Source organism: Chlamydotis macqueenii, chromosome 2, assembly GCF_036417535.1.
Source record: "Chlamydotis macqueenii isolate bChlMac1 chromosome 2, bChlMac1.mat, whole genome shotgun sequence".
Taxonomy (NCBI): Eukaryota; Metazoa; Chordata; class Aves; order Otidiformes; family Otididae; genus Chlamydotis; species Chlamydotis macqueenii.
In genome coordinates this window covers 121,292,073-121,436,251 of record NC_141557.1, presented here as the reverse complement: position 1 = coordinate 121,436,251, position 144,179 = coordinate 121,292,073, and the positions used below count along the sequence as shown (strand labels likewise).

The 144,179-nt window shown below is 38.3% G+C and overlaps 1 protein-coding gene across 5 annotated transcripts; it reads left to right on the top strand.

Moving 5' to 3' along the window:
• Positions 1 to 42,721: 42,721 nt before the first annotated feature.
• Positions 42,722 to 118,831, top strand: RB1CC1 (RB1 inducible coiled-coil 1). Of its 5 annotated transcripts, XM_086740806.1 has the most exons (26): positions 42,722 to 42,964; positions 56,881 to 56,997; positions 58,945 to 59,072; positions 60,116 to 60,316; positions 61,499 to 61,625; positions 61,913 to 62,083; positions 69,441 to 69,643; positions 70,702 to 71,137; positions 75,191 to 75,361; positions 80,202 to 80,386; positions 81,644 to 81,830; positions 81,912 to 81,993; positions 86,273 to 86,334; positions 87,377 to 87,480; positions 87,943 to 88,062; positions 89,720 to 89,846; positions 96,637 to 98,552; positions 101,892 to 102,051; positions 103,908 to 104,016; positions 104,137 to 104,377; positions 108,215 to 108,266; positions 110,394 to 110,441; positions 113,045 to 113,103; positions 114,870 to 115,006; positions 117,427 to 117,497; positions 117,856 to 118,831. In XM_086740806.1, exons 5-26 carry the CDS (start codon positions 61,584 to 61,586, stop codon positions 117,931 to 117,933), a joined length of 4,761 nt encoding a protein of 1,586 aa, XP_086596932.1. In that variant the 5' UTR covers positions 42,722 to 42,964; positions 56,881 to 56,997; positions 58,945 to 59,072; positions 60,116 to 60,316; positions 61,499 to 61,583; the 3' UTR covers positions 117,934 to 118,831. The 5 variants fall into 5 exon arrangements, with proteins under 5 accessions (XP_086596932.1, XP_086596929.1, XP_086596928.1 ...); XM_086740803.1 differs by lacking the exon at positions 60,116 to 60,316 and having other exon boundaries at positions 114,870 to 114,997; XM_086740802.1 differs by lacking the exon at positions 60,116 to 60,316.
• Positions 118,832 to 144,179: the final 25,348 nt, after the last annotated feature.

The following is a 144,179-nucleotide window of genomic DNA, read 5'->3' as shown; positions in this document are numbered from 1 at the left end:
CTATTCCCATGCAATCTGCAGTGGGAGAGCTGCAATAATCCGCCTGTCTCTTAGGGCATGCTGACCTGGGCATGGAATGGGGAGACTAGGAACAGGCTCTGAAACAACTGTAATTAACATTATACAGTAATTAGCAAGTAACTTTATTTGAGCTGGCTGCAATATTTTGGAAAACTCTGTGTCCAATCTGTACTTCACATGGTCATAAAAATCCTTTGGCACTCAGGGCACCAGGCTCACTTTCACTACTTAGAGAAAAAAAAAATAAATTGGGATCACTGGAAGTCTGGAAACTGGAATATTTTCACTACTTTTTAGTGAAAAATTATATATCTGTGTGTCAGGCAGCCAGTCAAATCAGTATTACTGTTTCCCTTCACTGGAGAGAATCTAAAACGCATTGAAAAACTTTAGTGTAAGTATCTTGTTGCCACATGAGTTTTTGGCTTTTGGATGCTGTTTAATGAAATGGCCAAAGCCAGCACAGATTTTTTTCCTTTTCTACTTATTTAATCCCAACTTCAGTTGTCAGGAGATAATTCCTTGGGAAGAAGAAGATAACTTAGCAGCTGTGTTTTCAAACTCCAATTTGTTTTTTGGGATTAGAAAATCTAGGTGGCACACATTCATATCTCATCTCTGAGATGATGGAGTGAAACTTGAGAAGGATGACTGAAAAAGCTGAACTTGTAGGTCTGAAGTCCGAGTCATTCAGTCATGTGTAACTCAGTTTCTTAAGAAGTTGCAAAAAAAATTGCAAATTATCCCACCTTAAAAACCATATTGATAATACCTGTCCTTTCTGCTTTCATAACTGCTTAAATTGAGAGCATTCTTCTTACCACTCAGAAAGGAAAAAAACAAGGGGTTGGGCTAAAGAATTTGCTACTTGGGATGCACGCTAAAGTGTTTTTACTAAGTTGCTTGAAAAAGCAATAGGATCCTAGAACAAACTTTCACATGACACTATTATTACTGTAGACCTGACAACAATTTTCCTTGGCTTATGAGTACTTTTGCAGAAAATTCAGAAGTACCAGTTCAGCCCAGTGTCTACATAGATATGTTTGTGTTCATGTGGTGGGAGAGGCCTTATATACATGATTTGTCTTTACCATAATTATCAACAGAAAAACTAAGCACCAGAGCAATATACTGAGGAATTCAGTAAGCAATAATTTCATAGTAAGTTTTATTTTTAGTGCATATTTATTCACAAATAAATAAATAAATATGCATAAACAGTTCCACATAAAAGCTCTGATTCAGAATTCATAACAAATAACTTGACAATAAGTCAAATACAGAATAATACAGAATATTTTGTTTCAATATCAGTGACATGATTTTTAGCTTATAATGATATAAAATATTGAAAAACAACTTTTGTCTTGTACGTAACATACAGCTGCAAAGATTTAATGTTGCTGAGCAGCTTTGCTTGGATGCTTTTCCAGTGATTTGCAAAGCCCTAAGGATTTCACAGTGGTTAACTCTACCATATGCTTTTTTGAAAGGCCAGTTTTGCCATGCCATCAGTTTATATGCAGATTAAACTGGCAAGTGTGAGCAAACTTTCAGACTCAGGTAAAGTAAATGTCAATTACTTGTTACTACTTTTGGTTATCTTGTAATAGGAAAGTTACAAAATAAGGAGGATAGATGGATAATAAATGAAATTCCCATTTGGAATGGCAGCTGAAGTAGCAGAAAATTCTCCTGTTGTCATGGGTGGTTGCTACTGGTTATTTTACATACAAATTGTTTCACTCATCTCTGGTTGGCAAGTTTTCTTGGCACAGCCAATATTTACAGTGGCTAATTCTCTTCAGCAAATGCTGAGAAGTATTTTCCTCTCTAACTGCTTATGAATGACTTGCGTCTGGCACCAGAAAAAAGGCAGATTTCTAAACACAAATCAGAGATTTTAGGCCCTGGAAATGGACAGAAACAGGCAGGAATGAATAAATACACCAACATTTAGCTGTGAGGAAGATGGTTAGAGAAACTCTTCTGCAGCAGCTGAATATCCAACACGACAATAACAAGTTTTGCTGCTCTGACCATAGACAACGGAGTGAAGCAGAATAGATACTGGTTTGTAGGAAAATGTGAGGTCTGTCATAGTAAACTTCAAACCAGGGTCAAGAAATCATGAGTCCACGTATATGCTTTATTACAATTGCGCTTAGGTCAATTAAAAACAGCACACATAATCTCACATATATATTTGTATGTCGTACAGATTTACAATATAATCTCTTGTCTGCCCTGAGATCTCAATCTCTCTGCCAGGAGGAAAAGAACACTTTCTTCTCAGAAGGCCGATGAACTGCTTATATCTGGTTATAGATGGCTTCACTTAGCCAATAATGTAGCCAATAATGTTTGCTAAATTTATGGGTATGTGAGGAAGTTTCCCTCAGGAAAAAGCTAAGTTCAAAGTCCTGACTGATTTCTGTTCTCCGAAGTCTTGAAGTAAAATCTTGAAGTACATGCTGGGAAAAGGGACAAATCTGAAAAAAAGCCCAGGGAAAGATTTAGACTTGGAATCATTTTTGTTTATCAGACACAAAGGTAAGAGCAGACACGCAGCTGAACCTGTGGTTAGATGACAAGAAAGGAGAGATCTTTCTTACACTGTGGAAACACTGATGAAAGCTTGCAGCTTTTTTATTTCTGTGAACCTATTCATAAAACCTTTCTAACTCTATTGTCTACTTCTGAACTGTGAAGATGAATTATTAACATTTACTTTATCCTGAGTTCTTCGCAAATGCTAAAGCATGTTGAAAACTACTCAATACAACTTCTAAGGTACTTATGGGGAAAAGGGAAGATACCCTTGCCTAGAGAAGCTGAAACAGATCTTGTATTTGTAAAACACTTTCTCTGTGGTGGGAATATCTTCATGTGATGAGACTCAATAGTGACTCCCTGATGATGGGAGAAGCTGCCTGAAATTCAAGTGTTTACAGAAAGTTTGTAGTAGGCTTGCTGCACTTTAAGAACTGGAGAGATCTAGGAGAGCTACTGAAATCTAAAATCAGTTCTGGCTTACATTAGTTGATCCTGGCATTAATTGTTATGTTTCAGGAAAAAATTTACATGCTGAATAGGAAATGCGTGCTCAGAAATCAGGAGAATAAGAATTTTAGTCCCCTTCCGTGAAGTTTGCTTGACCATTTCAGTAGTCACCATGGTGAAAAGTTAGCAGGATCCTAAAAAAGCACAACAGGTATTCAGTAGGATGAAGTTTTGTCTGGAGGGGAGAGGTGGGAAGTTTGAAGAATAAAATAGATATCATAGCTTAGAGGCTGTCAAAATTTAAATTAAGGGAGAAAAATAACACAGAATAAGAAAGAAGAAAACAATAAAATAGATAGCAAGGAAATTGAAAGGTTAGCCATAATTAAACACTTTACTGGGGAGAAACAAGAAAATTAAGGAAGGCTGAAGTGAGGAAATAGGTGATTTGTTAATATTAATCGAAGCAGTCAAGGGAAATCAATATATCCACTAGGGTGAGACATCCTAGAAAGAAGAAACTGCACCACCATGAATATAAATGATTCAATAAGGAAGAAGACAGTGAAGAAATACTGATAGTCTGAATAAGCAGGCGGTGAGCTATATCTCACTAAAAAGCAGCTGTAAGAGTACTTAGAAACACCATGAACAACATGCTCGTATTGACCATCTGAGGCAACATACACTTCCCATGATACTGGTAAACAAAATTCATTAGCAGACTGCCCAGGACTATGTTCAGCTGAGTTTTGAATATCTCAAAGAATGGGCAACCTTTTTCAGTGTTTGAACATCCTTATAGTAAAAAAAAGGGTGTGTTTTCCTGATGTTTAAGCAAAATTTCTTGTGTTTCAGCTTGTGCCTATTTTCTCTTGTCCTTTCACTGGATGCCACTGAGAAGAGGTTGGGTCTGTCTTCTTCAGTCTCTCCCATTAGGTATTTATATGCAAAGTTAAGGTTGGCCTGAGCCTTCATTTCCTGCAGCTAAAAAGCCCAAGCTCTCTCAGCTTTGTATGACACTATGTGCTGAAAGGACATGTTCCTGGCTTGTGTTCCACCTGGTGTCCACCTTTCAGAGCCTGTTGGCTCCCAGCCTGTGCTGGTGTCTGGTGTTATTCCTACCCAGAGACAGGACTTTGTACTTCTCTTTGTTGAACTTAAGGCTCTTGTCAGCACATTTCTCCAGCTTGTTGAGGTCCCTCTGAAAGGCAGCACAACCCTCTGGTTCATCAACCACTCTTTCAAGTTTTATATCATCAGCAAACTCACTGAGGGTGCACTCTGTTCCACCACCTAGACCATTAATGAAGACACTGAACAGTATTGGACCCAGTATTGACCCTTGAAGGCACTGTAAATGTGCAGTAGGCATTGTATATGTGTGGTATCTTGAGTTCACTTGCCTTCATGAATTAGCAACTCTAAAAGCTACTGCTTTTCTTGTACTTTTTGTTGTGTTCAAGAAGTAAGACAGAAATACAAACACTTTGCTTTGTCTTAGTGTATTATATGACAGGAGACTGGGACTATGGGAATAGTAGTGCTCAGCAGAACTACCAAGAATATTGGAGAAGAAATGGGATTTTTTTTTTAATCTTTTCCCTTGTAAGGGATCTAAAGTATCCTTTCCCCTCCTAGGCACTATTCACAATACACACAATACAGCACAATGTCCACAATACACACAATACTATATAAGTACTGTCAGAACTGAATCTTAAACATAAAATCGTAGAATTGTTTAGGTTGGAAAAGACCTTTAAGATCATTGAGTCCAACTGTTAACGTCACACTGCCAAGCCCACCACTAAACCATGTCCCTAAGCACCACATCTACACATCTTTACCTCCAGGGATGGAGACTCAACCACTTCTTGGACAGCCTATTCCAATGCTTGATAAATGTTTCAGTGAAGAAATTTTTCCCAGTATCCAAACTAAACCACACGTGGTACAACTTGAGGTCATTTCCTCTTGTTATTTGGAAGAAGAGACCAACACCCATTTTGCTACAACTGCCTTTCAGGTAGTTGTAGAAAGTGATAAGTTCTCCCCTCAGCCTCCTTTTCTCCAGACCAAACAACCCTAGTTCCCTCAGTTGCTCCTCATAAAACTTGTGCTCTAGACCCTTCACTGGCTTAATTGCCCTTCTCTGGACATGCTCCAGCTGAATACAGTATTTGAGGTGTGGCCTTACTAGTGCCAAGCCCAAGGGGACAATCACTTCCCTAGTCCTGCTGGCTACACTATTTCTGATACAAGCTAGGATGCTATTGGCCTTCTTAGCCACCTGGGCACACTACTGATAGTGATAGTCCAGCTAGGCAGGAAACTTCCCTTGGCAAACTTTCCAGAATTTCTAAAATTCCTTCCAATGATTTGTGCATCAGGATACAAAAGAAAAATTTCAGATCTCCTTTTTCAGTCGGGAGATGTCTTAACCATGGCACATGATGAATCAGTTATACTTACGCTCCTTATACAATGCTACCTATCTGGCAGATCAGGAAGATGAGATCAACCATGAATATCACCATTTGGTGAAGCTAAGTGAAGTATAGTATAATTAATGTTGAACTCCCCTTATCTGAGCATTTTGAGGTGAACAAATGGTAAATTTGGTATATTTAATGCTCAGTTCTTGTTTGGTTATTTTAAAATGTTCGTTACATTCAGTAGTGAAGTGGTTTAATGAATGCATGTGTTCCTGCCTAATGCAGAGCCATTCTTAATCTAGGTTAAAAAAAATGTACTTCGGCCTAAATATTTAAAATTGTTCTTAAATAGGGGGTTAGAGAATGTAATGATATATGCATCTGTAAAATACCAGAAGCTGTTTTGAATGGTTCATCCTAACAGTTGATAAAAGGGGGATGATTTTTCTCTTAAAAAGGGATGACTTTGTCCTCTCTGCCCTATCTTTTTACTTTTCTTTGATTAAACCTTTGCAAGTCATATAATTAAAAACGTATGAAATATTTACAAAAATAATGTATCAAACTTCTAAATCAGGCAGATGGTTCTCCAGCAAGAAGCCTATATGTTTGACATCCGTAACGGAGCCTGTGCATGACACAAAATATTTTGCTGCTTCACCTTAATTCTTCACTATTTTCTCTCTTACACTAGACATTTTTCCTATAACCAGTTGACTGAAGAATGTCCAGCTCACCATTAGCCTTGTCTGAAGCAACTGTTGCTTTGATTTGAGGGAAAGTTGGGCAAAAGGACCAACATCCAGGTTTATATCAGCTAGTCACAAGTTCATTACATATATAAATCCCTAAAAGACAATCAGACCGCATTAATTCAGAATAAATTTTTCACTGGTTTTAATCCCATCCTCCATTTTTTACCTTCACTAACTACGAGTTTTTTAAATTTTGCCTGCAGTACTAATTGAATTTGATTCTCCTGTAGAGCTGGGTTTTTTTTAAAGATTGGTATTATCTCTGAGTTTCTTTCATTGCAATGCAAACTGTCTTCTCTGTTTAACTACTCCTGTTTTTCAATGTGGATTTTTTTTTTCAGTTTTTGAGCCCTTAAAATATCACCAATAAAGGTGTGGACCTTCTGTAGTGAACTGAAGGTTATTAGCAGCAGGCTAGATATTTATAACAGTTATAGCAGAGGGTCTTTGGAGGTGGTGTATGGAGTTGGTTGCCATCACTCGAAATCATGAGATCTGACCAATTGTCCAGCCTAGAGTCGACCAATGGAGTATGTTGAGCAAATGTGTATTTTGCTTACTCTCATTAATTAGCAAGCTGTACTTTGACATGCTCATCTGATATTTAAAGGGTATACAAACAGAATAACAGCCACAGGGTGTAGTTTTAATGTAATTTGTTGGTTAGACACATCCTCTTCTGAGGATGGAGATAATCCCCTCCAGTGTTGTTGCCTCCTTTTCTGAAGATGGTGATCACCTCCTTCAGCCTCACTCCCCCTCACAAGGGTTTCTGCACCAAGGCAATTTGTTCTGCAAGCTTCCCAATTGCATTCTGTCAAAACAACCTGGGTCTCCTGGCCAGGAGAGAAGACTTCTGTGATCAGTCCAGGAACTAGTACTGGAAAGAAAATGATGGCACACAGCTGGGGCAATAACCTCCAAGAGAACACAGCAGAAGCATTGCTGAACCTGGACAGAACCATATTAGCTAAGGGGGTAGAAGACCTTAATCTAATTAACACATTTCTGTCATTATTTTAGGGGTATTGCACACAATGACAAATCTAGAATAAGTTTTCTTCTATCAGAATATCTCTGGGAAATGGTTAATACATTTTTGTACCTGTGCTGGTTGAGCTGATGTAGCTGATATAGCTCCCTGATGCAGCAGTAATAGAAGCTATTTAATAGTTTTCAACCATTGCTTTCATACAGCCTTTCTCAGTTCAGGTTGCTTGTTTAGCATCTTATCCATTTCATTAGGCCTTCATTATGAAGCTATGCATTTAGAGGTAACTGGGAAGTTGGGATTTGATACTTCTCTTCTGTTTATGGTAGAAAGATTATGCATAGCCACTTAAGTTGATTTTTTAAAAATCTTAACAATTGCAATATATTAATTTCCTCCCCAACAGGAGCAAGTGACTCTTGATGAAGAAGCTAAAAATCTGTATTTCTGTTGTAAAAATACAGATAGTCTTTAAACCAGAGGTCTAAATTTAGGTCTCCTCCATATTTAGGATCACAGAACAGCTGAGGTTAGAAGGTACCCCTGGAGACTGCCGAGTCCAGTTCCCAGCTCAAAGCTGGGTCAGCCAGAGCAGGATGCTCAGTACTATCAGCAGGTGCCTACACAGATAGGTTACAATGAATTTTGAATTTCTTTCTCCAAAGTTCCACGCCTGAAGAAAGAGTAGAGGAGCCTTATGCTTTTTTTTTCTAACACCACCTCATATAACCATAGTGTTTAGGTATGTTCTGGGAATCTGGGAGCTGTAACAATAAATCAGTTAGAGGAGGTAAAAATACATATTCTGGATGAGTGCTCCAACAAATATGCTATAGCTTGAAGCAGACTTTCTCCTGCTGTATTTTATAAGCAAGCAGCTGCTATAAATGCTTTCTGTTTAAACTGTCAGGATCAGACTCCAATTCAGGCACTGTGTTCACACACAGTCTGAGTGAGCCTACCAGACTGATCCCTTCTGGAAGAGAAAAGCTCACTCTGTGGCTCTTTAACTTGCTTAAATATGCTAATTACTTGTTCAGCAATGTTAAAGCCGGGTAATTCTGCACACATGCCAGAGAGGTATCTGGTGAACTCTAGAATCAGAAAACCCTCACCTTCCCAGCTTATTCCTGAATCAGATCTTCAGGGTGAGATAGCAGCTGGATGCAAGTTTCAGAGATTATTGTGGATGTAGGGAGAAAGCCAAGTCACTCTCACTTTAAGTACATTTTTTAAATTTGAGCTGGATGCTGGAATGAAGTTAAGTAGATGGCAACATAGTCAGCTGTAAAGTTGATCTTTTCTGCCCTTTAAATAGCAAATGAATTGAAAATAGCAAATCAATTTAGTTTATAAGTAATTAGAATTACTTCTTAATTGCCTCAGTGCAGGCTGCCACTCCAGCTGATGTGCTGATGGGGTATTCAGAGATAATCTTATGTTTCTGAAGGGCCCTGAGAGGTGTCTGACATAACCAGTGCCAGCAGTTGAGCATTCAGCTGTCCTCCCTGCTGCACTGTGTAAACTACAGGTTGTCCCAGTGGCTTGTGAACCCACATCTCACCACACCATTTAACTGCCTGCTCAAGTAGATTAGCTGCTGCTGAAGGTGAGCAAAATGAAGCTGCTGAACCCTCAAGTAGGGAAGCAAAGTAGAAGCACATGTTCTCTTTTATTGTCTTACTACAAAGATGGTCTGTTAGTGATGGGACAGAGGAAAGAACCATCATTTGTACATGAGTTCCTGATGGGTGTCTTAAATCACAGGTATTTGTACAGAATAAGAACCAGAATCAACTGGTGCACAATACAGAAAAGACAGCAGAAATTTTACCTGTCTCCCTTATAGGTAAAGGGATATCAGTGTGTCGTAGTTCAGCCCCGATCGGGACCAGACTACGCAGTCTCTCTCTCACTCCCCCCACCCTCAAAGAGAACAGGGAGAGAAAATATAAGGAAAAACGGCTCGAGGTTTGAGATAAGGACAGGGAGAAATCCTTAAAGTTACCATCACGGGCAAAACAGACTCGACTTGGGGAAAACTATTCATTTATTACTACAGACAACAGGATAATGAGGCAGAGAACAAGATAACCTCCCTCCACCCCTCCCTCTTCCCAAGCTTAACATTATCTCTACCACCTTCCCTCCTCAAGCGGCACAGGGGGGAAGAGGGAATGGGGGTTGCAGTCAGTTCATCATACGTTGTTTCACGCTGCTGCTTCATGGTCGGGGGAAGAACTCCTCACATTCCTCCCCTGCTCCGTTGTGGGGTCCCACGCATACGCAGTCCTTCATGAAACTGCTCCGGCGTGGGTCATCTCTTCCACGGAGTTCAGTCCCTCCAGAATGGCTGCCCCAGTGGGCCCTCTACAGGCCACAGCCTCCTTCAAGCATCCACCTCCCCCGGTGTGGGGTCCTTCATGGGCTCCAAGTGGATCTCTGCTCCTCCGTGGACCTCCATGGGCTGCAGGGGGACAACCTGCTCCACCATGGTTGTCACCACAGGCTGCAGGGGAATCTTGGCCAGGAGCCGCATTACTCCTCCCCCTCCTTCTGAACTGACCTTGGCGTCTGCAGCTATTCCTCACAACAGGCTGGCAGATGCCAGAGAGGTATCTGGTGAACTCTAGAATCAGAAAACCCTCACCTTCCCAGCTCAGGATCTTTTTACATCTTATTCACTTCTCTTCTCCTCTCCACTTCTTGCAGCCGGGCCGGACCAAGTTGGGCCCAGTCAGCCGCCTGGCGAGAGGCCAGAGGGTGAGGCCTGCAAGGCCCATGAGGCCTGCGCCTCCCCCACTGTGCCTCTGCCCCCACTCAGCTTCTTCACATCTTCTCTTCTATCTTTTTTTTTTGTTTTCCCATTCTTAAATACGTTATCGCAGAGGCGTTATCATGGGACATTCTGCTACCAATCGGCTTGGCCTTGGCCAGCAGCAGGTCCGCCCTAGGCCCGGCCGAATCCACTGAACAAAGGGGAGCAACTTCTAGCAGTTTCCTACAGAAGCTACCACCTTAGGCCCCCCCCTCACTAAACAAAACCACGACACTGTGCTGAAGACAAATTGACATGAAGGAATGGAGGCTTTCCATTAGTGTATTGGATCTGAAATATTACAGGAAAAGCTGCTTTTTTCCAGCTTCTCCTGTTGGCTGTCAGAAAAGAGACCCAGGGAAGAGGATTTGATGACCTGCAGACCTGTGGACAAACAGTGAAAGGTGACAGTTACACTGAGACGGAAGGAACTGAAGGGTCAGGGTGAGATTTGGTCAAAGATGTGTTTCAAATGTTTTCCCTTCCTCTGTCACCTCAGGGGGAAAGCATATTTATTTTGTCTGTTCTTTGTGACCTTCACATTTGTCTTCTCCACACCAGGAACTTCTAAACTCCCTGTAACTGTTTTCGGACCAAGTGCTTCACAATGCTGGGTTCTCCCATTTCACGTTTCCTTATTAGAAGTTGTCTAGGTTTGTCTCTTAACAGCTCCCTCAGATCCTCCACCTGGAAGACAGACCAGTTTTGTTTTTGTTTTTTTTTTTTCAGAGGTCTATGGAACAAAATGACAGTGGTGAAGGATGACTCCTGCTGAAAGAGAGGTAGATGGGTGAAACCTGAGCCTTTTTACAAATTGTATATCCACTTTGTTGTCTCACCACCTCAGAAACTGGGAAAGCAGGATTTTTCTCATTTGGACTAGCAGTTTACTTCATTCAAGTTAAGTACCTTCTTCTTTGCCTGAAGAATAAAGATATCTAAGTTAATTTTTAACATTGCAAATGGACTCTAAGGGCAAATCCTGCCTTGCTGAAACCAAGTGGTAAAACTTCAGCATCAGAAAAGTTAGGATGTTGCCAACTCTTAGATATCTGTGTATTTCAGATGCAACAGGAAACATTTGTTTTTTAACTTCAGGGTTAACTTTTGATGTTATCAATGCCATACTAGTGGGGCTTGTGTGACATATGGAAGCAAAAGATGAGACTTAACGCAAATGAGGTATTCTCTTTCTCTTTTTTTCTTGGAATAGTCTGCATGATGTGATGTTTTCCTGTATTTGTAAGGCCCGTGCTTTTGGAAATCCAGTTTGTATGCTTTAGAAGTTCTTAAGTCATTTAGATTTAAAGATAATTTCCAGTTTTCATTGAACTGCATACATGTAATATTTATTAGTGAGAACTAAGAGTATGTTTCCACGTGAATGGGGAATGTGGTGCGCACACAGTGAGGATTGTTTCTAGGACCTTCCTTTTCCAAAGTTAAAATCATGGCATTACTAATGGAGTCAGATCTTTCTATTTCCCACAGCTCAGACCTTCGACCAAATTGTCAGGTGTTTTTGTTTGGTTTTCTTCTTTTTTTGGTTGGTTTTAAGTCTATTGGAGCAAGATGCAGTATTTTAGGATGTTTTTCAGCCTTCTTGAGTCTTCAAAGATCTCAGTGGCTGTGTTTAAGATCTGTAGTTGGAAATTCCCATTGAAAACCTGCAAGTCTCAGAATATTTTGTCTAATATACCAGATGCCATTCCTCTGTCTGAAGTAGCATACCTTCAATTTCTCAGCAAGCAGAAGGAGCGAATGTTCTTTCCTGATAATGTGTCCTTTCTCTTCCTGTTCCCTGAAAATTCTCATTAGCTAGCCAAAGATTAGGGGTAACTTGTTCTCTTTAGGACAACCACATTGTTATATCTACTTAAATATTCTCTGGCCTTAACTAGGCCTAGTTTGCTTTTTATGTCAATTTTTTTCTCCTAACAAAGCATTGCATCTCAGAAAATTTTGATTAAACTGTAAAACACCTCGGTGCAGACTGCGATAGCTCAGTAGGAATGAGTGGTGCCGTGTGTCCTCTGTTATTCAGTTAGACAATGGACTGGTAGTGAGGCAAGATAAAAAGCTGACTGATGTGATTGTCCTGAAACTGTCCTGTTCCAACTCTTGGTTTCCTTTCACAGTTGAATTAAAATGAAAATGCATTTTCAAAATGAGGAAAAAATAAAAGCAAGAAAAAAAATTAAAAGCAAGAATAAATATTATTCAAAAATAGCCAAAAGCCTGTTTTTTAGACAGAGGTTCAAATCCCAAGCCTTTCTTGCTCTCAATTACTTTTATGCTGAACCTGAGAAAAATCTGCTTTTGCTACTGTTATTTTAATGATAGATTTCCACAATAAGTCTTTTTATAAATTTAAGGTTTATTAAGTCTTCTATATCCATTTGTGAAAGAAGCAGCACTATAATATAGCATGTGCTTTATCTGAAATCCTAATTATGCCAGACATTTATGAAAATTCCATTCTCTGTTTTATTGGGCTTTTCCTTCCACATGTACATACCATACAGCAAAGCACAGCAGGACTGCATACAATAAAAGGGCTGGGTACTGGTTAATATTGAAGGCTATCATTATTGAAAATGAAATTAATTGGATTATGCATTATGTGCTGTTGGTTCTTATGGAAATACCAGAATAAAACAGAAGGCTTTCTTGAGAAGGGAAAAATCATGTAAACAAAGCATCAAAAACCTCACCAGGAAGCATTAAACTTCTGAAAACTAAAAAGAAATTAACCATAATTGCTAGCTTACTGGGGGAGATTACAACCACAGCCTCTTAACCATTGTCTGCAGTTTCACAAGAAAACACATTCTTCCCTATAAAAGTGAGATCCACTGATGTGGCTGCCAATGCCCATCTATTGGCAGAGAATTCCTGTAGCCAGGTGTTACACAGAGGGAGAATTTACGGTACTTTTTACCTCAGTGTAAAACAGCTGTGTGTCCCTGTATAAGGCTGCTAGCCCTTGCTGAGAGTTGTGAGGCAAGTGGCAAGCTGCATTCCTGTGGCTGGTGGCACCACTGCAGCCACAAATGCTCCACTGTCCTGCTGAAAGCTAACTAGCATTTAATTCCCTAAGCCTGCTGGGATGAGGCTCTTTTTTCTACTTAAAGACTTGCACGCAAAGATGAAAGCTGATTAGTGGGGATCTTTCACTCTCCACCCCTCTCCCACCATGCACATCCAGTCCCACATCTGTGCCTGGCAAGATCATGGAGCAGATTCTCCTGGAAACCATGCTAAGGCACATGGAGAGCAAGGAGGTGGTTGGTGACAGCCAACATGGCTTCACCAAGGGCAGATCGTGCTTGACCAATTTGGTGGCCTTCTATGACGGGGTGACGGCATTGATGGACAAGGGACGAGCAACGGATATCATCTACCTGGACTTGTGCAAAGCTTTTGACACTGTCCCGCACAACATCCTTCTTTCTAAACTAGAGAGACGTGGCTTTGATGGACGGCCCACTCGGTGGATAAGGAGTTGGCTGGATGGCCGCACTCAGAGAGTTGTGATCAATGGCTCGATGTCCAAGTGGAGACCAGTCACGAGTGGCGTCCCTCAGGGGTCCGTGTTGGGCCTGGCCCTGTTCAACATTTTTGTTGGCGACATGGACAGTGGGATAGAGTGCACCCTCAGCAAGTTCACTGATGAAACCAAGCTGTGCAGTGCCGTTGACATGCTGGAAGGGAGGGATGCCATTCAGAGGGACCTTGACAGGCTGGAGAGGTGGGCCTGTGCCAACCTCATGAAGTTCAACCAGGCCAAGTCCAATGTCCTGCACCTGGGTCATGGCCATCCCAGGCACAAATACAGGCTGGGTGGAGAATGGATTGAGAGCAGCCCTGAGGAGAAGGACTTGGGAGTGCTGGTGTTTGAGAAACTCAACATGAGCCGACAATGTGCATGTGCAGCCTAGAAAGCCACCCGTACCGTGGGCTACATCAAAAGAAGTGTGGCCAGCAGGTTGAGGGAAGTGATTCTGCCCCTCTACTCTGCCCTGGTGAGACCCCACCTGCAGTACTGCGTCCAACTCTGGAGCCCCCAGCATAAGAAGGACATGGACCAGTTGGAGAGGGTCCAGAGGAGGGCCATGAAGATGATCAGAGGGCTGGAGCACCTTCCCTATGAGGACAGGCTGAGAGAGTTGGGGCTGTTCAGCCTGGAGAAGAGGAGGCTCCCAGGAGACCTGATAGCGGTCTTCCAGTACCTAAAGGGGACCTACAAGAAAGATGGGGAGAGGCTGTTCAGTAGGACCTGTTGTGATAGGATGAGTGGTAATGGTTTTAAAACAGAGGGAAGTAGATTTAGATTAGATATTAGGAAAAAAATTTTTACAATGAGGGTTGCAGAACACTGGAACAGGTTGCCCAGAGAGGTGGTGGAAGCCCCATCCCTCGAAACGTTCAAGGCCAGGCTGAATGAGGCTCTGAGCAACCTGATCTAGTCAGGGATGTCTGTGCTCCTTGCAGGGGAGTTGGACTAGATGACCTTTGAAGGTCCCTTCCAACCCAAACCATTCTATGATTCTGTCATCTCCACCCTTCTCAGCTGTGAATTTTGAGCTTTCCTGCTCCAAGACCTCCCATCCCAGCAGAGATGCTGCCTGATTTGCAAGTTGATCTCAGCAGCAGCTTTTGGCACAAGGAGTGTGCGACAGGGATGTGGTGTTGTATTAAGCCAGGGGCTCACTACATTGTGGGACCCCGTGTGTGTGTGTGCCTGCTGTTTGATACAAGTGTGCTTTAGTTGTGGTTTAGGGACTCCTGCCCCTTCTCAGTTACTCGATCAGCCTGTCGCTTGTTACATGGCCCTATCAGCCCTTGAGAACAAAGACGACAGGAAGGCTTTGGGATTGTTATTAATGTTAACTATAGGGTTTTGTAAAATTTGCTACCCCCCAGGACTTCTAAAATTTCTGAAGTTAAAAGACTTCAAATGTATTTTCTTTAAATATTTGGTTACTGGAAGTTTTCTTGTTGTTTTATCTACCTCCATTAGACATTTCATAGAATCATAGAATGGTTAGAGTTGGAAGGGACCTTCAAAGGTCATCTAGTCCAACCCCCCTGCAAGGAGCACGGACATCCCTGACTAGATCAGGTTGCTCAGAGCCTCATCCAGCCTGGCCTTGAAAGGTGCTTCCACAGTGAGCACAGAACTGGCGTGGATGCTTGGCCTCCTGTTACTGGGCATCTGAGAGCTGGCTCCACTGAACCTGCGATATTCTTTTTGGTGATTGTGTCTTTTCCACAGTTAAATCTTCACACCTTTTACTGTGTGGAGTATAACCCACTCTTTAGTTCTCATCTTGGATTGGGTCGGGGCAATCCCAAGCACATATACAGGCTGGGTGGAGAATGGATTGAGAGCAGCACTGAAGAGAAGGACTTGGGAGTGCTGGTGAATGAGAAACTCAACATGAGCCGACAATGTGCGCTTGCAGCCTAGAAAGCCACCCGTACCGTGGGCTACATCAAAAGAAGTGTGGCCAGCAGGTTGAGGGAAGTGATTCTGCCCCTCTACTCTGCCCTGGTGAGACCCCACCTGCAGTACTGCGTCCAACTCTGGAGCCCCCAGCATAAGAAGGACATGGACCAGTTGGAGAGGGTCCAGAGGAGGGCCATGAAGATGATCAGAGGACTGGAGCACCTCTCCTATGAGGACAGGCTGAGTATTTAGCATTAGATATGCTAAAGTAATTAACATTGCGGTCTTAAACCCATTGGTTAAATCTGTGTCATTATCTACAGGAGGTCTCGATGGTCTAATTGATCTTCAAAAAGCAGTCTCCTGAAATGTAGATTTCTGCTTATAGCTCACTTGAAGATACAAATGAGAAAATTAAGACAGCACAAAAATTTATAAAAGTGAGGATGTATGTGGTGGAAACTGAGCTATTAAGTGAAGTCAGAAGGGAGGTTTAGCACAGTGAAGTACAATAAGATAACTGGGAGATGAGGGTAAAATTTGAATGACCTTGAAGTGGCCATTTGGATCAGCTTGGGAAGCAAGGACTTTGCAGAGACATTTAAAAGGAAGCAAAATTACACATTTTAATAGATTGTGAAGGTGACTGAGAGGTGGTGAAATGAAACAACAGGAGATGAGGTAGAGCAGAAAAAGACAAGGACTCTAAAAAGTGTCAGATGCAGATGGAAAATAGGAATCTGTAAAACAAACCCCTTGACTTGCAGCTATGGAGTGAGCTTGGAGTAAGAGGTGCTACCCAGGATGTCCTGCATAACCTGCTGAAAGGTAGGACAGATATATCTGGGACATAGGTTTGGTCTTCATGCAGGGACTATATTTCAAAGAAAGCCCAAAAGAAGGAGCCTTTTATAGAAGCAGCCAAATCACTGACAAAATGTTGTTAGGAAGCTTTAAATCCCAGCTGGTTCAACTGCATTGCTTGATTTATCTTTTCCCAAGTGACTAAGCTGGCAGGAGCAAAACAAAACTTCCAGAAGCAAAGTGAAAAATATTTATTTTCTAGAATTAATTATCCCTAGAAGAAGTGTTACATAAGATACTTTTAAAAGTTTTTAAAGATAATTAGGTCTCTGGTGTTTGTTTGTAAGAGTGCTTTGCGCATTCAACTGTTTTGGGGCTGATCTATCAGTGACTAAGAAAATTGGAGGTGGGACGCTGTGCCACGTGGTTTTCAGTGACACCACAGCTAACACAGGGGGAACAAAAAAAATATTTTTTCAAACTAAGCAATGTGATTTCTGTAATATTTTTTTACCTCTTTTCCTTAGATTGAATTCCTTAGGGTCAAGGGATCTTTTTTTGCTTTTGGGTCACATTAATAGCAACTTAAGAGATGATTTGAGATATGCAGGTTTACATCAGGCTTAAAAAGGTGCATATATGCATTTACTATTATTTCCAATACTGTACATCATAAGGTAATAAACCTTTAAAGATGCGTTAGGCAGTGCTATGCACAGCTTAACAGGATTGGTTTAAATAACCATTCAAAACATCAGACTTACCTGAAGATAAGTCAGAACTTCTGACTTTTCAGCTTTAGTAGATGCTAAAGAACAATTATTTAAGAGACATTTAATGCATCCTTCTATAATGACTCTTATTTTTAAATTAAAAGGAATGCTGTAATGTCCCAAGTCTATAAATATGTATTTAAGTGGTGGCATTGACTTTCTTATTGGCGGGGAACACACACAGTGTTGTGCTGGAACGCTTTCTGTAAATGACCAGCCATCTTGCCTAAAGTTGGTGCCTGAGTGAAGCAGATGAGTAATAAATATCCCTTGTAAGCTTTGTAAGGTTTAGAATTAAAGCTGTGGTCTGAGTTAAGGGGACTGTTGGAGCGTTTTCAACATTTTCATAGAACAGCAGGATATTGTAACACTAGTTCAGTAATATCCATTCAGACCCAGTGAGGCCATTCTTTGTGGCAGACAGTAAGACGCTGACTATTGTGCAAAGAAGCATGTACTCCTCAGGCATCTTTGGTATCTTTCTCTGCGGTCCCACCTATCATAACTCTGATATTTTTTCAGCATCTCCTATCCTATTTTGAATTTTAAGCTTTCTGCTTCACTGCTGCTTGTTACAGTGAAGTCCAGCATGCAGGACATTCGCTTACTCTGTGAGAGTTACTATTTCTGCTGTGAAATGTAAATGGGCTGCTTTCAGCTTCATGCACTGGCTAGTGACTCTCACCTTGGCTTTTCAGGCTCATCTAGCTTTCCTTGGGTGTGTTCAAAAACTGTATATGGTGCTATACCCCAAATACAGACTAAGATGTCATTGTTTCAGTTCTGTATCTATACTGCCTTTCACAAATAACTTGATGCACATCCTTAATGTGTTTCTTCTAGAGCAGTTTAGTTTACATAGTCTTTGCAAGAAAGGGGCAAGATTCAGTCCTGAAGCACTGCATGTGCCTAAATGCATTGGATCTATGCCTAAATCAAATAATGAACCTGCATAAAAGGCTTGGGTGTTGGCTTGGCAAATGCTAATGGCCAAGGATCATTAAACAAGGCAATAGGCACACAAAGCTAATTGTCACAATACTTTTCTGTTGCATTTCCATGGCTACAGAAAGGTAATTCTATAACAATTTCAATTACACTGAAGCGTAATTTCATTTTGAAATTACATTTTCATTTCATCTCAGTTCATGAAAATTCAAATTCAGTTCCATTCAGTTTCCTTTTTTCTCTTGTGTAGATCTGAAAAGCTGACTCACCATTCCCCATTTCTTGATGTTAACTCTCTCCTCATGCTCACAATACTATCACTACACTTGTTCACAGATTTAATAGTACTTCACCAGATGGATTAAAGCAGATGGGTGAGCTTAATCTTTCTTCCCCTCTTAGTCTCTAAAGAAGGGTAAATTTCTTGCACCTATTTAATTGCCCATACTTTTATATGGGGAAAAATAAAAATCTTTAATAAAGTAATTCTTTAGCTATAATTAGTAACTTGTGCCTGAAAATTTATGAACATTCAAATAATGTTCTTAGAAATGAAATTGCAAAATCCATAATTCAATACAAGATGGATTTTTCTCCACTGAACTGTACAAAACAATTCAAATGCAAAGCCATAGTTTTTTTTCAGAAACCCTTTATTTAAACTTCTATCTTACAGTATTGCCAACACATTTCAGAAATTCAAATGAATTCTTTCTCTTTATTGCTGTTAACGATACTACTAAAAAGGCTGGTTGTAAAAAGCTGTGTGAAACCTAACAATTTTGTTGCCAGTAAATTCAAGTTTGTGATTATGAAAAACTTCCTAGGTACTCATTCTACTCTGTAGAGAGAGAGAAACAAATAAAAGCAATAACTTCTCTGTCAAAGGCATTTCATGCACAGTGAAAAGCTAACCACGCAGGTACAGTTTCAGCTACCTCAGCAGACTGTCTCATGGGAAGCACTGTCTTCTAAACAGATGTGACTGATCATTGTCTCCAGCCAACTCGGCCAGGGTTGTGTTTTGTACAGGGAGGATGTGGGGAGAGCTGTGGGGAGGCCAATCATTGACACAAGCTGCCTCTTCCACCGGCTCTGTGTGAAAATACAGTTCAGCTTCTTGTGGAGTAAGGTAGCTGAGCCTGGAACAGCAACTACCTCAGGTAAGGTCTGCTGAAGAAAAGAACTATAGTAGCAAAAAAAAAGATTTTAGTAAAGAGGCTGAATAAAAATGCAAATTGGTTTTTTTGTTGTTGTTTGTTTGTGGTTTTTTTTTAGCAGCATGTTTGCAACAAGCAGCAAAGTATTGCAAAAGAAAAAGTAGAAAGGATTTGCAGCCAGAGAAACATTCCCTCTCACCCCATAAAAGGTGATAAAAGACAAAGCCTTTTGGGAAGAGTCCTGGCTAGAAAGGCTTGAAATGAAACAGAACCTCCTCAGTCCTTGCTGTATTTAGGGAAACAAGGTGTTTACTTTTTAATAATTAAAAAAAACAACAAAACCAACAACAAAACCCCCCCAAAAAAACCCAAACAAACAAACAAACAAAAAAAACCCAACAACAACAAAAAAACTACCCAACCAAACCAGGAACTTCATTAATCTTGTGTTCTTTTTCCTTTTGGAGAAACTCACAAGACCTCAAATCTGTCTTAATAATGGGATTTGGCAAGATAATGCTATGAATGAGACTCAGTTATAAATGAACACTTTATGAAATGTGTTACCTACCCATCAAAAATGGAATAATGACTTTTGTTCATCCTTCCAGTTGCCAATCGTGTATTTAAAGTCCATTTTAAAAGTGTGGAGTTTTTTGGCACAGGCAACGGGCACAGTCTGCTACTGTTCTTTAAGCTTTCCAAGTGTGGGATGGGGTGTTGAACGATGCATCAACACTATCATGAATTCAGCTTTCACTGAGCCTTGTAAATCATGCCCATGTAAAATTTCCCTAAAGGTCATGGCAGATCTCTTAAAAAGACCTGGTACCATCAACATGTGTAGTAATAAGATTTTATAAGTGATAGTAATTAGGAGAGCAAAAATGTTATGTTTTTCCAATTTTAGGTGGAAAGCAGCATGAACTGTAGGGAAGATTCTCTCATAAAAGCACATGCTATGACCTAAAATTGTGCATAAGCATAAGGAAAGAGGGAGAGGCAGTAAATACAGGAATTTCATTTTAAGGCGAAAAAGAAATTGAAACCTCAGAGCAGTTTCAGTCTTTAACAAGAACCTGAACAGAACAGCACCAAGCTAAGCTGCAGAAGATGAAGAGCCTGCTTTACAAATGAATGGCATGATAGAGTTGCTATACAAAATCCAGTTAAGAATTCCAGTTAAGTAGAATTTTATCATAGAATCTTTAAGGTTGGAAAAGACCTCTAAGGTCATCAAGTCCAACCATCAACCTAACACCACCATGGCCACTAAGCCCTGCAGTGCCAGGTATACACATTTTTTTAACACCTCCAGGGATGAGGTAATAGCATTGGGAATATTTTTACAATTTTATTGCACTATTGCAAGCATGTATGTTCAAAAATACTCACTTTTGTCTTTCAAATAGATGTCTAGGGATAAAATTTATCCCAGTTTCTCTAACATATCAAGCTTTGCTATTCCTACCAATATTAAAATCCCTAAAACCATGCTATGGGGAAAGCTCTTGCCATCAGGGGCATTACAGGAGAAGTTCTCAAGGGTGCCCAAACATACAGTTGTGCCTTCAACTATTTTCTTAAGTACATTTAAGAGCTACTAACAACCCTGTGTAAAGCTCCTGCTTGAAATGTAGTTGTGATGCTGGCAACTGTATTGAACCTGTGCTACACTTGAACTGTAGTGCTTCAGATATATTAAAAAATGCCTTAACCTTCCTGGGCATAATTTTCATGTATTCCTCTTTGTAACTGCCAACTTTATTTGCATTTCGTTGCTGTCAACTTGAATTTCTTGCTTATATTTCCCATGTGCTATGTATTGAAGGGATGGTGAGTTTTGTTTTCTCTGTTTTAACTTCAGCTCAACAAGTACAGAGTTTGAGTTTTTTTCTCTTGCACATGTTAAAATATTTTAAAATAGTTCTCCTTTATCATTTACATTTATCTATTTGTATTTTCCTGCTCTTCAGTCTTGTGTATGTATCTTTCCATGGTAAAGCCTTTTTTCCTTTTTTTTTTTATTTTATTCACCTCGAATTGTCTCCTCTTTCTAAATTTAAATTTAACCATCTTCTTTACATTTTGCTGACCATATTAGAAGCCAGCTTTCAGCCTCCAGATCCAGCAGCAATATGTCAACATTTGGGCAGTGCAGTAATTATTTAACAACAAGTGGTTATTAATTTTGTCATGAACATATGCAGGAAAATGCACTATAAATAAATGGTAAAAATGCAAAATATATTTAAAGAGGGAGAACTAAAGGGTCAACTCACTGCTCTACAAATGTTAGCAAAATTTCTACTATGTTGCTTGCTCAGAAAACAAAAATCAGAGCTGATTGCAGTCATTTTCATATCCACAAAAAAAAAAAATACAGGGAAGCAAAGCCTACAACAATCCAAATGTGGTTTAGTACATATAATTTATTTCTCCACCCACACTCAGTTAAACAGCATAGTGTGAGGCTCGTCTAATTTCTTTGTTCCAACACATGTACACCCACCATTGAAGTTAACGGTTTTTATTTCATTTTACACAGCTATTTTGGCCAAGCTAAATTAGCAGAAACATTTTAATCAAAGCTTGCAGTTGGATAGTCCCTTGCCAGTTTCAGGGGGATTATAGCTTGGTGCGCACAGAGTGCGTTTGGTTAAACATAACTATACGTTGATATATGGTCAACTCATCCCATGAACAGACTAGCTAAACTGTATTATTTGATCACAGCTCTAACAAGCTTAAATTAATGTCAACGCTACCTTTTTTACTTTTGTGCAGTTTGCAGAATGAAATTACATCGTTTGGAAAACGATGCAGATTATTGACCTTTGAATAAATATGGAGTGAGCATAAGTAAAAAAAAGCTTGAAATCATGGCAGCTTCTTGCCTTGCTGTAGTTCCTCCAATGGAGGAGCATGGTCTACTTCTCAATGAATTGGACAATTTATATATTAAGAAACATTTGACATTTACTTTATGGTAATGCTTAGGGATCAATTACCTTAATAAAACGCCTCGTTTTAATGTTTGCTTGTTCAGTAGGAGTGTTCCTGTGAGATCTGTTGTATTTGCCAGTATCACTTCTCATTGAAGATGAAGTAGAAAAGATACAACAGCATTCCTTACTGAAAATAAGTAACTTAAGTGAGCTTAGGTTGAAATTCTAAGTCATTAACCAAATAGCACTATATATCTAGTAGTATGTGAGTCTGTTTTGGTCCTCTGGAAATGTTAGAATTACCATTTGCTATGTAATCCTAGTCTTCTTCAAAAATACCACAGTAAATTGGAAATGTGATCACATTAACCATATTAAACAGGTTAACAATAGGGTTTTTTTACTTTCATGCATAATACCTAAGATATTACATCAAGAAGACAGAACTGAGCTCTTCATAGTGGAGCAGTGGGAGTATGAAAGACCATGGGCACAACTTGAAACAAGAGAGGTGCTGACTGGATACAGGGAAATCTTTTTCCTCCATCATGACATTGTCAGTCACTTATGTGGTTCTGGTAATGTGTGTCCTGTTCAGCTCCACTGTGTCGAGTAAGAACCCATGCTCTTGGCCTTGCATATGTTTATAGACATAAAATCAGGAGAGATAAAAACTTTGGCAGTTCTTTGGAGGGTCTCAGATCTTCCTTAAGAACTCTTTGAGAATGTTTCCTATCACACCTCTTTTCTAATAAAGAGCTAGATTTTCTTTATCTTGAAGAGTATTTAAATTATTAGTCCTTAAAAACTTTTTTTCCCATAAATATTATTTTTTCCTGTGTTTTAAAAGAATTCTAACAATGGAGATTTTCAGTATTTAGAACATGTTAATTTCTTAAAGTAAAATTAAATCTTGTATGCTGTACTGCACACCTACATTAAAATCAATTGTGTTACAGTTGAAAAATAGTTCTTCAGATGAAAACAAACCACTAACATAAAAATGCCTTTATTTTGAACTGTTGTCTGAAAAAAAATAGTTCATACAATTGATCACATTTCGTATTCACTGCTGTCTTTGTTTACTGTAAAGAGGATTGCTTGGTGTATTTTCAGTAACACCATCTTTGTAAGAAAGCATTTCTGTTGGGCGAGATTAGGAACTCTGAGCAAATAGGCAGCAAAATGTATTCTGCCAAGGGATTATGAATAGTGTCTTGCTCTTCCCTTCACCTGTCTCTTGATTTTTGCATAAACTGAAGGCATGGAGGGCCAGAAGCCACCTATTTGCTCCTTGTGTGGATCTGGGTGCTCAGCCCAGACTTGATCCATTATAGAGACTACTTGTTGCTACAGGCAGCAAATAATCCTTAAAAAGAAGTAAGAGATCCTTTAGCAGATGGATCTGATGCCATACGAGCAGAAGTCTTTCCTGAACTTGCAGCGGACCTGTATGCTGCAGAGCTAATGACAGCAAATTTCGCTGTGTAGGTGGAGTGGAATAGGGTGCACAGTTTTTAGGCTCAAAAGCATAGGGCTCTTCAGTGTGAGGCCCTATGATTCTTCATCATCATTGTTTTCTTCTCTTCATCAACACTGTCAAAGAGGAGTTGTCAAAGCCAGTTATCATTACACATACACTGAAAAGTACCCATACTGGGTCTGGCTGGGATGAAGTTAACTTCCTTCATAGCAGCCCGTATGGTACTGTTGTGGATTTCTGGCTAGAACAGTGTTGAAAACACACAAATATTTCAGCTTTTACTGTGCAGTACTTGCACAGCATCAAGATGTTCCCTTTTTCCCACACTGCTCCCCCAAGTGAGCAGGCTGGAGGTGAGCAAAAAGCTGAGGTGGGGCATAGCCAGGACAGCTGACCACAACTGGCCAAGGGGATAGTCCAGACTATAGGTCATGGTGCTCAGCAATAGAAACTGGAGTAGAGGAACAGTGCAGTGGGGATCTGGGGCCATTATTCAGATACTAGCTGGGCCTTCCACTGCTTGAGGGGGTGACTACCTTCCTGTAACTTGTTTTTTTTGTTCTTTCTTCCCTTACTAAGCTGTCTTTATCTCAGTCCAGGAGTTTTCTCGCTTTTTCTCTTCCTATTCTCTCCCTTGTCTTGCTAGGGGAAAGGGGGAGTGAACAAGCAGCTGTGTGGGTGCTTAGCTGCTGGCTGGGGTCAACCCATGACAATGTCTTTTTACATATTTCTTTAATACTGTCAGGAGACTTTGCCAGACTCCAGAACAGATATCTTTAGCAGAATTTTAAATAAAAAAGGGGTGAGTATTAAAATGTTGAAGAAAATTGCTGAGACAAATTAAGGAAGTTAGAATGCATGACTTCTGACTTCTCATTAACTAATCAGATAAGAAAGCAACAATTACTAACCACAGCAGAGTTGGGATATAATTGGATTAATTTTTAAGAAACAGATTCCAAAAGAAGGTTACATGGAGCTAGTTACCATCACAGATCTAACTGGTCACTTTTCAATGACAAGATGGGTTTCTTTGACTTTGCCTTCTCTAATATAGTATCACAGAAGTTTTCTTTCTTTCTATAATGCAAAGGAAAACAAAATATTTTGTCCTACAAAATGAAACATACTTCACACTTGATAGCCATGTTGCCTGAGGATAGAATGAGGCAATAATCAATAAATTATACGTTAGCCACAGTGTGATTTTGAGGCAGCTACCTTAAGTATTGCAAGGTGTTCCCTGTGAGATACACACTTTTCTCTCCCTTTGGTCTTTGATACTGTTTAGGACCTGCAGTGAGGTCCACAGTGCAAAAGGAATACAGAAAATTGGATATTCTATGGGCTAAAGCATGGGAAAAAAAGTGTGAATAGTGCCTTTAGCCCTTGCCTTTACTACTGTATTCTTCTGTAAGAGGAACTGAGCCTTAACTTCATGCTTACCAGAAATGTAAGAGAACTTATGCAAAACAAAATATTGAGTGTGGGTGTCTGCCCTATGATATCACACAGCTTCTACTAACATAGATAGCTACGAAGAAAACTAATGTATGCTGATTAATTTTTCATTTTCTAACATTGTACTCCACACACCAGTTTTGGCACCTCAAGCAAGTAATAACAGCCGTTAGCCTGTCTGGGAGCACATTTGGCTTTGATAGGTCTGTTGCATGCCAAAACAGAATATGTTTTGTCCCCAGTGATATCTGGGTCTTTGCTTTGCTCTTTGCCAGATGCTAAAAGGGAAAATGCTTAAAATGTTGAATGATTTTTGGATTGAATGCAACAAGATATTTCTTTCTTCTAGACTTTATAAGCAAAGTAGTTTAAAAACAAAAACACCTTAGCGATGCTTTAGATAACTAAAGCAGATGGAAGAGACTATGTGTGAACATTTTGTTTATACATTTTGAAAGGCATTTAAAAAACCCTAATGTATTGCCCTATACTGATCTTCTAACAAGAAGAGACAGAATTTAACTTCTCTACTGGAAGATCTCTGCTAATTTATTCTCTTAATAGTGTCTAATCTTCCTTCCTTAATGATAGGAATGAAGTTTCATTTTAAAAAATTTTATGTGAAAAGTATTTCAATGGAATTTCTCCAAAGCAGTAACATGAATGTTGCATTGTATTGACTCAAAATGTGTTTTGAATTATAGACTTTATCAATATTAATCAATATGTCCAGGTCAACTGCTGTTGTATTTAATGAAAATTGTTGTTCACTCACACTTTTAGTCTCCCCAGAGGTCAACTTGTCTCAGCTTGGCAAGAACCTAACACAGTTCCTCAGCATACCATGGCCTTTCCCTCTGGTTGAGCTAGGGGAGGATTTGATGTGGAAAGAAAGTAAAGGTAATTGTCTGTGGAATGGGTTTTCCTTTTTTCAGTCGCCTACAAATCCAGTCACTGTCTCCTCTGCATTTCTCCCTGGTCACATTCTGAGAAGATAAATAATTTGATCAAGTTACATAGCTGCATCTCAAGTGGTGAAAAACACCAGTAGAGAAAATTAACAGATTGAATATGCTGTAACTAGATTTTCAAGTGAAAACATTGAAGCTGTGTTTGAATCCAGGAATTCCCATGCCTTGCACATTCCAGATGTCAAATTGTGCTTTAGCCTCCAAGCACAGTTATCAGCACGTTTCTTTCAATGAAAGGGTAAGCTGCTTCCAGCCCTGATCCTTGCTCCTGTCCTACCCTCTTATAATATATTGTGATCAACCGGAAGGGGAAATTCATGGCTGAAGATTAAACCAGGCTATTTGTAACTTGTCCTTGTTTGTTGTCTGTCACACAACTCCACAAACAATTGTAGTTGTGCAACTAAAGCAATGACACTGGTGCAGTAGCTGACACGGCTGTTCAAAGAAATGTAAGTATAAACTCATGATTTTCCTTTGTGATGATGAGCTGGGTACAAGTGCTTGTGAGTCGGCTTTCCCTTTCTGAAATAATCCTTATGAGAGCTGTGAACTGTCAATTAATTTTAATGAAACACCAACTCTGAAATCTAAAGATATTAAAGCTCATACTGCACACTGCTTCATCACTTATCATCCTGGCAGAATCAGCCAGCTAACAGGATTCACTCACGATCCTTGACTTCCATTTCAAGTATTTGGAAACCAAATGCACATAAAACGTGCAAAAAAATTACCAAAATTTCTCAGGTCCCTGTTCCCTCACTCTGTAGTTCAACTGACTTCCTGCTGTAAACTTTAAATTTAGGTAAATGGTCAATTTTATAACTGTTAAATCAAATGTATACAGGAGTAGGACTAGAGATCTTTAATTGGTTTTGATTGAGCAATTAGTTTTGAGGGAGAGAGGTCTGATTTGCTTACACAAAATGGATGGAACTATAAATCTGTATTCAGTGATGATTTGCAAAAGTACTACGTATTGGGTTTACGGTCCAGCCATAGATGTACAGAGCACCTCTCCTCTGCTTCTTCTGTATTTGTTTCTCTTTCTGTCTGTGCCCCTTTCTGCAAACTCTAAGGTACTACAGTGTATTCCCCTTGTTTCTTAAAAATTCTCTCCCATTTGAAGTGATTCTTTAAAAAAGAACAGGTTTAAAATTCTTTCTCCAAGCATTTCTTTAATGCTGGAATTTGAAGGAGTATAATTACAGTTTTCAGTTTTGTTTAGTAAATCTTTATCTTTAAATAAATTAATCTTTAAATAAATTAAATTAGGAAGTTGGAATAAGAACCTATCAAAATTATTTTAACTATCAATTAAAAACAACAGAGAGATTTTTGTAAAAAAAAAATTTCCCCTTTTAATTATTTTTCTTTGTCTGTATCCAATCTATTTTCCAAAACTATATACATGGGGGAAAAAAAAAATTAGACAACTATTTCTCAGCTGTTCCCTATTTTGACATCTCTAAACCAATTTGAGCGTGACTTTCAACACTAAGAAGTGACTTCCCACTGAGCTGAGTTTCATTCACCTTTACTAGTGGCAGAGTGAGTATCTGGAGGGGAGGAAAAACATGCTTCCAAATGGATTTTGTACTCGGGGATGAAAAATGAAGTTACAGTTCAACTTTTCGATTTCTCATGATGCAGCTGCTTTTGAACTTGCAGGCTAGCTTTAGGTGCTTCCACGCAGCCAGAAATTTGGGAAGAGTTAGCTATGGGCTTTAGTGGCTCTATTTGCCTGGTAGGACTTTCACAGGAGGAATTTCATGGGCTAGTTGCTCTAGCACCAAAAATAATGCTGTTCCTTCCCCATAATTTTATGTGTTTCAGTAACTCAAGCAATTTTTTTTCAACTTTTACTGTTTTTTCCTCATAGCTTGCCAAGTCAAGACTTTGGATCTAATCAGTGAATGTGCCTTTTCTTCATACATGCACATTACGTTTTTTTGTTTTTTCATTACCATGGTCTCATCTCCTGCAGGAAAGCAGCTTTTTCTTGCCCACACGGTTCTGAGGTGCTGCTGTTTGAATGGAAGGTTATCCAGGTTAACAACCACTTGTTGTTGCTATGATGGCATGGTCTCATTGCTGAGCAGCTGGCTTTGTTCAAATAGAGGTTTTACAAGACAATCCACAGCTCCTGAAGTTTGCATTAACACACTTGCTGAACTATGAAGCAAGAGGTTATAAATATGTTCAGCTGTAGCTCTAAAACTTAATAGCGCAATTTCTGTCCTCATGAAAAATAAGCTGTATTTATGAAATCTAGCTATCAAAATGCAACTGTTCTATAACCAAACTCCCTGCTTTAATTGATTTTCATGACCTGTCAAGACACTGAGATTAAAATTAGAGTATTTTTATATATAATTTGGAGAAAAGTCTGATTTACTCTTCAAAAATTCTCTGCTCTTACATCACCCAGAAAATTATTTTACAAACTGTCAGTACAAGGAGGAGATAGTATTTCTGAATCTCAATTAGACCTGGTTTACTTAAACAAATGCAATATTTTTATTATTGAATCTCAGCCAGGAGCAGCATTACTCCTCCCCCTCCTTCTTCACTGACCTTGGTGTCTGCAGCCATTCCTCTCACAAAAAAAAAACCTATTCACAATTGGCTGAGGCAGACGCCTCTCGGGTTCTCATCACATCTCACCTCCTCTCCACTTCTTGCAGCCGGGCTGGGCCGAGTCGGACCCAGCCGGCCGCCCAGTGGGAGGCGGAGGGTGAGGCCTGCAAGGCCCACAAGGCTCATGCCTCTCCCTCTCCGCCTCCTGCTTCAGCTTCTTCAGATCTTCTCTTCCTTCTCTTTTTTGCTTTCTTAAATACGTTATCGCAGAGGCGTTATCACAGAACATTCTGCCACCAATTGGCTTGGCCTTGGCCAGCAGTGGGTCTTCCCTAGGCCCGGCCAAGTCCACCGGACAAAGGGGAAACTTCTAGCAGAAGTAGAAGTTGTAATCTAAGGTCATTCTGCTGTTTGTCATTGGCTCTAGACCATGTTTCATAAAAATCTCTGTATTATTGGAATGTATCTTGGGTCTAAATCTATCCTTTTTTAATTAAATAAGGAAACAGTATTTCTAGTTTCCCCTTTACAGGCTAAATCCATCATCTGCCCATCAAAGAATGTGTTCTGATATGGGATCTGGAAAAGCCTTTGTGATCAAATCTCTAGAGTAGGTTCTCTTTTTTAGTGTCAACTGTATATTTCTAACAAAGATTGTTAACTAAGACTGTGCTTTCCAAAACAGTCACCAGAAGGCATAATGATTTTTAAATTAAATTAAATCATCAATCTAAAACACAGTGTCCTGGGACCCTTTCCTATAGATTTATATAACTTTTCAATTTTTATTGTGAACAGCATATTTCTTTATATCTCCCTGTTACTCTCTTTGTTTTCCTTTGAAACACAAACATGTTGCCAGTTTGTTGGCTCTGCCATATTTTTAACTACTGACCGACTTTATTTTGCTCCTTCCAGAGATGCTCACAAAAAGTGTATTTCTACTCATCTATTATTACTCTGGATTTATTGTTGATAGCAGGAATAGCAATGGCTTAAGGCAAGAAAAATTCAGATTAATGCTTTTTCAGACTTCAGAGCTTTGCTCCATATGAATTCATAAAGTACCTGCTTTAATCTAGTTTTCAAAGTCCATAATGATGAGCCTGTCAGTGATGTGAAATTGTGTTTTCTTTCCTTACAGACACAATGGAACATTTTTTAAAGACCTGAATATCTACAGATAAAGAATTCAAAAGCAGATCTTTTGCCAGAGTATACTTTACATTTATCCGACTCTGTTAATTCTGGCTGTGAGCTGGATGCAGGAAAAGAGAAATTTGAAATGACTGGATAGTCCCTTACCAAGAACTAACGTAGACCTTCAACATTTGAGATTCCAGAGACTGGACCATTCACAGAGATGGACATCTAGTTTTAAAATAACCATGAGCCACAGCACGGCCTCCCTTTACTCAGAAGCTGTGATTTTCAGAAATACCCATAAGCAAAAATCTATGGCCTTATCAAGACATGGTAATGAGGAATAAAAATTATATTTCTTTAATATCCATATAGATACTCTTTTCTGTTATCAACCTCTTCTCTCAAGTCTAATATGAAATGAAAGTGGAGTATGGGTCCTGCTCATCTAGTGCAGTGATCCCATTATCATTCTGTTGTGCAAGTTTGGCTTTTAGCTGTGTCAGAAAACCAGAAATCCCATCAATCCTTGAACTAAACACCACATAACTTTCTGAGAAAAAGAAAGAAAATTGAGGCAGTAACATTCTAAATACTAAAATTAGAACAAAAAAAAAAAATCCAAACTGACAAGATCAATAATACTCCCTTGTACAAACAACAATATCTAATTCCATAAATAGCATTCTTGGTGTATCAATGATCACAACATGTAACCTTAACTGAACCTGTGTTTCCAATTATGTTCTAATTCAAAATGCTGTCTGCAATTACTATCTTCCACTGTCATCTAGTGTCCAAAAAACGTTCTCCAAGTGCCTGGTGAATACACAGAAGAATGAAATACTGGTTTTTTTTTTTTCTAACTTCATTTAAAAAAATTTACTCAGAAAGTAATTGCTAAAATTTGTATATTCAAGGTTTTCTTCTGTCTATACAGTTACTCAGGCTTAAAAAAGTCCATGCAGCTGAATATGCATGCCCAGCAAGGAAATATGAAATTGGAGAGGAAATAAAGAGTTCTAAAAAACAATACTATTACAGAAGATGGTGGAAGGAAGAGGGACTGCAGGTCCCAGTTGTGTAACAGCTTTAAGGGGATTGTGGGATAGCAGAAAGCACAGTCAAAATATCTCAGTATAATTGAACAGAAGAAATAAGTAAATGTATCGAGTGAAGGAAAATGTTAGGACATATTGCTAAAAAAACTTCCTAAGTAAACAAACCCAACTAAAACTCTAAATTGCCAAAACAAGAACATGGATTAAACATATTTCATACTTCCCCATGAATTGTCCCTCTTTCCTACACAAAGTAATGAGAAAGCAAACATGACAGGTTCTAGTCATGCTCTCTAGGGCACTTGTAATATATTTCAGTGAGCACATTGTTTCATCCTGCATAGTGAAGAATAGACCCATATTCATAGCTATTATGTTTAAGCTTTCCTCTTTATAAACAATTAAGTTTATAATTTTGATTAGCAATATGGCACTGAGAATATTTCACCACCTTTTCAAGAAAATACGTGTTAGATTTCAAAGTGAAAGATTGTATGAAACTATTGTTTCTACTCACATGTCCTTGCTGCTGCCACATGATCAAATTCAGTTTTCATTTCACAACTTTCAAATACTGCACAAGATGTTGTTAATGTATTTAGCCCTGATGAAATTAGCCTCAAGCAACCATGGCACCAGACTCTTAAAATGACAAACTTAACACAGGGCATTAATATCTCTTATTGAATGTAAGGTTGCTGCCAAGTGTACATTACCTGTTTACTTTGTAAATGTTATTCCAAGGATAAAAGGCAGTATAGAGAAGCTAAATAACTCAAAGTGACATAAGGGCAATTTATTAACATAAAACATTAATAAAAGGGTAATTTAAAAAAAAATACATAAAAGGTTGCCTTTGGAAAAAAAAAAAACAAACAACAAAATCCCGTACTGTTTATGTACTTGAATAAGTAAATTTCTACTTGCTCTTACAGCAAGAGCTTTAGAAATATTCAAGGATATGCCTTTTTGCATATAGTAAAAGACTTTCAGACAACTTTGCAATCATTGGACGGTAAAAGAACAAAGATAAACTTTCTTTCTAAAAACCCTCCTAAACTGAACAAGGATTCTACATACTACATTATGCATCAGAAGTCACTAGAAATTCCTAATACTGGCCTTTAATGAAAAATATCAAAAGGCATATTAATCATTGCTAAACATGAGATTGGGAAAATAATTAAGAATCAATTAGAGAGCAAGAAATAAATTGCATAAGACTGACATGCAGGTTGCTAGACCATTGTGTTGTTTTTAATGTATATATTCTTTTGTGTGTTCTGGGACTGCTGTCCTAGTCCTAAAAAAATTCCTAAAAATATATCTCCCCCCGCTATGTCTTAAAAAAAAAAAATTCTTAAAAAAAAAAAATCCAAAATGATGTGTGAAAACTTATAAACTTATGAAACCATAGATCAAGAGGGATTTGGATCCCAGATGTACTTCACACACTGTATGATTAAAGAAGAAAACACGTAATTCCTACCATTAAACTCTGAGAGCACTCTGAGAGCACTGTGCTTTCAGACAGTTTAAAGATATAAAGACTAGCAATGTCCTCTAGCGTTGCATTTTAAGTACTGCAATATAGTGTTGCCAATAAACTACAGCATCCGTGAAACAGCCAGGTAATTCTAGATTGTATTATTCAACCATGTGGTGTAACACAGAAGAAGCTATTTTAGAGAAGAAAAAAAAATGCTTTGTCTATTAACTAAAGCTAACAACAGCAGATTAAATCCCAACAAGAAGAGCAAGTGAGAGGCGATTGTATTTCATACTACTGCTAGATATGCATGCTTTGGACCATTTGTGAAGAAAGGTCAGAGCAGTGTTGCTTTCTAAGCCAACCGTCACGCAAGGACAAGGCTATCACTGCCCCCTACACAAGCAAATATCCTTGTTGCATACTGGCTTTGTCAGTCATAAGTGTGAACAGAACAAGCCTAGATACACAGATGTCATTTGAAAGAGACAATTCTAGCACCTAAATAATTTGTCCATTTAGGCTTGAGGGGAAACCAATACTTCTCTTTGGTAACACCACAGACATGCCAAGATTCCTTGGCCTAACTCTTACAGCTCAGACCTTGCTTTTAGATTTCCCATGAAACTATTGGAGGAGTGGGATAAATTTATTTCTACTAAACATTTTTTTAAAAAAAGTCTACAGCTTCAGTAAAATACGAAAAATGGTCTTTAGGGACAAATCACACCAGCAGGATGTGTAAAAAGATCACACTAAATCTGCTGTGAAACCATACCACAGCTTACTTGAGGATTCAGAAGTATTTCAAAAACACAGTTGAACTGAAATCACAAAATAACCTTACTCAGTTTTTCCAGGGCTTGCTCTGATCACCAAACATCACAGACTGTAACGTTTCTCTGCCTACTGCCATTTTTGGATCTGGCTTGCTCTCCCTTGCTCCTCACCTTTTTTTTCCATAATGTTTCTTCCTTTTTTTTTCTTTCTAACAACAATGTTAAGCATATCGCTGAGCTATTCCTTACATCTGTAAGAGTTTTCATGTGCAATTTAGCTCTTTGATGTTCTCCAATTGCCTCCCATTTTATTTCTACTTGCAGTATAAATGTGGATTTTTTTTTCAGAGTACACCTGTGCAATACTCTAGCCAATCTTTATCTGCAATTTGAGATTACTTTTATCATAGATTTTCAGAAATGTAATCCTGTAATTAGCGAGAAAGTCACCATAAAACCTCTCATCCAAGGTTTGACTCCGCTAGCCCTAAATTGGTTGCAGCACTGCAGCAACACAGAGCTCAGGCTGGGCTACCCAGTTGTGAATTTCCCCTTCCCTGGTTTTGCAGCCTTGGCTGACCCATATGACGTTTCAGCTGTGCTGTCACCGATAAAAGAGAAAGTTGTGTAAAGCAAGTTTCACTCCACTTGTACAATCTGAAATCCCATATAGAGTGTTAGCACTGTGTGTCAATTCGAAGATCAGCCGTCTGCAGTAAAATCACAAACCACCTTGATTCACACCAGAATGTACCTCACAAAAGACTAAGCGGCACAATGATCTTAGGGGCATGTGGTCAACAAAGATTTTCTGAGATGGCAGTCTGGAGTATTTCTGAATTGAAGATAATTGCAGGAAATGTTTGAATTTCTATGTCTCTGGAGAGCATAATACAAAAGTAAGCTTAAGCAGGCTCAGATTTTAAGAAGCTTTTGAGAGAGACATGGAGTTTCTCTTCTTCTGCATCCTAAGCAAACTCCAAAGTTGAGTTAGTGCTTAGAGGAATATAAAACCCAAATTTTTCAAAGACAGTTTCTCCAGCTGTCTTTCAAAAATAACCTCTTATAACTAAGCTGAAAAAAACCCCCAATTTCTCCTGCAGAAAAATCTAGATTAACTAATTTTTCAGCTGGGATTTGTGACTATTTAATGACCGTCAATACTTTTTGTCTCACATTCAGAACAAGTATATTTTGTTCAGATTAGAGGACATATGTACACTCAGCAATTCCTTTTGCCTAATTTTCCAGAGGTAAAGGTAATGAGCAAAATTAATCTGAAAAGACACATACAAAGAAAAATGTGGATGAAAATTGAGTATTCTTTCAAAGGATTTAATAAACAGACAAAACGCCCTAACTCTGCAATCTAGAGAGAGCTACTGCTAAGAGCCTATCTGGATTCACCAGTTCCATAAAAGACAGTTCAAAATTAAACAGCAGCAACAACAGAACTAACCAGTGTTACATAACACACTAGAGGAAAAGAGAAATAGACAGGAGCAATGTGAACTGCAGGCTATGAAACACGAAACACTGACAAGCTGAAGTCCATAGGCAGTCAAGGCAGGGGTCAGTTACTCTTTTGTTGCCAAGGTCCTAGAACTAACATTGACCCTATAACAAGCCTATAACAAGGCACCTGTAACAAGGTGCTGAAAATGTTGATTACATGAAAACTGTCTACTGCTAACTGAGAAAGTTACCAGACACTCACATAATTTAAGTGAGTAAGTCCAGGTAACTTGGGGTCGTACACTGCGGTCCACTAAAGTTAATATTAACAAAAATGCGAATATCAGGGAAACTTCAGAAGACTGAAAGAGTACTAATATTAGGGCAACGTTAAAAAAGGGTAAATAGGTAAAACTGCTTAATCTATAGTTTGATGTGATGCCTATATAATACTTTCTCTTTACAATGCCAACAGTTCAATTCTGTTAATACAGCTAAAAGGATTAAGAACATAGTTAATGTTGCTCAGAAAGGTTCTGTGAAAATGGATCCAAACCAGTAAATTTTAATTGACTGAGATTACTTATTTGAGGAAACAACATACATACTGCTTACTGAAGTTAATTCCTTCACTGTTAAATCGGGAACAATGAAAAACCTTATGCATAAAGTCTGATTTTGTACATACAGTGTAAAAAAACAAAGAAAAGCAAAACCCCAAACCAGCCTTTAAGAAAATAATGTTCTTCCCAATGGTGGGTGGGGGGGTAGGCATTACAGTTTTGACATATTTTTCTTTCTTTCCTGTGCCCAAATAATTATGCAGGTACTGATCTCTATTATCTCTAACTTGCTAATTTCAGTCAAAGAGAGCAATTTGTAATTAGTAGAGTTTCTTATGTGTTAGTTTCTGTTTTGATGTCCTGCATACAATGGAGCATAAATATGTGTTTTAGAAAGACATTCACTTAAGAGATTTGGATATTCTTAACTTCAAAATAGACTACCACAGTCTCCGTCTCTTTAAACAATTCCCTGTCTACACTTATTTGAACAATCTATATATGCTTTTAAGATGCACAAGGAACATAAATGATGCAATCAAACCAGCAGTCATCTGAGTTGCTGCATTGGAAAGCTCAAGTGCAGAGCAAATTCCAAAGCTGCAAAGCCCTGACAGAGGATTCTACCAGCACCCACGCCTGATCTCACCAATGACTATAAAAAAAACCTCCTAAGAGTAAGTAATGAATGCAAGTGCACTCAGAATAGTCAGATTTCCTTTTCTTTTCTTTTTGTTTTGAAAATTATTTAAAACCTAGTTTAAATTAGTGTGCTCCTACAGTATCTTTTAAAATAATGTAAGTAGGTACTTAGAAATGTTTGATAGGTGTAGTCTCTTCTGCAGATGCAAAGAATAATCATGTCAGTTTACTTGGTTCATCATTTCAGTTTATTCCATTATTTGAGGTCAATGACTAATTCTCTGAATTGAGACTCTGGGAGCTGGAAAAAAAAAAAGATGATTGTTTCTATTCCATTCAGCAATGAAAATGAAACAAAAATGGATGAATGCTGGAAGTTACTAGAACAAAGGAGAAAAAGTTAATTCAGTAAATTAACAGATGATATTTTAATTTAACAATACATCTAAAAGTAGGTTTTATATATTTGATTTAAGGCTCTCAGTAGTTTATTTAAATATAACTAATAAAATATATTAAATGAAGACTTTCTGCATCTTGAATTTCCAGTTTGTGTTGACAGAAAGCTTGGGGAGGAGAGGGAAATTTATATGCTTATTTAAAAAGGCAGTTAGTCCTTATTAACAAAATGTAAAAACCCACAAATGTCTAAATTAGTGACTTAGATCACATATAATCATACTTTTCTAGCCTTTAAAAAATAGACTGCACATTAAAATCTAAATATAGAAGGACTGGACATAGTCTAGAAGCATCTGAGCCTGTGTCACTGAGTGCCTGACAAGGTACATTTCCAGACCAGCTGCTGTGATGTTGGCTGACTGGTAGCCTGGGGTTTCAGCTGGAGACACCCAAAATCCCTGTTCCCGGAAAAATACTGCCATTTGCATCTGGCTTCCTGCACTATTCCAGGGGTTACAGTGAGAGGCAAAGCTCACTGCCGAGGCTGGAGCCTCACAGGTATGCCTGCACTTCTTGGTTTATAAATTCTGTCTTTATGGTTATCGAACCAGGAGAGTGACTGATGCAAATCATGAAAGGAACAGAGTATGTGACCTGTGAACAGAAAGACTATTAGATATGTTATTAGGTATGTTACTTTGCAAATTAAGGCAGTATATCCTGTGCCGTAACTGTAAAAAAAAAAAAAAAAAATCAGGTTTCTAGCAATGCAGGCCAAATTAATTCCTGGTATAACTTCTTCAACTGAAATATCTGCTTATGTAATTAATTTTATTGTTAGTAGGAATTAGACTTAACATTTAAAACAATGAATGTATTTGTGAACATGACTTAAGAGCTTGAATATAAAAATCAAAGCTCCTAACACAGTAAAAATTGGGAACTCTATTCTCAGTAACATTAAATATTCAGTAATGCTAATGCAGTAATACCTTTCTACTAATGTAATATTACTGTTGCGCCTTGTATTCTTCAGCGTATTACTTGTTTGGCCTTGTAGCGTTCAGTATCGTCTGTGTGTTGTGGAGAGGCGGTGGTGTGGGAAGGTCCAGTTGCTACCTTACACAAGTGGGGTCTCTTAAATCAAAATGTGTTATGGGGGATTTTTATATGATTACTCAGGCTGCCTGTTTTCTCTTGAAAGCTTGTCTCCTTAGCCGCTTCTGAGAGTACGTCCACTCTGACTATTTTATCTGAAGTTTAAATGTCTTTTGCATATTTCTGCCCGGGACCAAGAACTGATCTCATGACCTAGATGTTAAATTGAAGCTAACTATCCCCTTCCTGCAAGGAGCTTGGGCAATAAACAAGAAAAATCACTTACGAATTCAAAACCTGCATAGTCAGAATTACTGAAACATATTGGGAAGCCACACGATGTTACAATCACTGGTCAGGAATGATCCATAAAGGGGTCAGAGGGAGTGGTGTGCTTTCAAAAGTGGCATCAGCTGCTCCTGAGTCACTGACCATTCAAAAACAAATTACGGAGAGCTTATGGACCAGTCAGTGCTCTGGCAAAGAAGCAAGAGATGAGACAGTACTTGGTGTTTGCTATGGACTGCCAGGCTACATTAAAGGATAATCAGAGTTCTTGAGCTATCTCTCCCTAACATGCAGGAGATCTTGTGTTGTTGGAGACTGGTGTTTATTTTGTATATTCCAGTTCAGAAGAGTAATATATACTTTGTGTTTTAAAAAATTACTATTTTTAAAAGTGATTAAATTGTTTAGTTGTAGGAGAACTTAAATTGAAAAGGAATACTTGTTCAAGATTACAAGATGCCACAAAGCCTCAATGGAGAAAGAAGGAACTTGGGTTTAAAACATCAGCCTGGCTTAGCAGGGAAGTGAACACAGCTGTTTCCAGTATTAAAAAAAAAAAAAAAAAAGACAAGACAAAAATGAAGGGAAGATGATGAGGACAGCAACTGTAAAGGAAGCAGAAGTACATAAGGAGAATTTACGGCAAGTAGAGCTAAAGAAAATAGGAAGATGTGGTTTTTCAAGTACATTTGGCACTAAATAGATACCAGTATTGGTCAGTACTGGCACGGCAGATTACAAGCACACAGGATGACTGATATACTACTTCTCTGTTTGGTATCAAAATAATTTTTCTGACCTGGTGTTATCAGTTTAAGAAGGGTCCTTGATGGAGAAATATTAGAGATGAACTATGGGAATAAACTCCTAAGAGCAGAACTCAAAAGACTTAGTTTATTTGGTGCCATGGAGAAAACTAAGAGGGGTTAAGGAGCCACATATGAACAGACATCCCCAGAGAGAAGTACATAACAAATTAAATGACTGACAGTGAAACTGCCCGGTTGAGATAATAGTATAATGCTAATTAGCCACTGTAATCCTTGCAAGTTTAGATTCACACTTGATGTTTTTCCTAAAACACACTGTATATCAAACAGTTTTCACAGTCTTGTCTCATTTGTTTTTGGAAGAAAGTGGAGTGCTCAGACTAACTCCCATCTCCTAATTTCCTTTTGGAAGTGAATTAATTCAATAATTTGGTTTTGTTTCTCTAAAGCACTATCTCTCAAAAAGCATTGTTGACTTCAAGAAATTTACGACCCCCACAGTTTGTAGTAGCTAATCAACCATGCTTCCAATCTTTTTATATGTATAATTTTGTTTTACGATTGGAATTTTAAATTATAAATCACTTTTACAGTGTGCTGTTTAATATACAAAATCTATTGAGATGTGTATATTTAAGCAGAGTCATTGCAGTAATCTAAAGGGGTCACGAGTGCAACAGCCAAGGCAGAATGGACTACTATATTCAGGCGTTAGGTTGGATATGATTTGACAATAATTTGGGGAATGAATACTCACAACATATAAATCAATTTTGAGACTGATAATAAGAAGGAGATGGTAATCTGTAACAGAAATGGGTTTACCTGTTTATTTCATATTGGGTTCTGTATCTACATGGTGTTTTAACTTTGCATATAAATCTCCTTCCAGTCACAGCAGCTGTCACAGCCCTGGAAGCACTCACAGGCTCTGCAACCCGTTCAGCCCCTCCGAGCGGCCTGGCTGCCCCTGCTCCAGGCCAGCTCCGACACGGTGTGGCTGTGGGACCTGTTCAGGCTGCTGTCAGAGCGCTGTGTGGGGGCTGCTTCCCCTTTGCTCAGGAGCTGCATTCAAGTTTCCTGCCTTAGCCTTGGCCGTTTCTTGAGCCAGGTTGCAGAGGTGACGCTATTGATCCCGCTGCACTGTGCTGGCTCTACGCCAGACCTGCCTTCTCACCATGGACTTGTCCACCAGTCACTGAACTGGTGGCTGAACCAGGTTTTTGTCACCAGACCTCACTCCGCCCCTTGTCCATGACAGTGCCCTTGCTTGCCTTGCTGCCAGCCCTGGATCCCAGCTTGCCTTCCCTTGCACAGCAGCCTGTTCTTTTTGCTTCCTGACTGCAGCTGCATAAACATGTAGCTTAAGAAAGACACTTTTTTTTTTTTGTTATACCAAATTTAGTACCCAAAATTAAAAGCACACAGTGAAAAACTCCTTCAACTTTCTTGTCTGTTTTACAGAATGTGAAAAAAATATACAGATGAATCTTGAACAGTATGTTGAAATATTAACCGCCTACATTTGGTGCAGCACTTTGAAAATGTGAAGAATTATCAGCAACCCTGATTTAATGCTTTCTTTTCACATATCCTGGAGCAAAATAATCTTCATAAAATATGTCTTTTTCAGAATAGAAGTGCTAGATAGAATGTTAAACTTTTGGTTTTGTTCAGACAGGCTCATGAAAAAAAAAAAGTAATTAGTTGCGTGGCTCTGGATCACTTTGAGAGGAAGCAACATAATGAAACGTTACAGGAACAAGCCAGACCAACCTGCTCTGCTAGCAGAGCTTTGCTTACTCCCCAGCACCTGCTTCAGTCCTGCCCGAGCTGCCTCTCAAATTAACAGTTGTCCCACACGTCCTGTAAAAAACTGAACAGTGCTTAACTGCCTGGAGCCTCATTTTGTGCAATTGCTGAGAGCTTGGGTGGCAGAGGTGTTTTGCCAAAAAACCACAAACTCCGTTGGCACTGCAGCCTCAGTTTTTGAATACTTGCTGCTGCTTCTCTTGCTGATCTCTCGGCTCCTCAAACTGCAAGCAGTCACTCTCAGTAGTATCTCCTCAAGACAAGTTTAATGAGGCTCACTGGTGCTTCAGGCTTACTAAACCTCAAAGTTTTTTTTTCACCTGTGGCTTATCTCCCTGTTTATAGCATGTATGGCACTTGTTTTGTGAAGTTCTAGCTGGATGTCATTCTCTTCACACTAAAGATTCACACATTCAAAGAACTTGTGAAGGAGAAGACCATTTCAGGACTAAAACAATACTTAACTTTGACATAATCAGCGTTACACTATACAAACCTTCCTTGAATTGCTTTCTTAGAAATTTGTATTTTATTTCCCATTACACTATGTCTATTCATCGGTGTACTGACGGCTTCTCAACTCCATTCACTGTTGTAGTCTGAAGTGCCAAAGATTTCTTTCAGAATGTGGGTAATTAGGACACAAGCTGCAAAACTGGAGAGCGCTCGTTTATCAGGTGCCACAAGGTGGCAACTGGGGGTAGTGAAGCTCATAACAGTGGCGTTTTCCAAGAACAAATGCCTATTTGTACAGGCTGTGACCGTTCCGCATTGTCTTTAACATGACAGACAGGCAGGAAGGTCTTCAACTCGGCAGAAGCAGCTACCAAGACTTTACTGTGAAAACTATAAGCCTGGACCAGCTTGTGAGAAGTAGTAGATTTATAAGCTAGTGAAATAGAAGTAAAAATTAAAATTAGCTGAATGGCTGTGCATATGAGGTTTAAACAGGCGCAAGAGGAAACTTTAGGTAAGAGAAAGAAAATGCTTTACGTAATGAACCGAGCTATTTTACTGAATGCATCTGTCCTGCAAGCTGAAAGTGAGGTGCTTGTGCTGTTTTGTATTCCTCTTCCGATGTGTTCGCTTCATATTCTGGCCACAACATTGTGCTTGGAATGTCTTATTTTCCATGATCTGCCACCAATGGTGTTTGTTACAGAAGAAGAAGAGGTCATAGTGAGGTGAGGCAGCAGAGCAGGCATGACCCAGCCATATGCCGTCCTCAAGGGATCTTTACTGGAGGATGTCTGTTAACCTCAGCATCGTGACCCTCACCTCCAATTCTGAGTGAAGCACACCACTTCCCTGCACCCCTCTCTAATCCACCCTTCTCTGTTTACGTAGCTATTGTTACATGACATAAAATGTTTAATCAATATAATTTTAGAATAATGTGATTTTTAAAAAAATATTAAATATCAATATGAGGCGATTCTTGCTAACTGTAGAACTGTAGTCACATAGGTTAGATTTTATATGAAATCTATTTGTCCTTAGAGGGAATGGGAAGTCTTAGAGCTGTTACAACATCTCGTTTGTTAGAAGTCAGCCTAGCATGTTGGGGGTAATTAAGAAAGGTGGTAGAACAAAGGTAGGCCTCAAACACCAGCTGTGGAAATAGGCCCTGAGCCATCATTTTGGAGCCAGAAAATCAAGGAGCAACGTGACCTGTTCTCAAGACCATATATGGAAATTTTAAGGAGGGCTTTGACCAGCGAACTCGAGGAGAGGGCGCTCTGACGACCCCCAAGAAGACCCTCGACTCAAAAGACTGAGCATGCACGAGTGGGTGGAGGAATATTATAATCACTTCCAGGAAAGTTAATGTTTATGTGCATTATTTCTCGGAAACCTAGTGAATATGTATAACAGTCGAACCGGTGCGCACGCTAGGTGGAGCGATCCCCCGTGCGCCCAGCGCTGAAATAAAGAAGTTATTAACTTCTTAACTTCTCATTGCTGTGAAGGAGTTTTATTCTGGGTTTCGGTAACACTATGTCCTCATCCCAAAGACAAGTTCAGTGGGCTGAACCTCTAAAGAAACCTATAATAAAAGAGAAACCTGAAAGCGACGTCTGTGAGGCTCACTTTCGTTTTCTCAGGACAGGAACGAGAGGCCGGTTCCTACCCTACAATTTACGGTCTGCTCTGTGTCCAAAGCTCTCTGAGCCCTCACCGGGGCCCATCCTTCCCCGTGGCCCTGGCAGGGAGGCAGCGAGAGGAGCCTGGCCTGGGCGGTGACTACCCCCGCAGCCTCCCTCTCCAGCCGGGGAGGGACGAACGTAACGTCCGTCAAACATGGAGGCGCGTTGCTGCCCGCCCCGTAACCCAGGCGGAGGTGAGGCCCGGGCGGCCCTTGGCCCCACAGCCAGAGGAGCACCAGGGGCCGGGGCACCTCCAGGGGCCGGGCCGGTTACCGGTTACCGGCCACCGGCCATGAGCGCCGCGCTCCAACAGTCTACCGGAGGTGAGGGCGAGGACGGGACTTCCGCTTCGCCCCGGCACCGCCACCGCCGCCGCCGCTTCCGCCCGGCGGTTCCTCCTCCGGGCCGCCCTCTCCCGGCATGCACTCGCGCCGGAAGCGGCTGACGACAATAACAAACATCGGCGGCGGCTGCGCCGGGAGTCCGACTCCCCCCTCCCCGCGCTCGCCGGCCGGCCCCGCACCGCCTCCCGCCAGCCCGGCCGCCGCTTCTCCCTGCCTTTCTCCTCCCGGGCGCGGTGACGGCCGAGGCGGTGCGTGCCCCCGCGAAGCCGCCGGGCCCGGCCGTGCGGGGTTGGGGGGCGGGGGGGAAACGCGGCGCCGCCGTCGCCGCAGGATGCGCGGCGCTGCCGCGGGACCCTCGGGTGAGTGGCGCCGGGTGAGGCGCGGGCTGCCCCCGCCGCCCTGCTCCTCCTCTTGGTCCCTCCCGGCCGGAGGGAGAGAAGGGAGGGTGGGGGCTCCGGTAGCGGGAGGGTGGCCTTGGCGAGGGGCGGCGGTCCCGGCTCTGGCCGCAGGGATTCACCTGTGGGGCGGGCGACAAAGAGCTGGCAGACGGGGCGGGGGGGGGGGTAGGCGAGGGCCAGGATCTCGCCGCTGGCTCCGGTCCCGGGGTGGTGGGGGGCGGCGGCGGAGCCGGGCCGGGGTGCTGCCTCCCTGCCCGGGGCTCCTCTGCCAGGACGAGGGATTCGCGGAGAAGTTAGTACCGGCGATGACTCAGCCCGGCCGCGCCTCCGTGCTCGCCGTCGGCAGCGGTGGGATGAGTGCCGTGCGGGAGCGTTGTGTTCGCAGAGGCTGTTCGGCCTTTCCCCCGCTTGTTTGCCGTGTTTCTGCTCCCGAGGAAGCCTGTGTCGCGTGCTGAATTTTCCCGTCGGTTTCCCGTTGTCGCTTCCGTGTACACGCGGGCTTGTTCCCTCGGTCCGTGCTGGTGTTGCCTTCTCGGTGCCCTCCCCCGGCAGAGTTCTGGCTGACAGTGAGCCAGAGGCAGAAGTGCTAATAGGAATGCTGGGAAAATTAAATGAGCTGATCTTTGTAACTCTCATGTTTCTTACTTAACTTCATCTGGAGATTGGAGGGAGGAAAAAAAAAAAAAGCAAATAATGCCTTGGAACTAACCCAGAAATTTTAGTTTACTCCTTTTATAGCCATATTTTTTGTTTGTTTTGTCATTTGTTTTCTGTCTGAAGTAATTAAGTGGTATGTTCTGTCCATGAGCCATTCCCCGTGATATATATTTAAAGCTTTTTACTTTTATTTCTTTATGGGAAAGAATGAGGAGGTCGAGTATTTTTTTTTTTCTACCACTCACATAAATGTGCGTTAGAAGTAGTTCGCGCAATTTGCTTTATGGAAGGACTTCCACTTCTGAAGTTGTTTGGTTGACTGCATGGTAAAAGATATCTCAGTGATGCTGGAGAAATAATGAAAATGGAAAAACATGCTTATATTCAAAGTTCATACAGCTGGGAGGAATGCTATAAGTACTTCATAATAACAAAGAGATCTTGTGTACTATTATGGTATATTTAAGTTGTGAACTTTAAAAATGTTTAGTATCTAGTACTTCGTGAAGTTGTTAGAAGATGAAGCATATGAAGAAAGGACTTTACTGTTATCCAGTGTTTTAATGCAAACTTTAGTGCCAAGAAACAAATACTAACAGGAAAGAAACAAGATGTTTAAACATCATGAAGTTTAGTTTAAATGAAAGTGTGCAGAGGATATATTTGTACTTATTCTAAATGCTGTCTGGAACTCAAAATGGTTTTATGTCATTATGTTAGGAACAGTAAAGAAAACAACTTACTGAAGAATGTGAAGTAAGGGACTTCAGCTGTGCCAGTTATAGAGCTGGAAATACAAACAGGATCTTTTGAGATCATGGATTAATGTAAGACAGACCTAATTGCACTTTGGAAGTATATTATTGTTGTACACTTTATATAAATAACTGTGTTTTGTAGGTTTGCTTTTTAAAAAATCTATCTGATGCTGTATTGTGTTGATCTGCTCAGCACAGATTTGGGTTAGTAATATCTGAGATCATATTCGAGGGGCTGGCTCTCTCCCCATGTCATGTTACCTTATTTATAATTAGAAGCATAAGCAGCAGACTTGTGCTCTGACTGGAGAAGAGGGCAAGGGTTATTTTGAGGTTTTTTTTGGTGTCTGTTTGAAACATTGTTTGTCCCTGTGTGTGCTCTGAACACAGCGAAGGTTACGTAGTCTTGCAAAAATTAAAAGTGAAAAACATGGTTTCTGAACTATTAGTATATTTCTTAGAATTGCAGTTATTCTAGTTAAGTAGGAGTTTCTGCGGAAGACTGGCCCGAAGTGGTGTGAGAATCTTGAGACTTAGCACAGAAGTTGGGTTCATTCGCATATTGTGGTAAAGTGAAGCAAGTCAAAATGAAAAACTGTAGCGTGCATACCTGGCTGTCACACGAGCTACCTCAGAGTCATTTGGACAGTGTCCAAGCAGTCATGTGTTGTCTCCTGCTTATGCATATTGCTCACAAAAGTTGTGCTCCTGATTTTGATCCAGAGCTTAATGACATTATATGAGGAGTTTCTGAAGAGGGAGGAGAAGGAAAAAAAAAAAAATAAAAATTAATACCCTACTACTTTCAAGGACCCTACTAATAGTTAGCATTCTGATGCAGAGTTGATAATCAGTATTACGGAGTAGCAAACACTTGATTACAAGATGTCAGCTTATATAATAATACTATATTATACTGCAGGACCCAATTGAGTGCACTGATACCGAGCAGGCAAAAAAAGTATCAGTAATATGTAAACAACAAAGTGTCTGTTTTGACTCTGCTTTGTCAGAGTAGTGATTTCAGTGTGCAAGTTGCAAGATTCTTACATGAGTTCTTTGCTGTAAAAGCCTATGGCATGATTAATGGTGACAGAGAAATTGCTAACAGTTTTTGAGCTAATTAGGGTTCTGTGGTTATTGTGAAAGTTGCTTGTCTATTTATGAGTTAATTTATATTGCAGAACCACTTTTAATTAAGTTTTGAGTTCAGTTGGAAAACTCTTGAGAAGTTGGAAGATGTCATAGCCGTATATCAGCTATGCCTATCCCTGTTTGTAAGCGGGATTGGAAGTGAGTATACTTTGCTGATGTGTTTTCTAATGGGATTTGAGCATAACTAAATTGTTAATAATACCTAAATCATTGACACTCGCCGATACAAATATCAAAGCAAATTTATTGATACAAAATGTTCATTCAGAAGTTCAGATGGAGCTGACTGGCTACTGTTGGCTGGTCAGGAGAACCACCTGAGGTGTCAGGCCAATTCTTGCTTGTCTTCTGTTGATCTCCAGCTGTGTGTTTTCCTTTTGTTGTTCAGATTTGCAGTCCATGGTTCCAGTGGGGTTCTGAGCTTAAGCTACTAGCTCAAGCTCAAGCAGCAGCTAGCATAGCTTTTAGTGTACATCCAAGATGTTGACAGTTTCTTTTGGGAACAGATTTTGCAGCTGGGCCTGCTGTCTTTATCGCATCAAGGTGGAATGATTACAATGTGCTATATATAAAGTCTCTAGTAGTTTGTGCGCCTAGAAAATTAGCTGTTGTAGAATGTGTAGCCTGCTTTCTATGTGAAATGACTTGCTTAGGTGTTGTATGAATTCCTCTCTGTCCTGTATGGGTTGCCTGTTCACTGAAAGTAAAATGTAAAACTGCTTTGTTGACTAGCTGGGTTCCAAATGTCCTGCATCTGTCTTGCTGTGTACTGCCATAGGTCCAATAAGAAGAATGCTGTGTGAATACTTGAGAGCAGCTCTGCTTAAGGAATGTTCTAATGGGTCTCTGACTTTAGAACATGCTTGTATTTTCTTGTTAAGAGGTAGCTCATATTTTCTTACCTCCTTAGACTTATTTTTGAAATGGTATTTTCGCTTTTTCAGGAGAGTAGGAAAGTTGTGGTGGTATGAAATAGTGTGTTCAGTATTTCAACTGCCTGTTTTTGTGGTTTTTTTTTTTTTTTTTTTTTTTATTTGGAGGGATTAGGTGAAACCAGTGTTTGTATGATAGAAACACAATACATCAGTCTTCATTGTTGTTCTTGAAGATGTGTTTGAAAGGCCAGTATGCTGTTTTCAGTTTGAACAGGTTGAAAACAATGTGTACTTTAGAAGTACACAGCAGCATTGAAGAACTAGTTAAAGGGAAAGTTTTACTTCTATCATGGATTCAAAAATCAGACCACTCTTAGCAAAACTAAAATATAAATTCTGTTAAGAATGGTACTTTGCTGAGATTAATTTCTGAACACTTGAGGCGGCTACTCCTAAATTCTAAAATTTTATTTTGATTTAGGTTCTCTTTTGTAACTGCCTTATTCAATCATACAAAAAAGGCAGATATGTTAATGCTAAGTTCTGTAAAATATGCTCTTTTGCCTATTATGTATATTGTAGATATTGCTGCAGCAATTTTTGCTCTTTATTCTTTGAATGGTGGTGTTTTCCTGATATTGCAGGGACTCTAAATGTCAGTGGTTTATCTCAAATTTTATTTTGGATTTGTTGATTCCAAGTAGCTCTCCTGGTATGTCAGAAGTGTGGATGTTTGACCTTTATTTAGTGTAGTCGTGCCTAGTATATACAGTTCATTCAACAAACTGGTGCTTTTATTTGTACAATTTTCCTTGCGTCCTCCAGAGTGTGTATTTTTATTAAATTTAGGTGAAGTGGAGGTTCTTATATAAGAATATATTGTGTAACTGAACTAGCAGCTCTCTTCTAATATATTATGCTTATGCTATATTGCAAGCATTCTGCTAGTAAACTTGGGATGACTTATTTGTCTAGTTTAATTAAAAACATTCCTTACAAATACTTCTGTGGTCTGCTGATTGAAAGACACTTGATTCAAACCCAATGAATGGTTCTTTAAACAAAAAATTAAAATATGACTCAATTCTCAGTTCTGTCTGACCAAAAAGAGGGGGTGTAATGTGTAAACTTAACTTTAGTTATGTTATATGAAAGACTGAGATAAAATACCTATACATTTGAAAAATCAGATATAATAAAACAACAAATGCACGTGTATGTTATGGCTGCAAACAGCCTAACCAGGGTTCAATAAACTGGGAGTACAACTGCAGTATCTCAACAGTTGTAGGTTGTGGGGGTTTTTTTGGGGGGGGAAATGGTGTAGTTCTTAAGTTGGGGATTCAGTAGTGCATTTGTTAGCTGTTTTAAACTACCAAAGATTTATCCTAGAAAGGTAAAGAAGGGCAGTTGAAAATTACTAAACAACTTACTGAAATCAGATAAAATTTTGTATTCTTCAAATCCATCCTGCAGCTTTTCTCATTTTGCAGTTCACTGCTGTTATCTTCTTTCAGATTGATGCCAGTAGAGATCTGAAGATGATTTGTAACTATGTAACATGCAAATAGAGTAGTAAGCTGATATGCCAAAAATCTAGACATGATTTTTTGCATATGTATTCATAGTGAGGGTGGGGGTTGTGTTGACTCTGCGTGTCACTGATGGTCCTTTACTTGTCTTTTTCAGGTACCACTGGAAGAAAAAGAATATTGATAAATAGGAGGAAGTTTATAGGTGACATGTGAATTATAAGGAACTTAAAAACATGAAATCAGAGAAATTCCATCTTTAGATCATGACAGTTCAAATGCTAAATTTATAAACATCCATATGAATAAGAAAAATTTGAAACAAGCTTGGAAGTTGCTCATTATTTGAGCAGCTTGCCAAGATGGAGAAGAGAAGGTTCTAGGGTGACCTTATTGTGGCCTTTCAGTACCTAAAGGGGGCTTATAAGAAAGATGGGGAGAAACATTTTAGCAGGGCCTGTTGTGATAGGACAAAGGGTAATGGTTTTAAACTAAAAGGGAGTAGATCTAGATTAGGCATAAGGAATAATTTTTTTACAATGAGGGTGGTGAAACATTGGAACAGTTTGCCCAGAGAGGTGGTGGATGCCCCATCCCTGGAAACATTCAAGGCCAGGTTGGACGGGGCTCTGAGCAACCTGATCTGGTTGGAGATGTCCCTGCTCCTTGCAGGGGGGTTGGACTTAGATGATCTTGAAAGGTCCCTTCCAACCCAAACCATTCTATGATTCTGTGGTGGTGGACTTCCGTATTACTGGACATCTTAAATATTGTTCTAAATTATATTTGCTTATGAATAGAAATTAAGGAAGAACCTGTGACTTTTATATAGGCAGACTAAGTCACAAGGATCTTTACTTGTCTTACATTTCATTATTGTCAATGTTTTACTATCTTTTCTATCTGTAGTGTTTTCATTCCTGTGAAATAAATGCAATTTAATCAGTCTTATTTTCTGTGCTTTCATCTTTTAAAGTTGTTCTGGCTGAGTTACCTTGTACTACCCACATAAAAGAAGGAAAAAAAAACCTTGTAGCATTTCAGTGGTGTATCTGGAGAGGGGAGAGCAGAAGTGACCTCATATTTTGAGAAATTCTGTGCTCAGTTACATCCATAGTAATTGCAGATTTTTGAGTTATGTTAGCCCTCTCTTTAAGAGGATACTGGCATTTTTTAATAGTTTACAATTTATAAGAATTTATTTATTAATAACTGATGATGGCATGGGCAGTTAGGAATGTGAATGATTCCTTCTGGAAATTCTCACTTGTCATCTTGGATGATGGTGCTGACATTCGGTACCCCCTGTATTCATCAGCCTCTTTCCAGCCTTAGCTGTAGCTGAACAGTTTATGGGGCTGTGTAGTGAACTGGATCATGGAACTGATTTGAGTCAGCAGTAACCTGGGGAAGTATGCTGATTCTCACTTGTTACAGCAAAGTAATCTGGTTTACTCCATGGAATGTGGAAAGTTGCACTGCTGAAAGTTGGTGCAGGGAGAGGAGCAGAAGAACAACTGGCTGGAGAAAGGGATTTGTAAGTCTGATGCTCTTACTGTAACCAGTGTTTACGTGATTGTGGTCTTGGTTAACCAGTGTTTACGTGATTGTTAGTGAAAAAAGCATTGGTGCCGACTTGTCTGAGTTTGATGTAAGAAATAAAAGAATTTTTGTTGGCTGTTTCTTGCAGAATTGTTTGCAAACACTGTAAGATTTTACATGCTAATTATTTTTAAAGACTATATGTCTACAGGGAGAACCTTCCCTCAGTATGGAGTCAGTAACTTGAATAAAACCACCTGAAGCTGTGCATACCCAAGAGCACCATTCTTAACATGCTGAATGTGTTAATCTCTGTAATTGGAGAGGGACTTGTAGTCTGCAAATGCTTTTGAAATGGCAAAATTATACATTTAAAAAAAAAAAAAAGCTGACAAAACCTTCAGTTAACTTTGTCAGAGACCAGATCACAGACAGCTGTGGAAAGACTGTTTCCATCAATTAAAAACAAAGAAAGAAAGAAAGAAAAAGGGTACTTCTACAGGCTGTGGGCTGTTTCCTAGCAATAAGAATGTCAGAAAACCTTGGTTTGTCTTGTACCTGTTAACTAAGGCACAGAAATTTCACTTTTTGTCATGTAAAATATGTGAGGTTTTGAAAAATGTGGTAATATGTGGGGGTTTTTTTTTTGTGTGTTTTTTTTTTTTTTACTGTTGGAAGAGAAAAACTTTTATCTGATCTATTGTATGGATTATGTTTTGGCAGCTCCTCAAATTGGTGAAAAGAGCAGTGTGAATAGATGCTAACCCTCAGATCTGAAGTTCTATAATTATATACATATGGAATCATGACACAATACCTAATAATGTGCTTGTTGCCTCATAAACATGTCTGAAACTACTCCTTTCCGAGAATTCACAATGAAGGTTGTGTCTGAACTTGTAAGAAGCTGCACTATTTTGAGCCGCACCAATTTCAAAGCTGCTCTTTAGTGCACAATGTTTTTCTGCCTGCCCAGATGCAGTTGCTTTTCATCTCTTGCTGTTCCACCATTGGTGGTGTTGAGGATCTGTGAAGGTATTGCTGCACCTACTTTGTTGAATGAGGAGCTCATGTAATTCAGAGTTGCAGGAGCCTCTTAAGTATGAAGTTGGTATTGTGTAAAATGATTAATCTTAAAGATGTGGAGGAAGCGTCTCATCCTATGAATTACTGTGTACTGAATTATGAGTTTTGAAATTCCTCTGCAGTCAGTTGGGAAGTAGGGGACGTGGGCATGTTTCCTAGCTGCTCTGCAGAATTGCAGCTTCATTTTTGTGTTGAGTAGAAAAGACTTGCTTTACTGACCAGCAGCTGAGTTTGAGAGCTGCTTAACAGCACAGTGACTGTTGGAGATGCTGTAATTAAGTAACCGCCTCTGTGCCTGATGCACATCTCAACAGAGTATAAATAGAGCTCCAGATGGCACCTTACAGATGTCAGGGATTGACAGCCTTTCTTTAAGACTAGAGTGTGGCTTGAACATGAGGTTTATAAAGGCTTTGATATAAGGTGGTAATGGAGATAAGATCTCCACCTGGAGTAACATGTATCTCAGTGATTAGATGTGGTCTTCTGGTTAAATTTATTTCAGAGGAGCGGGGGATGAAATTACAACTGGGTCAGGAGGAGCCCTACTATTTGTTCATCACAAAGCTTAGGACTTGTTTTTAAAAAAGAAGTTTGACTTTGTTTTTTAAGTGCCTTTTAAAGCAGGTTTCCTTTCAGCATTTCGTTGTCCAGGTAAGGGTATATATTTGCATTGTGTTTTAGAAACTAAGCCATTTCTGTTGCTAAAAGCATTAGCAAGGAATGTGCACCCTCATAATGAGGTCATTCTGTCTGTTCTTTCGGTGGTGGTGGTAGTCTTCTGCAAAGTAAAGATATTTCTGGTTAGATGCGTTGGTTGCAGTATTGAAGAAAGCTCCTTGGAGTCTGCTTTTAGAGATGATCTTGTAACTAACATGAAGGAAAGTGTTTCCTTAAATTCAACTTCAGTCTCTGTGTTCCTTTTCCTTTGATACTAGGAAATATGTGCTGTAAAATGCTTTGTTTATGAGGTGAGCTGTGCAAGTTGGAGCAAGAGAGCGTTTTTTTTGAGAAGGGCACCTGAAAAGGCAAGGGAAATAGAGGTGGAAGATAAGTTTGTAGAAGAAAATAAATTGCATTGGAAATAACATTCTGTGCTAGTCTCATACCTTTGTCTATTATAGAGCTGCCTAAGTCGAAATGAAGAAGGAAATCCTGCCCTAAAAGGAGAGGAGAGAAAGGTGAAATCACAGGAATTATGGCATCTCAAAGGCAAACCTTAAGATTTTCTGTATGGAAATGAAGCACAGGTTAATAAAATGTTAATATACCCCAAAGTTGGCTCTCCATCTCCAGAAGTAATAAAGGTATATTCTCCTTGAGGGGAAATGTTCTCCAGATAAGATACGCAGTGGAGGAGGAATAGCACTTGAGTCTCTTAAGCACGTGATGGACTTGTCAGCCTTTGCCTCAGATGAATTGACCTTTTGACAGGCAGGAATTCTGCAGTGATCTCCTGAGAGACGCCTGACCCTTATAATGAGGGGTGACATTTATGACTCATCCTGGAGGCACTATCTGTTACCTGCAGTATAGCCTCAGCTGGCCCACAGTGTGAGACCCTTCCTTTGTTAGTAGCATACAGATAGTATTCATACAGACTGGTGTGAATCTCTAATAATTAGCAATGTGGCTTCTGAGCAAACAGTGAGAATCTTACTTTGCTTAGGTAGTTAAGCTACTCTGCTTTCAAAGTTGAGTACTTTCCAACCTGGAGGTATACATGAGGGTGGGGAAGAGTTTAGGCTTCTCGGTCCTCTCTGACCTGCGAGATGAAGCTGTGGTGAGTACAGCACTTACTATACAGATGTGAAGCAGTACTTGCCCAGGCACAAAAAGCAAGGTACCTTATACAGCTGGTGTGTTGCTCTTGTAGAAGATGAAATTTTAAACACTGGACTTAAAGGAAAGCCATAAATTTGGTATAGCTCAGTTTAAATTCCAGGGGAGTAAAGAAAAATGTATTAATTACTTGGTTCGCTCAAGTTTGGTTTGTAATCCAGTTTATAAAGGAGGCATGGGAAATGAGATGTCAAAAACATTTGTACAAACTTAAATACCAAATATGGTAGAGAAAACTTAACTTTCAAGTGAAGTTGATAATGCTCCTTTAAACCAAACCAGCATAAGTAAATGTTGATTTCTGTTTGTCCTGCCGTGAATGCTGTATTTCAGTGTTTGAGTTTGAGTGTCAAGGGACCTTGACAGGCTGGAGAGGTGGGCCTGTGCCAACCTCATGAAGTTCAACCAGGCCAAGTGCAAGGTCCTGCACCTGGGTCATGGCAATCCCAGGCACAAATACAGGCTGAGCGGGGAATGGATTGAGAGCAGCCCTGAGGAGAAGGACTTGGGAGTGCTGGTGGATGAGAAGCTTAACATGAGCAGGCAATGTGTCCTTGCGGCCCAGAAGGCCAACCGCATCCTGGGCTGCATCAAGAGGAGTGTGGCCAGCAGGTCGAGGGAGGTGATTCTCCCCCTCTACTCTGCCCTGGTGAGACCCCACCTGGAGTACTGTGTCCAGTTCTGGAGCCCCCAACACAAGAAGGACATGGACCAGTTGGAGAAGGTCCAGAGGAGGTCCACAAAGATGATAAAAGGGCTGGAGCACCTCTCTTATGAGGACAGGCTGAGAGAGTTGGGGCTGTTCAGCCTGGAGAAGAGGAGGCTCCGGGGAGACCTGATAGCGGTCTTCCAGTACCTCAAGGGGGCCTACAAGAAAGACGGGGAAAGGCTGTTTAGTAGGACCTGTTGCGATAGGATGAGAGGTAATGCTTTTAAAATAGAGGGAGGTAGATTTAGATTAGAAATTAGGAAAAAATTTTTTACCATGCGAGTTATAGAACACTGGAACAGGTTGCCCAGAAAGGTGGTGGTGGAGGCCCCATTCCTGGAAACGTTCAAGGCCAGGCTGGATGAGGCTCTGAGCAACCTGACCTAGTCAGGGATGTCCGTGCTCCTTGCAGGGGGGTTGGACTAGATGCCCTATGAAGGTCCCTTCCAACCCAAACCATTCTATGATTCTAGGGTTTGTGAAGTTGGAAAGAATTGTCCCATGAAACAATAGAACAGTCAGAATCGGATAATGGAGCGTGGATTCTGCACTTAGTGCACACATGGATGATTAATGTAGCCATAGGATTATTTGTGGAGTGCTGTGAAACCCATGACGCCTTGTCATGCAATTACAGAAAGGAAAGGTCTGTAACCTGACATTCATTTTCTTTTACGTGTGTAACAATGAGCGTGTTCTGAGCTGAATTAAGATGGATTTGAAAACTTCTAAGCAACGTGTGTTGAAAGTATTGATCAACACAGACTTGAGAAGTACTCGGTTGTTGAAGAGTTTATGTTGGATAGGAGAAGCTTGCAATACTGTCATGAGGTGCAGCAGATGTAGTAATTGCATTGCAATGTAAACACAATGCAGAGTGGTGAAATAAATGTTGTAACCAGCATAACGTATTCATGCCTGGTTTTGGTGGTTTGTTAGCTAGTGTAACAAAATATACATCTACAGAATTAATTCTGGAAGCTTTTCCTACTTTGTGCTAGTCTTACTTTCATTTTTATCATCTCATTCTTATAGTCATGTCTAACATTTTCTGTCTGCTCTGGCAGCTGCTACAAATTTTAATCTATTTTTTTAATGATGTTACTGGTAATTCATAGCTGTTCATTGTACAAGCTTCCATCCCATAATTTAAGGATCTCGTTTATATGATAGTGTACATCTAGTGCTGCACGTCACACAGTTCAAACAATGTCGATGGAGTAGTTGTTTTTTTACAGCTTTTCTGGTTACATAGTTAGTAGTTCTGTCTTCAGTAGTTGTCAAATTTTGTAGTTGTTCGACCTCTGTTAAAATGAATTAAAATAATTTCAGCAATGTAACATCAAAAAGCTTGAAAAATGTGATGCTATGTAACAGTGTAATGCTTAAAAAGCCTGAAATTCTCTTGATGGTCTGTTGAGATAATACAAACAGAAGGCAACTAAAATGTATGTGTTTATGAATATATTCTATTGAAGCTTGGTGGTGCCTGACTTTTGCTCCAAGCACATGTTAAAAACTTGTGTTGCTCCTGAATTGTAATATTCCTGAATACTGGGAAGAAATTTAAAGGCTAATTTGTGATTATGTAGCTGGCCTTGCTTGTAATAGTCTACTGTAAGCTGACTTTTGAAAGATAAGAGACTTGGGCAACTGTGACAACTTTTCATGCATCTCCCCATTTAACTAATCTTGGACTCTGTTGGCCAGACTCAGCCAGATATGTCTGGAGATGCAAGACTAGGGAGAGCTCTCAAAATTCAGTTTCTTCCAGTGCTCTGGTAACAGGCAGCTGGACAGAGGTAACAGGACAGAGACACTTGGCACAGTTCCTGTTGAAGAGCGGGCGGCAGCCTGCCTTTACTGGGCACCAGTGGATCTGCAGGAGAGCTTGGTGTTAAGGGCACATATTCTCTGAAACCGTGCTTCACAAAATTTCTCTGTTCCTGGAAGTACCCACTGAAATTTGTGGCAATCTTCAGAGTGCATGAATTCTACTTTTTTACTTTTTTTTTTTTTTTTTTTTAATAGTAACCTAATACTGAGAACAAAGAAATTTGTCCTGCCTGTGTGAGTGTAGTTCTCTTCCCCTAGGATTGTTTGTTGAAATGTTGGGTGGAAGAAACAACACTTGTTTTTTTTTGACTTAATGATTGCGAAGGAATTAGAAGAAAAGAGGTTATAGTGTTGTGATTCTACTTTGTAGCAGAAGTGTTTAATTAGTTTCTTGTTATTTATGGTAATATGCATTATTTTGATCTGAAGCAAGTATTCATAAATTCATTTTACTCAAGTATAACTACTGACTGCTGATAGCTAAACTGGAAGAAGACACTTCAGTTACTGGTTTTCCAGTGGTGGGACTTAAACATATTGCTTTTTGCCTTTTTATTGCACTTTTGCTTCTGACAAGGTAATGTGTGTGCATTTTGCATAGGAGGAAAGAGGGAGTGGACAGAAGGGAGAAAGATAATAGCTCAAATAACGGCCTAACAAAGTGCCATCTGTTCCATGCATGTAAAATAACATGTAATAGTTGTGTACTTTCTTCCTTTTTCTTCCTTTATCATAAGGTTTTCAAATTTGGGATGAAGTGATTTTGATCTACTGTTTGTAGCGCGAGTTGTATAAAATGACTTACACATTCTAATGGTTTTCAGGCTTCAGCAAACCTATTTTTAGTAATGGATTATCGCCCTTTATAGTGCCTGATCATCTTCTCAGAAAGCTTGCTAGGGCATTAACATGATAGAAATAATGTTTGTTTGCAGTTCAGAGTTTGATTGTGCGCTTTCCTGACTGCCCTGAGCGCAACTGCTCGTCGCTACCTTCCTTGCCAAGGGCTCCTTCTCCTTTGCCACTGCTACTTAACTGACAACAGTTAAAATGAGCTCAGGTAGCCTAAAAAGACCACCTTTGCTGGTCTGGCTCGTTTTGATTATTGTGGTTTCTCTTGTACTTCAAACAGCAGTTTGGGGAGAGGAAGCCCCTGGCAAGGATGCTGATGACAAGGAGCTGGGAATGGTAACATCTTCAGTTTATTTAAAAAACAAACAAACAAAAACAAACAAAAAAACCCACCCAAACAAACAAAAACAAAACCCAATGAAACAAAAAAAAAAAAGAAAACCAACAAAAAACCCAAACCAACCAACCAAAAAAAAACCCCCAGAACTAACAGATGTTCTGAAAGTAGGTGAATGGCTTCACAAACAAGGTTACCTTGTTTCAGGTAAGGAAGATGACGCAGATTCCTGAAGGAATCTGTTGGATACAACTGCAAGATAAGGCTGTTCATTCAACAGCAGTAGCACGTGTGCCTTTTTACACTGGATTTTCTTAGCTAAATTGCATTTTGTTGTGACTTTATTGCTCTTAGCAACATTATATCAGCATTCTGCGCCAGTTCTGAGAAATGCTTTGTTAGTGGAAATACAAGCAGGTCTTATTACTGACCTAAATTTGTCTCCTTGTAAGTACTGAAGAATATCAGTAATGGTTATTTTAAACCAAACATATGGGCAAAAATGTTCAGGTATGTAGCAGTTTTGAGCAGACTTGTAATTGGGTAACATTGTTAATTAAAAAGAAAAATATGCTCCCACATAATTATTTTTCTGGCATTGACATACAATGATTTCTGGGTTAGATGCAGTGATGACCATAAAATCCTGACATTTTAGTAATACTTGTAATTGCATTCTGTATCTTTTCTTTACAGATATTCCTCTGGCTTTGAACAACCATGCTACTCTGCCGAAAATCAAGTAAAGCAGATGTGCGCATTTATTCTCCTCTTGAATTTGAAGAAGGTGGTAGCTTCGTATAGTGCCTGAAGGTAATTCTTTCTTTGCTTGAAGTTAAAAAGTTTACAACTACTAATGCACACGTGGCAGATGCTGTCATAAATATTTTTGATCTTGCTGATGTTTTTCTGTATTTTAAATAATTAGCTTTAGTGTTAAGGTATGGAGGGGGAAATGTTTGATTAAAATTCCCCTTTATGTACATAAGGGTTCTGGACAGATTCTCTCTTAAATATTGCTTCAACTTGGAAAGTAGTGTTATATGAAAACCAGATACTATATGCACCTTTTACTCTGCTTAGGTGGAAGAGAGCTTTTTTTGGTAGGCTCCATGGGGCTTGTTTTAAGCTTTATACTATTTGTTTTTAGTTCTACCTGGACCATGGTCACAAATACACCTGTTGTGAAAAGAAGTCGTTCTGTACACGAGACTAATTCTGAAACCTAGGCCAAAGAATTTAGTAATAAATTATTGCTAGCTTGTTCTTGGTGTTCAGCAGGTTTTGGCTATCTAATAACTTTTTTTATAGAGTATATTCTTTTTCCAATATAAATTGGAACTGCTGCTACTGAGTACAATAGAATTCAAGTGTAAGGACAATGAAACTCCATTCAGATCAGATTTGATATAGTTCTGCTTCTGAAGCCTTGTTGTGAAAATGCATGTTTTAACTAGTTCATGTACTATAGCAGATACTTAAAGTGTGTGGAAAAACCACTCTCTTGAAATAAACATCTCCCCCCTCACCATTTTAATGATGTTTTTGTTATTTTTCTGTATGATTTTTCAGTTTTTCTCTGGGTAGACAAAGAGATAAATGCGAATTCAGTCTCATTTTAGGATTCTGCAGTTATCTGTGTAGACCTTGTGTGTGTGTGTCCTGTTCATATTTCAGGGAAAGAAGGACTACTTATATTTCCTGTGAAGTAATTTAATCCAAGAAGTGATTTTTGTAATAATATAAGAATATTGCTGAGTGGCTAAAACTTTTACAGCTTAACTTTTCATAGCTGCTTCCCCATCAAAAAAAAATTCAGGTCATTAGTGACTGAAGTGCTAGTTATTCTTCTGCAGCAACTTTGTTAGCATGGAGGAAATTATTCATAAGCTTCCAAGCTTCTATGGAGGAGAAGAGAAAAAGGCTCGGAAGTATAGAGTATTTCAGTGATAAGAATCTCAGATTAAATCTCGGTGTTTTACAAAGCAGTTCGATGTTTTTCATCTGTTATGCACGGTGGAAAAACACGTGCTTACAGTCAGTCATCGAGATGCGTGTAGGGCACAGGACTCAAAACGTGTGCAATATGTTGAACTGCACTTTCTTAATTACTCTGTATTTGCTATTAGTGATGAAGAAAGTAGCTACAAATTTGACTAGTGCTGAAAACAGGAAAATACTATTTAAAACTATTACTTGGTTGTGGAGAGATACAAAAAGAAAAACTACATAATCTTAGCTGTTTTTAAAAAAAATATTTTTGCTAATGCTTCTATACATCTGAGTGAAAAAACTATGGATAAAGGGTAGTTGTGAGCAGATAGGCTTTGTAGTTCAAGATGAAGAATTAATACTTACAACATAGATTGTGCTGCTGTTTTCAAAATCTAGAAAAGATGTCTGGAAATAACTATGTCTGGGGCTTTAAAAATGAAAAATGAATTTCATAATTGAGAAAATCCACGTAATGATCTGAGTTGATGGCCTCTGCAACTGAAAGTTTTGTGGTTTTTTTTTTTTTTTTTTTAATCCTCAGTGTGTATTTTCATGTGTTTTCCTAACCATTTGCGTATGTGGAGGCTTACCTTGCCTGTGTTTCTGGTCAGAGGAGCATCTTTATATTTAGTAATGGATAAAGAACTGTGGAATATGTGAGCTGATATATTCACTCACTATATATTTAAGTGTTTTTTTTCAAAAGCATGTACGTGTCTTTTTTGTAACTTGTATGTCAAACTAACACTTGAATTTTTTTTTCAGTTTCTAAATGATTTTAGCAGTGGAAGTGATAAACTTCAGAAACCTAACGAAATCATCATGAAGCTATATGTATTTCTGGTCAACACTGGAACTACTCTTACCTTTGACACAGAACTTGCTGTACAAAAGTAAGAAAGTAAAATTATTGCATATTGTTTTTCTAAATTAAAAAAAATAAAATCAATATATAGTATTCTTTGTATGCTGAGTTCTGGAGGGATGATACTGTGCTGTTTTTCAGTATATCCATGTAGTTTTCTTCTAGTTGTTCATGTATTTCAGTGAATTCTGGGAGGTTTTTTTGATTAGTGTTTTCAGTGCCTTGCAGGAGGTTATCTTCGAGGTCCTGTGGAAGAGTAGAGAGTTTATTTACTTTCTGGAGCAGTGACAGAGCATGACCTGCTTGTAGCTGAGTCTGGTGTTATGTTTGGTGCTTTTTGGAAAAACTGTCAGGACTTCTGATCTTCTGCGACCTTTTATTGGATAATGTTTTTATTTAGAATTACTTTGTAAAAGGTTTATTTTTTACTGACTGGCATCATAGAAGACTTTCTGCAGATTGCTCTTTCTCCTGCCAGTGTATACTTATCCTGAAGCAAATGTGCCCTCTGTAATATTTTTAGATGGAGTGCTAAAAAGCTGGCATATAGGTTTTAATCTCATATCCAGGATGGGTAACGGTTGTCGTATGTGGTAAAGCTCAAAAATGTTTTACAGCATTTTATATGTAAAACATGAACTTCTGAACTCTCAGCTGCCTGAAACATGACCAGTTACAGAAACATGTTACAGAATAAGAGTTAAGTCCCAACAGCTTTGCTGTTCATTTTTTTTTTGTCACTGCATATTCAAAGCATCTTGCAAATGTGAAGATGCTTTTAGAGAGATTTAGATACACTATATGTATTGTATCCTTTTCCCTTGTTCTCATGTAGGACTGATCTAATAAGTAGTGCATAATACCAGGATAGCCCATACACCTTGGAGCTAGCAAGAGCCAAGCTTACCTGCTGTCTTCGTAATCTATCAGTGACGAATGAGCTGCAAGTAATTGTGCTTGAAAGACTTCTACTACAGATTTTGTGCTCAAAACCCTTGTTTTCTTTCTCCTGAATTTCTGTTGGTAATTATCATGACTCAACAAGTTAACTTGGATTTTGAAACTTCTTAGGGTCCTTCCACCTCAAAGATTGTCTACACTGAGTGGTTTTGTATGCTCTTGTGCAAAGTCCACTGACACTTGGGATGTTACTGAGCATGAAATAGTGTTTCGTCTTAGCCGTTCTGGATTTACTGGGTCATTTGCAGATGTGTCAGTACCCATGTATGCTGTCTGGTACACTGAGACATTCTGTTCCTAAATCACAGTGAGGTATGGCATCTGAACTGCCAGACCAGGCACCTAATAGTCTGATATGGGCTGACTTTTTGGTCACTTGGGTAGTTCTTTGAGAAAGAAGCTTTCTAACAGGTGAACCACACAAAATCCAAGACTCTTTAGTTGAACAGTTTATACAGAGATATACAGAAGTTATAGACTTGCTCTTTCTGGCAAGGCTAACTTTCTTGGGTTCTTTGCCTATCTCTTTGTACATGGACAGGCCAAGCTATCTTCTCAAAGACTGTGGAGATAAGTGAATGCTTACTCTAATGCAGCTAGTGAGTACAAGCTTGTGCTTATGAGGTGTTTGTAGTTAATTTAATATGTCATATTGGATCGTGGTTATTTTAGATAACTTACCTTTATTTTTTAAGTACCACATAGCCAGTGAAAATGTTAGGCTTCCTGCCAGTTGTATCAAAATCATTGATGCTTATATTGACTACTCCAGTGTGTTATATTTTGGGTCATTTACTGTATCATATTAGTAAATTCTTGTTTCGTTTGCTGTTTGCCTTTGTCTTCAAGACAAAGTCTAGAACTAAAATAAGCAGTAACATGAAGATGTCATCACCCAGAATTAAAGGTACGAGGATGGTGAATGCAAACAGGAATGTTTTTTAGTGTTTCTGCATTAATATGGTCTTTAATGCTTATATGAATTTGTTGCACATTGTTTAATTTCCTGTTATTGGTAAGTGCTATACTGCACTTCATGTACAGTAAATCAGAGTTGGTTAGGTGAAATTGTGCTTGTAATATGCATAATGAAGTGTTAATACTCTCATTGTCGTCTTCTAGGGTTTCAGTAAGTTAGCTGTTTGTTCAGAAAATATATATTCAAAGAATGTAATACGACTTTTACAGTTATTGTCCTAAAAGCTTGATGTGACTTAATCCAGAATATCAGGATGTTATCAGATCATCTTGGAAAAAGATAGCTAATGAGTTACCAGTAATGCAGAGGCTGTCCTCTATTAGCTGGATATCCAGAGTGCGACACATTACAACTCTTACGAAACTTAGAAATATGTAATTGTGCAGAGTAAAAAATAACAGTTCTTTAAAAAAATTCTACTTTGACACAGACAAGTCATCTGTCTCTTTACAGGAATATGTAAAATCAGAGATGCAAATAGTGTCATCTTCTCTTACCATTTTTGTTTTTCCCAGTGTGGCTGATCTGAAACATGCAATTCAAACAAAGTATAAAATTGCCATTCAGCACCAAGTACTGGTTGTCAATGGAGGAGAGTGTATGGCACCAGACAGAAGAGTGTGTAGTTACAGTGCTGGAACAGTAAGTGCATACTGCATTCGTCATCTAAACTGTCCTTATAGAGGAAGGAAAATATGTTTTACGAAGGGATTTAAAAGTTTTTGGTTTTTTTTTTTTTTTTTTTTTTCTTTCTGTAGTGTACTGTTTGCTGAATTTCTTTGCTTTGAGAAAGATGTGTATGCATTCAGCTTGTACGTGTAGATTTTAATGTGTTCTTAAGACACATTACCCACATGATGAAATAGTTGGTGATTGAACAATGTGTTGCCTTTACTCAGTGTTTGGTTTCGTTTTCCTTTTGAGTATAGGACACCAACCCAATTTTTTTATTCAACAAAGAAATGATCTTGTGCGAACGTCCACCAGCTATCCCCAAAACCACATTTTCAGCAGAGAATGAGATGGAATTGAAAGTAGAAGAATCTCTCATGATGCCTGCAGTGTTTCATACAGTAGCATCACGGACACAGCTTGCTGTGGTAAGTAAATTCTTACTGTACTTGCACACCAAAGGAAAATAACCATTTTTGTATACCAGAGGGGAAGCTTGATATAAGTTATGAAATAGTGTGTTCAGGAGACACTAAAAATAGCATATAGTGATGATGTATTCTTCAAGGCCTTCGTCTCAAAGTTTCAAGGTAGGTATTGAAATGTGCCTGCATCTTCAGGATATTCAAAGCTTCTTTCAAGAGCGTGTTATAGTACAGCTTTATGGATGCGTATTTTTACAGCTTTTGCAAAGTGAAAGTGATCTGGTTGCTTTGGTCCCATGCTTTGCTTTGCTTTATTTTCACTGTCTTCAGTCTGCCTCAATCTGAAAACAGAGAACTTGGGAAGTGTTATTAACCTAAGTAGAATATTAGCAGTGTAATTTTTAAAAGCACCTTGCCAAGTTTCTGTTTCACCTAAACAACTGATGAGCAATTAATAAAACTAAGCTTCCTTTTCCTAAAATCCAGGTTTTTTATTATTGAGTGCTGGCTTTTGCTTCATAGAAAGCAAACTTGTAATCAAATCGGAATTCTAACTTGTCTGTTTTAATAGGGAGAACTAATTCCCTGCAACATGGCCAATAAGTGTGCATTCAGTAGGAATGGCTGTGTGTTCAAGAGAGTGGCATAGTGCCTTCAGTAACTGGACTGATTGCTTTTCTTTGTGTTATGAAATACTGCCCTCATTTACCTTTTCAAGACTTATTTTAAATGCGTTAAATATTTTTCATGTCTCTAAAGATTATTTAAACTTCCAATGTCTGGGAGTGGGGGAATAGTTATGTGTAGCACTTAGCACAAAATTAGTATTAATAGTTGTTTTGATAACAAAGTTTATTCCTTTCAGTAACAACTTTAATGCAGTCCAAAAGCATGTTTAGCAGTTGAAGTGGCTAGTTTTTAACACTGTACAGCTGAATTCAGAGAAAAGTGCAAAGTCTTGCATATTGTACAGGGGTTTTTTTATTTTTTCCACCCTTGGCCTTCTGACCTATCAGGAGTGGGGAAGTTAGCCTGAATTATCTGACCTTGACATACTGTCTGATTTAAGGCAAGGATTGAGTCCAGTGCACTCTCACCCTCTCTCCACCACCTGTTGACAGTTACTGCTGACTTACTTAGTACGACTTTGAGTTGTTAGACATCTGTGAATTGCGTGACTGTCGTACGGAGAAGAATGGATATCAATGTGAATTCAGCTAGGAATAGGAGGTTTTCATTTGTACTTCTTGAAGAGTCTGAGGGTTCTGATTTTAGAAGCTGAAACTGAAGGTGCTTTTAAAACCATTTTTTATGAGGTGTTAAGAGGATCTTATAAGTGAGCAAGCATCTGTTCAATGCTTAACATATTAATTGATTTGGTGTGAAAGTGAGGCTTTAGTAATTACATGATCTTCATGTTTGTGGTTTACTTAGGGTAATGGAAGTGAAAGGTGGTGATACCCAGTCTCACATTTCTCATTGTTGGTATTTTATCTTCTTTATTCCATCCCTGATTTTGTGGACTTGAAGCTTCTTAATTTTGATTTTGGTCTGGTAGCATTTAATACACACTGAGAGAACAGATATTATTCCTCTGGAGTAAGCTTTTTATATTCCATGAGTTTTTTTTAAAAAATACTCCTATTTAGGCTTGAAAATAATTTAGTACTACTTTCTATTCCCCCTTGATTCTGAAGGATGTATTAATATTCAGAGCAAGCAATTTTATTGCAGTGTTTCTGCTTTTAAATTAATTATTTAGATCTTTAGTGGCTCATTCTAGTGACAAGTCTTCTGTAAGGAAGCCTGTATTTCGGAAATACTCATAGAAGTCCCTGTGTGGAGTACAGCTTTTATTGGCCAGCTGAAGCTATAACATTTAGCTAGAGATCAAAAAGTTTATTTAGAGAGAGTTGTCCTGAACTGATTTGCAAGAAAATAAATCTTTACATACTTGATGGCACCTATTAATATCATTATGGCACGGGGAAGGAATTTAGTATTTAAAGGTCTTTAAACATGGACATAAGTAGAATGGAGGTTTTATTTTTAGCCTGCAGATTTGTCTTGAAAAATATTATCGTCTTTTCCCCAATTCTTCCAGTTCTTCCCTGCTTGTAAAAAGGCTACAATGATAGTAGAATCTTTTATGAAAAACTTAAAAAATTATTTAAATACTAAAGAGGTAGGAATAGTCTTAAATCTGATACACCTTTATATCTATACACAGTTAATTTTATCCAAGATTTTAAATTTTTCAAAACCATAAGCTCTGTGTTAGGCTGTGAAAAATGCATTGAGTACTTCTTTGGGAAGTCAGGGGAATGACAAGACCATCATTTACAATGGAAGATTAGTGAACAGGCTGTCATGTCTTTAGATGTACCGTGGTGTGAAAACTGTATAAAGGAGTATTGCAGTGTTGTACTGAAGCAGTTTTTCGTGATGCCTGCTTGAAGCATATTGGGCAGTAATTCAGAAGAAACTGAGGGAGGACTAGGAATGTGGTTAGAACATTAATCATCTTCAGGGTTCACCATAAGCCTCTTGGCTGGGAGGAAGAGGGAACGTGGGATATTAATCCTTCTCGAAATTGATTAGGATCCAGGAAGAGCTAGAAAGACAGAACATCTGTAGTTGTGAGATTGATGCATCCAAAGCCACACTGAGAGTACCATACAGGAGACAGACCTTTCCCAGATTTTTTCTTGTTCAGCTGAGCAGAACTGTGACAGTAGGATGAAAAGACAGTCTTGAAATTAATGGGAGTACTTTACCAGTTTATTTCTGTTTTACATAAAACATACTTTGTTGCTTCTACTGATCTTGTTTGAAACACACGAAAGCAAAGTGATTATAATCAGAAGAACCATCTAATTTAAGTTATGATGATCAAAGGGAATAATTCAAGTAAACGTTCTGTTAGAACATCCAACCAAGGAGGAAGATCTTTCTAGTGGGCCTGTGAATTTCTTGACAAACTAGGTAGTGAAGATGCCTTTATTTACTCTTCAACAAAACAGGAAATTGAGATTAGCCTGAGTTTGTGCAGTTTTGTGCTGGTAGTGGTGCTTCTTGAGGTCCACGTTCCAGTGGTATCATGAGGCTGTCAGTGTTCTAGGTATGCTGCTATAGCAGAGTAAAATGTTTGTAGCTCTACAAAGCAACTGAAGTTAATTTTTATGCTTTGTGAACCGTTGGATGTCTGCCAATTACTCTTGAGTGGATCTGTGAAAAATCAATGACAAAAGTGATCCTGTTGTTAGGCAGACTTCATTTTCTGTGCTGGAGCTGGCAACTTTACTGAGAAGTGCTAAAACATATGTTGAATTGCGGACCTTTATTTATATGCCTGACATAATTCAGTTTTTAGACTTTTTTCATTTAGCAGAAACCTGCTTAATTCTTTCCTACGTACAGAATAGCGGTTATGTGAAATAGGTTGGTCTTGGAACTTCTAAAGTAGCCTGAGGCAATGTCCCCACAAATTTTGTCTATGGAGATGGTGCAAGAACAAGCCAAATCACTTGAAGATGTATTTCTGTAGTGGTGGAATTACAAGAAAAAATATCTGCGTAGTTTTTAATTTCTTAATTACTTTTAAGCTACATAGATAATCCAAAGGAAGCAAAAAAGCTTCACCACTTCATTTGCTTGCTGCACACCCTCACATTTTGAAAGCAAGGTTGTAGAATTGACTGAAACAGTGTGTTCTTCTTGACCCCTCTATGCAGCATTAAAAAAATAAATTAATGATTTAACCTAGTGTTCTTGTTCCCTATGTTGGTATCTGCTTACTATAGTCGAAGACTGAAATAATTCTCATAGGTGGACAAAGTTACTCCATCTGATTTGAACTTTGTTAGAACCGTCTGCTTGGACCTCCTGAATTCAGAGTAATATTCCTTACTATTTGAATATAGCTTATTTGAATGAGCTTATTTCATGATATCGCCTAAGGAACCAGCATGAAAAGCAGTACTGGGTTCCTATGGACTCTTAATTTCATTTGGTTTCATCCATGCAGACAGAATTCTAGTGCTTGCCCCTACAACCCAGAGAGAATTTCTTTGGCACTTGGGATACACGTAAAAATAACTTTGGCAGGAGGATAACATGGAATGATGGTGTGATGTCTTGCATATGTGCCCTGAAACAGTCGTGTGTCTGTTTAGTTGTACAGTTTCACTTGTAGTGTATTAGCTTGCAGGTAACTTTGGAAACATTTTATTTGAAAGAAATTTAGCTGTGTTTTAAGACTAATGAATTTTGAGCTGAATGTTAGTTCAGTTTGAGCTCTAAGTAGTTCAGAAAAAAATCTTTTGTCTCTCAGTGTTGTATGTAGGATTGCTTTCATAAGGGGATTTCTTGTTTTAATGTCCACATCTCCTGCCTGTACAACAAGGAGTTGCAGCTCATCTGACCGTGAATATCTGGTTGAATACTTAAATGACATTGGGAGATTTTTATTTTTATATAACGGTTCCTTTGGGCAGATCTGTATTATATGACAGATCCAGTCACTTAATAGAATGCCCCTCTATCACACAGTTTCTAAAAAATAAAAAAACTCCTAATTTGCCACTCTGGAAAGTACTGTTGTTTGCTCTTACTTTTCTGAGTCAGACTGCTGGGACGCAAGCTTCTGGTTTGGTTAAATTTGGGTAAATTGCCGCAGATTACGCTCCTAGATATAGAGTGTTGGTGCTGGTTATCAGTAGTGTAACAAATTATCTCAACTGAAATGTTTGGGTTTTTGTTTTGTTTTTTCCCTACTAAAGTTTTTGGTAACTTTTCACTTTTGTGTTTCAAAGTATTTTGCTGAGGAAACAACCTTGTTAAAACTAAAATCTTAAATAATGCTCACGTTCTCAAGGGACTATGAGGACAACACTAACTTGTAACTTTTGGCTTCCATTGTGAACAGAATAAATAGATTTAGCTAAAAAAGCAAACACTGGCATCTAGTTAAGAGTGTGTTTCAAGGCAGAAAGTCTAGTCGTATCGTGCTTAGTGTATACATTTCCTTATTACACATTTGAGCTGTGCCATGCTGAGTTTGTCCAAATGAAAACAGAGCTAACAAATGCCTCTCCCCAGGGCTTTTAAAGAAACATTTTTGTTTGAAGGTGGGAGGAGTCCAGTCTTTACTTTCCCCAGTAAACTCTGATATTCACTTGAAAGAACTACATAAAAAGACTTTATGATCAGTTTTGGTTTTGTAGATGGCTTATATTGTTTTAATCTTCAGACTAATGTGTGCTTCTGCGTGTTTTCTCACTTCTGGAATTATTGCCAGTAGTTTGGAGGAAGGCGGAAGAGTGTTTGTGAGTTGAAAGTGAAACGCTTCTATGCATTCCCGGGACATATATTAGAATTCAATGGGAACATTCAGTTACCTTTTCAGCTTCATATTATGGTGTATTTTTTAGGATACTTTTGGGTAAACCAGCCTGTGCTTTTGGTTCTTAATGCGATAATTGAGGAAGCAGTAATTCTGCTTTTTTATATACTGTGGAATTTGCTTTTTAGTAGCTTGTATACAAAGTGGATTTAAGGAAATAGTGAAAAATTGTTCAAGTTGTCAATATTGCATTAGTCAGCTTCTGTGAATTTAAATTGTATAGACAAAGTGGAGATAGTCTAAAGAAAATGACTTGCAGATTTCAGCTGTATTTGGATGCTGTCCCAGTTGTATTATTGGTTGATTTTGACTTTGGAAGTGAGAGCTCCTGTAGCAAATAAAATAACTGTTCTCTTCAAAGCAGAAATCCTTATTCTGATGTGCACAGAAAGTGATTAAAGTTCAGAAAAGATGACGACAAATAGCATCTTTACTACATAGTGATAGAAACTTGTAAGAGCTTTGGAATTTCTAGAAGTTGCATGTATAAGTATGTTTGTATATTCGTTGTTCATCTGCTGATAGCTTAGATACCACTGATTTGAAGGAAGCGGAGTTTTGTCATGCTGCTTGAGACAGAGCTTGGACTTCTGGAAAAAAAGGGAGTGTGTTCGTAACTTTCAGGTTTTGTCAATATTAATTCTGAAATGTTTGGATAAGAGGCTCTGCAGTTCTGTGGTTTATTTTGGGAAGATAAGTTGTTGGGCTCTAATTTTTTTTTTTGTGTATGCGTATGTGCTGCTAACAGTGTGTTCAGCAGCAAATGCATTCTGAAATATACTGTTGTTCTGGGTTTTTAACACTGCTCTCTCACTGTATTTGTATAACTTGTTTCTCTGTGCATGGTTTTTCTCACATGTGCTGTAGCAGAGGGAAGTTGTGTTCAGTCCTACTTTAACAGTATGCTCAAGCTGCAAAAAGTAGTAAGATTTTCCTTCTTGGAGGGTAGGTAGATATTAAAACCCAGCACACAAGTATGCTCAGGAGACTATTTCCCATGTAGTATGTTCCTGATAAAGTACTGAGCTGAAGGATTTATCGTATGGCTTTTGTTTTACTTTCTTGTTTTAATGTTTGAGTAGTAGGCCCTTTAAGAGGGACAATCTGTTTCCTTAAATTGGTAAACTTAAAATAGTTACTCTTCCTACTAGTTAAAACTTTGGAATTGAATATCATATACATTGCTGTTAGTGCACTTTTACAAAGATATGGTACCTGCCATATGTAAGTCTCTTTTAACTCTGCTGAGTTGAGCAGTAATTAAACTCTCACCTTCTTAAGGCAGTAAAATACCTCTGTGTCACCCAGTTGTTTAACAGCAAAGCTTCCATGTTGGTTTGAACATACCAAGTTTCAGAGCGTTTTAGTTTTGTGGATACTGTGTACTGCTGGTCATCATGGTGCATCTGCTTTGTTAATCAGTGGAAGACTTCAGTTAATTATTTGCCCTGCTGTTTTCCTCATGCATCTCTTCTTGCATCTGATGCACCTGTGCTTCTGCTGACTGATCCTGCAATTCATTGTCTTGTTCTGAACTTCTGCTTGGCTCATCAGTAGTGTTCTCCTTAATGCCCCGTGTTTGCCAGCAACTTCTATCAGATTACTACAAGCATTATTATTCATGTATGTTTGCACTAAATATTTTATATTACCAGCATTTAATTAATTTTGTAAGGTTTTTTGGAACTGCCCGTTTCACCTGCCTGTTTTGAAGATATTTCTCAGTAAATCATCTATACTTTTTTTTGTCATATGATTTTTTTTTTTTTTTATTTAAGAATAAAGGAAGTTTTCATTTTTTTGGTTGAAGTTTCAAGGTGTACAACTCCCTAGCTGTGTAAATTTAACACTTTTTGTGTTAATATTTTCTAAATGTCTCACTTTAATGTTTTATATGGTTACCACAGTAATAACCTGAAGTGATTTGCATTTTTTGTTTGGATTTTTTTTTTCCAGGAAATGTATGAGGTTGCCAAGAAGCTTTGCTCATTTTGTGAAGGTCTTGTACATGATGAACATCTTCAGCATCAAGGATGGGCTGCCATAATGGCCAACTTGGAAGACTGTACATACTCTTACCAAAAGCTACTTTTCAAGTTCGAAAATGTATATTCAAGCTATTTGCAGTCCATAGATGATATCAAGTTGAAACTCACACAGTAGGTTTGCCATTAAACTTCAGCCTCAATCTCCAAAGTTGCTATATTTTAAACGTGGTTTTTTTATGTGTTGTATGCCTGGTGCTAGTTCTAATTAATCAAGCATGTATTTGTTTGTGTCACAGAAAATAATCTTTCTGTTCTTTCACCTGTATTGAGTTATGTGGAAGATATGCTTGTTTTTGAACAGCTGTTTAAGAGCAAGAGTCCTTACAAATGTGCACTAGAAATAGTTAGATAATAAATTTAGACATTAATCAACATTTTAAAATACATATTTGCACCTTGGAATTCATTACTTTTTAATACACTTGAGCAGATATCAAGAAGGTTGATCTATGTTGGAAGTATGAAGTCATAACACACACTTCAGCTGTGTATGTACACCTTTGAAGGAGAGTGTGTATATATATGTGTGCATATACTGGTATCCTGCAAACTCTGGATCTTACTTCAAGGAAAATCTTTGACACCTTTCTGGACATTATAGTATTATGGTATTTCTGTGAGTGCTTTGCCTAATAGAATGTAAGTGGATGTTGGATACTTAAAGAAATAAAGCATAAATATGTATTTTTTTTAAAGACTTTTTTTAAAAAAAGGTGAACTTTATAACTTTTACCAAATACATAGAAACTATTCAAACTTCACAAAAGTAGTTGACCAGAGGACACTCAGTCATTGCTAATAAGCATTGGTATCCACATAGATTGGAAATATAGAAGTCTTAGTTGTATGTTTAAAAAAAAAAGGACATGTCTCAATTTATCAGACTGTCCCTTTTTCATTGCATTATAAACATAAGCTCACTTGGAAGTTCAGAAGAGTTCGTATTCAGTAGTGGAAGAGAGCAAAAATTGTGACTACTTTAGCTGACCTCTCATCATGTTGATACTAAACACAGTATTTTGAAAGAGTAGTTTCCAAATTCATTTTGAAATCTACTTCAGTTATGAAATAAATAGTAATTTATTTTACAGGTGGGTTTTATCTAATTTTTTATGTCACACTGGCTTCTAGATACTGATGTTTTTTTCTTTTCACCCTTTTTAAAAAAGCTTGGGTTCTGCTGTTTCTATCATGGCCAAGATACCACTGCTGGAGTGCCTAACAAGACATAGTTACAGAGAGTGTTTAGGAAGACTGGATTCTTCAGCTGAGCATGGAGGGGCAGAAAGCGAAGAAACTGAGGATGGGAAATCTGCTGAATTGGTGCTTTATTCTGATGTATCTAAAGTGAACAATAAATCAATGTTAGCCTCATTTTGCAAGTCAGTTGAACATTCAGCTTTGGAAGGCACAGATCCTGAAAATAGAAAAGGTGATAAGGAATCTGGTCAAAATGCTACTGTCCAGGACAATGAAACATCAGTAGAATTGAAGGATGATGATCAGCCTTCCTTCAATGTGTCTTTGTTAGACTGGATAAATGTTCAAGATAGACCTAATGATGTTGAATCGCTGGTCAGAAAATGTTTTGATTCCATGAGCAGGGTAAGTTAACGATTTATTTAAAATAAAATTATATTGCGTTGAGTGTTGCTGTTTGTTTTCCAGTTACCAGTACTTTTGAAGTGACTCAACTTTTTGTAACTAATTTTTTCTCACACAACTTCTGAATGGAGACCAAAGCAGAGACTGAAGGAGGTGGGAAGGTGGGAAGTATTTTAAGAGTTATTGAATGTTAAGAATTTGACCTTTAAGAAATGTATAATTTCACAGTGAATGCTTGTTTCTCAAAATAGCCATTCTTGTTGGAAGGCCAGTAGCTTGTTGTAGCATATAGGCAAGGTGACTTCACTTCTATTCTTTCTTTGCCTTTTTCATAGAAATTGTGCTTATAATGAAAGTGAAGTTTTTCCTAGACCAAAGTTAATGTTCTTTGTGTTAAAAATAGTGGAGCCTTTATTAAAATACAGGACAAATTCATGTGGTTAATTGGGATAAATTTGCATACTGTATCTATGCATTCTTTATTGGTTAATACAGGTGTGCTTCGAAAAGCAGCAAATGTCTGCTGGTAGAATAAAACATTGCTCTCTTACTTTACTTTCCAAACGATTATTTTAAAAGGTTATAATGCTCACTGGTTAAAAACCTTTTGCCTAGAGATTTCCTTCGTCCTTTGCTTTCACTGTAGCTTATATTTTTTAAGTTGTCTAGCCTTGTTTGCATATGTATGATTTTCATAGAATATCTCAAGTTAGAAGGGACCCGTAAGGATTATCAAGTCCAATTTTACACTATTACAGCTCAGTATACCTTGAACAAAGAAAAGAATTTCTGTTGTCTTTGACATTTTATTTCCTCCTTAAGGTAGAACTGGAAGATTGTTTCAGTTATGCCTAAACCACATCTGTTGTAGGGAACACTATGATGCAGTCAGTTCTGTACATTGATTCTTCAGTCTTTCAGTCAGTCTTATAAGTGGTTGGAGAATTGGGCTTAATGTTAAGGGCTACGTAAGATGTTTGATAAGATTTTGAGCTGTCTAAATTTTAGTAGTACAGAGAAGACTGAGAGAAAGATTGGACTTTACAAGTTTGGTTTGGGCTTTCTTTTGTTTTTTTTTTTTTGGTGTTTGGTTGGTTGGTTTTTTTAGCAAGAATGATATTCGACTTTGTGCATAAAAGACTTGCTGATTGCTGAAGTCTAAACGAGTTCTCTGTCCTGTTTGTTCAGTAGCACTACAAGGTGCTTTCTACTCTTTCTACAAGTGTAAGAAAACTCAGGAGTTCAGTATGCAATAGAATAAATTACCTTTGTACATATAGGGCACAAATGTAATGTCTCTTAAAAATCAATATTTTAAGAGAGACAGTTGTTTCAAAAAAAATTATTATTGTGATAGTAAAGATAGAAAAATGAAAAAAAACTATTGTAGTTAAATACTGTACCTTATTTTATACGCTTGTAGTCTTATCTGAGATACATCACATGTTTTAGACTGTCTTGTAATTGTGTGCTTTTCTGTCAGAAAATCTTATCAGAAATCCTTTGTTTCAGCTGTTATAGTTGTTTTGTAACTTAAGCTGATTTTTCTAGGGGAATAATATGATTGCTTCTGCAAAAATGGAAGTTTATTTTTGTTTTCTTGGCATAAGCAGAATTGGCAGGTAGGGAAAATGCTGTAGTTAGGCTATTCTGACCACCACTAGAACAACTGTGATAGGTCAAGAGTGATCAATTTTGTTTCACAAAAAAAAAACCCAAAGCTTTGAAGTAATGTGATAGTTTCTAGTTTTCCTTTGGAAAAGATGAATTTACTCTATTTTGATAGCAGCACAAAGGATTGAATCTTTGCCTAGCATTGATTTAGAATTAATTTGAAAACAGAATTGGCCTGTAGCTGAAAAGGAAAAGAAAATACTAAAATTTCTTGCAACACAGTTGTTCTTTTAATATTTACTTGAGGTGACACTTCAGCATAGCAAGCTAGAATAAAATGGCACTACTTTTTGTTTTCTTTTGTTTTGTCTTCCCTGCATTATTCCCATGCCCTTTCCTTCTTGGAAATTTGAACCATACAAATGGTTTGTGATTGCAATTCTTGTTTGAAACACTGAAAATTCAGGTAAGATTTTCATGAAAGTGTAAAGCATCAGAGAATGAGCCTTTGATACTGGTAGTCTTGGCAGAACTGGTGTGTTGCACAGAGTGCTGCTAGGTATCTGATTCTTCTAGCCTTGAGGTGTTTCTACGAAATGATGCTTCTAATTGCAGAAAGCTGTGGGTAACTGGGAGCTAACCAGATGTTTCTGTTAAGTGCTGTCACAGCCAGTTAAATAAAAGGCTAGAAAAGGAAGAGACTTTAAAAGATGAGGAGAGCAATATTATCTACCAGTGAAAGTGGGACTGAGTGCTACAGATGCAATTAGGTCAGAGATGGGATAAAAAGAATAGATGGAGGAAATAAATTACAAGGTGGAATGAGAGGAATTGGCATTCTTCATGAAAAAGGAAAAAACACAATTAGTTCATGAAGGTAAAAAAAGAAACCACCATATTGTTCTTCAGTATTTTGTCTGTTAAGAAACAGTTCTGGATGCTGCAGTGGAGTAATTCAGGATGCCACAGGGGAGTAATCCTGAATAGGATGGCAATCAAAATTATCCTATAAAACCAATCTGGTTTAATTCCAGAGACCATTTTTGTTACTGGTTCTTGAAGATGGACAAGTCACTTGAGAAAGACCAAGATTCATAAGACCATTCATAAGATACTAAACTTTGATGTGTTTTTGTCACATTGATGATAGCATTATTTATTCTGAAAGTTTCTAGTTTTTAGTACTTCTCCTTTTGGTCTCTTTTAGGTTTGTTTTTGGAGGTTTTTTTTTGTTTGTTTGAAGAGAATGAAAGACCTATTTTTTGTAGTTGCTCCTTAATTTGTAATGCTTTTCCTTTTCAAATTCCTCTCTGTACCCCAGAGAGGCGTTTCCAGAATGAAAAAGTGCTTTGTGTGAAAGCTTTTCCACAGTTAAATAATAGATTGAGGGGAAAATAGTACTTTTATTTATGTTAATATTGAGTCATATAAGTGGCTTCTTTTTTGAGGGATAACTTGTGTGCTCGCTAAGTGACATGCTGCATGCTGATGGAAGAAGCCAGTGCTGTGCCAGCTAGTGTGACCTCACAGGATGGCGTCCTTGTCACTAGGTTCTCAGATACAGATGACATGCCTTAACCATTTTGGATAAATCTAGGCAAATTTATTCATATTCTGCTGACACCTAATTACTCTTACTGTGTTCCAAACTATATATTCCAGGTTTTAGACTAAATTCTGTCCTGCATAAGGTGCTGCAGTTACTTTTGTTTTTGTTGGAACTAAGGAAATAAAGACTCTAGGTTATTTCACAACTCTTATAGTGAAACTTGCAGAGCCACCCTTAATATCTGTGAACATTGGTAGCTAGCTTCATAATATTTCAAACATGCTTTTTTCTGGCCTGGTAAGGAATATGAAATTTTTTAAAATGCGTTTTTATTAGGAAAAACATAATCAAAAAGTATTACAAATGTATTTTTTCATAGCTTGTTTTCCAGTTACTTAGAACTGATCTGCTTGTTTAAGGAATCAATTAAAACATTCATTTAGTGCAAAAACGCTAATGGGTCTTTTTCCCCATCACCCTCCCAACTGCACTTTCCACTGAGTCACATACATCACTTGTTTTGATTGTAGCTGTACAGACTCTGTTCCAGGGTAAACTGTGTCCATTAGATTTAAACTACTTCTTTGCCCTTCATCTTGCCTTGTCACCTCAACTAATGTCCCTTTACCTTGTAAGGATCCTCATTTCTGTGATAGTCTGGTTGGAATACTTCAAAGAAATTCATGCTGTGATATAAAATCCACAGACTTCTTATTAACTCAGATTTCTAAAACGGATGGCAGTCTAAGTCTAAAACTTAGACTTAAAAAAAAAGTCAAATCAAATATAAAATCTTGTGTCTCATGTAGCTAGCTCATGTTACTTTCAGTATGTCGACTGGTAATAAACATTTTATTTCCTTTTTTTTTTTTTTTTTTTTTTTTTTTTAGCTTGATCCAAGGATCATCCAGCCCTTTCTGGCAGAATGTCGCCAAACTATCGCCAAACTAGATAATCAGAACATGAAGGCTATTAAAGGCCTTGAGGACAGGCTCTATGCGTTGGACCAGATGATAGCAAGCTGCAGCAGACTGGTGAATGAACAAAAAGAACTTGCTCAGGTAATACACATTTGTGTCTGTAATGTTGGAAGATGGTAAACTTCTGATATGTGTATGCTGTTAAAGATTACAACTAAACAATTGCATATCTTAATGCAAGATACTTTTCAACTTATCACAGTGGAGATGCTCAAAAGGGTGCTGTATTCATAATAATGTGACACTTAACTATTGGTAGTTTTTACATCTTGTGGTCATGTTTTCCCAGAACTCTGACTACCACCTTAATTTAAATAGCTTTTTTTAAAACAACAGACTAGTTGAAAATGCGGCAGTGGATAGCACTGGAACTTAAATATAGAGCTTATATTTATGTTGTTTTATCTATATTGGAGAAAAAGTCATTCTACAAAATAAAAATATCTTAAAGTATCCTTGACTTAATGCACTAGGAAGATGCAGAGCTGTAGTTCACTGCAACTTTGTTAACTGCATATTAAGTTGTATATTTTCATAGCTAAAGTATTTCTGGTGACATTCTCTTGGTTCTTACTTGGAAAAATGTATTTAATTCCAATTCAGTCAATGAGCATTCTCATACAAGCACTGAATTTTGAAGGGAGCTACTGGGTCCTCGGTAATTTTGTCACTCAGTGATACAGGATGAGGGAAGAGAGAACATGCTTAATGGTTGATTACCAAGCTTGTAGTGAGGAGAGAGTGCAGCATGCCTGCACTAGACAATTTCATTTGAAGTTAAGAAATCTTTTAAAGACTGTTTTAAATGTAAAATATATAGCTTGTACTAAAAAAAAAAATATAGTGCCATATTAAAGCTTCTTTATTAAATACAGTTTCTGTGAAGAGCTTCTGTTAATTTTATAGCTAAGATTGTCCTTTCATACCTTGTTTGCAACTGAAAGTGTATGCCAATATGTATGTGGTCATTATCTGATACTCATATTTTCACCATTACATCAGAGCTGGGTCCGTGCAGAAAGGCATGGGTTTCTTAGATACCAATGTGCAATCAGAAGTCATTAGTAGGAGTAAGTGAACATTGTTACCTCCCTGTCTTGGGGTGGTTACATTTCCCTTTTGAAGGGGAGCGAACTGGTCTGACCGTTGTGTAGGACCCAGGCTTCCTGCTCCATCCTCTGGCTGATATGTAAACGTGGATGCTACCAGTACTTCTGGCAGCATTGTTTAAAAGTGGAGCCTGTCTTCAAGTAATTTCAATGAGTAAGTTTAGAAGTAGGTTGGTGCTAAATCTCAGTCTTGCAGCATTATTGTTCTAGGCCAGTGCTAAATCCAAGGGAATTTAGCTGCTCTTCCATCCTTGTGTTGGTTACCCATGCTGTGAGTGGGGGTTTTAGCTATATGTTCCCTCTGCACTTGAATGAAGAGCCTACCTTGAGTGTACTGATCCCATTTTTGAGTGAGATGCCTGAAAGTAATTTGGAAAGATACTTTGGCACCTTGTTTAAATGTCCCACTGTAAATTTAGAATTTGTACTTTTTGAAGACTTGTCAGAGACTTGTAACTTTAAATCTTAATTTTTACCTTTTTTTTTTTTTTGTAAATTGTTTATTCATTTACTTATGATACAGGGGTTTTAAGAACAAGCAGATAGAATGTGATGGTGTGTTTGGGTTTTTGTGGTTTGTTTTTTTTTTTTTTTAAAGTGTCAATTAATTAAACAAATCATTAAGTGTACTACCAGTTGCTTTTATTCCTTGATTTTTGTATTTGAGCCTGAGGAAATATTTTCATACCAGTCTTAGCAGTTGTTTGGATACTCTTTCAAAAAAATTAAACACTTGTAAGATATTAGAGCTGGTATCATGTCACTCGTTCAAATGGTAGTCTGCATAGAAATCTAAGAATGACAAAGTGGAAGAGTTTAATTGTATTTAAAAACATAGATGAAGACTTTTGTATTTTTAAAGTTAGTGCTCATAATTTGAGTGATAAGTGTTAAGATTTGATGTTATCTGAAAAAAACCCTCATAATTTTCCTTCTACATCACAGCTTTCAGCAGTGCACTGTTTTTGTTCATAGAGAAATAATGTGGATGTACTTTATAAAACAAGGATAAGAAGCATCTCAATGGTAATCTCATTGGCAGTATTTGTGTTGGGAGATGTAGGCGTGTTTTCCCCAGGCCAGGAAAAGCTGATGTTCTATCTAGAATTTGAGTTACTTTCTACTCCAACCTCAGTTTTATTATTAAAATTCAAAGCAAATTTATTCCATGGAACAAAGTCATCTGCTACTTGAAGGCCTCATTGCTTAGTTAATTTGCCTGTTCCTGGACCTGCCTTAAGCCAGTAAGCCTTTTCAATTAACTGACCATAAAACAGCCTTTTAAATGAAAAAGATATATCTTGAGTTATGTAGTGGAATAGTTGATCTCCAGCCCCTAACACTTAACATGGAAAGCTGCTTTGTTAAATTAAAAAACTATTTTTCTCTGTGGAAGCTGCAATTTGTAACATAAGCATATAGAATTGTGGTCAGTAGGTGGCATTACATAATAAGAGTAAGCCTCTAGAAATTTGAAGCCTCTCTAATCTTTCAGTGTGATTCTGCCTAATAGCTTATCCTTTCCACTACTTTCTTCTTTGATTTTTGTTTTATATTTCTGTATTAGTAGTGTAGCTTTTAAAAATATTCTGTTACGTTCAAATGTGTTTCCATCAATTAAGTTCATAGAAGTGTTGCACTTCTATTAGCTCTGTTAAGTGTAGTCCAAAAAACCTGGTTTGCAGATGTTCTTGATTCTGGGCTTGTTCTTTCACTTGAAGTTGTTGGGGAAAAACCCGTTGTCATGATCCTATTCTGTACTTTTATTTTCCTCTTTCTTGTTACAACAAATTAAACCTTAGTTTTATAGGTTTATTGTGATTTGAGGTCTTCTCAGCTGCCTGTTACATTGCTGACTGCCAACCCTTCTCTGATGATTGTTTGAACTTCAATCTAAAATGTTTTAAAATATTCTTTATTGATGCATCTTTGATTTGCAAGTAGTCAATAGTCATTCTCATAGTCATAGGAAAAAAAATCCATAAAGGCATGATCATTCCTGTTTATCAGGACCCTTCTTAGTTTAGCTGTGATGCTGATGTCATTAATCCTCTCATCTGATCAGGGCTAGAAAGGCAAGAACATGTGAGAGCAGTTGATTATTTGGATCTTGGATTTCTCCACAATTTTTTGCCCTGCCCCTTCCCCTGCTCCCCCCCTTTTTTTTTTTTTTGTCAGTCTACTGTAGTTTTGTGTTTTTTTTTTTTCTTTTTTTTAATTGGCCTTTTTCTGGTGTGCTGAGATTTTTCCTTTGAATTTGCATATTAGGGTAATTTTACTTTAAAGATTAATCCACAGATACAGAAATGGCAAAGGATACTCAAATTTATGAATAGCCTTTTGGAACTGATAGTAAAGCTGGCAGGGATTTTCTAGCTCCCTGTATCCAGTTTTGTGTGACTTCAGGCTCTGTGTCATGTGATTCATTTAAAAAGCTTACTGAGCTGCTATTTAAAAGCAATTATTTTCCTGACTTCTCTGTTCCTGTTCAGAAGTTGTGTAGAATTTGATTGTCCTACTGTTTATAAACACCTATTAATCACAAATATAGAAGTATTCTTGACTAGTTCAAATCTATATACTCTCGTGCCTATTGGCAGTTCCCTAGCGATTGTCACAGCATGTTTCTTCAATGTCTTTGTCTTCCTTGACTGAACAACTGAAGTTCTTTTAATGAGGCTGTCCTCTTCTTCGTCATCTCAGTAACAGATCTTCCCATGTTTTTTGGTTTCCATTCACTTGGCTCGGATAATATATACAGTTGAAACGTTTGCAGCCTGCTTTTGTTTCCCAGAGTGCACTCGCTTTTTCCGTACAGGAGTTGCTCAGAGTTCAGTAAATGGTTAACTCTTCAGTACTCTTTTCCATCTTTAGAGTGCATCTTCTTCCTTTTTATTACACTGAATATATTTGTTTGATACTTCCTTTGATATCCTGTTCTCACTAGGATATAAATATTTATTGCAGGCTTTGCAAATGTGTTTTATAGCATTTTATGACAAGATTGTTTTACATTCAGTATCAAATCAGCAATTACAGTGGTTTTGTTTTTCAGCAGTTTTGTGTAACTCTGTGGCTTACTGTTCTTACCAACCTCAGCTTCAGAAATAAACACTTAGAACTATTGTCTGGTTTTGAGTTCTTTATTAAGAAAACAAAGGCTTTGTAAACAGGTTTGTAGAACTGTAATCAGCCATCCAAGACCTGTTTGTTTAAGGCAGTCCATCTTCCCTGTTTTGCCCTTCACCCTGTTAGAGGTTACCTGTTACCATCTACAACTGATAATTCTTTGCTGTTCCCAACTCCTACGTGCAAATAAGATGTCTACCTGCAATCTGGGCTCTCAAGAAGAGTTGGTTTCATGTATGAATTTCTTTATGCAAAAACTATATTCTTTAGCACACAGTAGCACTGATTATGCTCTAAGTTGATGTTAAATCTTGCATATGCCAGAAGTTAACAAGCTGGTTGTTTGTAGAAATTAGAATGATGGTTGATCCCCTCCATCCTAGAAGCTACTTTTCTGCTGCATTAACTTTTGCGATCTTTCACTGGTGTTGGTTAGTTGTGTAAAGTTCTTATAGGGTTGTGTAGATAACTGGGAGAGAAAAATCAGATCAAATTTATTTGAACTGGATTATAGAATGAAAAGAAAGCAACTTTGACGCTTCTCTATGTAGCATTCTGTTATACTCCTGAATGGTTACAGTAAGTTTATTAAAATACTTGCATTCTTACTGAGCAGATGTATCAGTTCCGTGCTTTTTGATTGTTACAAAGCTTGTGTAGCAAATGTGTGTGTCTTCCTCCAGGGATTTTTGGCTAATCAGAAGAGAGCTGAGAACTTGAAAGATCCTTCTGTGCTGCCTGATTTGTGTTTGAGTCATGCAAATCAGCTGATGATTATGTTAACTAATCACAGAAAACTTCTAGATATTAAACAGAAATGTACCACTGCCAAACAGGAGCTTGCAAATAATCTACAAGTCAGACTGAAGTAAGTTACAGCTCTTCAACTTTATATTGCTTCCATTTGCATTAAGACTGTTTAATGGACGTGTGTTGTAAGAAAATCTTTGGTAATGCATAAAGGTTTTTCTTAATAGGAGAGAAAATAAAAGTTGGATCACTTCAGTTTGTACATTAAGTTATTTGTAAGTGTGAAACAAAATATTATTTTAAGAGACACTTTTCTTAGAGTTTAAATAATTTTCATATCAATAAAGCCATATCCAAGAACCTACAATCCCCTTTCCTCTCATCAACCTCAGAATCCATAAGTATCTTATTTAAAATTTGACTGGTAATTATATTGATGCTTTCAAAGGATTGTAATAAGCATAAGTCAAACACTCTTCCATAGCTTGTGATCGTGTCAAAGCAGAAAAACACGCCAGTAGTTTGATTTACTTGTAGTTCATGAACAGTAATTCTATCCAGACACAACCAGTAAAAATGGCAATTTTACATATAAGGATGGTTACCATGTAACATGTAAGTCAGTAAGTAGTCTATATTGTTCAATGGGAAAGACAGTTTTTCACACTATTACACTTTAATAATTAAGCCTTAGATTATTTGTCATGTCAGATACATAGGAAAAGTATACAGAGTTTAATAATTTTTGGAAGAAAAAGCTTTGTTTATGCTAGCAGCTAATAATTAGGCAACATTGTTGCCCTGTTAGACTTGCATGATGTATATCTATCCATCAAGTAATTTTTTTTTGTCGTCTTGAAGAGATTGCAGTTTGTATAGATGAGGCAGATGCAATGTGCAGAAAGAAGTAAAACAGAATCAGCAGTGCACTGTTGTGTTTGAAAAATAAATTGCTGCTGGGTAAATAGAAATGTGAATTTGGTTTTGTTTATAAACAAAAAATAGTATCTTCTTTGCTATATGTGTACCAGCTTTTTTATTCTTCTGGAGAAAGTTACATTATCATTCCTTCTAAGGTTATGTATGCTAAGAGTGAATGCAAAAAAAAAAAAAAAACTTGGCAAAACCAATACTTTAAATGATGGTGTCAATTTTTTCAGCACTGATATGGATATCTTACTGTGAGAAATTAACGGGGTACTGCAAGGCGACTACTGAATTCTGAATTGTTCAGTACTTCCAGATGGCCTCTTGTTGTCCCGTGTAAAATTAGTCATTGTTCAGTTCATCCAGACATGTTGCTAATCTTAGTGAAATTTGAATGCAGAAGAGGTGACCAAGTTGCTGTTTTCTAAAGTGTAACCTACTTTTGTAGGTGGTGTTGTTTTGTAATGCTTCATGCTGACCAAGATGGAGAGAAACTACAAGCATTGCTTCGTCTTGTAACAGAGCTCCTAGAAAGGGTCAAGGTTGTAGAGGCTCTCAGTACTGTTCCTCAAATGTACTGTCTAGCTGTTGTCGAGGTCGTGAGGAGAAAAATGTTCATAAAACACTACAGGGAGGTACGTAAGTAAAACTTTGAGACCAAACCTTTGTGTCAATGTATAAATTAACTAACTAATCGCATAATTTCCACTCCACAGTGGGCAGGTGCTTTAATAAAAGATGGAAAACACCTATATGAAGCTGAAAAGGCAAAAAGGGAATCCTTTGGTAAACTGTTCAGTAAGTACTTTTTCTTCTGTGAAATCAGAGTTGTGATTATGTATGACTTTTTTCTTTGTAGTTATAATACTTTAGTTATGTTGTAGTTTAAATACTCTCTTACTTAAATAGAAAATGTATCCAGTATGCCAGATGGTCGTATTGTAAACAGATATTTTTCTATTAATTTTTCTATTAATCAAAGTAATGAGCTGTTTCATATAGATTATCCAAAATACTGTGAAAGGATTCTTGCCCATGAGCTGGCGAGGCTAATCATAGAATCATAGAATCATAGAATGGTTAGGGTTGGAAGGGACCTTCAAAGGTCATCTAGTCCAACCCCCCTGCAAGGAGCAGGGACATCCCTGACTAGATCAGGTTGCTCAGAGCCTCATCCAGCCTGGCCTTGAACGTTTACAGGGATGGGGCCTCCACCACCTTTCTGGGCAACCTGTTCCAGTGTTCTATAACTCGCATCGTAAAAAATTTTTTCCTAATTTCTAATCTAAATCTACCCCCCTCTATTTTAAAACCATTACCTCTCGTCCTAGCGCAACAGGCCCTACTAAACAGCCTTTCCCCATCTTTCCTGTAGGCCCCCTTGAGGTACTGGAAGACCGCTATCAGGTCTCCTGGGAGCCTCCTCTTCTCCAGGCTGAACAGCCCCAACTCTCTCAGCCTGTCCTCATAAGAGAGGTGCTCCAGCCCTCTCATCATCTTCGTGGCCCTCCTCTGGACCTTCTCCAACTGGTCCATGTTGTTCTTGTGTTGGGGGCTCCAGAACTGGACACAGTACTCCAGGTGGGCTCTCACCAGGGCAGAGTAGAGGGGCAGAATCACCTCCCTCGACCTGCTGGCCACACTCCTCTTGATGTAGCCCAGGATGCGGTTGGCCTTCTGGGCCGCAAGGGCGCATTGCCTGCTCCTGTTAAGCTTCTCATCCACCAGCACTCCCAAGTCCTTCTCCTCAGGGCTGCTCTCAATCCATTCTCTGCCCAGCCTGTATTTGTGCCTGGGATTGCCATGACCCACATGCAGGACCTTGCACTTGGCCTGGTTGAACTTCATGAGGTTGGCACGGGCCCACCTCTCCAGCCTGTCAAGGTCCCTCTGGATGGCATCCCTCCCTCCCAGCGTGTCAACGGCACCACACAACTTGGTGTCGTCGGTGAACTTGCTGAGGGTGTGCTCTATCCCACTGTCCATGTCACCGACAAAGATGTTGAACAGGGCCAGGCCCAGCACAGACCCCTGAGGGACGCCACTCGTGACCAGTCTCCACTTGGACATTGAGCCGTTGACCCACCACTCTCTGAGTGCGGCCATCCAGCCAACTCCTTATCCACCGAGTGGTCCGTCCATCAAACCCATGTCTCTCTAGTTTAGAGAGAAGGATGTCATGTGGGACAGTGTCAAAAGCTTTGCACAAGTCCAGGTAGATGATGTCAGTTGCTTGTCCCTTGTCCACCCATGCCGTCACCCCGTCATAGAAGGCCACCAAATTGGTCAGGCACGATCTGCCCTTGGTGAAGCCATGTTGGCTGTCACCAACCACCTCCTTGCTCTCCATGTGCCTTAGCATGGTTTCCAGGAGAATCTGCTCCATGACCTTGGCAGGCACAGAGGTGAGGCTGACCAGCCTGTAGTTACCTGTGTCTTCCTTATTCCCCTTTTTAAAAATTGGGGTTATGTTCCCTCTCTTCCAGTCATCAGGGACCTCACCAGACCGCCACGACTTCTCAAATACGGTAGCCAGTGGCTTGGCAACTTCATCCGCCAGTTCCCTCAGGACCCGCGGATGGATCTCATCAGGTCCCATGGACTTGTGCACCTTCAGGTTCCTCAGATGATCCCAAACCTGCTCTTCGAGTACAATGGGCAGTTCTTCATTCTCGCAGTCCCTGCTTGCACCTTCTACAGCTTGGGCGGTGGGACAGGAACTCTTGTCGGTGAAGACTGAGGCAAAAAAGTCACTGAGAACCTCAGCCTTCTCCATGTCCTGGGTAACCAGGACACCAGTTCCCTTTTGTAGGGGGCCTACATTTTCCCTGGCCTTTCTTTTGTCCCCTACGTACCTATAAAAGCTCTTCTTGTTACATTTTATATCCCTGGCCAGATTCAGTTCTGCCAGGGCTTTGGCCTTCCTTACCTTATCCCTGGCCACTCGCGCAGCCTCTTTGTAGTCCTCCCAGGCTACCTGTCCCCACTTCCACCCTCTATAGGCTTCCTTTTTCACTTTCAGTTGGTCCAGGAGCCTAAGAGGGAGGGTGCCTTGCTTGACCTGCTCTTTACAGAGAAGGGCTAGTGGGAGATGTGGTGGTTGAAGGCCATCTTCGGCTTAGCAACCATGATAGAGTTTTCAGTTTTTGGAGAGGTAGGGAGAGGGGTCAGCAAAACCGCTACCGTGGACTTCTGGAGGGCAGACTTTGGCCTGTTCAGGACACTGGTTGAGAGAGTCCCTTGGGAGACAGTCCTGAAGGGCAGACGGGTCCAGGAAGGCTGGACATTCTTCAAGAAGTAAGTCTTAAAGGTGCAGGAGCAGGCTGCTCCCACGTGCCGTAAGATGAACTGGCAGAGGAGGTGACTGGTCTGGCTGAACAGGGCGCTTTTGCTAGGACTCGGGGGGCGGGGCGGAAAGGAGAGTCTACCACCCTTAGAAGAAGGGGCAGGTGACTGAAGAGGAGTACATTTTATTTATTTTTTATTTTATTTATTATTTACATTTTACTCATGTAAAATGATTAACATTTTAATTAGTGATCTGGATGAGGGAATTGAGTGCTCCCTCAGTAGGTTTGCAGATGACACCAAACTGGACGGGAGTGTCGATCTGCTTGAGGGTAAGAAGACTCTGCAAGAGGGATCTGGACAGACTGGACCGATGGTGAACTGTATGAGGTTCAACAAGGCCAAGTGCCAGATCCTGCACTTCAGTCACAACAACCCCATGCAACATTACAGGCTTGGGGAAGAGTGGCTGGAAAGCTGCCTAGCGGAAAGGGGCCTGGGGGTCCTGGTGGACAGCCAGCTGAACGTGAGCCAGCAGTGTGCCCAGGTGGCCAAGAAGGCTAACAGCATTCTGGGTTGCATCAGGAACAGTGTATCCAGCAGTAGTAGGGAAGTGGTCGTACCCCTGTACTTGGCACTGGTGAGACCACATCTCGACTACTGTGTTCAGTTTAGGACTCCTCAGTACAAGAGGGATGTTGAGCTGCTGGAGCACATCCAGAGAAGTGCAACGAAGCTGGTGAGGGGTGTGGAGCACAAGTCTTATGAGAAGCAGCTGAGGGAACTGAGATTTAGTCTGGAGAAGAGGAGGCTGAGGGGAAACCTCATTGCTCTTTACAGCTACCTAAAAGGAGGTTGTAGGGAGGTGGGTGTTGGTCTGTTCTGCCAAGTAACTAGAACGAGAGGAAATGGCCTCAAGTTCGGCAGGGGAGGTTTAGGTTGGATATTAGGAAACTCTTCTTTACTGGAAAGAGTGATCAGGCACTGGAACAGGCTGCCCAAGGAGGTGGTGGAGTCACCATCCCTGGAGGTGTTCAAAGAACGTGTAGACATGACACTTCAGGATATGGTTTAGTGGATATGGTGGTGTTAGGTTGATCGTTGGACTTGGTGATCTTGGAGGTCTTTACCATCCTTAAAGATTCTATGATTCTATGAAAGTTCTAATTAGTTTAATGCTTGTGAAATGTAAGATTTCTAATAATTACATTTGAATACAGTTTCTGTTTGAAAGTGCTCTGTGAGTTCTTTTAAATAACACTTTTAAAACCATTACTGAATATTTGGATATTGCTACGACTTCCTCTGTACTGCTTAAGGAAGAAAAGCAAGAACGAAGGCCCATGTCTAAAGAGCTTGAGTTTTAAAAAAAAAAAAAAAAAAAATTGAAGTTGCTAGCAAAAGAAATCTGATTATTTTTTTCTGTTGTCTGCAAAGTCTGCAGCCTGTGTTCTGAATGAACTGATAAAATAAGACAGTTGATCAAAATGTTATCAAAATTTTGGAAAGGAGCTTAGCAAGATTACAATGGAAAATGGAAAAAGAAGTTGAGGCTTTTGCAGGGGTGAACATTAAGCAAAAAGAGGCTTCAATTAAGGGAGAAGTTTTACTTGGATGGTGGGTTTTGCTTGAAGTTCTGTGGTCACTTGCGATTTTTATGTGTTTGAGAAATGCTATAGTTAGTTATGCTTTCAGATTTAGTTCAGCAGCTTAATTGTTCTCTTGAGGCATTGTTTGTATGTTGCATTTGTTTCTTTTAAATAACCTTTTTTTTTTTTTCTTTGCCCAGGGAAGTCTTTTCTAAGGAATCGTTTGTTTAGAGGACTTGATTCCTGGCCTCCATCCTTTTGTGTATGTACTCAAATATATTTTGGGGTTTTGTTTCATTTTTGTAATTCATTTTGTAAACAATGCTTTCATAAATTAAAAACCTAAGCTTAATTCATTCAAACTATGTCTGTCACATTGCTCTGACACAGATTAAAAAGCTGAGAGCTGGTGTTCTTTGCTATTTCACGTGACTTATATTAATATTGATTCATAACTTGCAATGTGGTGGGAGAGAAATGTCAACTTAATACTCCTTTTTAAGAAGGAGTTTGTGGTATTGAACAAAAAAATTGCTATTAATGATCAGAAAAAAAGAAGCCAGAAGGGATAATTTGATCATCTAATGCTCTTTTTTGAATAATAGAGCCATAAAATTAATTGAATGGTAAAAGCCAGTAAAAGGTTTTCGTGTTTTTCTGTAGTCACTGGATGAGTGGAAAAACATTTTCATCTCTGTTAACTGATAACATGAAAAAATATAGCTGTAATCAAGCATTGCCTATTAAGCTTATACAGCGTGGTTAATTCAAGTAAGATAACTTTCCCTGATTCTAATGTTGCCATCTCGCTTTGCCTTATTTAACCTTTTCAGCTTCTCCTTTGCAGCTATTTTTAAAGGATACTTGGAAAAATAAGAATGCTACTCATTTCAGTGTTTTGAATACTGAACTGAATAAATACTTGACTATGTTTAGCAGCACAATAAATAAAAGTGTCAGTGCCATTTCTTACCCTTAACTTTTAAACACATCCTTAATGTTTATGAAGCTTGGTAATAGGGAGGAAATTGGACTACATGATTGTTGCAGGTCACTTCCAACTGAAATACTCTATTTTACCGCTGCCCAAGGCACTATGGATAGATTAATGGCTATAAATGTAAATTATTTTTTAGAGGAGTGGGGCCAGACATGGTTCCTTTAGAAAACATATGAAATCTTTTGAGAGAGATCAATTTAACTTTCTCTGTGTTAGTAATTAAGCTCTTATTTAATCCTTCCTTAGTTACCTTGATACTATTTACCTTAACAGCAATGTGTAAATTAATTTCTTCTTAATACAGACTCGAAAACCTCGCAGATTTGACAGTGAGCTTCCAGATATCTCATTAAGTGACTTGCAGTTTTTGCAGTCTTTTTGTCCTTCGGAAGTACAGCCATTACTCAGGTAAAACACTTTTTATTAAACTTTGTATGTTATGGAACTAGCTTCCCCCTGCTCCCACTCACTTCAGCCTTCCTCCAGTTGATTTTTCTTAAGGAACCGAGAAGAATATTTTTTTTAACTGATACCATTGTGGAGCAATGATCTTCACTGACTTAATGCAGATACATATTATCTATATGTTTCATGTACTCAGGTTAAGATGATCTGAACATGTGTTCTGTATTGAGATGTGAAGGATGTTGGATGTTCCCCTGAGCTGCCTCATAGCTAAAAAAAAAAAAATGTTGTTGGTTTGAAACTGAAGTAAACTCATAACTTTATATATGTTTTGTCAGATCAGAATTAGATTTTTTTTTTTAATTTGCTCTTTAAGTGGTATTCTGGAGGAAATGAAATAAATTTATTTAGGCCAGCATGAGATCATAGAGATCTGTATGCAATTATTTTTTTTTCCTCTGACAGACTTGTTTTACTAAAAGGTGTATTTGCTAAGTGCCTCTGCTGTCTATGGAAATCCATCATTTTGAGCAGAGCTCTGTTTCCATGTTTCTTATCTCCCAACAATGAGGCAGACGTGCAAAGGTAGACAGGAAAGCTACTGTTTTGTTTGACAGGCAACTTGACAGGATTAGTTTCTTATCTGGAACTTGGAGGTGCCTTTTTTTAGAAAAGATGACTGCTAGAAAGAGCTTTCAAATCCATATGTCTGAAACCTGTAACAATCAGATAAAAGAAATGCCAACCAAGGTAATGGGCCAGAAATAGGCAGTAGCAAGTTCCTTGTAAGGTTCTGTCTAGGAAGAGATCTGTCTCTCAGTATAACCACAATCTGATGCTGCATGTATCCATCATCCTTCTCCTAGAGATATCTGCAGTTAGGGTTTGCCGAGATTTTTTTTTTTTTTTTGTTAGCCCCAAGACCACAATCCCATAAAGGATAAGGTAAATCCAAAAGGAGGATGCTCCACTGTCATCTGTCAGGATACCAACAGTAACAAGCATCAGCCTGATACCTGTTATTGGTACACTGTGCAGCAGATTAATTCACTGTGTTTTTCACCTCTGTTTTGTACTGACGTTCTTTTTGATTCAGAATTCCTGGCCATCCTTACGATACTGCTGCTGGAATTAAAATTAAGCATAGTGAGCTTAGTCTGCTTGACAGTAGATTTGCCCTAGAACATGATACAGCTGATGTATCTTTTTAATTTCCCTTGTTATGCTCTTAGGCTTGCTCCTCAGTGATTCTGCAGGAAAAAAAAATTACAATCTGTAGTATCATACTGCTGATTTTTGCCTGATTTTTGGGTTTGTGAGAATTCTACAGCCTTCCTGGGAAGTGTGGACTGAGTTCAGGAAGAATTTTTCCTTGCTATTGTCAGAAAACAAATCACTAACCGAACTGTTGGTCTGAATTGTAGTGACATAGCTTTCCACTTGATGACAGTAGAGGTGGGATTATATGTGCAGTGCTTCAGTCTTATGAAATTATATGTTTGAGCAATTATAGAAATCTTAATTCTACAAAAATACATGAGCTACCAGTTGCCCTATATATTGAATAGAGAATGCAAAATACGTTGAAGTGTAATGTGTTTTTATTATATTGTTAGTCAAAATGAACTGCTGCTTTATGATTTCAGTGGAGCTTTTCCTGAACAAATTAAAAATTCCTGATATATGGACTCTCAAGGAAAATTAAATAAATACTGCTTTTGCAGAGGTTTAGAAAATCTGCAATCGAAACCTTATCTTGCAACACTTGCAATGTGATTATGACACATTAATCTGCCCTTTAATTTAGGTTACCTATCATTAAAGTAAAATAGTAGAGAATTAATAGCTAATTCAAAGGAAGAGCTGGATTGGAGAGAAACTAAATGGAGAGAAGAATAGAGTCGTTTGCAGACATAAGTACTTCAATTACAGATCTAGTCACTACCAATTCTCTTCTGTTACTGTTTGTAACTCTAGGTACCACTGGTAAGGCTGACATACTACTTCCCCATCATCGTGTTTATCATTATCTACTCCTTATAAGGTCTCAAGTTCTTAATTTAAAACACAAATAGCAGGTGGTCTTAGTGGGTTTTTAATGTAAAATAGATGAAATGAAGAAAGTAAAAACTTTATACAGAAGGAAGCTTAGTCTTGTCGGAATATAGACATAATAATTTAATATATTTGAGTATTAGAATAACAACATGGAAAACAATTCTAATCTTGTACTGTTTTTAAGGGTTCCCATACTTTGTGACTTTGAACCTCTTCACCAGCATGTACGTGCTCTACGTAACCTGGTAAAGGCAGCACAGAGTTTGGATGAAATGTCACAAACCATTACAGACCTGCTGAATGAACAAAAGGTATTTTTGGTTTTCTTTACCATGAAAAGAGAATATTCTATTCAAAAGAATAGAATATTTTCATAATGTTGTTTTATCGGCCACTTCAGAAAGAAACTGTTTTTCCAGATGTAAAGATTAATTGGTCTCATAATTGCATAATGACAATTTCCTTTCTAATCACTAGTAAATACTGGTAAACATTCTGAGAATTTTGAGCTCTTCAGCGAGTAAAGTGAGTCTATCCAGAGAATAGTCAAAAGATACTGAATATCTTCTAAACATTTAGCAGATGGTTATATTCCACATAAATTGTGAAAGTAGTATTCTGATAATATTTCTATTTTATGCCATTTTCTCAAGCTTCTGTGTGCAGAATGTGTGCATGTTGTCTTTGCTGCTTTAGTATTTAATGAAGTTTTTGTTACTTCTTTAGTTTTTTGCTTAAGTCCTTTCGGCACAAGCAGTTAAGGAGAATTCAGGGCCTTGATTAGTTGTCCCCATTAGCCTAAATATTGATGTTACCTACTCCTTTGGTGCAGTCCTGCTTTTTGGGGAAGGGAAGAAATACGTTCAGTCGTCTTATTTGAGTATAGAAGGAACAGATGACAAAAAGATCTTTTCCTAGTTTCATTCTGCCTGTCAAGTAGATTCTTTCCCCTAGAAAGTCCATTTCTGCCAGTCACTTCTGGTTGTTTCTGTGCATTCAGCCTCTAACTTTCATAATACACCAAAGAGAGTGCTTTTAGCTTCTGACTGTAGACTGTCCCAGCGAAACTTTGGGTGAATTCAGCAACACTTAAAATTTTATGTGAAGGTAACTGCTTCAAATGAGGTTTCTTTAGGAGTTTTGCTATAGGAAAAATGACATTTTTGTGAAGCTCCATGTTATTATCTACAGTTTGAGTTTTTGTATGCACTTTGACTAAAAGCATCTTCTATAACTGCCAAGGTCATGGGTGTGTTGAATTTTGAATTAGCTAATTCCTGCTTAAGCCAGGTAATATGAAATCCTCTAATGTCTTATTACGCTGGGACTTGAACAAGAGATTTACTGGGAGTCTTTATGTAAAATGTGAGATCTGGGCTGCTCTGTGTTCTGTAGTACAGAAAAAGTGTCATTTATGTAATTTCTTAGCTCTTTTCTCTCTCTGTGAAGATCAGTTTTTATATGAGCAGCTGTTTAAAAACAAGAGTGTTAGGGCCTGACCACTGTATTAGCCAATGGAATGGCTAGGAGTGGTGTAAATTTTGTGAAATCTGGGAATTCTATGAACATACTCTTCCAACAGACCATACTCTGAAATGTAGAAGTCCACCTCCAACTTGAGCATCCTGAAATTTATCTCGTAAGAAACCAGGACAGTGACAGATGTTCTAGTGAGTTAATTTTTTCGGAGGCTTTCAATGTCAGAAAAGTGTGAAGTAAATCAAAGAAGTAAGTTGTAATTTATTTAATTTAAAATATATATAATATCAGTAAAAAAATAAATAGGAAAGGTGCCCTGTTCAAGCCTTGATAGCGTACCCTTTTTGGTTCAGACTTGCTTATCCGAAAATTTTTTATCTGTATCTGGCTGCACAAAAAAGTTTGTCAAATCAGGAGAATCTATTCTTTCCACTCTTCTCTTTTGCTATGCTTTAACCAGTTTGGATTCTTGGCTGACTCAGAAATGTCAAATGCTTAGACAGATTTGGATAATTGTCTCTTTCCTTAGAGTAAATTGCATTGCACAATCAGAGCTGAGCCATTCATGATGTCATCTTGAAAACGCCCATCTCAGTATATAATTTCAGTGATTCATTTGAACCCTTCTGTGGAATTGAAGCAAATAGATCTGCCGGAGATTTTTCCTTCTGAATGACAGTGCTCTCTTCATCTTACTTGATGAAGGATACTAGGTCTTTCTCTGCGTTGCTTCATTCCACAGATAATCTAAAGTGTTTTTTAAATGATACTACTTTTGCTCATCATGGGTTTTTTGTTTGTTTGTTTTGTTTGTTGTTTTTTTTTTTGGCGTAGGACTACTGAAATAATTTGAAAATGTTCTTCTGTTATCCTTGGTATCACTAGGAATTTACACTATGTAATTAGAAGGATAAATAAACATTTAATAATAGTTCTGAAGATGCCTACAGCTTCGTGCACCTACGCATTCTTTTGATAAACTGTGAGATATTGTCCCAGCTTGGTGTGGAGTTGGTGATGACTGTGCAGGCATTGAGTGTTGTCCATATAGCACGACATTGCTCTTGTACTCCCCCAAGAAGACACATCTGACCCCAGCCTCCCTTTCCGGACAAGTGGCAGCAGAAGCCTGGTTCTTCAAGTTGCATTGGGACAGTTTCCCTGGCTTGTTGGTAGTGCAGCAGTTTAGCTCTGTCTGAGTCAAGTGGAAGTTCATCCTGCTGCATCAGCCACAGCAGCTGGTCTTTTAATAGTTGCTTTAGGCAGGAGGGAGAAGCTGTGGCTGCAGACAAGTGAGCAAAAGCAAGTCAGAGACGAGATCTGATACCTTACAGGGGATATTGGTAGCATTTCTTTTTAAGTGTCCCTGTAACTCTTATTATTTCAGCTGTCAAGTTTATAGAATGCTAATGATGATATACTTCTCTATCTGATATCAGATTTCTTTTTTTAGTATTACATTAGAGTAGTTAAAGAACGTTGTTTATTTTTGTTCAATTTTGTTACTACTTTGAAATCCATTTTCCTTTTTAAGGCTTTCTGCTTATTCTTTGTAATTTAATGTTATCACACCAAAGATACTGTTGTGCCCTCTCATTTCCATAATGCAGACAAAGTTTAAGCAGATCAGTGATTGGGTTAAAGATGTCCGGGAGAAAGTTTAAGGTGCCCATAGGAGTCGGGTAAGATGATTAAGGTGTCTTCTCCGTGGTTAGTAGGTGATTAACGTATGCAATCCTTTGGTATTAAAAGTTTATCTTGTAAGAGAAGCTGGCTTTTCAAATCAGATTATGAATCTACCATTTGTTCTAGTTGAGTTCAAAATTAAAACATTGTTTGTAATCCTTCCAAGAACTGCCCCATTCCCTGACTATGTTTGTCACAGTAACATAACTACAACAAGGCATGTAATCCAGCAACACTTGAGAACTTAAAAATTAACTCTACTTCTCTGTCTCTACTTTCTTCTACTTCTTCTTTGTTCTTGACTCCTTTTCCTTTGTCATCACAGGAATTAGTGTAGGACACATGCATACATTTCTGCCTATAGATTGTAAATAGACTAGATGGCAGGCACCAGCTTCTCAGGGAAATAGGCAACTGTAAACAAAGTCTTCCCTATAGTTTCAGCTACTCAAAATGTGAGGTTTTAACTCTTCACTAGGCAGTAATCTGGTACTCTCGTAGGAACCCAGCTCACAGCAGCCACTGCAGAGGCATGGAATTTGTTACAGCCCCAGGTCATGAGGAAACCAAACTCAGCAGACTGTTGCTCCTCACAATGACAGTTATTTTGTTTTGTTTTGTTTTCTTTTTCATGCTATATCCTTACTCTCTACCTTCTAGGATGATACCGTCTTTGCTTTGCATCTGGTTTTCTGCAGGGCTCTCTAATATTCAGAGTCTTTGAAATGCTTTTTTTAGTATGTGCTTACTGATATCTGTGATGCTAGCTCTTACTACTGTTAAAGCTCTGGTTTGTCACTGCTAAATGTTTTTCACTTAAAGCATATGCTTTGAATCTGGGCATATACCAGTGTATACAATATCCTTCAACATTTTTGTTTTGTTTTCTTAGATAAACAGCAAGCTGATATTAAACACAAGAAAAATGCTTAAGCCTGTACTAACAGTACCTTTAACAAAAGCAGCGTTTCCCTTTAAGTTTTTGTCTCATATCCTGTGTTCGTTTTTTTTTTTTTTATAAATTAGGGCAATATTTTGTATATAATGAACATAAGGGGTTTTATAGTGATTTTTCATGATTGAATTTAAAAATCATTGTATGATATACTTTCATATAGATGCAAAGGTTAGTGGAGGTAGGTGTAAATGCAGCTCTGCTAAATAAATTAAATGAGTGTCAGAGCTGGAAACAGATTCTTCCTAAATCTCAGTTCAGAATTCAGTTAGTCACACTACATCTCCGTTAAGAGAGCATTTACACAGTACAGGGAAGAATAGGGTCCATTTTTGGGTAGCAGCCACTTGTAAAAGATTGAAAAAACCAGAATCAGCTGTTTATACATCAGCAGTCTGGTATCTGTCACTTCTCTCTGGGCTTTTTGGACTTCTGACCATTTATTGCCCAGCTCCACTACTGCCAGTCAAGTAGCTGAGTTCAATGCATAGCAAAAGTTTCTTCAGTAAAAACTAATGTACTTAAGAACACCAGACACACAACTAAAATGCATGGAGCCAGTGTGGATGGTTTGGAAAAGAGGCACAAGCAGGAGCATCAGGTTTATCAGCTGGAGGCAGTATTGGCTTTCTGGAGAAGAGCACCATTCTGAAAGATCTCCCACACTTTGAGACTGAGCATCTTACAGGAATCCTTTACTACAAATATTCCCATGAGTCTTTAGGAACAGTTTCTTTTCAAGATAATCATATACAGCAGACGGATGTTTTCAAACACTGCATTAAATTACACTTTACAGCAGAGTATGCACTATAACTTGAGATCTTGCTTTATAATTTGTATAGTAGTGGACAAGAACTGATGGTGAGATTTAAATATGTTAGCTAATCACAGTTAATTGGAAAATTTATTTAAAGGTAAGTTTTCTAGCTTTTTAAGAATCAAAAGTACTGGAATTAATCAGAATTCCTTGGGACCAATTCTGTGAAGGTGGAGAAGCTTTATTTAATCTTTGTGTTGGTTTACAAGCTGCTGTTACTCATTGTTGTAGTTCAGCCCTGATCGGGACCAGACTACGCAGTCTCTCTCTCACTCCCCCGACCCTCCGAGAGAATGGGGGAAGATGATATAAGAAAAACAGCTCGAGGTTTGAGATAAGGACAGGGAGAAATCCTTGAAGTTACTGTTACGGGCAAAACAGACTCGACTTGGGGAAAACTATTCGTTTATTACTAAAAATAGCAGGAGAATGAGACGGGGAACAAGATAACCTCCCCCTACCCCTCCTTCTTCCTGCGCTTAACATTATCTCTACTACCTTCCCTTGCCCTGAGCAGCACAGGGGGGAAGAGGGAATGGGGGTTGCAGTCAGTTCATCACACGTTGTTTCACGCCACTGCTTTGTTGTCAGGGAAGAACTCCTTGCCTTCCTCCCCTGCTCTGTTGTGGGGTCCCTCCCATGGGCCACAGTCCTTCATGAAACTGCTCCAGTGTGGGTCATCCCTTCCACAGGGTGCAGTCTCTCCAGAACAGCTGTCCCAGCGGGCCCTCCACGGGCCACAGCTGCCTTCAGGCATTCACCTCCCCCGGTGTGGGGCCCTTCATGGGCTCCAAGTGGATCTCTGCTCCTCCATGGACCTCCATGGGCTGCAGGGGGACAACCTGCTCCATCATGGTTGTCACCACAGGCTGCAGGGGAATCTTGGCCAGGAGCTGCATTACTCCTCCCCCTCCTTCTTCACTGGCCTTGGCGTCTGCAGCCATTCCTCACAACAGGCTGGCAGACGCCTCTCAGGATCCTTTTTACATCTTATTCACTTCTCATCTCCTCTCCATTTCTTGCAGCCAGGCCGGGCTGAGTTGGGCCCAGTTGGCTGCCCAGTGGAAGGCCAGAGGGTGAGGCCTGCAAGGCCCATAAGGCTCGTGCCTCCCCCTCTCTGCCCCTGCTCAGCTCCTTCACATCTTCTCTACTTTTTTTTTTCTGTTTTCCCCTTCTTAAATACGTTATCGCAGAGGCGTTATCACGGAACATTCTGCTACCAGTTGGCTGGGCCTTGGCCAGCAGGGGGTCTGCCCTAGGCCCGGCTGAGTCCCCTGCATAAAGGGGAGCGACTTCTAGCAGTTTCCTACAGATACTACTACTGCAGCCCCGCCTCACTAAGCAAAACCAGAACACTCATGGATGATTATGGGTGTTTTTTCTGACAGTTAGCTTTTCAGCTGCATGTTGAAGGACCTGGTGCTACGGAATCAGGTTTGCTGGTATCCAAGGTCTAGAGGCAAAATGAAAAAAATTAGGAGTGATGGGAGCAGTGTGGAGGCGGGGGAAAAAAACGATGGGTTGTGAAGTCTGAAAAGTCAGAAGCATTCTGAAAAGTCAGAATACTGCTTTTAATTAGAATGTACCCTTCCTTATACTGTACTATTTCTATACTTTCACAAGCAGAACAATTCTCATGCATTTTTTTTGGTATGTCAGCAGACAACAGTTTTGTTGCAATAAAGCTTTTTGTAAACTTTTGTTAGTTTAGTATCTTAATAGTGACTGGATTACACTGATTTTAATAGCAGTATTGGCAACAATAAAATAAAAATATTTTAGTAACAAAATTATTAGGAAAACTGAAACCAATAGGCTTTTAGAAAACAAACTCTATTTCTGACTGGTTGCTTGCCTTTTATGTATCATCCAAACTTATGTTTCAGCCTTTTCAAATACAGTTATATGTGATCTATATTGGACTTTTGCATAGATGAACATCTAATATCTATAGATAGCTTTTTTGGAATTTACTGAAAAATCTCTCTGAATTCATGCAATTTTTACTTAAATTTTAGTTGTACGTATTTTGGACTGTTATGGGTAATAAGGCTAACTTTTAAAGTTCTTGTTTTGCCTGGTAATTTTTAATCAATTTTAAATACTAATATTTTTGCCTATCACTTTGTTAAGTGTTCGTTTCATGTTTTACAATTTGTAGGCCTCCAATAGTCAAGCATCGCCACAATCTGCTACCACACCAAGGATGGAAAGTACAACAGGAACCGCAATTGCTACCTCTTCAAGAACTCCTCCATCACTCAGTCTTCAGGGTCCCCTCTGTCCTCCTGTGTGTCCCCCAGCTCCATTAGAAGAATTGTCTCCGGACAGCATTGATGCTCATACATTTGATTTTGAAACTATTGCCCATCCAAACTTGGAGCAAGCTCTTAAGCAAGGATCATTAGACTTGGATTCATTAGCGGAAAGTCCAGAATCTGACTTTATGTCAGCAGTAAACGAATTTGTAATAGAAGAAAATCCAGTATCTCCGAATGTAATAAGTGATCCACAAAGTCCAGAAATGATGGTGGAATCTCTATATTCTTCCGTTATCAATGCAATAGACAGTAGACGTATGCAAGATACAAATTCTTGTGTAAAGGACGTTTCAGTTGAAAATGCATCTCTTAATGTTTGCGTGGAGAAGTGTAAGGTTATTGCCCAAGACTCAAAGGTACATTTAAGAGGTATAAAAGAGGATCTTTGCCACTTCAGAACACTTGTACAAAGAGAACAGTGTGACTTTTCTAATTCTTTAAAATGCACTTCATTAGAAATAGTAAATACTATTGAGAAGGTAAAACTTTCACTTGAAAAAACACTAAAAGATAAACATCAAAAAGAATTACAGTCTTTGAAAAGTGAATATGAAACTAAAATTAATAAATTATTGGAAGATGGTGAAGAAAATAAAAAGAAGATTAAAAAGTTAAAAGGTGACTTACTAGGTCTTGAGGAAGTTCTTCAGAATAAGAATGATGAATTTGCAATGGTGAAAAATGAGAAAGAAGCTGTAGTTTGCCTTCAGAATGAAAAAGACCAGAAATTACTTGAATTGGAATGCCAAATGGAGACACAAAATTGTGAAATTAAGGAACTGAGACAGTCACGCGAGATAGTACTTGAAGACTTGAAAAAACTTCATGTTGAAAACAATGAAAAACTACAACTCCTGAGGGCAGAACTTGAGAGTTTAGAGCAAAGCCATTTAAAAGAACTGGAAAACAACCTACAAGCCAGGCATTTACAGGAGTTTGAGAAGGTGCTAGCTGAGCACAGGGACTGTTTAGATAAATTAAAAAAAGAGAACCAACACACACTTGAACAAATGCAGGAATCTCATGCAGTAGTTATGAAAGAGAAACAACAACAAGTGGAAGAGTTACAACTCAAAGTTTCAGATCTTTCTGATTTGAGGTGCAAATTAGAAGTTGAACTTGCTCTGAAAGAAGCAGAAACTGATGAAATGAAGCTTCTTTTGGAAGAAAGCAGAAACCAGCAACAAGAGACTTTAAAATCTCAGATTGATAAGGAAACTGAAAGCTTAAAAAAGGAGATAGATAAATTAAACAATAAAATACAAATTAATAGTGATGAATATCAAGTGGGCTTATCGGAACTGAGGACTCTGATGACAATTGAGAAAGATCAGTGCATTTCTGAGCTACTAAACAGACATGAAGAAGAATCAAATTTGCTTAGAGCTGAACTAGATAAAGTAACACTTCTTCATCAAAAAACTTCTGAGGCAGAAAAAAGACTTTCAGAGCAAATAATGGAACTACAAAGTAAGTTAGAGTTGGAAGTGAGTGCCCTAGAAAAGGAAAAAACAGAAAAATTGTCTCTCTATGAGCAGCAGGAAAAATATGAAGCTATTATCCATAAGCTTAAGGAAGAGAAAGAACTGCTAATATCTAACCAAGAACAGGACAGGCAGTTGCTCATTCAGAAGCTCAATTGTGAAAAAGAGGATGCAGTACAAACTGCTTGTAAAGAGTTTGAATTACGGAGGGAAGCTGCTGAAAAGGGGCTTTTGGAAAAAATACAACAACTTGAGATGCAAGTAAATCGGAGGTACTGTAAGAATTAAGTTGCTGTATTTACCTAGTATTTTAAAGTAATTAATGTGGTATATTCATTATGTGCTATGCAGTAAGTAAAATTTCTGTGTTATTTGTAATAGTGTTTATCTGGGTTGGTTTCTATTTCAAAGTTGGTTTCTAATTTCAAGTTTCTTCCATTCTATAGGTGGTGATGTTACTGTGTCTGTAGTTAATCTCAAAGATTGTAAAATGTCTTATATACTATTATTTCCAGACAGCAATGATGGTGTTGTATTTCAGTCTTGTAAGGTTATGTTGAAGGAGTGTTTCCACAGTAGCATGTTGCTTCAAGTTCTGATTTTAATGGTCTCGGCATCTCTCTCCTTTCTCATCCTTTGCTCTGGTATTAGCACTGTGTGGGTATGCAGTGGTTAGCTTTTAGACTAATAACTTTCTTTTGTTGGCTAACTCTACGGTCTTGTTTGTGCTAATGGTGACATGAAAAAGTGTATAGTATCTATATGATCAACAGAACAGTCCCTTGCATTGACTTGAGCTGCCATGGGTTATCTATTTTAGCATCTTCTGTTTGAGCTCTATAATGAAACACACATGGACAACATAATTTTAAAGAACATCCTAACATCATTGTCTTTCATTGTTAATTTCTGCAGTATTTTTCCATTTTAAAAAGAAAAATGTATTTTCCGGTGCCATAAATGTCTAGAATTACTCTTTCTGACTTACCATGTCTTATCTACTTACTAGTTCATTATGAACTGCCTGTCAGCAGAGTAGACTATGATACTGTGGAATGGAAACACTAGAATTTTCCCGTGCAACTACTGATCTGAAACAATATTCTATTTCGAAATGCTAGAATTTGTCTTTGATCATCTTGTAGTGTGAAGGATAGATTGGATAGATCTTATTTGTTCAGTACCTAAATAGAGTCTTTTTCTTCTAGGTATTATGATATCCCAAGTATGTGAAATGGGAAAAGACCAATAAAATGGACAAAATGAGCATAAAAACCAGAAGAGTACTGCAGAGCATGAATACAGACTTAAGTTAGCATTTAACTTTCAAATATCAATGTAATGTTAAAAAAAAGGGAAGGAGAGAGAAGGTTAGAAGGAATCCAACATGTGTGCACAATTTACTTACATAGTACAAGAAAAATCTGAATATCCGCTTCAGTCCCTTACCTCAGGATTTTGATCCATCGTTAAATGATGATGTATCAGTGCCTGTGTTTTGTATATCAGTGTACAAAAAAAATATATCAAGATAATACAATCTTTTAATTAACATTGGGATATAATGAAATTAAGAACTGCACTTCTTAATTGAACAAAATATTCTTTTAATTAAATATGATTAAATGAGGAGGAAAAAGATAAACTATGTGTATTAATGCACTGTAGAAGTTTTTTAAAAACTTGACTCAACAGGAAAAAGATGTAGCTGTGTCATCAGACTTAAAAAATCCAGCATCCACACTTAAAAGTGAACAACTGTGCACAGCTATGTGTATTCTCATACAAACTAGATAAAACAGATATTAATGTATTTCAAATAAATATTATCTGCTTCAGTCTAAAGAAGTGTTAGTAGGTTGTTACAAGTTCTGTCAAGGAATTTAATTTTCGGTGTGATGTTAAAATATGTATTGCCTTGTAAGGCTCCTCTTTATGCCTTTAATCTGCTGTTAGGTTTTTTTCTCTAGGAGTAAAGACATGCTGTGTTTTATCTCCAGAGGGCATATATGTTCCATGAATCTGTCTTAATATTTCAAAGTCACTGTCTGGCTGTTTGATTTTTTGAGTTCCTAAAACCCCAGGATGTGTCAGTAATTCGAGTTGACTTGTTATCCTCACTCAGTCATTGTTTAGCAGTTAACTTGTAATGGTAGAAAACAACTTTTATTTGGCCTATATACTTGTCAGATAAATGTCCGTATCTGCAAAAGCAATGTTACAGTAGCCATCCGGAAGGCACAGACAGGGACAGGAATTGTTAAATTTGACCTGAGTATTGCACTGGTATCAGGAATTTTGGTTTTTGAACTTACATGAAAACTAACAAAAATATATAGAAGTGAGAAAGAAATGTTTGTGACTCATGCATTACCAACATATGAAAATTACGCTTCTCAAACAAACTTACCCTGTGCTCTCTTCACTTGATAGAGTTGATGGCAAAAGAGGTAGGTGAGCATATGCTGGAACATATGGTAAAGCAAAGGCTCTGTAGAAATGGCTGGAACTGGTGATTTCATGGATGCCCAAACCCCCGTCCAGTATGCAACTGTCAGAATTTTAGGTTCCCTGCCTCCTCTACAATTCAATTTTCTTTCATATTCTCCATGCTGAATGAATCTTTCTGGTGTCTCTGAGGTTCTGTAGCCCCTAGTCTTAACAGAGAATCTCTGAATTATGAAGCAAGAAGAATTCCTGGAACATTTTCAGCATTAGGAGTTGTGCTTGTGGGTGTTACCGTATTAGCACACGATGTTTTGGTTTCAGTACAGCCTACGTAACATCAGGAGTCTGTACCTCAAGGCTGCTATGACTAGAGAAAACCATTGATGTGTATTGATACAGTTACATTTTGGGGGATTTTCTTTATATTAAATATAATTCTGGTGTAGAGGAACTGTAGAAATTTAAAATAATAATTTTTCCACAAAAGTTACCTAACAAAGACATTTGTCTATCCTAGTGTTCTTCAGTAGTGGTTCTTGATAACTCAAGTCAAAACGCAGAAGAGGATGGTTAATGCTTTGGGTTCAGTGATGAAAATTATTTGACCTATGTAACATTGCCTGTTTCAAGAGCCATTTGAGGTCTTTAACCTTCCTGCCTTGATGACTGCTGATGGTTTCCTTTATGGTCATTACTACTATTCTCTAGATTCTGCAGTCCAGAATTTTGAGTTTCATGTCTGGATTCCTTAGCATCAGATTTATTACTGAATTGCTTTAATTGTGTCAGAGTTCTCGGGGCTTTGTATTCTGACATACTAAGAATCTTCAGAGAGTTGATATGTCATTGTTCCTCTTTTTAGCACTTTTCACACCTTCTGTTATGTTGGAAAAACAAAAGTCTCCCTCCACTGAAATTTCAAAATTGGAGCCAGTGTAGTACAGTAAAAAACAGAATGCCCAAGAGTGAGAATTTGGTGAGATGTTAATGATTAAAAAGTAGAATTGAAGATTAGTAGTGACTTAATTGGGCTACAGTATTTATTAAGCATTTAAGAAAAAAATCTTGAAAAGGAAGTTCTGACTTTTGTGTGTTTGCTTATTTAATTTATTCTGGGACTCTGTATATGCTGCAAATTTAAAGCCTACACATTTTCTTTTAAGTCCTCCTGTTGAATCATCTGCTGAATCAAGCTTGGTTGCTGAACTTCAAGAGAAGCTTCAGGAAGAAAAAATGAAGTTTTTAGAGCAACTTCAAGAACAAGAGAAAAGAAAGAACGAAGAAATGCAGAACATCAGAACATCACTCACTGCAGAACAGCAGGTAAAGCTGATTGGTTTTTATTACTTTTTTTTTCCAATGTAGTTATCTGTTCTTTTGCTGTTTTGAAGTTATGGAGAGGTTGGGTTTTTTTGGTTTTGTGTGGTTTTGTTTTGTTCTGTTTTTTTTTTTTTAATTTTATGGGGGGTTTTGGGGGTTGTTTTTTTTTTGTTTGTTTTTGCTATGTAGCACACACTCTAAATTTGCACTATTATCTGGAGCCAGGGTATGATGTCTTAATGGAAACCAACACTTAAGCATTAAAAAGTAATATAATTTCACCTTAAATATCTGTGAACTGGGCAATCCAGATTAAATTTTTCTTCTTTTGATTAAGTTTTTAAAATAGTGCTGTAAATTTTTTATCCATTAATCTGTTGAACTCCAGAAACATATCATTTAGGTATGGTTTTAAGTTAACAACACAAAATTTGGGGACAACACAAAATCAGTTATTTGAAATACTAATTGATTTGGAGTGCTGGTTAATAGCTTTTGAACTTTATTAGCCTGGGCAGGTGACATTTGAGGTTCAAAGCAAATGTTATATTTTAGTTAGTAAACTTCGAAACACTATGTACTCCAATACCTTGATACACAATCAGATTGCACTGGATTAATAATTATATTTGTATCTACACATTTTTTCCTTTCAAAACATCTTGAATCTCAGATTTTGTAGATGAGTCTTCAGTTCTTAAATTAAAACTCTGTTAATAACAGCTGTTATCTACAGCTTTGTTTAATTTAAACACTAAAAGGATGTTCTGTTTTAAGCATCTCTACTCACTTTAGCTATGGGAGGATCAAATAAGGACAGAGACACTATAGTGATCAGCCAGCTTGGTGAATGAACAGTATGAATCACTTGGTGCAGAGAGCAGAAAATTGCAAACAGTGAATATTCTGGGTATTCAGCTTCACCCTTTATGTCATTTTTTTTTTTTTTCCTCTGTAAAGTTATCTTAGGCATCACTTGTGGTGTGTGATAGTTTTGTTATGCAGACATATACCAAAGGCCACTGTGCACCATGTAAGGTGTGTAGCCTGCCAAATAGCTTGCATTTTAAGACTGAGAGTTGATAGGCATAGGACAAGACAATCTTAAATTGTAATTTAAAATATACTTTTAACAATGGTGGTTGGTAGTTTTTGTCTGTCTCTTCAGCACAGCTTTAAGAGTAGAAAGACTGAGGGGATGATGGTTAGTAGAAGGGCAGAAGGAGAGAATTTGTCAGACTGATACCAAAGGATATGCTGGCCTCTTATGTTTGGTTATTCAAGCTGTTAGCCAGAATTTCTGTATGACTTCTGTATAAGTTAGTTGTTCACTGAGGAATTAATGCGCGACTTGAAATGTATTTTCAATTCAGATTCTAGTATAATATTCTAATTTATTAATAATTATATTTTTATTTTTTATTACATGTAACATATCTTCATGCAGTGCAGCTTTGTCTTAATAACCATTTTAATCCTTAAAGTAATTGTGTTTAATATAAAACATGCAACTGTTGTACTTTAACTGGAATATAAAGCATTATGTTTAAAAAGCCTAACAACTTACAAATTACTATTTCTTTATAATTATACTACATGTTTATATTGGGCTTGAGGGGACCAGAGGGATAAAAATAACAATTAAAAATTGTTACAGACAAACGTCAAAACAAAATGTACAGACATGTTATCTCTTAACCTAAGTAATACGTAAACAAGTTTAATTCTTTGTTTAATTGTAATTTACAAAATTTAAATGCATGACATATTTTGTACTTTTTTTTTGTTCTAGTGATGCATTTTACATTACATTTATACAGTACATTTCTTATTTCTGTAATACTTCTTTCTGTTTTCAGACCAACTTTAACACTGTTCTGGCAAGAGAAAAAATGAAAAAGGAAAACATAATTAATGATCTTAGTGACAAATTAAAAATGCTTACACAACAGCAAGAAAAAGATAAGGGTAAGTAAAGTTCTGGAAAAGTAGTCATCTTTTCTAATAGGACAGTTCCCTTCACTATGGGTTGATTTTAATCCTTAGTGCTGCTGTTATTAAAAGAATTTTTATTTACTTGTGTTATAGATTTGATTGAGACACTTTCTGAAGATCGAGCTCGCTTACTTGAAGAGAAGAAAAAGCTTGAAGAAGAAGTTAATAAACTGAGAAATAGTAGTTTTTCTCCATCAACCTACTCAGCAGCAGCTTCAGAAGCTTGTGGAGCCTGCGCAGCTGATGTTCCCACTGGCACAGACAGATTGGTTTCTGATATCGCAGCTGAAGGCAGAATGGACTCCACGATGGAAACCAGTATGATGGCTGTGCAGTAAGTATGGAACATTGCAGTAGAAATACAAAAAACATGCTCTTGTTCTTTAAATGTGTGTGACTGGGTGTTGTGAAGTACAAATGAGTATGTTTAACACTCCTCCTGCCTTTGTTCTTGCTAAAATTATTCTTTTAAATGTACATGCAATTGTGATGTAAAGGTCATCAGAAGTGTGTGGTTTCGGTGACTTAGAAGTATGGAACTTAAAGGCAGTACTTGGCTCCACAATCATGAGATGAAAAAAATAGACCTAAGTATATAAAATGTAAGCTGAACAGGAGCGCGATTGTAATAATGAGTGAGCATGTTATTGGCTTATCTTTTGAATGGTGCCTGGATCTCACTTAAAAACAAACAAACTAAAAATATGATTGTTTGTGTACATGCCTGCTGTAAGATGGCATGACATTCCTTGATAGAAGAGAAGGGCCGATAGGTATGCTTGGCTAAAATTAGGCTGAATTGTCAGGATTCCAAACAAGTAACAGGACTCAGGCTGATTAAGTGCCCTTGATGGATGGATCTTTTGAGTATTGGAGAGAAGGGCAGGTATTCAGCATCTTTGTTTGTATAACCTCCAAATCATCAGTACTGGCAGTTGTGAGGTACTGCTGACTTTCTGGAAGGCAGTGATGGGACTGGGAAAAACCTTTGCAATGATTTAAACCCTTGACAAAAACAGCTGGGACAAGCAACTGAAGTACTTCCAACTAAACTTTTTACTTAAGATTGGTTTGTTTATGTTTGGATCTGGTTGATAATCTGTATTTACAACAGATTCAAATAACACTATGTTGATATTGAACACATTTAACTGTTCATCACCCTTTTTGTATGGAGGCTTAATTAGGCAGGGGCTAGTTTGCAGGTAAGCATCTGAAGCTGTGCTTGAAATACTGAGGTGATTCTAGAGATCAGAGGGAACTTAAGAAATTTTTTTGCAGTCATCGACTTCACTATAGTCTGTATTTTGGGTGTCCTACTACAATAGCAGTGCATTTTGTTATTGGCATATAACACCATGCCTAGTAAGTTAAGAGTCTAAGTGTAAAGCTGGTAGACTGTGATGTGGTCTCAGTACATGACTATGAAGTCTCCTGCACTTAAATAATTCTGGTAGGTACAAAGTAGTCCTCTTGGTTGTTGTCAGGAATCCAGCCTACTGCAGATGTATTTTCTGTTTTTTCAATACTGACTTCTATGAAAATGTAGATCAAGTTCAGAGCCTTGATTCTTAATTTAAATGTACCTAAAAGAATTTTGTAAAGACTTTTGAATGCGGAAGACTATCTGATGCTCCAAGACAAGGGGTTATGATGATGCATGCGTAAGTCCTATAATTTTTTTTTTTTTCAATTTACTTGACAATTTTCTTAAATTTCTCTTAACAAATGTAGAATATCAGGCTTAAAAATACTGTATTAAGATAAGCACATTCTATTCCATATACTTTCTGAGTAGAATAAGACAAAATGAGCAGCACATGATATGTGTGCATTAAAATAGGACTCATTACTAGAAGATAGTCAGCTATTATCATGCCTAGTGCATATGAAAATCCATTCAGAATAGATTACTGGGGGAGAATTTGGGGGAAAAAAGGGTGAAGAGGTTTTGTCCAGGGCATTGCAATTTTGGTTTTTTTAACTCCATATAGAAACTGGATAAAACTAGAAAAATATAAAAATCTACACTATGAGTTTGTTTCTACTATAGCAGCCTAAGAAAACTGAAATAGTTAACATGTAGCATGTTTCAGTAATTCATGAGAACTGTCCTTCGTGCTAACACTTTCTACCTCCTTGTGGTAGAAGATGGCATTTCTTTAATTCTCTTATAATAGGAATACTCATTTTAAGATCCTTTCTTACCATGTCTAAGGTGCCTAAAGAAATCTGCGTTTGAACTGGAAGGCACTTCTAAATATTAAGAGTGACATAGAATATTTTTTATGTGTTTACATTTGCAGTAGTTTTTTAATAGACTTTTAATACGTAAATTGTGATTGCATTGTCAAATTTTTCTCTCTTCACTTAGTCTTCCCATAGACTTTCTCATTTGTGAAGCTGATAAATATCACAGGCTGTGTCATGTTAACCTCGATAAATAGCAAGCCTGCTTTGTTCTAGCTACCTCAGGGCAGTGATGTTTTGGGAAGACAGATCTCAATCTTACTTAAAATAAAACAAAAGGTCAAATGCTTTTGTTTCCCTCTTATTTCTGAGGCTTCTTGAAATATCTGATTTATGCTTCAGAACTGTACAGTGTAATGTATTTGTTTGCATGGGAAAAAAGCTTACAATCCCAGATTAATTTCATTATACCCCTAATATGATTAAAGGTTTCTTTTTACTTATTAAGAACACTTATGTGAGGAAATTGGCTGCATCTTTGAATGATCCACTTGATAGAGCTTGCAAATTTTTACTGTTAATGAGAGGAAAGCAGAATAACTGACTGTAAGCTCCTGGTTGGTACCCTTTTACGTAGAATCTCTGTGGAGGATCATTAAGCAAATGCAACCCATGCATTTTCTCACTTTTGTGCGCCTAGCTTTTTGAACAGTCCCAGACTTCTACTTACTGCTCACAGAAGTAATGAATCTGACTGGGACACATAAAAGTGGAATGAGGTTTTGTCAGAGAAGCAAAAGCAGCGTTGTTAGATATACCTACATTCACTTTAATCAGTGCCCATCATAACTGGTGCTGCCTAACCCAGAATAATATATACCCAGTGCACTAAATAACTTTGTGGAAGCAAGGATAAAAACAGTTTTTGCTCACCAAACTAAATTTGCACTGATAATCAATGAAACACTGAAATACCCTGTCTTTAGGAGGAGAACTGTTTCTTAGAGTAATCATTCTAGTCCTGAACTCCCAAGGCAGATTTATAAAATAATACTGGAAAATATAAGCTTGGGAACAAAACATTTTGGATCAATGTACTAAAAGTCTGGTAATAAGTAGACAGAAATTATTGCAGATTTCTGTTGACTTCTTCCTATTACATGAAAGCTAACAAGCCTTTTAGTTGAAATGAAGTAATGATCAGTATGGCTTAATTTTAATCTGTTGGTTGTATTTGGCAGTTTGCTTGGATTTATAGCATACTTTGCCAAACTGGATGAACCGAGTATATGTCCAAAAACTTGCCCATTATCTTTTCCCAACCAGATCAGTTTGGACTACAGAATATATTGTTTCTTCCTTATTAACTTGCCTTTAAAAATATATTTTAATTACGTATAGGAATTATTCTTGGTTCTTAAGAAATTTCTTATTAGGATGTTGGCATTATCTTGTCACGCCCCAGTGCTCAGTTTCTCACAGATAAATGGAGACAATTAGCAAGTTCACATTAGTGTGTCTCTACCAGAGTCCCAGGGCACAGAGCCTTTAAACTGCAAAGATCAGGAAAATATGATATTGTAGAGCTGAACCACAATGTCAAGGGTTAACTGCCAGAGCATTTAGGGTTGTATTTTTTGTCCTGATGCTTTGAAAATAAGGCAAAATATGCAGAAATGGCCCCATGTAACTTTACAAACTAATCAATGATTGAAAATGCACTGACTTCTTGCAACAAAGAAACTACTTTGGTTTAAAGAAGAAGGTGGGAGGGGTTGGGAAATAAACCAAAAAACAACCCCCAAACCTGTCAGAAATGTTGATGCTGATTCTTAAGGTATCTTTCTGTCCTGTTCCCTCTGTGCTAGAAAATGTGTGGCACTCATCACTGAGTGAAGATGGTGGGGGTGGGAAAGATAATTTTTGACCATGGGAAAAAAAAATCATTTTTAACCTATCAATTTTCTTCTTTCTTTTTTAGTGAAAATGTCCACATGTCTGAAGAAAAACAGAGGATAATGTTGTTAGAAAGAGTGAGTAGATTGTTTATGAGATTAAGCATTACAACTAAGTACTTATAAATATGCATATGTGAAGTTGTGCTGTGGTCAGTTATAGAATCATAGAATGGTTTGGCTTGGAAGGGGCCTTTAAGGTTTTAAGGTCCCTTTTTTTAAGTTACAGCATCCTTGCTATAAGCAGGGACACGTTCCCCTGGACCAGGTTGCTCAAAGCCCCATCCAGCCTGGCCTTGAACACTTCCGGGGATGGGGCCTCCACAGCTTCTCTGGGCAACCTGTTCCAGTGCCTCACCACCCTCATAGTGAAGAATTTCTTATGTCTAATCGAAGTCTACCCTTTTCCAGTTTAAAGCCATTACCCCTTGTTCTATCACTGCATGCCCTAATATACTCTGATGCAATATAGTATCTGCAAGGCTTATAAATATCATTCCAGGGAACGTTTTTTTTTTGTTGTACTTTTTCAGATCAGTATAATTTGTAGAAGTAATTAAAAATAAGTATTAATACATTATACTTATAGTTGGTCTAGCTTAAAGTTTGTTAATTCTGTTTGTGTAGGCTTCCATGTGAATGAGTCAGGTGTAGTATTTCTTCTTAGGAGTGACATGTCATTGGTCTAGGGAATTTCAGTAGCAAAAAAAAAGTTTTGATTACTTTTTCAAATTAAGGCATCCGAAGTAGCTTGACAGGAATTAAGATTGATTTACCTATTTCTCTTGGAAATAGGTGATTTCTCCTCTTAGGCTGCTCTTACTTAGGTTGGTTTAATTCTAGCTGGAGTGTGTTGTAATCCTGACAGTATTACTTCTGTAAAGTGAAATAATGTTATGAATGTGCTTAAAATTACAGTTTTCTGAAGTAAATCCTACAGGTTAGAATTGTAAGTTTATACCTCACCCCCTCTGCTTCTCCCAGATACATACCTTATATACCAGAGGGTTGGAGCACCTCTCCTATGAGGACAGGCTGAGAGGGTTGGGGCTGTTCACCCTGGAGAAGAGAAGGCTCTGGGGAGACCTTATAGCAGCCTTCCAGTACCTAAAGGGGGCCTACAGGAAGGATGGGGAGAAACTCTTCAGCAGGGCTTGTTGTGAAAGGATGAGGGATAATGGTTTTAAATTAGAGGGAGGTAGATTCAGACTGGACGTAAGGAAAATTTTTTTTCCAATGAGGGTGGTGGAACACTGGAACAGGTTACCCAGAGAGGTGGTGGATGCCCCGTCCCTGGAAACATTGAAGGCCAATTGGGATGAGGCACTGAGCAACCTGATCTGGTTGGAGATGTCCCTGCTCCTTGCAGGGGGGTTGGACTAGATGACCTTTAAAGGTCCCTTCCAACCCAAACTGTTCTATGGTTCTAACTATTCAGTGATACCTTACGTTTTCACTTCTGTAACAACTTTTACTTTGAGTGTAGCTTTCAATGTACACAGAATAACTGAACCTTTTTGATTAAATAAAAGTTGTTGTTCTTGGTAAAAGGCTAAATTAACCTTTAGTAATTACATAGGAATCTTTCAGATTGTAGTAATTTTTTACTGTCCAGTAGTATTTAACTCCATTCCAATTTCCTTTTTCTTGCCTCTTCAAGTTGACCTTAAAAAAGAACAAAGTGTCTTTAGCTTTCAGCTTTTTAGGATCGCTTAGACTAAAATTTCTGAGCAGTTAGAGAACATGAGTGTTTTCTGTTAATGGATTGTGGCACTGTGTGATGCAAGTGGCTGTATGTTTCACTTGCATGCTTTATTCTGGAATCTGTTTACAAAGGATTTGTCATAGGTAGAAACTATAAAATAGTATATATTACATTGGTTTTGCTATTCTGTTAGTAAAATGTTTTTCTAACTTGAGAAGAATGAGTGCAGAGATAAGCATAGCGTAGCAGTGGGTTCTATAGCACTGTGGTAATTGCTAGACCTCAAATATTTTTACATATCGTTGTTGAAAAAATGTTTTGATATTCTTTTAAAACTGAAAACTGTAGTAAATACGTATATTGTGTAAGTAGTCTGTCTCAGGTCATATCAAAACTTATTTTAAAATATGTTTGTATTGTATAAGGTGTATTATATTTTAAAATATGTTTGTATTGTATAAGGTGTATTAATTAGTTAATCAGATAAGATTTTCTTTCAGACTTTGCAGTTGAAAGAAGAGGAAAATAAGAGATTAAATCAAAGATTGGTAAGTATTTGTACAATGCTTTTTTTTAAGCCTCATGAAGACTTAAGAAAAGCCTACAAATGTTAAGCTTGTTAAAATTAAAAATGTGGTTTTATTAACTTCAAAAATGTTTTAAGTGTTAAGGCAAGTGGCAAATACATAATCTGGCAACTTTTTAAAAGTACCTTAGCATAGCAGTCTTCTCATGGGAAAAATTCACAGGACTAGAGAGAGAGAGACTTCTTCCTGAAGAACACAGACCATCCAGACTTGAGACTGAGGGAGTTAATTTCAGTGGCACCGTGGCTTAATTTTTCAACAGCGGATTGAAGGCCAGTTTACAAGAATGTAAATATGCCTGCACATTAAAGATAATTAGGAGTGTTAGCAATAACTTTGTGATTGTTTTTGGAAAACTGCACCTGTCATTTTTGTCAGGTGTGAAACTTTCATTCTACTTAGTAACTGGCAGTAAACAGTCATCCTCTTGAGCACTCAAGTAATAGTCAATATTTATAGAAGGAAAAAGAATATAGTGACAGAGTTCCCTTGATTCGTGTGCTATGAATCTTTCTCCTCTTTTTTTATCCATAGTTTATCCTTGCTAGCAGATCTCAACCTTAAGTCTTAAAAAAAAAAAAAAAAAAAAAAAAATTACTGCGTATATGGGAAACAGACATGTTCTTTGGTAGTTTATTGTTTGGACTGGCCATGGAGATCTCAATTTCTTTAAGAGGCAGATGGTATCTAGGAGTTTGATAGGAACTGATATCTGTGCAGTTGCACGTTACATTTCGTAGCAAAGGTGTTTGATAAGTTTCTCCAGTAGGAACTGCTGTCTTTCTGCCTGTGATAGGATTAAAATTTACTATATAATTTACTCCTGCTACATGTTCAGATATGAAATTGCAATTTTTTTCAAACACTTTCCATTCCATGTTAAAACTTGTATATAATAACCCTGCTAGTACAGGGTGTAAGAAAGGATTACAGGATATCCAACAGCATATTTTATAAAAGGATTTTAAAATTTGTATTATTTATTTCTTGTCTCTTCATCATTCTTTCTCCTCTCCCTCCTCCCAGTACACTTCTAAAACTGAAATATATGTAAACACTTAAATATCAATATTTTTTCCTATCGAGCTACTTCAGATAAGGAACACAGAAAAGAATTCTGCACAGTAAAATAAAATCTTTTCAGGTCACTGGCTTTTGCTGCAAAACATATACATATTTGACAACTTTTATGTTAGCGACAACTTTTTTCAGGAAAGAAAAGTACAATGTGAATATGTCAGAGAAATGTAGTCTCTGAAAAAAAAAAAAAAATTGGTCTGGAGTTGGACCCCATAAAGAAAACTGCAGAAAGTGTCATCAGAACTTAAGAGCTTTTTATGTTGTACCGTATTCAATTTGGACTCACTCTTTGAAGAAATGAAGAAAACTAGCTGTGAATAGGCTTCAAGCTCATACTAGGACAGGCTGATACTGTTTCTGTGGAGGTGGGGGTTAAGAATAACAATAGGAAATAAGCTGTAGGTAACAATATTTGAGTTACAGCTGAAAAATCATGTGCTGAACTTCAAGCATGAGTAATCTAGATTTTAATAGCATTTATAAATGGTCCAGGAAGTAGGAACCTATGGAAAAACTGCAAGACCTCTAGTCAGAGTTCCTACAGGGCAATTATGAGTTGCTTCCTGTAAGGAAGTTAGCAAAGGGTAATGAAGTGTATATGTTTACATCAGATCAGCTTCTCTAAGTGCCTGTATGTGGGCTACGTGTCCTTTTGTAGTAGCATGCATTACATTAGTATGTAATGCAAAGTAGCATTACACATTTTTATTTCTTATTATCATAGTTACTGTAGAAAGCATATGTACACTTATGTTTGGTTTTAGATCTAGTTTATCCTATTGAAGTTGGTTCATGTGCCAGTGTTAATTAATTTAAACAGATTTAAAGGCAAATATGAATATGGGAGATAAGAATTATGTCCAAAACCTTACATAATTGAGCCTTTGTTTACTTCTAGTAAGTTTGACTCCAGTTTTATTCCAGGGAATGCTACTCAGTTGCAGTAAACTTAAGATTATTTGACAGTCCTTAGTAAAACTGAGAGACCATATAGAGTTCAACATCCAAAGTTTAATTGCAATAAACGTGTTTAACGTCCAGTGTTTTACCATCAGCCTTTTCTAGAATGCCAGTGACCTCTGTGTTAGAGTGCACAGCTATATCATAGGCCTTGTGTGTGGTCAGAACAAATCTTCACTGGCACTGATCTGGAAAGCACTTCTCAGTTTGAAATAATGAGGGAGAAGTCAGTTATGTAAGAAACTTCATAATACAAGGTAGCTATTTGAAAAGAAAAAAAAACAAACACAAAAAAACCCAAACCAAAACAAACAAAAAACAAAACCACAAACAAACCACAAACAACCAAACCTGCTGTGGAGCAGGATGACAGAAAGGTATGCTGATTTCTTGAGTGAATATAAAATCTGCAAGAATAGACACTGTTTGAAATCAATAATCAATTACTTAACTGTATTGTTACATGCAATGTACATTTCATCATAGCTTGCCAATACTTTATAGCTTTTATCTTTTTTTTATAGATGTCACAGAGCATGTCATCAGTATCCTCAAGACATTCTGAAAAAATAGCAATTAGAGAGTAAGTACATGTTAATTTTCATATGAACAGACCTATATACCTTCAATAATAAGCATGTAGTTAAAGAATGTCACAGTTCTTATGTTCTTGCTCTGTGGTGAAAAGATAGAGATCACCTCTGTAGTTCAGCTGTCAGTTATTGAACCAGCCCTGTTGGGCATAAATCAAATTTTATAAACACTTTTTTTTAAACATCAAAAGGCCTTTCTGAATTCTATATGTTGGTGGCTTTCTTGAATTCTGTCTTAACATGTTTCATAAGGATTATACCTCATGGCATTTCTAGAATCCTCCCAGAGATTTCTTTTATCTGTAACCTTCTTGAAATCACGCGAAGAAAAAGTAGAAGGAATCCTGTTCACCCTGAGTATGTGTAGTGCTCTACTATATTTCAAAAGCAGTTTTACCTTTCTGAAGTCTTGAAAATTTTTTGCTTACCTTGACAAAATGAAATGAACTTAACTCAAATATTTTGTTAGATTTTATCAATTTGTTAGCAGCTGCATGTAGAATTGTTGCTGGAAGAAGTAGTATTAATTCTTGCGAAATATGAAAGCCACAGACAACTGTTCTTAAGAATTTATCAGCTTGATACTGAGTAATATAAAAAATGGTTTTGGAAAGAAAATCAACACAGACTATTCCTTCGATATTTCATGAATTACACCAAATTGCATTTTTACTTTAGTAAGGTCAATGTGTGCAGAATCAGCTTTTCCTGTGAACATCTGAGTATTCTGGCAACTTGGTAGTCTTCAGGGAGGAAAATGTTGTGAAAGAAGAATTCATCTGTCCAATAGACTTGTCTTTATCTAAGTCAATATAGTCTGTCATCATAGTAAGTCCAGGCAGAAAAGCTTGGAGTATTGTTGGTTTAATCTGAAAATTAACTTTAAAGATTATTAACTATATTTCTGTCTAGATTTACCTATTTATCTCTGACTAATGTATATGCAGTCTGCTTTTATGGAGAATAGTTTTTTCCCTCACTTTTCCACTTCCTCGTCTGTCCCTCGAGGAGTAGTAACATTTATTATTAGAGCCCTCTCATGGTCTAATGCTTGATTTGTAGCTATTTGAAACTTCATTTCATTAATGGGTAAATCATTTTACTTCCAACACATTTGCGCTGTGAAACAGAAGTTTGAGACAGAGAAAGTTCTCTGACATTAAAACTTGGTGGCTTCTTATGGTGTCAGGAAGAAACATGTTTGAAACTTTTTGTGTAAAGTCACCATGATGTTTCTTTTAGGTTTAACCCTTTGATCAAAGATGAACACTTCCTCCCTTCTTTATCCTGTGTGCTTAAAATTTTAAGATTGAATAGCTACACAAATGTTTACTGTATTTTTCCATGTTCAAATTGACTTCAGTTTAAAACATCAAAAGAGTGTTTGTAAACACTAGTACAGTGATCATTACTGTAAGTATTGGTGAATAAAAATAATATAAAATTGAAACATTAGTATTTTGTTAAGTATTTCTGTGTAAATTTTAAAGCAAAACTGTCAGTTCTTTTGAAAAAAATAATTTGAGCTGATGTATGTAGAACATTTCAAAAAGGCTTTTTAAAGGTAGAGTGTTTTGGTGACTTCAGAAAATCTAAAGCGTATATGAGTTGGTTTTACACGTAGGAGCAACAGTGCTGTTGCTCAACTAAATCTTGTCTCTGCAATACCTGGGAAAAAAATTATTGTAATTAATGTAGTTTTAAGCTTCTGTACTTTTTAAAGTTAAGTTCTTTGATTTATTCCTCCCCCCCCCAGTTTTCAGGTTGGCGATTTGGTTCTCATTATCTTGGACGAAAGGCATGACAACTATGTATTGTTTACTGTCAGTCCAACCTTGTATTTCTTGCACTCAGAATCTCTTGCTGCACTGGATCTCAAACCAGGTGAGTGTGGTAAGTGTCAAATTACTTCCAATTATTATCTTCTACAAATAACGCTCTTAACTTTCTAAGACTTTGTAAGTGTTTTTATGAATACGTATGAGAGCTGCCAGTTGTCTTTGTAGCTTTTACTATTTGTTTTGATGCTAAACATTTTTCAAGGCAGAACATTCTAAATGAAAAATTTATATAGATGTTAATATCTTGGAAAAATAGGGAAAAATATCTGCATCTTCAAAGTAAACTGTTAAAATAAAAAGATACAACGTACCAATTTTGTACACACACACAGCATGTTAATGTGTATAGAGGGAAAACATTCCCATCAGGCTGCTTAGGTATTCAGTAGTATGAATAATAATGTATAATTGTGTTGATCTGTGGTCTATTTTTATGTAGGTTTATGTTTTCAATGTCTTTTTTGATTAGCAAAGTAAATACAAAACTCAAGGTAACATTTCTGTCAAAACTGCATGCTCTGTTCCTATTTTTTAATACCTGATTTTATTATGTTCTTTGAAGATTGTCTTTGGATAAAACTTGTTCTCTCTGTAGCTCTTCTGTAAAGTGACTGGAATTTATAAAACCAAATACCTGTCTGAAATAAGAAAATGTAGACTACAGTATATAGAGATTTGCAGGCAATGTCTTGCTGATCAAGTTTTTTCCACCCAGTTTAAATGGTGTTTAGCAGGGCTCATAAGTTTGAGAGAACAGTGTCTGTCTGTTTTGCTTATGTTTCAGATTGATGGCACGTTCAGCATCCTTAAGCACTGCAAATTATTGTGTTAAGGGCTGCCAAAATGTTGCATCTCAGTCTGACCTTTTGCACCAACGTGTACATACCAAGTTAATAATTCTGTATAGATCCACCTACAGTATTAAGTGTCAGGGATCTGGAGTGTTGTAGGTTGTCTCTGCCTGCATTAAGAGCACTTACAATGCTATGACAACACTGAAATTGTTTGAGGACTGCATGGTTTCTGTGTTGTCCCGCATCTTTGGGATATGGAAATTTTCATCTGCAAATGTAAGGAAAAAAAACCCCTGTATCTTTCTCACTGTCTTTGTTAGATCAATGAGGTCTGTCAGCCAAGCCAATTAAAAAAAAAAAAAAAGGTTTGTGGGTTTTCTTTTTTTTTTTTTTTTGTAATTTAGAGAATCAGAATAGTTTGGGTTGGAAGGGACTTTTAAAGGTCATCTAGTTTCAAGCCCCCTGCTCTGGGCAAACACACCTTCCACTAGACCAAATTGCTCAAAGCCCATCCAACCTGGCCTTGAACACTTCCAGGGATGGGACATCCACAGCTTCTCTGGGCAGCCTGTTCCAGTGCCTCAGCACCCTTGCAGTGAAGAATTTCTTCCTTACATATAATCTAAATCTACCCTTTTCCAGTTTAAAGCCATTACCCCTTGTCCTATCACTACATACTGTACGTAATTTAGTAATTTAAATATTAGTTGTAGAACATTCAGGACAGATTTGAATACTTCACACTAATTTGTAGGAGTGTGGAGTAGAACAGAATCTGCTCCATTATCAATAGCCAGATTAATCTTGAAGGGCAAGATTAAAATTTCAGCCTCTAGTTCTTGAGTGACTCACACCCTAGTCACTAAAAAACAGTATCTCATAAATAATCACACTTAAAAAGCATTGATTTTATTATTATGCAGAGCATATGTGAGCTGTTCCTTCTGTCTGTTTTGATATTTTCTTCATGCCATGATTAGTGATAGTTAGAAAAGAGCAAAGCAAGTAAAATGAATATAATTTCTTGGGATACAAGACAAATATACATTTCCTTACTTTTACAGAAATTGATACAAGCTGAAAGTTTATTTATGCCCATTGCTGCTCACTTGACCTGTCAGTTTATTATTGAGGTTTTTAATTTTTCTCCTTTACGAACACTTATCGGGTACTCTCAGAAGACTGCAAATAAAACTAGCAGACTTGTAGGGCTTTAAAATGTTTGTTTGTGAGTAACTAATTTCCATCATTAATACAGAAAAAGAATCAAATGTTTCAGTAAGGGCAATAATAATAGCTGAATACAGAAGACTTTCTATCCTTTGAAGTACTTCAAGAAATTTTCACCTTAAATTAGACCAAAAGGTCAAGCTCAGTTGACAAGAATAATTTTGAATCACTAAATGAATTTCAGTTTTTATTTCCTTTTGTCTCCTCTAATATTAAGTTTTAAAACAAAATTTAAACTGAAAAGCAAATTTTTTTGTTGAAAGCACCAGTGACCTCTCTTGACATTGGAACTTGATTAATTATTGATAATTCTTTTTTAAAAGGATGTTTTTAAGAATGTCTGCTTTCAATTGAAACTGTTTTAGCAAATAATCTTTAATCATATTGAATATAATATCCTGTTACCTGTAATTGATTATCTGAAGTAGTAAATATATTGTCTCTTTAGCTTCAGGAGCATCTAGGAGACCTTGGGTGCTAGGAAAAGTGATGGAAAAGGAATATTGCCAGGCAAAAAAGGTAAGGAAATAGTAATAGAAAATCGTTTGATAAAACTAAAAGAGGAAAAAAAAAATCAGATTTAATGTTTGTAACAATTGCAAAAAATACTCTTTACATAATAAGCGAGATAAAAATTGTCCTAGGTTCTGCCATTCCTCCTGTGGTTTGTAGTCAGTGAATAGCGAGAGAAGGGGAACTAGAAAAAAGAGTAAGTGAGCAGTGGCTTGGGTAATTGTCTCCATACTACCCAGAACCTTGCCAGACTCCCAGAGGTTTTGTAAATGCTGAGGGATGGGAATCAGTTTCTGCTTAAAAGTATAAAAATGAGAAGAATAATCCTGCATTTCTAATGTAATTTGATTTTTTTTTTTTGTAGGCACAAAACAGATTTAAAGTTCCTTTGGGTACAAAATTCTACAGAGTGAAAGCAGTACCGTGGAACAAGAAAGTATAACACAACAAAATTTTAGTTCATTCTGTCTCCATTCTTTTTTGACTTGTCCTTCAGTGCTCATTCATCGCTCCAAATACCAGGCCATCTTTTTATACTGAGGTCATGTGACAAGATATGTCATTGATGTACTGCTTTTACTTTTTAACAGGTCATATTTTAGAAACAAGAATTTCATCAAAAACTCTGGCCCTAACTGTTGCAATTTTTTTTACCCAGATAACTTTAGGAGTGTGGACCAAATGAGTTCATTTTCTGAAAGGGCAACCACATGAAACATGGTTTGTTAGCCATGTTAATTGCCTGCTAAATATACATTAGCTTGTATTTAGATGTTAAATGTTAGTTACCATTATTACCAGCATACGTCCTTTTGTGAAATCATTATCAAAGTACTTGCACTCTTTAACAGATTCTTTATATGTGTAAAATTCATCAACTATTTAAAGAGGAGTGTTCATTGCATGCAGATAATCATATAATTTTTCTTCAACATGAGTTTGCCTCAGTAGATGAATAAAAGTAACTACTGCAACTTGTTTCATTACATGAAAATGCTCTTAATGTTAAAAAAACCCTTGTAATTTGAGAGACTGATTTTGAAAATCAGTCACAGTTAGATCTGCAATCTTCAAAAGCACTTTCGATGGATTGATCACACAGATTCTGGAGGGAAGATGCCTGTGCCGTTTGTTCAAAGTGAAGCACTTGTTCTTCCCAACAAAACAGAAATCTTGTATTAATCTATTTAGAAAAATCATATTGATGAAATTGTATTTCATGGTTGAGTTTCAGGAAAAAACTCATTGTACATTAACCATACAAGAGTCATTTAAGTAACAAATTATTGTAATTGTAAAAGACATGTAGAATTTTAAAACAATAAAGATTTGAAACTGTATGTGTTTGAAGTATTTGTGTGCCTTTTAAATACTATCTATAATATTTATTTCATGTTAATCTATTGCAGCTTCCTCTGATTCCGTTTTGTTATGTAGAAATACCTAAATTTTCTACAAGAGGCATTAATATTAAACAACATTCAGGAATAACAAGAATTACCTTGTAACAATAAAAAATAATTTAAGTAGACAGAAATTAATTTTTTCAGCATATTAAATGGATAAATAACATTTTTCAGAATAGTTATACTATACTGAATTTTAAAAATGTAGTCTTACTTTATTTTTTTAATAACAGTATAAAAAGATGTACTATAAATGTGTAGCAAGAGACTGTGTAGCTTGGTCCTGAGCAGGGCTAAACTACGATACTATTGGCAAGTGAAATTCTAGATTCAACTATGGATTAAGTCCTCGACAGAAGCTCATAGAGTTATTCAACTGTGATTTATCTTCAGAAGGTGTGGAGTGGAGGAGAAAGAGAGATAAAGAAATGATCACATGAAAATGTCAATGCTTCTGCCCATATGTTGCAAAAAGTATTCCTCCAGACCGGTCCACTTGAATACCCAGAAACTGATGTATGTGCTTTATTTAAAATTTTGTTCCATAACAATTTTAAGTTCAGATTCTTATGAAATGCATGGGCTTGTAATTGTATCACACCTTTGATGAAATAAATCTAAGACAGTTGATCTCTGGAAAACAGAATGTCATTTCGTCAAGTTACATTCTTACCTGATTCTTAAATTTGGTAGTTGTACTGACTCTTCAAAATGATTTATGAAAAATGTGCCACCTTCTTCAAGAACAATATTGCTGTAGTTGAATACTGCCCAGTGTCAAATATGTAAATAACATGCATCTATAGAACAGGTTTAAAACGAAAATAATGGTGCCATTTTTTTTAATGGCAGAATCTTTTACCTCAACTAAATGGGAATTCAGTTCTGGCTGCAATTTAGAGCAGTTTTGTTCCTTTAGTCAACTGAGTCACAAGTGGTTTAAGAAGATGCGCGCATGGCACGACTCATTCCTTTCATATGCCGAGTGTTTAGAAGCCTTGATATCTTTTACTCCGTTATAAAACTTTCACAGGCTCAGATAATCTCCCTGCTGCGATAAGTATTATTTGTCCTTTGGGACTAATTCTCTCCCAGAAGCCACCAGGCTGAGATAAGAGGCACAGAGTCCTTGCAGTGCTGGGAGGACATTTACTCCTTGAGTAGCAGCAATGGATCTGTGTAGAAATGTGCAATCCAGCACTACAAGGTAAGATCCCACTCTTCTGTTATTGAGTAGTCTACTTCAAAGATAAGTAAAAGGTCGTCCGGAGTTTCCTCCATGGAGGAAAGGATGTGTTTGTCAAGTTCTTCCATGTTGGATAAAACTGCAATTTTGATTATGGCCCCACAGGACTGTGTACCTACAAGCAGCCCTCATTTTTGGACATACAAAAATTAGTGGTTTTTTTCTGATACTCTAATCTCATTAAGCACTAAGGCCTGTGTGTCTTGCTACTTTGTGTGGATGACATAGCATCACCTTCATTGCAGGCTCTAGGATGGTGTCCTGAGTGCAGAAATAAGGTGAGTACAGAACTCTATGCTAAGAGTTTAAAAAAAAAAAAAAAAAACCAAATAAATAAAACCCCAAACAAACAAAAAAAAAAACAAAACAGAAATTTTCATCTTTGTAAAAAAATCTGAGCTTTCTAGTCTCAGTTTATTGTTGCCCAGATTAAACTAATAGTTCAGCTTACATGTGGACAGTAGCAGTGATGATTTATGATGCTATGAAAGTTGGCTTGATTTCTAGCTTAAGATAAAGGCATAACTGATGTTTATATAACTCAGAAACACGTGAGCAATATATGAAAGTGAACTTGTGAAGCACCTAAGTAAATTGATTAAAATAAAGTACCGTAATGCAAACTGTGAGGGAAGAAAAAGTCCTTCCCTGCTGATATCTGCCACTTAAAAGAATACCAGGATATATCTGTTATTGTTACATGACATCCTATTTTTAAGATATAAATAACCTGCAATGGCTTTAGTTTTTAGTAATATTTGTCATGTTTCATTTTATAATCTTTATGTATATTCAAAATGGAAATTCTGTCAAACAAACTCCTAACATATTCAGTAATGATTCTGAACAGTCATTGAAAAAAATGTAGTTTACATATTTTTTGTATGTCACAACCTTACTAGTTCTTGAAACTATGCTTGTTATGCGCCACCTATGTGTTTCATCTTGCTCCATAATAAAACTTTGTATATGGATATATAATTTGAACGAGAGGAGCGTATTCAGAGGGGATGAGGAGGATAAATTCAATGATCCAAGATTTCTCTAATTCTTTTTAATTCACATGGCTTTTTGCACAGCTCTGCAGTAGGTCTCAAGTCAGGAGCTTCTGCTGTTCAGAATTCAGCTGTGGTTCATTTGCCCCGTAAGACAGTCTGTGAGCAGGACCAGTTCACACTTAAGTATGCATTTTTCTCTCAGTACTGTTGTAGTTACTTATGTTGCATAGCAGGACTGTAAAGTCTTCCCTCTGTTCTGCAAAATTATTCCATGCCTTTTTGCAGCAGAAGTTTTCTCCATGACCTAATATTGCATCCTGTGTTGTTTTGTGGAGTTGTAGCTAGAAGCCAGATCGACTGTAAACAGTTACAGCAAAAAAAATTGAATAACACTTTGTAGTGCTTATTCATTCCTATAAATTTTTCATTAACAAATTGTAATGCAGGGATTTATTTCTTAGTGCCAAACTGATAGTTCTGGAAATTAAGCATTCACCATACAAGAACTCTGTTGCCTTTTTCAAGCCACATTTGCCTATTAAACCTCAATGAGCTATCTCAGGGCTGCATTTTAAGGTCACTGTCTTCAGATCACTTTACAACCGTTCTGCGGTCCTAGAGCTGCGATGATAAATGATAAACAGTTACTTCCTTTTGCACTCGCTCTATTAACACTCACTCATGTTAACAACATCCACATATAACACCGAGGAGCACGGGAAAGTCGAGTCCCCAGACTCCAAATACTGGCAAAGAGCTGAGTTCAATGTTGATGCACTCAAGTGGTGTCAGACTCACAGAATGACTGAGGTTGGACCGGACCTCCCAAGGTTTTCTTATCCAGCCCCCTGCTCAGGTTGATTTGCTGTGAGTTTTTCACTAAAGGCCTTGAGTTTACAAGTAATTTGGCAAACATTCAATACAGTCCTTTTGTTTTGAAGCCTGGGTTGAAATTGATGCTATAATTTGAGTAACTTTAAAATTTTCCCATCAAAAAATTGATTATCTTAGGTAAATGCTAGCTTTTCACATGCTTTCACTACAATTTTTTTTTTTATTTATTTTAAACAGAAGAAATGTCACAGCTGCCAAGTTATTATTTCTATAGCTGCCCCCAGCAAATGCACCAGACTTTTGTTCTACATATTAATTCTGGTTCATACTTGTAATAGAATGTTCCAGGCCATGAAATTACAGTATTTTACTGCACTGCTGAATGGTTGCTCCGTATTTTTGTCTCAATTCTGTGATCCTGATTCTAGGTGGCAGCCTTGCTTTTCTTTCTCTAACTTTTGCTTATTGGACTTAAATTTGCCTTTTACCTTTTTGTCTTCAGACTTTCTGAACAGATTGATTTTCAATGTGTATTTTACATTTTAGGCAAAATTACTGAGTTAGGAGCGGATTTTTCTACAGTGGGAGGAGTGTTGCTAGTATCTTATCTCCTAATCAAGGATTTGTACAGTTCAACAAAGAGTGTTAATGAAGAACCTTTGTCATCATGCTCACATAGATTAATAAATCCTGTTTCTGTCCCAGATCTCTACATGAGATCTCCCTGTTCTAAACAGATGGATACATGCTTGTGTATACACCTTCAATAAATGTCATACATGCAGTCAAAACTGCTACGTTTTGGTCCTGTTTACCTCTGCTGGGAGTATTACAGGTCCAGAAAAGTTCATCAAGTAATGTCTCACTTGTATTTTTAATGACAATCAGGTACAGAACTAGGAGCTATGTGTTTGTATAACCAAATAATTTCTGTTTGTGGGAGTTTAACACTTACGAGCTTACCCATTCTATAGTCATTGTAGGAAAAATACCAAGAAAGAACAAATAAAATAGCGCAAGGATCCTGGATGCTTAAGAAGCAGCAGTCAGCTTTAAGTGCCTTTTGCATCTCTGAGCCTGTATTAATTTAAGTAGTTGGAATGTTAGCACTTAATGTCTAATGTAACTGCAGTGGTAATGAGGAGACTGCTGAGCTATGCCTCTCCCAGGGTGCAGGTCAGTATTAACTGACTACCATGTCTCTTGTGAACGGTGGGGTGTATTTTTAGCGCAATGGTTGAAATAGTTGAAAAAGTTTGATGAATACTGAACTTGGCAAAGAAGTTCCTGAAAATGTTGTAGAAAAGTTATTGGTTTTTAGACTTCAGAAGATAGCTGTATTTTGTGTAACTACTTTATTGCAGGGGGAAAAAAGGTATTTATTTTCAACTGAAACCAACTGAGTAAAATCACCTGCCTGCTTTTAAAAAGACTGTAAGCTGGAAATAACCTTTCTTGGTATATAGTAAGCTTTCTTGAATTGGACTGAAATAATTTTTCAGAGATTGTACCTTTATAAGTATTTAATCAAAACAGCTGGAAATGTCCAAGGCCAGGTTGGACTTGGACGGGGCTCTGAGCAACCTGGTCTGGTTGGAAATGTCCCTGCTCCTTGCAGGGGGGTTGGACTAGATGGCCTTTAAAGGTCCCTTCCAACCCTAACTATTCTATGATTTTATACTGTGATGACATATGCTTCAGTTTTTGCAATGATTAAGTTTTTAAGCACTGAAACATTACCTAATTTTAACTTATGAGTGCTTGTCAAACTTTGCTTTCATATACATGAGGATGCACTTTTCAATTAGTGAATTTAGGTGCTCTTTTCCTGCTCTTATCTCTTCCACATCTGTTCTCAGTTACACATTAAAACCTTGCCTTGAACATATAATTACGTTCTTTTTATGATGGCAATTTCCAAGCAGAATGCTTGCTATGTGCCTCTTAGGTAAGACATGAGAGTCTCCAGATTATCCACTTGTTTTAGATACCTGAAAACCAGGGTGACCAATATGAGACACTTGAACTGCTGTTTCAGAGTGCTGCAGTTTGTATCTTCAAATACTGTGCTCTCACAATTTGTGCTCTCTCCATTGTGTAAGTGAGAAACTCCTATGACAATGTAAAAAGATGTGTGCAAAGGCACATGGCACCAGAAGTAAAAATTAAAGCCTTGTACCTATGCCGCGTTTGATGCTTCTGATTCTCCTCTCCGGTAACTCTGGAAGCTGCATGTTGGTTGTCCACGTGGGTCAGTTCTGATTCCTGTACAAGGCATGCAGTTGTGCTGTGTGGTGTATGAAATCACATACCCCTTCTAGATTTTGTCTTTGAGTAAGATGTAATACACACACACAAAAAAAAACCAAACAGTTTTTACAATGCTTGATTTTAAAACCTGTAATTTATTTTCAACTGAGTTTTTTAGGTTTTGTGCATTTTTCAGCTTTTTATTAGACTTCCATAATGTACATATTTGGAAAAAAGGAAGGAAAATCAATCTTGAAGCTTTTCCATCTGCCAATTTACTTCTTTTTCTTAATCTACAAGTGTCATCTTGAACTTTCAGTCTTTCAGTGAATATAGTCCCTTAGCAATGATGTTGAGAAATTTTGTTAAACTTAAGACTCAGTACTGCACAGGAAACTTAGGATTAGCCATGATTCTTATATGGTGCCTTTTGACTGTCTATGATAATATTTCTTTTTTTTTTTGTCTCACTTTACTCTTTCCAGCTCTTCAGTGAGTTCGGAAAGAGGAACTTACTCTTAACAACTCGAGTCCGTGTTCTGTATCCTTGTATGGTTGAATGAAGCAAACACATTTGTCTCCTTGTGCAGATGAATCGTATTTTCCATTACACACAAGTAGTTTTAACGTATCCGCTGGTGACAAAAAATTCTACATCAACTTTAATGCCCTGGTGCTGGTTGGTAAGTCTGTAGTAGAACATTTTATTTTTTTTTTTTTAATTTTTTTTTTTTTTTTTTTTTTTTTTTGGAAAATCCCAGCTCTTATGAACTTAAAATGTCCCACGGAAGTGCATCTAACAGTGCATCTAACATCTAGGAAACTTCTCATGAATCGACATGCCACAGTGTAGTCTCACATTATCCATTAAAGTGCTTGTATTTTAAACTTTTCTATCAACTTATTTTTGCAATGTTGTCTTCCTTTACCTATCAGGCAATGACTTACTTATTGATTTTGTGTTTCTCAGAACTGAAATCAATACATCTGTCTTGCATCTTTTGTTTTAAACATCAGGCTACACAGGAGTTTATTCTACAGAAACATCTTGGGATGTCGCTGAATCTCAGCCTAGCTTGGGTAATTGTGCTATAATTTCACTGGCAATCAAATTTTGATGGAAAAATCAACATTTTAAAGATGGTATTGTCTATATGGTAATTACTCAAATGAATGCATCTCTCCTTGCTTCCTATGACAGATACAGATGATGAAATTGTAAACCTACTCAAATGTTCAGTGAATAATTTGATTTTTTTCCAGCTTCATAGAAATTCTTTTTCAAGCATCCTCAATGTTGATAGAGAACCAAAATTATACTGATATATATTATACGTATTTTATTGTAAGGAAGAGAACTCTGTGAAATATGTCTTGTACTTCTAAGCATAAAGTAATCTAAATAAGAAGGAAATCTAATGATTAGGTCATTTAATCATTGTAGATGTTCTTGGAAACCAGATGTAAAAGATGAGATGAGAAAAACAACAAATCTGCTATGTTGTGCTAGTGGCTACGTTTCTCTTTTGCTGTACTTTACATGTTGACAGGTACGAGAAGAGTATTCATAAGAGTTTGATTATTGTCTTCACCAGTACTGAGAAATTAATTTCAAACCTTAAAAACTAAAATTCATTTTTATAGCTTAAAGAACAGAGGGCCTTGGCTGAGACCTTGTACCCACATGTGCTGTGTACAAGAATGCTCCTTAATGACCAACAGGGAGAAGTTTATGCCAGTACAAAATAAAAAAAAAAATGGGGAAGAAATGGCAATCCTTTAGCTTACTACTTGTCACAGAGTTTACACCATCTTCCATAAATACTCTTCCCCTGCTCTTCATATTTTCAGTTGCTCCATATTTGTTATATTTGACTTGTTTAATTATTTTCCTAGGTCGGTGGGTTTTTTATTTTTTCCAAGGAGGATTTCTGCAGAAGCTGGATCACTTAGCTACAGGCTGGATGCTGTTTTCCTTTATGGCCATGGCTTCCCGTTTTCAGTAAATATGGTGTCAGCCTTCCTGCATGCGCTGTTTATACTTGTGATCCTTTTGTCGAATTTACAGGTGGGAAATTAATGGCAGCACTGCTTTGCTGTAGACTAAGCACATGGGCTTCAGGCAGGGTTGTAATGGAAAGCCCCGGCATAACGGTCTCAGCTCTCTGACTGCTTTGCACTGGTTTTATAGTGTTTTAGCTTTCTTCGTCAATGGCACCTCGTGCGCATTCCAGGGGAGCCACGCACTCACCGTTTATGGCCAGTTCTGCTGCCTGGGTGACTTGTTTGATGTGTTTTCAAAGTAGGTTATTAGTCAGATGTTGAGGTTGCCTGCTTCATACTGTAATTATTATCCTATCGCTTGTGTTAGCGTTGTGGTGAATTAAATACTTGTTTCTAACAAAATGCTTTTTTCCCATATGATGCTTTAACACTCTGACCTGCTTGCAAAATCCTGCTTTGTGGGTTCTGGAGTTGAACTGTTTCCATATTACGAGCGTTATTCCTACTGCTGTAAGCTTAGTGAAGGTGATGGAGGCAGTTTAAAGGAGCAAAGGAGGGAGTGGATGTTTGAGTATGAGCTGAGGAGCACACTGAGACCAGGGCTCTGACTCTGATGTTGGCCTGTTACCATGCTCATGACGCAGGATCAGCAGACAGGTTCTTTAGGATGTTGGTTTGCCTTGTGCCTTTCCTTGTGTTGACCCAGGCTTCTGCAGCTGCGTTGAGCCCTGGATGTAGGTGTCAGGAAAAGGAGGACAGTGGGGGGGTTGAAGAAGCCCTGCCAGAAGCTTCCTGTGATTCCTCTTAACATAAATCCCAGGAATTGGTACCCAGACAGTGCAGACCGTTTTAGCACAGGTTTTAGGTTCCTGGCCAGCAGAACAAAAAGTAACTTCTGAAACTGTTCTTGAAGTTTAACCCTTCAGCTGAGTGCTAAGGGTGTCTCTGCAGGATCAGTGGTGAAGCAGTTCTGCGTGTGTTGTTTTCAGATAAACTAAACCCAGGACACTGTTTGAAGCTTTCTCCCTTTTCTACAAAGCGTGATGCTGCAAGAGGTAGCGATTCACAAGCCTTGTCAAAAATTCAGTGTAGTGCTCTGTCAGCTCCAGCGCTTCCCGGTTACAAATATTCAACGTTCCAATCACTTGAGGCTGTGGCATTTATAGATCTTTAATACACCACCAGACAGTACAATCTCCACATTTTTAGCCTCTTAAAATAGATGAGTAGTTTCTACAGGATGATGTCTGTTGCTGTTGCATAACCTTCTTTGGGTTCTTTCAGAGATTTTTTTTGTTAAGTCTATGAATGCAGTTAGTAGATAAATGGCAGAGCAGTAGTAGCACTTCCATTTCTGCATGCTTAGTTATTCCTTTTTAAACAAGCATGTGATTATAACATGAAAGTTGAAGTAGTTGATTTAGTAGTTATTTTCATTTAAAAACTCTGCTAGATGTGACCAAAAAAAAAAAGCTATTAAATTCTAATGCAGGGGTGGTCTATTATTAAGGTTTTGAAGGCATAAAATGGAGCTTGATAAGTTACTATTTCAGGTGTGTCCCAGGAATCCAGGAGTCTTTTTATAACACAAAATCCGTGGGTTACTTCAATGGAAATGAAAAAAGCAAACTATTATTCTCATACTTTTTTTTTTTTACATAAGTAATGTTTAAATCTATTTTTAAAGATACAGAATTAGATTCTTTCTTATTTTAAAACCAGAGTTAAAAAAATCAAGGATCTTAACTGCATCCAGTTAAGTATTCAGGGTAGTTAGTTATTTTGTTGTTTTAAAGACACTTAATGTGTGTTTATTTGAACAGTAAAAGTAGGCAATAAATATGGTAACAACTGCAATGGAATTCCTTGCTTTCTTCCTTCTGTGTTTAATCTTTTAGAAAACGGTTGTGGCTAAGATGGTGTGCCGGGACTGTTAGTGCTCTGCCTCTACCGTATGCTTCTATATAGGTTATGTAGCATGAGAACAGCAGTACGGTGTTGCTGTGTGGATAGTTGTATGACTGTGTGATGTTTTGAATGAGCTTAATGTAAAGCTGATAATTCCTGTTGCCTGTTTCTGTCTAACTTGAGATTAGTCTTTTCATTAGACCAGCTTCCTGTAGGCCTGCTGTTAAAAGTTGCATATATTGCAGACAGACATCAAATACGAGTGATTTCCTGCAACGCATTAGTTTTAAGTAGCCTGTGTTTACTCTCTTTCCACTAAGTTCTAATTTTGGTTTGAGGGTGAACATATCTTCTATTTTGGGAAAAAAAAAAAATATATATATATGGGGGAAGCATGGGACTATAGAGACTACACTTCTGCTTTGGAAGAAGCAAAAACTGCAATTTTTTGAGAAATAACATTTTAAGAACAAATTGTGAAGGGAGAACTACAGCTAATATATAAAGTAATTCACTGGCTATTGGACTAGAGGATACTTTCTTAAGGATAAGTAACAATATTTTACTAGTTCCACTTAATAATAGCAGTTGCTTATAATTCCACTCATTTCTCTGTATTCTGGAAATAAGGATCTTGGTTCAGTTGCTTCTCCAGGTCTGCGTTTCATAGAATCGTAGAATGGTTAGAGTTGGAAGGGACCTTCAAAGGTCATCTAGTCCAACCCCCCTGCAAGGAGCAGGGACATCCCCAACTAGATCAGGTAGCTCAGAGCCTCATCCAGCCTGGCCTTGAACCTTTCCAGGGATGAGGCATCCACCACCTCTCTGGGCAACCTGTTCCAGTGTTCTACAACTTGCACTGTAAAATTTTTTTTCCTAATATCCAATCTAAATCTACCTCCCTCTATATTAAAACCATTACCCCTCGTCCTATCACATCAGGCTCTACTGAACATCCTCTCCCCATCTTTCTTGTAGGCCCCCTTAAGGTACTGGAAGACTGCTACGAGGTCTCCCCAGAGCCTCCTCTTCTCCAGGCTGAACAGTCCCAACTCTCTCAGCATGTCTTCGTAGGAAAGGTGCTCCAGCCCTCTGATCATCTTTGTGGCCCTGCTCTGGACCTTCTCCAACTGGTCCATGTCCTTCTTATGTTGGGGGTTCCAGATTCTAGAATAATCCTTAAAATTCACAGATTAGATATACTTGTAACAGAAATAGCTATTGACTTTGAAGGGGGAATTTTTTTTTTAATTTACTTTGGTGCAGCCAAAAGGATGATTGAGGGAAGACTGAGTGCAGACTGCTGGGAAGAGGAAGCCCAGCGGTGGCTATGACCCCGAGGAAAGACAGTGGGACTCTGAGGACCCAGTGACATCTGCAGAGCAGCATCTGTTTATGTGCATTTCCACACTGGTGAAAGAATTACGTGTTGCTAATATCAGCCATGTACACAGCTGTACTGTGGATCAGCACAAGTTGTCCGTTTTGTTTGTGCTGAAGAATATGGATGTCTTCTGAAGGTTTCGATGTGCTTCACCAAGTACTCCAATGGATCCTGGTTTTCCCAGTGTCTCTGGTTTTCTAGCATGGGAAAAGGTTCCCACAATCCTTGCTGTTCGTAAGATGCAAGATATGAAGTAGTTAAAGACGTGATCCGGTATGGGGCTGTATTTTCCAAAGCAGAATGATGATCCCTCATGTGTTACACGAAAATATATTAAAAGACTACATGAAAGTCTCTGGGTTCAGAGATTTGAGAAGGCCTTTTCCTACTGCTTTGACTAGAGGTACTGGAGAAATGCTCAAGGCTCTGCTGTATATGCTAAAAATAAAGGCCAAGAGAAGCCAGAGAGCCCAAGCTGGTGGCTTAGGTAAGACCAAAGTTATTCTAAGTGATTTATGTTACATTCAGGTGAAAAAAATAGGGATTTGCCTCATGTACACTTTCATCCTTAGTTTCTTGTACTGTTACCCTTGTTTAGGCTTTGCTGTAATGTTACCTAATACAGACACCTACTACAGAGAAACATCTTGGTGGCTGATAGTCTCATGTTTGTAATGAGCCACAGTTTGACCATGACATGCAGGAGTTTGCAGAGAAGTTCAAGCTTAGTTAAATACATGATTTCAGGTGCTTGCCTTCCTAAACTTGAAGCGCTGGGGGGAAGGTGATGTCCAAAGGCATCAGAGATGTAGCATCTATCCTCTCCAGTTATTTTGCCGTTTTCAGATTTCCTTAACAGAAAACCCAGAATAACCATGTTGGAAAACTATCTATCTGCTGTTCCTCTAACACTGAAGCATCAAAACAGAAAATGGTTTGGAAAAAAAAAAAATCTATGGTTATTTAGTATGCCAGCAGCTGACACTACATCAGTAGCATGATGCTGTCTGTGTGTAGGGAGAAAGGTGATGCTTTCTGATAACAGTGTTTACAAGTAAGATAATCTCATAAGAAAATAAAGGTATCTTCAGAGATGAGCAAACAGAGGATTAAGTGACTTCAAGACACACAAGAAAGTGAATTAAAAATGCCAGATCTTCCACCCTGCTGGAGGAAAGCATGTCTTTTGTCTTGGGGCCCAGTGATGGCAAATGAAATGAATGAAATGCCTCCTGCTTGCAGAGCACTACTATGTAAAAGAAGACCTCCAAATCCAGGCAACAGCAAAACATCACCTACAAACTGAATTTAGTGGACCAATCCTAACTATTCAGAGTTAAGAATGGTTTTTGCCAATTTTTAGGAGGCTTTTTTTTTTTTTTTTTTCCCCCTCCTGTAATAGGAATTAGTAACTTTACACAACTGAGTTTCTTGACTGTCAGGAGAAGATAGAGATTTTTCTGTTAGAGAAAGTAGTGGCAACTAGATGAGTATCCATGAGGAAAGTGGCTATTTTTTTGGTACTTTGAATCCCTGAATGTCACAGCCACAACAGTGGGGAAATTCCCATGAAGTTATGAAACTAATAAAAAACCTACTGTTGCTTTGAAATATTTTTTTTTTTCCAATTTAGGAAAAAGTAATCTATGCCAGGAAATATGAGCAAAAAGACAACTGATGAAATTGCCGTTGTTGTTTTTCCTTATTCATGAGAAGCCTTATCTTTAGTCAGAATGGCTTCTATTAGTGTCTTGCTGAGATGAACATTTGACTCCTCTAACATCTGCAATGCCACGGACAAGGTAGTCTATTAACCGATATGGAGTGTTCCACAAGAATTCAAGCAGTCCTAGATATTAAATATGCTGTGGGAGATGTTGCACGATTATGCATTGACCAGCTTGGCCAGAAAAATGCTGTTGGACCCTTTCTCTAATATCTTCAAAATAATAAAAGGAACAAACAACCATCCACAGAGAAATGCATGTGCCAAAATAAAAATATTCTCCGTGAGAAAGGCTACCTTCTGGGATTTTATTAAAGGTATATAAATTTAAAGGTATTTTTAAAATTATGTATAAGCTAAAGCTCTCAATATCTGTTTTATCTAATTTAATGTTTGGTTTTTCAACAATTAAATTGAATCTCACTTAAAAATACTTTTTTTTTCACAGACTTATGGTAACTGTGTTCTTAAAAATCATTATGCGCCTCTGATACTTAAGAAAATATAGAAAAAAAAAGGAAAGAAAAAAGTATAGAAAAAAAGGAAAAGAAAAACTGATGCTAATTTACCTTGAGAAAACTAAAACAGTCATGTTAAAAACCTCCTGGCATTGTGCTGTGAGAGTAAGCAAATGTAATTCATTATAATGAGCTCAAACATCTAGGTAACTGTTTGGAGAGCTGACCCTTTAGAGTGGTCTTCCACTACAATCTAATTAAACAAAGTACCTTTAAAAAACCAAACCATCCATTGGGCTGTGAATTTTAGCTATCAAGTATGTTCTTAAAGTAATTTTTGTGGTGAGAAAGTGTCTTAATTATGGATAAATACTAATTTCCTTTAAGTAATGCAATAGAGGTCCTTATATTAAAAAATAAATAATTAGGATTTGTTTAGACTGATCTATTTCTACAGTGCTGAGGAAAGCTTTGGAATAACTGCATGTTCAGCCAGCATGAGAATTCTTCCATCAGCCAGAAAAGCTGGGGATGATTTCTCTTGCCACTATTCTGCTGAGTGTTTTCATATGTATTTTTTTTGGTGTAATTTTATGGCATTCAAGTCAGAAAGCTGAGTAGATAATTTAATTTGACCTTAGTTTGGCATGTTTTAGACCATTATATTTTTCTCCATTAAGAGTGAATTGAGCACAATCTGCCTAAATAAAAAATAACACAAGCCTGTCTTCCACAATGACACGAGGTCTTGGTGTCAAGACTCCCCACTAACTCCTAGCTGTTTGTTACAGTGATTAATCTTACCTTCTGAAAATAAGAACAAAAAATGGGCCTGACTTCTAAATCTAATGCATGTGGCTCAGTTTCCAGCCCATGTTCTTGTTTTGCTGGTCTCTGGCCCAGGGCACATTAGACAGGACCCAGGGGGTAAGCTGGACACAAAAATGCTTGACTGACCCTATCTCTGCTGGGCTATGGGAGGCAGAAAAGTATCTTCCCCTCCTGAAGATACTTGCATCTTACCCTTCTTTTTGATTGATTGCATAGATTGATCTCTAGAAGTTTTTAAGTGTGGTGGGTTTTCGTGGTCTTTCAGGGTTTGTTTTGGTTTTTGTTTTTGTTGTTGTTTGTTGTTTTTCCTTCCCTGCCTATGGTGGAGGAGTGGATCTAAGGTTCCTTCAACAACCAGACTGATCGCTCTAACCAGATATACCTCTAAGGGAAAAGGCTCCAAATCTGTGAGGAGGGAGCTTGTGATCCAGGTCCTGTGTCCATTGTGTGTATCTGTGCACATGCTACTTGATATTGCATTGAGTGCTCTGTTGCTAGGATAGAAAATGGCTGAAGGTGCTCTCATTGTGTAGGATGTGTGGACATCATACCGCAGTATTTTAAAAACATTTGTAATATTTCTAAATAAATTATTTTCTTATTGCATTCAAAGGCAGTAACCAAAACCAGTGTGTTGAGCAAGTTCAATACCGATAAAAAGTGACTATGGGTATCAGTGCACAGGGACACACAAAGGTGATTGACAAGCCTCCCAAGAGACTATTTCCTGCAAATCCGGTTAGATGTGATGGCAAAATAGTTAGATGGTGGGAGAGGTGGACTCAGATCTTCTCAGGCAGGGACAGGAATTTTTCTTTTCTCTTTTGTTATGGAGTTTAATGGCATAACTGTTATAAACAAGACTTTGGGGCTGCATTTTTATATTAAGTTGTGGAAGTTTTGTGTGCCCTTTCTCCTCCTGGCCAACACTGGTCAACCATTTGACTTACCTCCATAATTGTTCAGGGACAAAGTCTCTTTGAGTCTTTTGATGTGCTATCAGCTGCTACTCTGTGATGACCTTTCTTCTGAAAGGAAAGCTATGCTATTTTCAGTTAAAAAATAGTTTATAATAAATATTGTTCGGGTGTCCTCAGACATCAGAAAGAGACAGCTTCGCATCTCCTGTGTCGTGGTTTTGTTAGTAAGGGGGGGCCTAAGGTGGTAGCTTCTGTAGGAAACTGCTAGAAGTCGCTCCCCTTTGTTCAGTGGACTTGGCCAGGCCTAGGGCGGACCTGCTGCTGGCCAAGGCCAAGCCGATTGGTAGCAGAATGTCTCGTGATAACGCCTCTGCGATAACGTATTTAAGAATGGGAAAACAGAAAAAAAAAGAGAGAGAAGAGAAGATGTGAAGAAGCTGAGTGGGGGCAGAGGCGCAGAGCGGGAGGCGCAGGCCTCATGGGCCTTGCAGGCCTCACCCTCTGGCCTCTCGCCAGGCAGCCGACTGGGCCCGACTCGGTCCAGCCTGGCTGCAAGAAGTGGAAAGGAGATGAGAAGTGAATAAGATGTAAAAAAAGATCCTGAGAGACATCTACCAGCCTGTTGTGAGGAACGGCTGCAGACGCCAAGGTCAGTTCAGAAGGAGGGGGAGGAGTAATGCGGCTCCTGGCCAAGATTCCCCTGCAGCCTGTGGTGACGACCATGGTGGAGCAGGTTGTCCCCCTGCAGCCCATGGAGGTCCACGGAGGGGCAGAGATCCACTTGGAGCCCGTGAAGGACCCCGCACCGGGGGAGGTGGATGCCTGAAGGCAGCTGTGGCCCGTGGAGGGCCTGCTGGGACAGCTGTTCTGGAGAGACTGAACTCCGTGGAAGAGATGACCCACGCCGGAGCAGTTCCACGAAGGACTGTGGCCCGTGGGAGGGACCCCACGCTGGAGCAGGGGAGGAATGTGAGGAGTTCTTCCCCCGACCATGAAGCAGCGGCGTAAAACAACATATGATGAACTGACTGCAACCCCCATTCCCTCTTTCCCCCTGTGCCGCTCGGGGAGGGAAGGTAGTAGAGATAATGTTAAGCTTGGGAAGAGGGAGGGGTGGGGGGAGGTTATCTTGTTTTCTGTCTCATTATCCTGCTGTTTGTAGTAATAAATGAATAGTTTTCCCCAAGTCGAGTCTGTTTTGCCCGTGACGGTAACTTTAAGGATTTCTCCCTGTCCTTATCTCAAACCTCGAGTCGTTTTTCCTTATATTTTCTCCCCCTGTTCTCTCAGAAGGTGGGGGGAGTGAGAGAGAGACTGCGTAGTCTGGTCCGATCGGGGCTGAACTACGACATCCTGTTATGCAGGCCTGTGATTTAAACCTGTACACAGGAGGAGGGCAGCACTTTCACAGTTGTTTTCTGAACAGTTATTTGTTTTGGCTGTCCTAACTTCCACAGAATTGGGAGCTGGTTTATGCAAGTAATTGGGAGAGGGCCCAGGTTTGCCTAGCAGGGTGACTAGGATGTTGCCTAAAGGAAACCCAGTTCCCTGAGACTTCCCATGCTTTTCCTCTGCTTTTCCTTCTGAATGTGTGTGGACCTTCACTGCATGAATTGACTTCTGTGAATTTCTCTTACGCCTATGTCGCTGGCTGTCCTTAGTGTTGTTTAGGTTGCCAAGTGCTTAGCTTGCAACAAAATAATTTTGAGAACCTAGGTCCTACTAACAAGTCTTGCTTTCACATCCTATGCTGACATCTCCTTTGCAGTGAAGTGCTGTAACAAGCATGTCCCCGCTAACTGGGTGGACTGGCTGAAAGCTGCAGAGGTCAGGCTGGCTGGGGAGAATGAGGTTCTGAGCTGCTCAGAAGACAAAATAATATAATGGTTTTAAGTCATATAAAAAGCAGCTCATGCAACCTCTCAAGGCTTTAGCAAGGGGAGAATCACAAGAGGCATCTAAGCAATCAAGGCAGTAACAGTACTGTTAAGTATCACTTACCCTGGTAGCATTCATGTCAACATAACAGTTTTAATACATCTTCAAAGGCATTTGTTGCTGTTGGCTCAGTAAACAAAAAAACTAATTTGATTTCATCTTTCCAGACTAATTCAAAACAGTATTTAACAGTCTCTTCAGGCTAGCCTTCTTGAAATGTGATGGGCATGGTATGTTGGTTTTGTTTTGTTTTGTATTTTTCCCCAACTTGGTTTGAAGCCACTTTTAGCCTTTTGATCTTTCTCTAATCTGGATCTATTAAATAAAATGATTACCTAAGAATTTTGCTGGTAAGGTAATATCAAGATCCATTCAAACCCAAGTGATGTTCCTCTGTCATCTGCTCCCAGAGGCAGAAGACCCCTTGATAGCAGATGAAAGGCAAGGCTTCCCACACCTAGGATTTGTGCCTAAGCAAGGATGTGATGCCAACGCTGGGAATGAGCAGTAAAGAGGGAGGTAGTGTACTTTTTCTCTGTCAGCATCTCTTCAGCTTCTGCAGCTGCCAGACGTGGAGAGATCTGCAAGCAGGTTATGTCTCCTGTGACACTGGTTCTGTGGGAGGTGGAAAACATTCAGCACACTCGAAGGGTTCCCAGGAATCATGAAAAGAATGAAAGATAACAAACACACTTTAAAAGAAAAAAGTCATCTCAGATATTAATCCAGCCAGAGAATTTGTCATGGGGGTAGCAACAGCCCTATTTAGCAAGGTATAAACTTCCCTTTTTCCTAAACATCCCGGGCGTTATGGAATCTGCAGCTTAAACAGCTGAGAGGAGAGGAGCATGGCTGAAGTATTTGAGGAACTGTATTACATAGACAAGTAGGGTCATAACTTATTAAAACACTTGCAAAACACATTCCAGTGAGATGAAGTTAAACAGCTAGAGCATCTTCCCACAGAAGAAAGAGTAATCATGGAAATCGGCTGCCCAGGCGCATTCCTCAGATGGCTGAACTCACTTTTGATAACTCTGAGCTCCCTGTCAGTGGCTTGTAGGGCAAATTTGATTGCTATTACAGTGTAAGTGATGCTGGAATTTACGTAAGAATTTTTTTCCTTCCTACGTCCCAGTGTATTTCTAAGCTGTACGTGAATGTAGGCTGCCTTGAAAGCATATGTTTGGGTCAGAAATAAAGTAGTGTGCAATATACTTTTTCCTGAAAATCTTGCATATAAATAGTGCAGGTGAGAAAGATGAACTCAGTTGTCCTCCAGTTCAATGGCAGTTTGAAAACTGATTTGGCTGTCTTAGTGGAATGATGTAATATTGGCAATGGTACGCAGGCGTAGAGCCAAGGATTTCAAGCTCATGCACAGAGCTCCCAGACTCCTGCTCTGTGCCCTGTCCAACATGCAATTAGTGCAGCTGTGCAGTCACAACTCTTTCCCCTCCCATCCCTGTAGTTATTGCATTTTGAGGGGCCAGAGCATTGGATGGCATATCTGCTGAAGAAAAGGCAGACTAAGTGGGAAGCTTTCCCCCTATCACTTTCTAGGAAAACTGGGTAGCTACATGCAATAAAGGTGCTTGCCCTGCAGCTTTAATGGCAACTGTAACATTAACGGTGAGGCACAAATGTGTCCTGTTCATTAAGATGAAAATGAGAATTATCTCTCCAATATATAACAGGCAAAACAGATACAGAAGTTTCTCAGAGGCCTTTGGTGAGCTGGAACCACAAATCCCTTCAGAAAGCTGCAGGCACTATTCTGAGTGCAGTAAGCATGTGGGGTAGAAAGGCTTTGTTCTATTTGTCTTGTGTCACAAAATTGTTCTGAGTATTAAATAATAATCATCATAACACACAGGTTGTATCCATACTCTATACTCTCCACTATCAATCATTTAACAATATATAGAAAACCAACTGACATGCTAACTGGAGAATTCAAGTATACCATTGCTTGAAAACTTCTTTGAATAATGCTTGCACACTATAATGAGTGAAATCTGCAGCTAAATCAATGAATACTGTACCTGAAAGTTAACAATAAAGTGGAGATCCTGGTTGTTATTGGCCGGTTCCTTAGTAAGACATGCAGGTTTAGGATTAGTTATTCTTAAATCAGCATCCACTTCTGCAAGGCTGAGTGCTGATAAATGTCACATGCTGTTCTATTAAGTGTGAAAAATATTATTGTTTTTCTGGCTCTAAGGCTAAATGCAATTAGCCAAAATGAGCTATCAAGGTGATATGATAAAGGTGAATATTTATACAGAATTAAATTAAATACGCATGTGCCACTTGCTCTACAAAGAGCAAAGAACATAAGGGAAAATATGACTAATACATAAGAGCAACGATCAGTTTACTTTGTCAGTTCATGATCATGATATAGATGGAATTTCCTTCCATAAAAACAGCATGACAAAGAGTTCATGAATATTTTCATCAGTAGCTAATGTTTCCATTCCTGGAGGAGAGCTCTAAGCTCACAAACAAGAGACACTGCTCCATTTAAGATTCAAAGGAATGTCATCACAAAATGTAAACTGTCTGCAAGAATCTTTCAGCTTTGATAGTTTTATTGCATTAGAGACAAGTGCATCACAGCTGTGAAGTGCATCATAGCACAGACATGACCCATATTTACACAGACCTTTGACTAATACAGCATTTTGTATATTAGAAATCTGTGCTGTAACAGTGCTGAAACTGCCTGGACTTGCTGAGAGCAATGAGAGTTTGTAGGTGGAGGGCAGTAATGTGTTTCCATTTTGTTATCATTTTTTTCCACTGCTACAAGTGTGAGAACATAATGAATTTATATGCATTCACTGCCTGACTTAAATCTGTTCATAAATGTAATAGATTAAATTACAGATTAGTAAGTAACATGTAGGTGCAACGTATATACTTTTTGAACATGGCTGTGTCATAGAAATTATTGTCCTTGTTTAATAGCTTAAAAACAATTCTTTCCTAGAATAATGATAGTCCTCATAAGTGAATACAAATTAGTTAAATACAATCTGGCTTTGAGGCCTTGTGCAAACAGTTTAGGTGCTGAGCTGATTTGAAATAGCAATGACAAGTATTTGGAGCTTGTCGTGGTTTTGTTTAGTGGGGGGGGGGGCTAAGGTGGTAGCTTCTGTAGGAAACTGCTAAAAGTCGCTCCCCTTTGTTCAGGGGACTTGGCCAGGCCTAGGGCGGACCCACTGCTGGCCAAGGCCGAGCCAATTGGTAGCAGAATGTCTCGTGATAACGCCTCTGCGATAACGTATTTAAGAAGGGGAAAACAGGAAAAAAAAAAAAAGAGAGAGGAGAGAAGATGTGAAGAAGCTGAGCGGGGGCAGAGGCGCAGAGGGGGAGGCGCAGGCCTCATGGGCCTTGCAGGCCTCACCCTCTGGCCTCTCGCCAGGCAGCCGACTGGGCCTGACTCGGTCCAGCCCGGCTGCAAGAAGTGGAGAGGAGATGAGAAGTGAATGAGATGTAAAAAGATCCTGAGAGACATCTACCAGCCTGTTGTGAGGAACGGCTGCAGACACCAAGGTCAGTTCAGAAGGAGGGGGAGGAGTAATGCGGCTCCTGGCCAAGATTCCCCTGCAGCCTGTGGTGACGACCATGGTGGAGCAGGTTGTCCCCCTGCAGCCCATGGAGGTCCATGGAGGAGCAGAGATCCACTTGGAGCCCGTGAAGGACCCCGTACCGGGGGAGGTGGATGCCTGAAGGCAGCTGTGGCCCGTAGAGGGCCCGCTGGGACAGCTGTTCTAGAGGGACTGCACCCATGGAAGAGATGACCCACGCCGGAGCAGTTTCAATAAGGACTGTGGCGTATGGGTGGGACCCCACAACAGAGCAGGGGAGGAATGCGAGGAGTTCTTCCCCCGACCATGAAGCAGTGGCGTGAAACAACGTGTGATGAACTGACCACAACCCCCATTCCCTCTTCCCCCCTGTGCCGCTCGGGAGGGGAAGGTAGTAGAGATAATGTTAACCTCCCCCCACCCCTCCCTCTTCCCGAGCTTATCTTGTTCTCTGTCTCATTATCCTGCTGTTTGTAGTAATAAATGAATAGTTTTCCCCAAGTCGAGTCTGTTTTGCCCGTGACGGTAACTTTAAGGATTTCTCCCTGTCCTTATCTCAAACCTCGAGCCGTTTTTCCTTCTATTTTCTCTCCCTGTTCTCTCGGAGGGTGGGGAGAGTGAGAGAGAGACTGCGTAGTCTGGTCCGATCGGGGCTGAACTATGACAGAGCTACATCAACTTCTGACAAATTGAAATCTATGCATCATTTTGGTCATTCTTGTGTCTCAGCCTTTTTATCTCTTCTTCTTGAAAATGGGAGGGATAGGCAAACAAAATTGGAATATTACCCAAATATGGGTAATAAAAAAATCAGTGCTGCAGCAGATCTGCAGAAACTGGTACACAGGAGAAAGCAGCCCTAATAGTAAATGAAGCAGAATAGTGAGGCTAAAGCTGGAAAAATATTCTCTAAAGTGGGTACTTAGCAGAAGGAATTAGAAACATCATAGGTAAGGGAAATATTTTCCAAAATGTGTTGTGGAAAAAGAGTTGCAGCCTTCAAAATGTGACGAATAGAAAATCATCAAGTTTCTATAAAGGGAAAATATCCACAACTGTCTAAAATATTTTTATTTTCAGTTCAGTCCTGTGACACCTTTTCCACAGAAGGAGTATAGACATTCAGGAAGTTCTTATTATAGCTGTTGAACAAACCCAAATGGGCAAACATTGAGTTTTTTTCCAAGTGAATGCAAGTTCTAGTGGCAAACAGCAACGTTCTAAGAAAATGAGATAATTAAGTCACAGGACTGCAGTCATTTACTTCTAAGGAAATCTTAAAGAGCATTTTACTAGAATTCTATTATTCGCACTATTTTAAAGTCTCTACTTAAGAAACAGTTGGCCTATGTCTTTAGACCATGCAATAAAGTCTTTGGTTTAACATGCAGTGTGGTCCAAGAAGCAACCAGGACATACCTAGAGTGGGATAATGAGGGATGTATTTCGATGCCTGAAAGCATACCAGGGAAAGCAAAGAGACTCTGGGTTCTGTGCCTTCCGGATGCTCTCTGCCTAGAGTACATGTGAGGGTAGACCCTGAGCTGCATTACCAAGTGAATTTGTGGTACCGGGTACACGTGCGCTGTGCAGTGCGTTGCTGCATGGGCCCTTGATCCACACTGGCCCCATGTGCCTGTTTGTCCAGGATTCCCAGATGTCTAGTATCCTATGCCACTGAATATCAGAAAACACTAGCCAATGATCCCTACAAGACCATATCTCTCCAAGTAATAAATTTCTCAGTATTTTGCCCTCAAGAGCTGTTATATAAAGTACCATTAAGGGAATATTTGCATAAAAGCAGTTTATTCTACTTTTCTGTAAAACTTGAGGGCGGTTCCACATAACATTCTGTGAATAGTCAAGGCTACAGGATGAAAAAAGCCTCCAGATTACTGGGGCAAAACCAAGAAGGAAGTGGGAAGGAGAAATGGGATGTTTGTTACAGAAGGAAGATATGTAAAAGGCAAGTTACACACATAAAGCAGCAAATGGAGTATGCTAGGAACTTCTCTGTCAACACAGAACTGGAGAAATTTAACGTTATGGGCAAGATACCACAAAGGTAGGGGCAATCTCTCTGTCTTTCCAATACACCTTATAAGACAGGAAACTTTGGCTTGTTTAGGGGATAGCCAGGCAAAAATCTACTGAGAAGCTGCCATGGTGCTCAGGAAAGCAGCTGATTTTCAAAGAAAAAGCCCTGAAACCTCAGGAGTAAATAATCCTGTTTTACAGGAAGACAGATAATTTTTGCAAAAGGCCTACTTGGCCCAGCAACTGAGAGAGGGACGACACAGAAAAGGCTGAAGTACACAAAACTCCTTTTCTTTTTCCTCTTTTTTTTTTTTTCTTTCCCACCACCTTCCTGCTCCACTTAGTCTTCACAGGAAAATCAAACCCATCATGGTTTGGGAATAAGAGGGAGAAACCATCACTGAGAGAGCAACACGTGACAGACTATGGACAGTGGATAGGAAATGTAAACAGAGGATCAGGGGAAATTTAAGCTGCCTCGCTCCTGTTCCTGGAAATAGCATGGACCATATGCATCATGTGATGAGGCAGAGCATACCCTCATCAGATTTGTGGATGACACTGAATTAGGATGGACCTTGAGATAAGTGAGGCCTGGGCTAAAAAAATCCTCACGAGTTTCAGCAGGGAGATGTGCAAAACTCTGCTCCCCCACAGGTATAAAACTCTGTGCATCAGCACAGTTTGTGGGCTGACCACCTGAATAGCAGTTCTGGTAAAAACAGACCAGGTGTTACAGCAGAAATCAGGCTGAATATGAGTCAACAATAATCTCTCGTCACTAGTATGGCAAAAGCCATCCTGGGTTACCTTGGAAGAAGCATGGCCAGGAGGAAGGGACAAACTTTTTAGCAGGGCCTCTTATGATAGAACAAGAGGAAATGGTTTTAAACTAAAAAGAGGTAGATTTAGACTTGATATAAGGAAAATTTTATTTACATTGAGGGTGGTGGAACACTGGAACAGGTTGCCCAGAGAGGTGGTGGATGCCCCATCCATGGAAACATTCAAGGCCAGGTTGGATGGGGCTCTGAGCAACCTGATGTAGTTGGAGATGTCCCTGCTTCTTGCAGGCAGTTGGACGAGGTGACCTTTAAATGTCCCTTCCAACCCAAACTATTCTGTGATTCTGTACTTTTATTATATGAAGGTTATTCCATCTGCTTGGCACTGTTGAGGATGCTGTAGTGTGTCCTCTTCTGGGTCTCCTGGTTTGAGAAGGATGTTGGACTGAAAGAAGGTCTAGCAGAGAACTACCAAGATAGCCAGAGGTATCTGACTCGTGGGGAGGGGCTATGGCAGGTAGGGATTGTTAATGGCAGCATACAACTACTGGAGAGCAGGCTAAGGGGGTACTTGGTAGCAGCCTCAGATTACTTGAAGGGGAGTTACAAGCACAGTAAAGCCAGACTTTTTTTGGATAGTCAAAGATGGTAAAGCGTGGGACAAATCACAACTTGGGAAGTTCAGAGTGGACTTTCTTGGCTAGGAGGGTGGTGCAGCACCGGAGTAAATTGCCAAAAAGAGCTGGATTGGGGCTCTTGGAGGCTTTCAGGACTCTGCTGGACAAAGCCATGGCTGACCCACTCATTCATGGTCCTCCCACTCAGTCAGAGGGCTGGACTGGATGGCTTCCAGAGGTGGCTTCCAACCAGCACTTCTATGATCCTATAAATTTGATGAGGATTTTTATATTTCATACATATAGCTATCTGACAACTATAGTTTTCACAGTTAAAACTAAAAGAAAAAAAAATTAAAAAATAAAAGAAGACTATAACCCTCCTGACTGAGAATGTCAGCCATCAGTAACAGAGAAGTTAGTGGATTCTCACAGGATTAGACACGCATTTGCTTCCTCAGACATGTTACGCATCAGATGCATGTTTTTAAATGTGGGAAGGAAACTGCTATCCCTCACGGACCTCTGGCTTACTGATTGAGTAGCAGTGCCTATGTCAACTTCTAGCGCGGTCACATCACTTCAGCAGAACTTAGGAACTCTTCTGAGGAGCCATGTAACTTTCAAGCACATATAGGACAAACCTGTGGTTTCATTAAAGACATGGACTAAGTTACAATGGTATTAAAATCTCAGGAAAGGAACACTCATTTTGTACATGAAAATAACTATCGTTAAGGGAAATAACAATTATGAGCAGAATTATAATCTCTGGGTACTGCTGGCCAGGTTGCTAGAGGTTGGTTGAAATCTATTTTCTCTGTCTCACTTTGGAGATATTTTGTTGCTAAATGGTGCAGTATGTGAGTGAGCAACAAGGTCCAAAATCAGCACACAAAAGAACAGAGCAGAACTGAATTAATGCAGTTAGCATGCATTAATGCATCATATATTAGTATCTTGTTCAAAATAAAATAATTGTAGTAGATCTAATTGTATGCAATTAATGACAACTTGAGGGCTAAAGTTTTAATTTCTTTATACATAAGAAAGATGCTGCCTTTTGCCCTCTTGAGCAGCAAGAATGATCTAGGTCCGTTGCAGTTTGGTCTGCTTTGTAAACCCTAGGCATATGCACTGGAAATACACTTTATTTACAGAATCTATATTGTTGAAGCATCTACTGAGAAAAAGCAGAAACTAGCTCTAAATGCTTTTCCTGCACTTCCTAGCCTAAATATACAGACTGTTGTCTTCAGTGAGCAACAACATCTGTTACTCTGGAGAAACAGATGTGTGAAGTATACTAGCAGTCTGGAAACAGCAAAAAGGTGAAGATGAGTTTTCAGCAGCTCCAGAGGCAGCAAGGAAACTGGAAGAGAAGACAGATGCAATACGTGCTTGCAAACAGGGCATGCAAAAGAAGAAAAAAAAAAAAAAGATACAATGTAAATTGTTTAATTTCGAATGATAAAGAAAGGCTCCAGGAAGAAAAGTACAATATTGTGAGGGCCTGCTTATGCTTTTGTTTTCTTTAATCACATTCCTTATTTATAACAGAGTTGATGACTTAGGGGTTTCCCAGGAATCCTTTCATAGTTCTGGATGCTGATTTATACTGAATCTCACGGGTTTGCTACCAAAGGCATGTCGGATTAGTTGAACAATATCTGGGTATAACTCTTAGCCATGTTATAATAGTTCATGAGATGAAAGTCTGGCTCCAGGAGATCAAATAGGAGTTTTT

Coding starts and splice junctions, on each gene's coding strand:
- RB1CC1 (XM_086740802.1), top strand. CDS start 59,002: ATGAAGCTATATGTATTTCTGGTCAACACTGGAACTACTCTTACCTTT. Junction 113,104..114,869: donor GAAAAAATAGCAATTAGAGA/GTAAGTACATGT, acceptor TCCCCCCCCCAG/TTTTCAGGTTGGCGATTTGG. Junction 115,007..117,426: donor TCTCAAACCAGGTGAGTGTG/GTAAGTGTCAAA, acceptor TTGTCTCTTTAG/CTTCAGGAGCATCTAGGAGA.